Genomic DNA, 144,179 nt, shown 5'->3' on the forward strand with positions numbered 1-144,179 from the left:
CTAAGGACAAAATACCCAGACACAAACAGGACAACGTAGTGTATGCAATTCAGTGCAGTGAGGAATGCACGGACTCGTATATTGGGGAAACAAAACAACCGCTTCACAGGCGCATGGCTCAACACAGGAGAGCCAGTTCCTCAGGCCAGGACTCTGCTGTCTACCTTCATCTTAACAACAAAGGACACTCATTTCAGGATTGCAACGTACGCATTTTAGCCAGAGAGGATCGTTGGTATGAGCGAGGAGTTAAAGAAGCCATTTTTGTCAACCTGGAATGGCCATCACTGAACAGAGGTGGGGGTCTAAGACATTATTTATCAGCCACCTACAATGCAGTCCTTGGCACACTTCCCAGACAACTGAATGCACACCAAAACCCAGCTGTTTTCAGTGACTCACAGGAGGACAGAGAGAATCAGCATTCCATTGATCACCCTAACGACTCTCGAGGCCGTTCACACCCAGCCCCCAGTGACCCACACCAAAAGGATGACTCAATGACACCTTAGATGAGCTTTTCATCCATGAGAGGATAAATACCTGATACTCCCTACCAGTCAGACAGAACTGAAGAAGCCTTTTGGATGAGAGGTGAAACGTCTTCAAGAATCTTCAAGCAAGTCCAGTTGCTCTCTTCTACCACCCACAGTAGAGCTTACTTCTCTCACCGAGCAAGAGAAAGTGGGGTGGGGAAAGTGGGGAATAAAGGGTAAAGGAGGTGTTAAAGCTGTTTTGTTGTTAATATTTGCTGAGGTTGTTTATATGTGAAATGTAGTTAAGAAAAAAAAGAAAGGGGGAAACTTAAACTACACCTTTTTATTTTTTTCTAAAATTAAGCACTTTAAGTGTCAGTAAACCCACTGAGAAAGAACGAACTACAACGAAGGACAATCTGGACTACAGCTCCCAAAACACACAGCGCCCTCTGTCTCCAGCCTACTGAATCTCAGCTGACTCTCATTTCCTTAATCACCTGTTCCTCTGTTTAAGCTCCCCTAACAAACACACCATTGCAAAGTATAGTCCTACTAGTTCAGTTTGTACCAAGCCTTTCTGACTGCATCTTGTATTTCTGACCCTTTGGTGTTTCCTCCACATTTTCGCTCCTTGTCTTTCCTACGTTACATTGTTTGCTGATCACCCGACCCTCGCTAGTTTACCGACGCCGATTCCAGTCCCGTGGCTTAGCTTTGTTGACATTCAGCAATCTGATCTCCTTCGCGCATACATCTGTAAGTGCCTGCATTCTAATAGGATACTTTGCCCACATGGATGTAGCAGAGGACACTAAACAGACTGCTCTGAACGCGTAGGGGCGTTTGCTGGGAGAACATCAACAGATGCTAGCCGATCTCAACACCCGGATGACACAGCTCACAACTGTGATGTCGCAGGCCCTCCTAGCACGCCCCGAGTCTCCTCCTAGCCTGGCATTGCAACTCCCCACTCTGGAGAAGTTCGCTGGAGACGCCACTGCATGTAAAGGTTTTTTACTGCAATGTTCTATGTATTTCACCACTATGCCAAGTCTATCTGATGAGCATAAAATCGCTAAGTTTCTGTCTTTTCTCACTGGCAAAGCACTCTGCTGGGCTACTGCCATTTGGAACAAGGGTGGTGAGTCTAAGTTGTAAGAACAGTTCCTTTCTCTATTCAAGAGAGTTTTTGACCACAAACCAAAGGGGATAGAGGTTGGAGAGAGTCTACTCGCCAGCTCTCAAGGTTCTCAAATATGCTACTGTTGCTGAATATGCCCTGGACTTCAGGACGCTAGCAGCCACTAGCGGATGGAACAACCCAGCTCTGAAAGCAGTCTTTTGCCAAGGTTTATGTCCTGAAATCATCAGCAAGCTGGCCTGTAGAGATGAGAACCTCACTCTAGACTCCCTCATAGACCTAGCTATTTGTCTCGACCAACTGTTATAGCACCGACCCTCTATCCACAATTGTACCAGGTCAGTTCAGCCGTCGGAGGACAGCTCACCCATGGAGGTCTCACACACTAGGTTAACTTGAGCTGAGCGTGTTAGATGATGCAAAGAAGGGTTATGCTTCTACTGCAGGAGCCCCGAACATAACATCTGGTACTGTCCAATCCAACCAGCCCGTGAAACCCCAGCAGAGAAACCAGTAAGATCTATGAGTCCGGTGAGAAAGTTCAACTCTAAATCCTTCAAGATACTGGTTTTACTAAAGGTGGTGTCCTCCACATACCTCCTACCTGCTTTTGTGGATTCAGGGGCAGAGGGGAACTTTATCAGTAGTCCTATCATGCAGAAGCTCAACCTACCCACCACACCTCTGTACAGTGCACTCAGCATTAGGACCATCGATGGCGGACCCATAGGCGACGGGCTGGTTACTTCACGAACCCAACCAGTACAGATTCAAGTAGGAGCATTGCACAAGGAACTCATCTCACTGTATGTAACGACAACCGTTGATCATGACATTATTCTTGGACATCCCTGGCTACAACTACATGACCCTCTTATTTCATGGCAAAGTAAAGAAATCCTTCAATGGTCACCCACGTGTTTCCAGAGCTGTTTCTCTCGTCCCCAGGTCAAAGTATCTTACACCCCTGTGGAAAGTCCTCAACTTGACTCCATGGGCAACATTCCTGACTGCTATCAGGACCTTTCAGAAGACTTCAGTAAGGGGAAGGCCTGAGGGCTGCCACCACACAGGCCATACGACTGTGCTATTGATTTACTGCCAGGTATGTCTCCTCCACATGGTTGTATTTATCCCCTATCCCAAAAGGAACATGCTGCCATGGAGGAGTATATTCAGGAGGCCCTCAAACAGGGATATATCCGCCCTTCCAAGTCTCCCGTATCTGCTGGTTTCTTTTTTTGTGGAGAAATGAGGGGGTGGACTAAGGCCCTGCATTGATTACAGAGGTTTAAACCAGGTCACCGTAAAGTATCCTTATCCTCTCCCCCTGGTCCTAGCAGCCCTAGAACAACTCCAATCCACGAGGATCTTTTCCAAGCTTGGTCTGCGCAGTGTTTACAATTTGATCAGGATAAAGAAGGGCAATGAATGGAAAACAGCTTTCAGTACTACCGCTGGACACTTTGAATACTGGGTCATGCCTTATGGCCTTTCTTCGGCACCCAGAGTGTTCCAATGCTTCATTAACGACATGCTACAGGACATGCTGGGCAAATATGTCATTGCTGATATCAATGACATCCTGATATACTCCTCAGATGTCCAGAGTCACCAGGAACACATCAGAGCAGTTCTCAAGAGACTACTAGAGAACAACCTCTATGTGAAGGCTGAGAAATGCGAGTTTCATCAAAGTAGGACCTCCTTCCTAGGCTATATTATCAGTGCTGAAGGAGTGAGCATGGACTCATCTAAAGTATCAGCTGTAATGTTCTGGCCGACACCCAAATCTATAAAGGATCTTCAACGATTCTTGGGCTTTGCAAACTTTTACTGCCGGTTCATTCGAGGTTTCAGCACTCTGGCAGCCTCTAACCACCTTGCTGAAGAAGGGTCCCAAATGCCTACAGTGGAATCCAGCAGCAAAAGAAGCCTTGAATTGGCTTAAGCTGGCCTTCACTTCTGTACCCATACTCCAGCACCCTGACCCTACAAAGCCATTCATCGTAGAAGTAGATGTGTCTGACACTGGAGTAGGGGCCATCCTTTCCCAACATTTTGGGGAAAAACAGAAGCTACACCCAGTAGCCTTCTTTTCTAAGAAACTAACTTCAGCAGAAAGGAATTATGATGTGGGGAACAGAGAACTGCTTGCTATTAAACTAGCCCTTGAGGAGTGGCGGCATTGGTTAGAGGGAGCCACTCACCCCTTCGTAATCCTCACAGATCAAAAGAACCTAGAATATCTCAGGAAAGCCAAAAGGTTGAATCCATGTCAGGCCAGGTGGGCATTGTCCTTCACCCGATTTGACTTCACAATTTCATTCCGTCCAAGTTCCAAGAATACCAAGGCAGATGCTTTATCCAGGGCATTCGGTCCATCCCACCATGACTCAGTTTATCATCCCATCATCCCACCACAGTGTTTCGTACAATCCATCACCTGGGAACTGGACAAGGAAATAAGCAAGTCACAGCCTCAAACTCTGCCCATTCATCTCCCACCTGGCCTTCTCTACATACCCAAGCATCTTTGCAGCAGACTCATCACCTGGGCGCACGCATCTCCCACCACTGGACATCCGAGTAGCCAACACACGCACCAAATGTTAAGGAACAGGTACTGGTAGGAGAATATGCTTTCAGAAATCAACCAATTCATCGCCTCTTGCTCCGAATGCGCTAAAGCAAAGGTTTCGAGAATACCCCCCACCAGTAAACAATGCCCTCTACCAGTTCCCCAAAGGCCTTCATCACACCTAGCAATTGACTTTATCACAGATCTCCCTCCCTCTCAAGGCAACACCATGATAATGGTAACCATCGACCGATTTTCAAAAGCATTGAAACTAATTCCGTTGCCAGGCATTCCCACAGCCTCTCAGACCACAGAGCTGTTGTTTCAGCAAGTCTTCAGGTACTATGGTATCCCCGAAAATATAGGTAGTGACCAGGGACCCCAATTCATCTCACATTTTTGGACAAGCTTCATGGAGAGGTTGAGAGTATCCATAAGCCTCACATCCAGCTATCACCCCCAGTCTAACCGCCAAGTAGAGAGAACAAACCAGCAAACTGGGTGTTTTTTAAGGATCTATTGCATGCATAACCAGGGGGACTGGGCGCGCTTCCTTCCTTGAGCCGAGTATACACAAAACTCACTTAAACACTGATCCACCCAACTGACACTGTTTCAGTGCATACTCGGCTACCAACCGCCCTTGTTTCCCTGGGACGACACATCCAGCCAGGTACAAGCCGTCGATGACTGGTTCAGATGCAGTCAAACCATCTGGGAGGAGGTCCATCAGCGGCTAGAATCAGTCTGTGCCAAGTACAAGGAATATGCAGATAAGCATAGAGGCAAGACTCCTAACTTCCTCCCTGGTGACAGAGTATGGGTGGCCACTAAGAATCTGAGAGAAACCAACACCTGTAGAAAACTCCAGCCATGCTACATCAGGCCATTTAAGGTTTTGTGCCGTGTCAATGAAGCATCATATCATCTTGAACTACCCCCTCACAGCCGAGTATCACCTACATTTCACATCTCACACCTAAAATCTGCTATCCTGAGGCCCCTTGCCAGCAACACACCTACCCAGGAACACTCTGCACTTAACCTAGAGGGAGAGCCCATCTACCAGGTCAACAAGATCCTCAACTCGAGACGAAGAGGAGGCCAAGTCGAGTACCTGGTAGATTGGGAAGGATACGGGCCTGAAGAACAGAGTTGGGTCAAGTCCAGGGACATCCTCAACCCACTTCTTAAGCAGGAATTCCATGCCCAGTATCCTAATAAACCAGCACCCAGGGGTAGGGGTCATCCCAGAAAGAATGTAGCTCCCGGAGGTGGCTCCTCGGGAGGGGTTCTCTCAGTAAACCCACTGAGAAATAACGAACTACAAATATGGACACTCTGGACTACAGCTCCCAAACCATACAGCACCCTCTGTCTCCAGCCTACTGAATCTTAGCTGGCTCTCATTTCCTTAATCACCTGTTCCTCTATTCAAGCTCCCCTAACAAACACACCATTGCGAAGTACCGTCCTGCTAGTTCAGTTCATACCAAGCCTTGCATCTTTTCTGACTGCTTCTTCTATTTCTGACCCTTTGCTATTTCCTCCACGTTTTTGCTCTTTGTCTTCCCTACGTTACGTTGTTTGCCGATTGCCTGACCCTCGCTAGCTTACCGACACCGATTCCAGTCCCGCAGCTTGGCTTTGTTGACATTCAGCAATCTGATCTCCACGCATACATCTGTAAGTGCCTGCATTCTAACATTAAGATGCCGTTTTCAAAATATCTTTATTTTATTTTTAAATGCAAACCTTATTTTACTTGAAACAAGAACATTAATAATAAAACAATAATAAAATAAGAGTACCCTCCAGTTCAGTGTGAAAATTAATAATAAACATTGTTGAAAAACTTTTGAATTGTACATTCTTTATTTTATTTGGCAGTTAGTTGTTGACTACATACAGATGTTGATACAACTACTAGGCTACTTCAAAATGCAATGTCTTGCAAAAGTATTCATCCGCCTTGGTGTTTGTCCTGTTTTGTTGCATTACAAGATGGAATTAAAATGGATTTTTTGGGGGGTTAGCACCATTTGATTTACACAACATGCCTACCACTTTAAAGGTGAAAATTGTTGTTTTACTGTGACACAAACAATAATTAAGATAAAAAAACAAATCTGGAGTGTGCATAGGTATTCACCCCCTTTCGTGTGAAACCCCTAAATAAGAACTGGTTCAACCAATTAACTTCATAAGTCACTGTAACACTTCTGTATGCGGGGGTGGAGCACAGAGGATGGCAGGACAGAGATCAGGTTCAAAATAGGCTTTATTGCCACACTTTTCAGTCTAACAATTGCAACACCAAAACGACACACACAACTGGTGTCTAGTTCAGGGATCAGCCCCTCTGCTCTCGCTCTCCCTCCTTAAGTAGGGCGTGGTCACTGGAAAGACACACAAACAGGTTAATTGCTCTCAGGTGTAGTGATTCTGCCACTTACCTTCCCTGACTCCGCCCTCCTGTCACAGACCGGCGCTTGACCACGCCCCCGCTGCCACATACCCCCACCGCCCGACTCAGGCTGGGCGGCCGTCCGGCCTGCAGCTGACTCCCCCCCCCTTGACGGGAGAGGAAGTCCGCCACGACCATCTGCGCCCCCGGCCTGTGGACCACTTTGAAATTAAAGGGTTGGAGTGCCAGATACCAACGGGTGATCCGCGCGTTGGCATCCTTCATGCGGTGGAGCCACTGGAGGGGTGCATGGTCTGAACAGAGGGTGAAAGGGCGCTCCAGCAGGTAGTACCGGAGGGCGAGGACGGCCCACTTGATGGCCAGACATTCTTTCTCTATGGTGCTGTACCGCCCCTCATGCACCGACAGCTTCCTGCTGATGTACAGGACGGGGCGGTCCTCCCCCTCCACCTCCTGGGACAAAACCGCCCCCAGCCCTCTGTCCGACGTATCGGTCTGCAACATAAAGGGGAGAGAAAAGTCAGGGGAGTGTAAAAGTGGCCCCCCACACAGTGCAGCCTTTACCTCAGAAAAAGCCCGCTGGCATTGCTCCGTCCACTGGACCGGATCTGGTGCCCCCTTTTTAGTGAGATCAGTCAGCGGGCTGGTGATGTCCGAATAATTAGGTATAAACCTACGGTAATAGCCAGCCAGCCAGCCCCAGGAACTGTCTCACCCTCTTTTTGGTCTTGGGCCTCGGGCAGGCCGCAATTGCTGCCGTCTTATTAATTTGGGGACGCACCTGCCCGTTGCCCAAGTGGAAGCCCAGATACCGTACTTCCACCCGCCCAATCTCACACTTCTTTGGGTTGGCTGTGAGCCCCGCTCGCCTCAGCGACCTAAGGACGGCCCTCAGATGTTCGAGGTGCTGCTGCCAGTCATTACTATAGATGATGATGTCATCTAAATACGTGTCCGCATACGTGGTGTGAGGGCGGAGGACTCTGTCCATCAGCCGCTGAAACGTAGCGGGCGCCCCAAACAGCCCAAACGGAAGGGTGATGAATTGGTGTAAACCAAATGGTGTGGAAAAGGCCGTTTTTTCTCGGGATAGTGGAGTCAAGGGGATCTGCCAATATCCCTTCGTCAAATCCAGCGTCGAATAAAAGCGAGCAGTGCCGAATCAATCGAGCAACTCATCAATACGAGGCATTGGTTACGCGTCGAATTTAGACACCGCGTTGACTTTTCTGTAGTCCACACAGAACCGGACTGACCCGTTGGACTTGGGTACTAAGACCACCGGGCTGCTCCAGTCACTGTGGGACTCCTCGAAGTTCTTCCTGAACCACCTTTTTTTTGTGCTCGGGTAGTCTGTAAGGGCGGCTACACACTACTACCCCCGGGGGCGTCTCTATGTGGTGCTCTATGAGGTTAGTGCGACCGGGCAGGGGCGAGAACACATCCGAAAACTCGGCCTGCAACTGGGCGACCTCCGTGAGCTGGGTCGGGGAGAGGTGGTCTCCACAGGGGACCGGAGGGGTACGTGATGTCAATGCCCCTTTTTGAACCTCCAGCCCCAGCTCCGCCTTCTCCGGAACCACCGACACCAACGCCACGGGGACCTCCTCCTTCCAGAGTTTAAGGAGATTGAGGTGGTAAATTTGTAGCTCCCCACCAGTCCGTTCGCCTCACCTCGTAGTCGACGTCCCCGACTCGCCGTGTGACCTCAAAGGGACCTTGCCACTTGGCGATCTATTTGGAGCTCAAAGTGGGCAACAGTATGAGTACTTTATCTCCCTGGGTGAACTCCCTAAGGCGCGTACCCTTGTTGTACAGGCGGGCTTGCCGTTCCTGGGCCTGCCACAAATTCTCCTGGGTTAGGTGGGTGAGCGTGTGGAGTTTTGCGTGCAGGTCCATAACGTATTGAATTTCATTCTTGCTTTGTGAAGGTCCCTCCTCCCAATTTTCCTGCAGCACGTCTAAGATGCCGCACGGCTTACGCCCATATAATAATTTGAACGGGGAGAACCCTGTGGAGGCTTGGGGAACCTCTCGCACTGAGAACAACAAGGGTTCGAGCCACTTATCCCAATTACGTGCGTCCTCACTTACGAATTTTTGAATGATATTTTTGAGGGTGCGGTTGAACCGTTCCACTAAACCGTCCGTTTGTGGGTGATACACACTGGTGCGGATCGGCTTAATCCCCAATAACCCATACAGTTCGCGTAGTGTTCGTGACATAAATGTAGTGCCTTGATCAGTCAGAATCTCTTTCAGGATTCCGACTCGGGAGATGACGCGGAAGAGTGCCTCTGCAATACTGCGTGCTGAGATATTGCGCAGAGGCACTGCTTCCGGGTATCGCATTGCATAGTCCACCAGAACTAATATAAAGCGCCTCGTGCTGACCGATCTAATGGCCCGATGAGATCTATCCCAATTCTCTCAAACGGGGTCTCGATCAATGGAAGAGGGCGCAAAGGCGCTTTTGGAATGGCCGCTGGATTTACTAACTGGCATTCGCGGCATGCCGTACACCACCTACGAACATCGCCGCGAATCCCAGGCCAATAGAATCGGGCCATTATTCGGGCTAGTGTTTTATCCTGCCCTAAGTGTCCAGCCATGGGATTAAAGTGAGCCACCTGGAATACCAATTCCCGGCAGCTCTTTGGAATCAAAAGCTGCGTGACTCGCTCTTTAGTTTGAGTGTCCTGCGTCACTCGGTATAATCTATCCTTCATAATCGCGAAGTAAGGGAAGGACGGGGTGGCATTCGGCTGGAGCGTTTGACCATCGATTACTCTCACTTGGTCAAACGCATGTCGCAGAGTCTCGTCTCGTGATTGTTCTAATTGGAAATCCGCGAGGGATTCCCCAGTAGAGAGAGGAGGAGCCGGCGGCTCCTCACTCTGACGCGGAGATGACATAGACAGCTCTGTGACAGCTGCTCCCGCCAAAGCGACACCGGGACCTCCCCCTGTCAAATGGCAGGACCCAATCTTTACTAGGCGTGTCATTAAACCCCGAAATCCCGGCCAATCAGTCCCCGAAATTAAAGAGTGGGTAAGGCGAGGATTAACCGCCGCCTTCACTATAGATTTTTCCCCTCTGAAAAAAATGTGGACCGACACCAAAGGGTAGCTGTGAACATCCCCGTGCACACACAACACCTTCACCCCCTGTGCTCCCCCTAATGCCTCGTTTTGAACCAGGCTTTGGCGAATTGAGGTCTGATTACAACCCGAATCCACCAACGCCTGATATGTAGCCCCTTGGATACTCACCGGTACGCGATACGCTCCGGCCCGATCGAGGGCGGCTTCTGGCGCATCGGGGATCCGAACCACCGCGCCCACCTCTATTGCCGTGCACTGCTGTTGGAGGTGGCCCGGTTCCCCGCAGCACCAGCAAACCGGCCCGGGCTTTCCCTCTGCACCGGTGATCTGGGGCTCACTCACCTGAGGGGGGGAGAGACAGACACAGAAGGGAGAAACAGGAGGGCACTGCGGGTGCGGCGGGCCGGCTGGGGTGGTGCCGGCCCCCGCCTCTGTGGTGGGGGAATGGGGCGAGGACGGGACACAGGAGGAGGGGGAGAGAGAGAGAGAGAGAGAGAGAGAAGAGGAGAGAAGAGAAAAGGCTGTCTGCTGTCCTGCCGCTGGAACAGCCGCCAAATGGTCCTCCGCCAGCTCGATGGCCTGATCCAGCGACGCCAGCCGGTGGCACTGGACCCACTCCGCAGTTCCTGCTGGCAAGCGCGCGACGAACTGCTCCAGCACCACCTGATCGACGATCTCCTCAGCGTCGCGGTTGTTGGCCCTCAGCCACCGCCAGCAGGCGTCCCAGAGTTGCTGGCCAAACGCGAACGGCCGGCCGACTTCCTCCAAGCGCAACGCGCGGAAGCGCTGATGCTGCTGATCAGGGGTGCACCCTGCACGCTGGAGGATGGCCCGGCGGAGGTCCGCGTAGGCCAGCCGGCGGTCGGCGGGGAGCTGTAGCGCGGCCAGCTGTGCCTCTCCCGTTAGCAGGGGGAGGAGGCGCGCCACGCGCTGCTCCATCGGCCGACCCCGAGGTCTCCGCGACTTGCTCAAAGAGCGTGATGAATGCCTCGGGGTCGTCCTGCGGGCCCATCTTTGTTAGGGTGAGGGGGGATGGGCCCGCGGAGGGAGCGTTGTGGACCCCGCCGACGTGAGGAGGTGCCGGAACGCCTGTCGATCTTCTTGTTGGGCCAACACCAGGGTCTCGAACCGCTGTTCTTGCTCCTTTCGGAGGGTGAGTAGCGCCTGGTGCTGGCTTTGCTGGGCTGTGGCGAGGGCGTGGACCAGTTCAGCGAACGGGGAGGACTCCATGGGGCTGTTAGGCTGCTGTGCTGCAGGTCCCGGGTTTCAGCACCACTGTAACACTTCTGTATGCGGGGGTGGAGCACAGAGGACGGCAGGACAAAGATCAGGTTCAAAATAGGCTTTATTGCCACACTTTTCAGTCTAACAATTGCAACACCAAAACGACACACACAACTGGCGTCTAGTTCAGGGATCAGCTCCTCTGCTCTCGCTCTCCCTCCTTAAGTAGGGCGTGGTCACTGGGAAGACACACAAACAGGTTAATTGCTCTCAGGTGTAGTGATTCTGCCACTTACCTTCCCTGACTCCGCCCTCCTGTCACAGACCGGCGCTTGACCACGCCCCCGCTGCCACAGTCACATAATTAGTTGATTTAATATCCACCTGTGTGCAATCAAAGTGTCACATGATCTGTCACATGATGTCTGTATAACTCAACCTGTTCTGGAAGGACCCTGACTCTGCAACACTACTAAGCAAGCAACATGAAAACCAAGGAGCACTCCAAACAGGTCAGAGACAAAGTTGTGAAAAAGTATGGATCAGGGTTGGTATATAAAAAATATCCCAAACTTTGAATGTCCCAGGGAGCACCATTAAATCCATTATAGAAAATGGAAAGAATATGTCACCACTACAAACCTGACAAGAGAAGGCCACCCACGAAAACTCACAGACCGGTGTAATGGAAACTTGTAATAAACACTTCAGAACGCTTAGCAGTTGTCTTTTCAGTTATTTATTATAGTAGATTACATAAACAGAGATATAAAACAGGAAACGAAGAAGAGAAGAAGACACCACCTCCGGTGATGTCAAGAGTGCACTCTGAGTTGTGTCTTAGTCACTACGTTTACATGCACATAGAGAGAATCGAATTTCTGCCGTTGCTCGACTGAAATCGAAGTTCAAAATGCCATGTATACACCTTAATTCGGCTGAAATTGAACCGAACTTGATTTCTTGGAGTTCATGCTCATTCAGCTTAAGGAATTGAATATATTTAAAAAATAAATTAAAATGTACGATTGGATTTCTCTGGCACCCTGCTGGGACCTTCAGCTTGATTACCAGCAGCATCTCGATTTGGATGTGCATGTAAACATAGTCAGTGACTGTTATCTATTATACTCTAAAGGCATTCGCTTACTGCTCACGTCTTCAAGTGATTGGCTCAAGATTTTCTATGAAGCTTTGTTAAAGCGTGCACCTGGCGTGCTCTGGGATGTGCAGGCGGATGCATGGTTAGGGAGAACTCAGACACCCTGCTTATCACCAGCCAAGGGCACAGAAAGGTGATTACAGCATGTGGGGAAAACAACTTTTCTCAGTACACTAGACCACTTGAGCTCAACACACAGAAACACAGAGAATAGGAATGTTCATTCACTAAATTTCCTTGACACCAGGCAAGGAGGGCATTAATCGGAGATGCAACAAAGACACCAAAGATAACACTGAAGGAGCTGCAAAGATCCACAGTGGAGATGGGAGTATCTGTCCATAGCACCACTTTAAGCCATACACTCCACAGAGTGGGGCTTTATGGAAGAGTGGCCAGAAAAAAAGCCACTGCTTAAGAAAACACATTTGGAGTTTGCCCAACAGCATGTGGCAGACTCCCCAAACACATGGAAGGAGATACTCTGGTCAACTGAGACTAAAATTGATCTTTTTGGCCATCATGGGAAATGCCATGTGTGGTGCAAATCCAACACCCTGAGAACACCATTCCTACAGTGAAGCATGGTGGTGGCAACATCATGCTGTGGGGATATTTTTTATTTGCAGGGACAGAAAAGCTGATCAGGATTGAAGGAAAATGGATGGCACTAAATACAGGGCAATTTTGGAGGAAAACTTGTTTGAGTCAGCCAGAGGTTTGAGACTGGGACAAAGGTTCATGTTCCAGCAGGATAATGACCCTAAACATACTGATAAAGCCATACTGGAGTGATTTAAAGGGAAACATTTAAATGTCTTGGAATGGCCTAATCAAATCCCAGACCTCAATCCAATTGAGAATCTGGCATAAATTGAAAATTGCTGTACACCAATGCAACCCATCTAACTTGGAGTTGGAGCAGTTTTGCCTTGAGGAATGGGCAAAAATCACTCCAAGAGCAAGGCGTGTAATAGTCGGTGAGGTCACAAAGGACCCCAGGATAACTTCTAAGCAACTGAAAGCCTCTCACATGGGCTAATGTTCATGAGTCCACCATCAGGAGAACACTGAACAACAATGGTGTGCATGGCAGGGTTGCAAGGAGAAAGCCACTGCTCTCCAAAAAGAACATTGTGTTGGGGTGGTGGAGGTGTGGTGAGATAAGGATCCACAAGCAGAACACAGACAGTAATCCAATAAATAAGGTGATTTAATCCAGGGAAAAGGGTGTGGCAAAAAGGTAAACAAACGGGACAAAAACAAATGGCAAAAATAGTCCAGGTAAAAAGAGACAAAAAACTTGACAAAAACTCAAGACAGGCAAGGACAAAAATGCTAGAGCAAAAAACCATAAACAAAAAAAACCCCTGAGTGTAAAAACCATGAACTAGAAAAATAGCTTGAGCAAAAAAAAACATGAAACGCAATAGAGGCACAGGAACAGCTAGAATAGCAAAACGAGACGTTCTGGCAAAGTCAGAGTCTGAGAATGGTGTATTTATAGGCAGCAGTGAAAACCAGGAAGTGAATACAGGTGAGATGGAATTCCCATCCCGGATGCGGATCGGCGCTGGCATGAGAGATCCATAATCTCCAGAGTGGATGTCCGGGGTGGAGCATGACACATTGCTGCTCATCTGCAGTTTGCTAAAGATCATGTGGACAAGCCAGAAGGCTATTGGAAAAATGTTTTTTCCAAAAAAGGACTAGAGACCAGAGGTTTAAGCTGTGACACATAGAAAGTGGGGTGAATTCATTGCATGGTAAGCGGTAATGCCAGTCTGACGGAACATGGATTAATTACCTTGCTGATGAGGAAGGGTCCAAGGTATCTGGGGTCCAGCTTACGGGAGACGGTTCTGAGTGGCAGATGACGCGTGGATAGCATGATTCGCTGCCCCACCTGGTAGGTAGGTGCCTTAGAGCGGCGTTTGTCGGCCTGCCTCTTGGATGCTAGGGCGGAGTGAATGAGTCTTCTCTGGGCCAATGCCCTTGTCCTCCTGCAGCGGCATATGAAGGTCTGGGCTGAGGGTACGGCAACCTCCTCCTCTTGGTTGGGGAAGAGTGGTGGTTGGGAGCACCAACCTTGGGAGCACTGGAAGGGCGAGAGACCTGTGGCAGATGACCCCGGTCGGAGACGATGTCAGTGGGGAGTCCGTGTAGGAGGAAAATGTGAAGGATGAGTAATTTGGCAGTTTCTTTAGCTGTGGGAAGCTTGGGCAGAGGGATGAAATGGACTGTCTTGGAGAAACGGTCAATAACTGTGAGGATGCATGTGTTGCCGCCTGAGTTGGGGAGTCCTGTGACGAAGTCCAGGGTGATGTGAGACCAGGGTCGATGAGGAATCGTGAGGGGTCTTAGCAAGCCGGCAGGGGGTCGATTGGCTGTCTTGTTCCGGGCACATGTGTTGCAGGCTGCCACGAACTCCTGGACATCTTCCTTGATGGATGGCCACCAGAAGCGCTGTTAGATGAGCGCCAGGGTTTGAGCAGCTCCCGGGTGACAAGCCAACTTGGAGCCATGACCCCACTGCAGCACCTGGGTTCGCACAGAACAGGGAACAAACAGATGGTTAGGTGGTATGTTGCTTGAGTTACCTTCTCCGGGGTCCTACTCCAGGGCCTTCTGCACTAACGTCTCCACCTCAAGTAGGGCGGCCCCCACCAGACAGCATGGAGGGAAGATGGTTTCGGGCGTACTAGACTCCTCCTGGACAGGGCATTGGGTTTGCCGTTCTTGGAGCCTGGGCGGTAGGAGAGCGTGAATCGGATACAGGAGAAGAAGAGAGACCATCAGGCTTGCTGTGAATTAAGGCGTTTGGTGGACTTGAGGTATTCTAGATTTTTGTGGTCAGTCCAGACAAGGAAGGGGAGATCCGAGCCCTTGAGCCAGTGCCTCCACTCCTCCAAGGCTAGCTTGATGGCCAACAACTCTCTGTCACCGATGTCGTAATTTCGTTCAGCAGGGGACAGCCGGTGAGAGAAGAAGGAGCAGGGGTGCACCTTGTTATCGCTGGCCCTCTGGGAGAGAATGGCTCTGACCCCAGACTCGGAAGCATTGACCTCTGTGATGAACTGTTTGGCCGGATCGGGTATGGTGAGAATGGGTTTTGTGGTGAACTTGCGCTTGAGCATGGAGAAGGCTTTCTCTGCTTCCTCCCCCCACTTGAATGAGGTCTTAATCGAGGTCAAGGCAGTGAGAGGTCCGGCCACCGTGCTGAAGTTGCGGATGAAGCGCCTGTAGAAATTAGTGAATCCCAGGAAATGCTGGAGCCCTCGTCGCGAGGATGGGGTGGGCCAGTCAGCGACTGCCTCAAGTTTGAGGGGGTCCATCTGGATCCTAGCCGGGGAGATGATGAACCCCAGAAATGAGACAGAGCTCTGGTGGAATTCGCTCTTTTCTGCCTTGACAAACAGCTTGTTTTCTAGCAGGTGCTGGAGGACCTGCTGGACGTGGACCCGATGTTCCTCCAGGGAGCGAGAGAAGATCAGGATGTCATCCAGGTACATGAAAACAAAGATGTTAAGAAAGTTCCTTAGGACGTCGTTGACGAGTGCCTGGAAGACTGTGGGCACGTTGGTCAGGCCGAAAGGGACCACGAATTACTCGTAGTGGCCAGTGGTGGTCTTAAAGGCCGTCTTCCATTCGTCCCCCTCCCTGATCCTGATGAGATGGTAGGCATTGCATAAGTCCAACTTGGTGAATATCTTGGCTCCCTAGAGTAGTTCAAAGGCCGTGGTCATGAGCGGTAGTGGGTAGCGGTTCTTGACCGTGATGGCGTTGAGACCTCGATAGTCAATGCAGGGGTGGAGCAACTTGTCCTTCTTTTCCGTGAAGAAGAATCCCGCCCCTGCTGGGGAGGAGGAAGGGCGGATGAGCCCAGCTGCCAGAGACTCGGAGATGTACTTCTCCATGGCTTGCCTTTCAACAGGAGAAAGAGAGTAGAGTCACCCTTTGGGTGGCGCTGTCCTGGGCAGGAGGTCAATTCCAAGGTCATAGGGTCTGTGAGGAAGGAGGGACACAGCTTGGATCTTGCTGAAAACAAGTCTTAAGTCCAGGTATTCTGGAGGTACGTGAGAGAGGTCGGTACACTCTCTGGCTGAAGGATGCGGTGGTTTGGCGGGAGGCAGAGCAGAGTTCAGCCAGGAAGCTAGGCAGGAATGGCTCCAGCCTAGGATGGTGTTATCGGCCCAGTTTAGGTGGGAGTTGTGCTGCGTTAACCAGGGTAATCCTAGGATGATGGGTACATGGGGGTTGTTCATGACGTGGAGTTGGATGGTTTCAGAGTGGTTGCCGGAAATCCTCAGGATGAATGGGGCGGTAAGGTGGGTGATGGTGGTCAAGCCTGTGCCACTGAGTGTCAGGACTGTGAGAGGGATGTCGAGGGCGAGTAGCGGGATTCCCAGACGGTTGGCGGTGGCGGAGCAGATCAGGTTCCTGTCCGCCCCTGAGTCGACGAGGGCCTGGAGGTGGTGATGCTGGTTGTCATGCATGATGATGACAGGGAGTAACGGTCGATCAGCAGGGGGCTGGTTCCGAGTGTTGCCGACCAGGTCCCCTCGATTCATTGGCGGTCTCGTTCCCTTTAGCGGGCAGGCTCGGCAGATGTGTCCTCGCTGACCACAGTAGAAACAGGTCCCTGTGCTCCGCCGGCATTGTCGGTCCTCCGCTGACACCCGTACCCGGTCTACCTGCATGGGTTCAACAGACGAGGCGGGAGGTGGAGAGGAGGTGAAGCTGGGGCGGGTCTTCTCTGTCCTCCATTGTTGGAACTGGGAGTTGATATGGTTGGCGAGGTCCATGAGACTGGAAAGGTCCGATGGCAGTTCCCACGATACCGGTTCATCTTTAATGGCGTCGGACAAGCCATGCAGGACGCATCGACCTGGGCGCTCTCGTTCCAACCGCACGATGCCGTCAATGTCCGGAACTTGATGGCATAGTCTGAGGTAGACCGGGACCCCTACTGCAGCTCCATGAGTTCCCTAGCCGCCTCCCGGCTGAACAGAGAGCGGTCGAAGGTTCGCCCAATCTCTTCGGAGAAACCTTTGAAACTGGAGCAACAGGGAGCATCGGCGTCCCAGACCGCTGTTCCCCACTCCCTGGCCTTGCCGGTGATGATATATGCTCCCCGGGAGCGTTCTATGGGGAAGGTCAGAGGTTGCAGCTCCATGATCAATGAGCATTGCGATAGGAATGATCTGCAAGTACCTGATTCTCCATCGTAGGGCTGAGGTGCTGGGAGTCTCGGCTCACGGGGAAAAGCAGTGGCAGGAGCTGAAGACTGCTGGGCGGGGGTAGGCACGGCTTGATAGCGCTGCATCTGTGTGGTGAGGAGGTTGAGTGAGTTGGACAGGGTGGCAAGGTTCTGGGTGATCTGCTGGAGGTCTTGTTGATGGGTCCTGAGGAGAGTCCCTTGCTGTTGGATGGCCGTTCTCAGACGGGTGAGTTCTGCTGGTTCCATGTTGGCAAGAATGTACTGTTAGGGGTGGTGGAGGTGTGGTGAGATAAGGATCCACAAGCAGAACACAGACAGTAATCCAATAAATAAGGTGATTTAATCCAGGGAAAAGGGTGTGGCAAAAAGGTAAACAAATGGGACAAAAACAAATGGCAAAAATAGTCCAGGTAAAAAGAGACAAAAAACTTGACAAAAACACGAGACAGGCAAGGACAAAAATGCTAGAGCAAAAAACCATAAACAAGAAAAAACCCTTAGTGTAAAAACCATGAACTAGAAAAATAGCTTGAGCAAAAAAACCATGAAATGCAATAGAGGCACAGAAATGGCTAGAATAGCAAAACGAGATGTTCTGGCAAAGTCAGAGTCTGAGAACAGTGTATTTATAGGCAGCGGTGAAAACCAGGACATGAATACAGGTGAGATGGAATTCCCGTCCCGGATGCGATCGGCGCTGGCATGAGAGATTCGTAATCTGCGGAGTGGATGTCCGGGGCGGAGCATGACACATTGCTGCTCGTCTGCAGTTTGCTAATGATCATGTGGACAAGCCAGAAGGCTATTGGAAAAATGTTTTGTGGATGGATGAGACCAAAATAGAACTTTTTGGTGTAAATGAGAAGCGTTATGTTTGGAGAAAGGAAAACATTGCATTCCAGCAGAAGAACCTTATCCCATTTGTGAAACATGGTGGTGGTAGTATCATGGTTTGGGCATGTTTTGCTGCATCTGGGCCAGGACGGCTTGCCATCATTGATGGAACAATGAATTCTGAATTATACCAGTGAATTCTAAAGGAAAATGTCAGGACAACTGTCCATGAAAATGAATCTCAAGAGAAGGTGGGTCATGCAGCAAGACAATGACCCTAAGCACACAAGTCATTCTACCCAAGAATGAGTAAAGAAGAATAAAGTTAATGTTTTGGAATGGCCAAGTCAAAGTCCTGACCTTAATCCAATCGAAATGTTGTGGAAGGACCTGAAGCGAGAAGTTCATGTGAGGAAACCCACCAACATCCCAAAGTTGAAGCTGTTCTGTATGGAGGAATGGGCTAAAATTCCTCCAAGCCGGTGTGCAGGACTGATCAACAGTTACCAGAAACGTTTAGTTGCAGTTATTGCTGCACAAGGGGGGTCACACCAGATACTGAAAGCAAAGGTTCACATACTTTTTCCACTCACAGATATTTAATATTGGATCATTTTCCTCAATAAATAAATGACCAAGTATAATATTTTTGTCTCATTTGTTTAACTGGGTTCTCTGTATCTACTTTTAGGACTTGTGTGAAAATCTGATGATGTTTTAGGTCATATTTATGCAGAAATATAGAAAATTCTAAAGAGTTCACAAACTTTCAAGCACCACTGTAGCTTTAGCTTCCTTCTCCTGGGTGACTGGTGTGGAGCCTGAAAGTCTGGAAACCATGGACATCAGTCAATCCTGAGTTATCTCCCTTGAGATGCTTTGCCAGGCCTTTGCTGCAGCTGCCTTCAGTTGCTGCTTATTTGTGGGTCTTTCAGTTCTGTCTTCAAGAAGTGAAAAGCAGCTCAATTGTCTTGACTGACTTTGCCATTTAAGAACATTCTATTTCTTTGCCTTACGAAGCTCTTTAGTTGCTTTCATGGTGTGTTTTGGGTCATTATCCAGCTGGACTGTGAAGCACCATCCTATCAGTTTTGCAGCAGTTGACTAAATCTGAGCAGAAAGTACAGCTCTGTATGCTTCAGGATTCCTCCTGCTACTTCTATCAGCAATAACATCATCACGAAAAACAGTTACCCAGTTCCACTGACAGCCATACATGACCATGTCCACCATATTTGACAGATGATGTGGTATGGTTTGTATCATGAGCCTTTCCTTCTCTTTTCTCTTCCCATCATTCTGGTACTAGCTAATCTTGGTTTCATCTAGCCAAAGAATCTTATTCCAGAATTGAGCAGTGCTTTCTAGCAAAGTCTAATCTGGCTTTTCTGTTCTTGAGTGTTACCAGAGTTTGCATCTTGAGGTAAAAAGGTGTCTCTTGATTGTAAACTATGACAATGATACACTTATCTCTTCGAGAGTGTTCTTCACTTGGCTAGATATTGTGAAGCCATTTTTCTTCACCATGGAAAGATCGCATTCTACGATCATCCTCTTTAATTGACATCCATGGTCTACCAGGCCTTTTGGTGTTGCTGAGCTCATCAGTGCATTTCTTCTTTTTAAGAATGTATCAAACCATTTACTTGGCCACTCCTAAAGTTTCAGCTATCTCTCTAATAGGTCTTATTTTTCCAGCCTAATGGTGGCATCCTTCACTTGCATTGACACTTCTTTGGACCACATATTGAGAGATCCCGTGAATGGCTGCCAAATGCAAATTCCAACACTTGGAATCAGCTCCAGAACTTTTATCTCTTTGATATGAAATAATGAAAAAGCAGGCCATAACTGACCATGAAATTGCTTATTAGTCAGTCGCCCAAATACTTTTGAGCCTGTGAAAATGGAGGGACTATGTAAAAAAACAACAAAAAAAACCCAAACAAACAAACCTGTAATTCCTAAGTGATTAATGTGGTATTTTCATAAAACACCTTGAATTAAAGCTGAAACTGTACACTTTAATCAAATCTTGATGGCTTCATTTCAAATCTATTGTGGTGGTGTGCAGCAATAAAATTATGAAAATTGTCACTATCCAAATACTCATGAACCTGACTGTACTTTCTCTCTCTCTCTCACACACACACACACACACACACACACCCCTCCCTTCTTTTACAATAGTTTAAAATGATTGATGTTCTTGTAAAGACCAGGAAAAAATACTGTAAACTTGCTTATGAACAGAGCATTGTGTGACCATTATTTAAAATGCTATTTATTTAAAGAGTTGATATCCTTGTAATTGTGAAGAAAAAAACCCTGTGTCATGATTTAGAAGCTGTGGAAGTCTTTCTTTTTCTTTCTTCTACTCACTTTTAGTTCTATTAAACACGATTTATAAGGATTTTTAAGCAGTACCTAATTATAAGTTAGGTTCAAAATTATATTTCAAAAAAATAATTCATTTTACACTACACACAGTTTATTAAAAGGTTTATTGCTCTCATGACTGTTTATATTTATTAAAATACTTGACTATATTTTAACTTTTGGCCTGACTGTACAACACATTTAAAGCAACACCTTAAATGTAACATTAATCTTATAAATTTGCAATTGGCTTGGCCATATCTGAAGTTTCGGCTATCTCTCTGATAAGTCTTATTTTTCCAGCCTAATGATGGCCTCCTTCACTTGCATTGACACTTCTTTGGACTGCATATTAAAAAATCCCATGAACGGCTGACAAATGCAAATTCCAACACTTAGAATCAGTTCCAGAACTTTTATTTCCTTGATATGAAATAACGAGGAAATAGGCCATAACTGACCATGAAATGGTTTATTGAAATAATGGCTTATTTCATGGCTTATTGACTATGAAATTTTTTTCCATTTGCAAAAAATATTAAACTTATAAATTTGCAATTAAGCCCTTGGTGGCACGGTGGTGCAGTGGTTAGCACTGTCGCCTCACTGCCGGATTCAACCTCACAGCCGACGGGGGCCTTTCCGTGTGGTGTCTGCGTGGGTTTCCTTCGGGTACTCCGGTTTCCCCCACAGTCCATGCAGTTAGGTTAACTCGCTACTCTAAATTACTCATAGGTGTGAATGCGTGTGAATGGTTGAGGAGAAAACCTCTATAATAATCCAGTATAAAGTAACAGGAAACTACTACTGTAACTTCCCTAGAACTCTGAAGGCTGGAACTGTCAGAGCAGCCACGTCACTGAAGTGATATACCAGATAGTGCCATTAAGAAATTCTGAACTTTCAGTGCTATTTCTGATTTTTCCATAGAACCCACTTTTCTTTTCTTTTTTTTACAGCATGGCTCATATATGTAGAAAAATTTAACACAAAATCCCCAAGCAGTCAAAATCCATCACGTTGCAGATGTTAAAGTGATAAGCAAGAAAACAGCTTATATACAGAGGGGGCACCTTAATCTGTGCAGAGCAAATGAAAGCACATCAGCATTGGCTTCTTAAAATGGCAGACAGAAATCATCTAAGAGTTATTGGTAAGTGTACACTGATGTACGTAGGGGTGTCACTTTTTCACACCAATCTGACAGGAAGAAGATTGTGCAAGATTATTAATGTGTATTAACTCCTATTTAATACATGGCTTTCTGATAGAAGTAATGTGGAAGGTCGATAATATTGTAAATCTGGAGCTGTGAAATGATGCACAATTTCTAAGTTTATTTAAAAAAATTTAAAAACAACTATATATATATATATATATATATATATATATATATATATATATATATAACTCACATATTTGTAAAATGACCCAAAAGGTCCTTTAGTTTTAAATGCAGGTAGTTTCATGCTGCCAAAAATTGTCTTCCAGGCTAACAAGCAACATGATGCTGTGGACATGTAGAAGAAATATTCACTGGCATTATTACTTCTTCTCTTACAGCTTTATTCACACTATTTGTCCTGACTGAAGCCATGTACACTGCACCTCAAAGAGCAGCGAAACGTGAAATGAAATCAATTGTTCATGAAGTCCTCAGAGAAATGGTGAGTAACGATTTTAACCTGCTCTTAACAGATGGAAGGCTAACATTTCAGCTAAGGGTTATATCACAATGTTTCTTATTTAACTGCTCTAGATAGCCATAAAATATAAATAACAATGTATTTAATTCATTTACCATTACTGATGAGCTGCATGTTTTTAAACAGCGAAATGAATCAATTTGTAATCACAACAAAACAACTGCAGTCTATACCATCGGGTGTCTCAACGAACTGAAGAACATTACCTCTGACTGTGAACTTGTCTCCATCTTTGGCACTTACATTACTGAAGCAACTGACTTAGACATTCAGAAGTTTGTGACTGAAAAACTTCAAGAAATCAGCCAGTACCTTCAGAGTTTTCAACAAATGCGCTGCACGTCTGAGCCTCAAGTGAAGAACTGTGATGCCTTTAATGAAAGTGATGGCGATTATGAGAAACTCTGTAAGGTGGTGAGCCTTTTAGAGCATCTCACACAATGGTTGTCCCGATAGGACTGTTAACATATTGGCATCTTCTAAATATGAATTTATATAATTTATTCACTTTTTTAGTTTGATTTGGAGAGTTGAACATCTCTGTTAAAAAACTTTAATATTCCTGCATTTACAAAGCTAAAAAAAAAAAAAAAAAAAAAAATCACATTTGTATTTGAAACAGTGTTGTGTCTTGTATATAACACATCTTGGTTATTCATAAAAGGGTTGAATTCTGAATTATTAACTCAATTTAATATAAACTCAAGAGTTAATGAAAGAAAGATAGAGTGGCATGATAAATCTAAAATACATTTGAGATTACCAGAAAAATAGACTGCTTTATGTTCTAGACTTGTCTAATCCTTTGAATGTAATAAGCTAATCAATGACTTTAAATTCCTGATAGAGACTGACAAATCTCTTTCAATGAGAATTAGTTATTTTGAAATTGCTGTCCTTCCTTGGTATTTTTAAATAAGTCCAAATTTATAGGTCTTGGTTAGCCAGTATGAGCAGTTTTCTTTAACATTTTTTGCCTAGTAAAACACACCAGCTTAGCGAATCATTATAATTTACTTGTACAAGTTACTGTGCTTCCTCTGTTGAGAATGAAGGCATACACCAACTGTATGAAGCAACACATCAGTCTAACCTGAACTTACAAGCATTGTCTGGACCTACTAAATCACTGAATCTTCATTTTTAAACTTTTTTTATTTTCAAACTAATTCCAATAAATCAGAACCTGCACACCACATACTCGAAAAATGACAGGTTCACACACATCTCAAGCAAACTTTTCCCCCCAGAATGTAACAATTTAGGTAGTTATGGAAACACCTGAGGAGCAAATGCAACTCAATGCTGATATACATGATACAGGATTGTACCACTATAAGACAATCGTTTTGGAAGTCAAAATTCCACCACACACAATTCAGCAGTAAACAGCACTGAATCTTCTTTTTTTTTCAGAACCCAGGAATTACAACTACAAACAAACAAGTAGAAAATGAAGATGGTGCATATGATGATACACATTTTAGAAAGTTTACTCATAGCCCTGTTGTATATAAGGTTCAACAGGAAATCAGAATAAATCTGACATGACTGATGCTCTAAAAACAGAATATGACACAAATATGCTTAATTGTCGGAGAAATCTCTTAGCTGGAAGACAGAGAAGACTGTATGTCCAGAAAAATAAAATAAAAAGCTACACCTGTTAATGGTGCTTAGTATAAATACAGAGGTGATTATAGGAAATAGTGCGTGCTGATTGGTCGAGAAATTCAGACTGTTTCTCGATAATCACCTTGAGCGACTCGGCAAAATGGTGGCCAAACGCTTTGTCACCATAGGTGAGGAAGAATTACAAATTATGAAAGAAAATGCTGTTCCTAAAAGTACTAAAGATGCTACAATGTTTGGTCTAAAACTACTCAAAGGTAAGGTGGAATTGAGATTTATTTTATTGATTTCAAAACAAATTATTTTTTGTGAGTCAGCATAGATAAGTGACAAGCCTGCATGCATTACATTTGCGTGCCCCTTCTCAAGTTTGAAATAAATTACATTTAATAGGTTTTTTTTTTTTAATAATCACCTGTGTATTTATATTAAAACAATTATCTGCCTCAGGCTCAGTGAATATCGGTGAATAATAGCAACCTTGACTTTGTCTCAGTTATTATTCATTGATATTCACATTACCTTCAGCGAATAACTGTTAATTAGAAGAGTTTCCATCACTACATTTACATGCAAAAATTATTCTGGTTTTTGCCCTTGTTCTGAAAATGGCAATATTCCTACCAAGCTGTTTACATGCAGCCGTGCATATTCCGATTATCTAGCTGGTTTGTGTAAAATGCACAGAGTGGATTGTAAATAGGCAAGAGCCCATTTTTCGCATACTGCCATAAAAGCACAGTTGAGATGCATGTTCCAGATGTGCTGTATACATGTCCAAAGAATATCTTAATTGGAAAATGCTAAATTCGGAATAAGACCAAATTCAGAACATCCAAAAGGAATATGCTCTTTACATGACTTGTATCAAATTCAGAATACTGTCATCTATATAATAAGCGGCAAAGTTTGTTTGCTTGTTTGTCTTGAGCTAACGTAGCCATTTCTTGACAGATTTTCACCAAATTTGGCAAGTAGGTACTGGAGATGGCCACAATTTGTCAGAATTCAGAAATTCCATATTTGGGCCTCAGGGGGTCCCCGGTGGGCCCCTGGGTGGTGGATGTTTGGATTTTTGTTTGTCTTGGATTAACATCACCATTTCTCGACGGATCTTCACCAAATTTGACATGGAAGTCTGGGGGCAACCCAGAATTTTACAAAACTCAGGCAACGCCGGGTAACCTGCTAGTATCACAATGACAGTGGAATAGGTGTGTAAAGGTGTAGTGTGAGAAACTCTTAATTAACTGTAAGGCCAATGATCAGAAGATTGATCATTCAAATCCTTGGACTGGAAGACAGCCACTACCTGAGCCTAGCACTTAACCCTCATAATGCTTGTATTAAATCCTGTCAAATGTAAAATCACTTTGGATAAAAAAAAGTAATTCAACAAAAATAATTTTAAGGGTTACAAATCAAACAGGTTTGCCTTTGATTTGTCAAACAAGTGCACTGATATCCATTTGCTACAACTGGTGGATTCTGTTAAAGCTATTCCCTTTTTCACCTTTTATAGAAGTTTACACTTTACTTCCATTTCCCTTTAAAACAAAGTCCATTATGTCGATAGCAGCCCTTTTAACACTGTTAAAATCCAAAACTATGGATCTCTCTTACTACGATAAAAGCGTTGAGGATAGCAAAGAACAACACTCTTCTCGCATTTTTATGAAGATTCACCTGACTTTAGAGAAATATCACTTAAGCAGATGTAGATACACACAAAGGTATCACAATGTCCTTTTGAGCCTCTTGAGTACGTCCGACAGAATCGCTACATCTTTGTGAGAGATATCCAAGTTAAATCATGATTTGAAAGCAAGTAAAAGGTTAGGACTTCGTGGAGTGATGTCTTGAGTTGACAACAGCCTGCTTAGCTTCTTCTGGAAGGAGTGTTGGGTCAGTCAAGATGGACGTGGTGGTGCTCAGTTGTCTCAATGTCCCTAAAACCACTGTGAAATTAGAGAAAGAAAGAAGCCTTCTGAATGTGTGTAACACTCAAAGTATCAGCATTTTACAATTACTCAGTTACTCAGACTCCGAAGTATACTTTTTATCATTTACTGGAAGCTTGAATCACTTTCAGCTCCTTTGCTCTGTGATGACTAAACTGTGTACTGCCCCAATTTTTTTAACATATGTAAGAATTGTTGCTCATCATCTTGATGATCAAAACACTATCTTCAAAATTGTGACAGCTTGATCATGACGACTGTTTTTTTTAAACCACTGCGTCATCATTTTTAAATGACTTTTAGACATACTGGTCATAATTTGAAAATAAATGTGAACCCTAACACTGTCAATGTTTTTGACATTTTGTTTCTCTCATTTAACCCTCTGGGGTCTGAGGGTATTTTCTAGCACTCTAATGATTTTGGCATGCTCTGATTTTGTTGTCAATTTCAACAAATCTAAGCAGCATTTTCAAAGCCATATGACTTTTTTTGTATTCAGCAGAAGTTCAGCTACAATAACATCTATGTAGTATGTATGTCATGATTGTACTTTTAAAAAATAAAATGAAGCTGTTGTAAAAAGCAGTTTTAGAACTGTGTTGGAATGTGTGAAAAAACCTTACCCATTGTGACGAACCGTTTTGGTCACTTGAGGTGATTCTGTTCAGTCTTAGGAATATATCAGGCACAAAAACTTAAATCTGCTCCATTGATTTAGACAATTAACTGGCCATCAGAAAATGTATGTCCTATTGTTTTGGGATAAAGGGTTGGCAGTGGGAGGGGTATTCAATGAGAAGAGTTTAACTCCATTCCATTCAATGAGAAGAGTGAAAACCCCTCCCACTGCCAACTCTTAATCCCATCAGGTCAAGTGATAAAAATGGTTCATCACTGTTAGGGTTTTGCTGGGATTCGAACCTGGTTCGTTGGTGTGATAATCCAGCAAACCCCCACTAGGCCACCAGGGGGATGACTCAAATGCAGAGGCGTGAGGCGGAAGTAGAAAAAGAATCAAAAGGTTTATTTAAACTATATACACTATATACAGGGCAAAACAAAAGACAAAAAAAAACCAAAGAGTATAATCCAAAAGAAAAGCAAAGTGCAAAAATTCAAAAGCTAAGAAGATCAAAAAACACAGTACAAAGGAAACTGGAGATAAACATAACAGCACAAAGACTCCGTGACAAGAGGACTGAACTCAGGGGTATAAATAGACAAACTAATTAAGGACACAGGTGAAGATAATTAGGCAATTAACACAAACACAAAACACAGGAACAGTGGCGGCCTCTAGAGGCCAAAATAAACATGACATGAAAAGGAAATAACAGCGGCCTCTAGAGGCCAAAACAGTCCTAGTCCTAACAGGACCCCCCCCTCTAGGAGCGTCTCCTGACGTTCCCAGGGCGATCCGGATGGGCCGAATGGAAGTCCCGACATAGTTCTTTATCAAGAACATCCCGAGCAGGAACCCAGCAGCGCTCCTCAGGACCATAGCCCTCCCAGTCCACCAGATATTGCAACCCGCCGCGGACCCGGCGGGAGTCAAGCAGGCGATTCACAGTGAACACAGTCTGCCCCTGGAAGATGCGGGGGGGTGGGGGGTTCCTAGGGGCAGGGGCATACGTAGACGTCAGTACGGGCCGTAACAGGGAAACATGGAAAGTGGGGTTGATCCTCAGAGTCCGGGGCAACTGGAGCCGGTAGGAGACAGGGTTCACCCTGCGCACCACCTTGAAGGGGCCAATGTAGCGAGGAGCAAGCTTGCGGTTCTCCACCCGCAGTGGAAGGTCCTTAGTGGACAGCCAAACACGCTGCCCAGGGCGGAAAGCGTGTGCAGGTCTTCTATGGCGGTTGGCCTGAGTCTGGTTGGTTCTGGAGGTCTGTATGAGGGTCTTCCTGACCTTGCTCCAGGTCTTGCGACACCGTCTCACATATTGGTTGACCGAGGGCACCCCCGCGTCCTCCTCCTGGTCCGGGAACAGAGGTGGCTGGAACCCGAATTGGCACTGGAATGGCGACAGCTTGGTGGCCGATGACTGCAGGGTGTTGTGGGCGTACTCCGCCCATGGCAGCCAGGTGCTCCACGATGTCGGGTTATCCATAGCCAGGCCTCGCAGGGTGGTTTCCAGGTCCTGGTTGAGCCTCTCCGTCTGACCATTGGACTGTGGGTGAAACCCAGAGGAGAGGCTGGCAGTGGCTCCGATGACCTTGCAGAACCCGTGCCACACTCGGGAGGAGAACTGGGGCCCTCGGTCTGAGACGATGTCCTGTGGAAGACCAAAGACTCGGAAGACATGATTAAACAAAAGTTTCGCAGTTTCAAGAGCAGAGGGGAGTTTGCACAGTGGTATGAAGCGGCAGGCCTTGGAGAATCTGTCAACTAAGACCAAAATGACCGTGTTACCTTGTGACTCAGGGAGACCCGTGATAAAGTCGACTGCCACGTGGGACCAGGGACGCCGGGGAATGGTCAGAGGATGCAGGAGACCCTGGGGACGCTGTCGTGGGTTCTTGGTTCTGGTGCAAACCTCACAGGACAGGACAAATGACCTTACTTCCTTCTCCATGTTAGGCCACCAGAAGCGTCTTTTCAGGAAGTCCAGGGTCCTCCGAGCTCCCGGGTGGGCGGTGAGAGGGGAAGAGTGACCCCACTGGAGAACCTTGGCCCGGGCTTGATGTGGGACGTACAAGAGGCCTGGTGGCCCCGTCCCAGGACCGGGGTCCTGGCGTTGGGCTCGTCGGACAGCCTCCTCAATACCCCAGCAGACAGGGGCCACAATCCGGGACACAGGGATAATAGGCCCGACTTCATTCTCCCTGTTAGTGGCAGAGAACAGTCTGGACAGTGCGTCAGGTTTGGTGTTCTTGGAGCCGGGGCGGTATGAGAGGGTGAAGTCAAACCGACTGAAAAACAGAGCCCACCTAGCCTGTCGAGGGTTCAGTCTCTTGGCTTGCTGGAGGTACTCCAGGTTCTTGTGGTCAGTCCAAACCAGGAATGGATGTTGTGCTCCCTCCAGCCAGTGCCTCCACTCCTCAAGGGCCAGTTTGACCGCTAGCAGTTCTCGATCCCCCACATCGTACCGGGACTCAGCAGGACTCAGGCGGTGGGAGAAGTAAGCGCAGGGGTGCAGCTTTCCTTCCGAACGTTGAGAGAGCACCGCGCCGACACCACTGTCCGAGGCGTCCACCTCCACGATGAATGGTTGGGAGGTGTCCGGGAGAACCAGAATGGGTGCCGTGCAGAAGCGGTCCTTGAGGTCTTTGAACGCCTTTTCTGCCTGAGGAGACCAGCCATAAGATCCACCTGTCCCTTTGGTGAGGTCTGACATGGGTGCTGCCACAGAACTGAAGTTCCTGATGAACTTGCGGTAGAAGTTAGCGAATCCTAAGAACCGCTGAACCTCCTTAACGGACTTGGGAGTAGGCCAATCCCGGACGGCCAGGGTCTTGGCAGGGTCCATTTGGAGTTGGCCTGTCCGTACAATAAATCCCAGAAAGGAGACCTCGGGAACATGAAATTCGCATTTCTGGGCCTTGGCGAACAGATTGTTCTGTAGCAGCCTCTGGAGAACCTGGCGGACATGGTGGCGGTGCTCCTGCACGGTCTTGGAAAAGATAAGGATGTCGTCGAGGTAGACAAAAACGTATAGGTTAATCATGTCCCTTAAGACGTCGTTGATTAGGGCCTGAAAAACAGCTGGTGCGTTGGTGAGTCCGAAGGGCATCACCTGGTATTCGTAGTGCCCAGACGGGGTGTTAAAGGCAGTCTTCCACTCGTCTCCCTGTCGGATACGGATGAGGTGGTATGCGTTCCGTAGGTCCAACTTGGTGAAGACGGTGGCGCCTTGGAGCAGGTCGAAAGCTGTGGACATCAGCGGAAGGGGATATCGGTTGCGCACAGTGATCTTATTCAGGCCCCTGTAATCAATACATGGTCGGAGCCCCCCATCCTTCTTGCCGACAAAGAAGAAGCCGGCTCCAGCAGGTGAAGTGGAGGGTCGAATAAACCCAGAGACCAGGGCATCTTTGAGGTATTCCTCCATGGCCTTGCGTTCTGGCTGAGAGAGTGAAAACAGTCTGCCACGAGGAGGGGTAGTCCCAGGGAGCAAGTCGATGGCACAGTCGTAGGCCCGGTGCGGAGGAAGAACGGCGGCCCTGCTCTTGCTGAATACCTCCTTGAGATCCCAGTACTCTGTGGGAACTTGAGATAACTCGGTGAGATCAGGGGGCTCGGCAGGAGACACAGGAGAGCTAGAGAGCAGACAAGAGGCATGGCATGCAGGGCCCCATTCCACAACCTGGCTTGTTACCCAGTCTATGCGAGGGTTGTGGCGAGTAAGCCAAGGAAGGCCTAGAATAACTGGGAACTCAGGTGAAGGAATCAGGTGCAGGGATATTTCTTCCTTGTGACCTTGAGACTGGAGGAAGACTGGAGAAGTAACTTGGGTGACTCTTCCATCACCTAACGCTTGGCCATTGAGGGCAGACACAGACAGAGGGACTTCAAGAGGTGCAGTAGGTATATTGATGCTTTGGGCGAAGTGAATATCCATAAAGTTCCCAGCCGCCCCTGAGTCTATCAAAGCTTGACAAGAGTGGACAGACTCACCCCAGGAGATGGAGACCGGGATGTAGATTCCTTGACCAGGGAGTCCGGGAGAGAGGGTAGGCCCCGTCACAACCCTCCCTCGGCTGGACGGGGCGGTCCTTTTCCCAAGAGTTCGGGACATGATGCTCGGAAGTGACCAGGGTTGCCACAGTAGATGCAGCACTTGTCCCTCCTTCTGCGCTCCCTCTCAGATGCGGAGAGGCGAGTACGACCCACTTGCATGGGTTCTGGACAGTCACTGAAGGAGGTAGATGGTCTCCAGGTAGAGGTAGGGAGGCTGGGGGGGCTCAAGGCTTGGTGGCGTTCTCTCATCCTGTTGTCCAGACGAATAGCATGTGAGATGAGGGTTTCGAGGTCACTTGGGCATCCAATAGAGGCCAGACCGTCCTTGATGGGGTCAGACAGACCATGGTGGAAGGCTGACACCAGGGCAGTCTCGTTCCATCCACTTACTGCTGCGAGTGTTCGGAATGAGATGGCGTAATCTGCGACGCTTCCTCCTTGCCGGATGGACATGAGCTTTCGGGCTGCGTCGGTACCGATGTCTGCCTGATCGAAGACCCGAAGCATCTCTTCAGAAAACAGCTGGAAATCAAAGCACTCAGGTCCCTGTCTTTGCCAGATAGCAGTAGCCCAGGCTCGCGCCTTACCAGCTAATAAGGTGATCACAAAGGCAATCTTGCGGCGATCCGTAGTGTAGGTGGTAGGCTGAAGCTCAAAGGTGAGTTGACACTGGGTAAGGAACCCTCGGCACTCACTGTGCTTGCCGTCATACCTCTGTGGTGCAGGAAGGCTGGGTTCGCGAGGTGAAGAAGGCAGCATTGCAGGAGGCACTGGAGCAGGGGTGGGAGCTGGATCAGGAGCAGGAACTGGATCAGGAGCAGGAGATGCAGGCAGAGATGTCAGCTGTGCCAGGGTTTTCCCAATTTGCTGAAGCAGTTCCTCGTGGCGAGCGAGGGCCTCACGTTGGCTGGTGAGCGTACGTCCATGAGCGTCCATGATCGCTCCGAAGCGTGTCAAAGCTGCCATAATTCCCTGAAGGTTGGCCGGGTAGACAGTTGAAGCAGCCTCTGCTGAGTCGGTCATGACGGAGTCTTTCTGTTAGGGTTTTGCTGGGATTCGAACCTGGTTCGTTGGTGTGATAATCCAGCAAACCCCCACTAGGCCACCAGGGGGATGACTCAAATGCAGAGGCGTGAGGCGGAAGTAGAAAAAGAATCAAAAGGTTTATTTAAACTATATACACTATATACAGGGCAAAACAAAAGACAAAAAAAAACCAAAGAGTATAATCCAAAAGAAAAGCAAAGTGCAAAAATTCAAAAGCTAAGAAGATCAAAAAACACAGTACAAAGGAAACTGGAGATAAACATAACAGCACAAAGACTCCGTGACAAGAGGACTGAACTCAGGGGTATAAATAGACAAACTAATTAAGGACACAGGTGAAGATAATTAGGCAATTAACACAAACACAAAACACAGGAACAGTGGCGGCCTCTAGAGGCCAAAATAAACATGACATGAAAAGGAAATAACAGCGGCCTCTAGAGGCCAAAACAGTCCTAGTCCTAACACATCACAATAGGTAAGGTAGTGGGGTTTTTTTCCACACATTCCAACACAGTTCTAAAACTGCTTTTTACAAACATCTTCATTTATCTGGTGGTATTTGACTCTATTCATTGTGTCTTGAAATGAACTCTTGTACTATTTTACACAGTTCAGAACCACAACCAACTCTGTTACTCTGTTACACAATTACTCTGTAATTTTGCTCCCACTCCAACTCCAAATTTTACTCTCTAAACTCAAAATAGAGCAAAATTAACTATTTTTGAGGAAAATACTTTTAACTCTGGAAAAATTGCTCAGTCACTTTTCCTGTGCATGCACTACAGCGCACGGATATGCTCATAAGGAATAGAAGAAATATTTATACTTACTCGAGTTGATCTTCGGCTAGATTGAGTCGAAGTTCAAAATGACACCGCTCATCATCAGTGTCGCGGTTCTCAAGATCGAATTGAATCATGAATTGAATTGCTGTCCTGAATCATCTGACGCACCTCCTGAGCATAAAATCGGCGTTTCATCTCGTAACAAGTTTTACCACCAAACAGGTAGCCTAAACTATGATGGACATATTTTGTCCTGTTTATGGTGGGCGTTCCCACCGCGAAAGAGAAACCAATCAATACCGAAAAAGTGAAAGTGATTATCGTGTCGTTACCATGTGAATAGTCTTTTATGAATGCGCAAATGGGTGCTCTCAGCACTCCGACTCCGGTGTGACTGAGTAAGGTGACAAGTTTGATGTTTCATCTAATTTAGGTAATTTAAAAAATATAATAGTATTTGGCAGTGAGCACACAGGAAAGTGTAAAGTATAAAGTTTCTGTTAATATGTTTATCATGCTTGTATGATAAAAATTCACAAACATTTATCTAAATACATGACTGGCAGTGGGGGCATGGCCGAGCGTCAGTCTGTGAATGGACAGCGGAGTCAGGGAAGGTGAGTGGTCGTATCGCTACACCTGTTGCCAATTAATGTGTGTTTGTATGTTTCCTCCAGTGACCGCGCCCTATAAAAGAAGAGTCAGAAGGGGAGGTCAGCACTGAGGGTTTGATAGTAGCCTGTGTGTGTGTGAGAAGAGAGAGTTTTGAGTTGTGTGCTGAAAAGCAGCAATAAGCAAAATAATTAAGACGCAAACAACCGCCTGCCGTGCTTCTGTGCTCCACCCACACCAGGGTCTCTCTACAGTGGTGCTGAAACCCGGGAGTGCAAAAGGGAACAGCCCCATGGAGTCCTCTCTGTTCAAGGACCTGATCCATGCCCTCGCCACAGCCCAGCAGAACCAGCATCAAGCACTGGTCGCCCTCCGAAAGGAGCAAGAACAATGGTTCGAAGCCTTGGTGCTGGCCCAATAGGAAAACCGCCAGGCGTTCCGGCACCTGCTCGCGTCGGCGGGGTCCACAACCACCACTGGAGCGGACCCTCCCCACCTCACCCTAACGAAGATGGGTCCGCATGACGATCCAGAAGCCTTCCTTGCACTCTTTGAGCAAGCAGCGGAGGTGTGGGGTTGGCCGGTCGACCAGCACGGTTCCTCCCCCTGCTGACGGGCGAGGCGCAGCTGGCTGCACTGCAGCTCCCCGCTGACAGCCAGCTCATGTACACGGATCTCCGACGAGCCATCCTCCAGCGTGTCGGCTGCTCCCTAGAGCAACAACGGCAGTGCTTCCGCTCGCTGCACTTGGAGGAGGTCAGTCGACCGTTTGCATTCGGGCAACAACTCTGGGACGCCTGCCGGCGGTGGCTGAGAGCAGACGACCGCGACGCTGAGGGAGTGATCGACCTGGTGACATGAGCAATTCGTCATGCGACTTCCAGAAGGAACGGCAGAGTGGGTCCAGTGTCATCGCCCCGCGTCGCTGGACCAAGCTATCAAGCTGGCAGAGGACCACATGGTGGCAGTTCCGACACCAGGAAGGCGTGTCTCCTCTTCTCCTCTCTCTCTGCTTCCCATCCTCGCCCCATTCCCCCACTGCAGAGGCAGGGGCTGGCTCCCCCTCAGCTGACCCGGTGCACCCGTGGTGTCCTCCCGTTTTCCCCTTCCTTGTCTGTGTCTCCCCCCCCCAGGTGAGTGATGTCCATAACACCGGTACAGAGGGAGAGCCTGGGGTGGTGTGCTGGCGCTGCGGGGAGCCAGGACATCTCCAACATCAGTGCTCCGCGATGGAGGTGGGCGCGGTGGTCCGGGTCCCCAACACGCCAGAAACCGCCCTCGATCGGGCCGGAGTGTATCGTATACTGGTAAGTGTCCAAGGGGATATGTACCAGGCTTTGGTGGATTCCAGCTGTAACCAGACCTCAATCCACCAAAGCCTGGTGCAAGGTGAGGCATTGGAGAGAGCACGAGTGGTGAAGGTGTTGTGTGTGGCAAGCATTTGACCAAGTGAGAGTAATCGATGGTCAAATTCTCCAGCCAAATGCGACGCCCACCTTCCCCTACTTTGCTATTCTTAAGGATAGGTTATACCGAGTGACCCAGGAGACTCAAACTGGCGAAAAGATAACACAGTTATTAATTCCAAAGAGCTGCTGGGAAGTCATATTCCAGGCGGCTCACTTTAATCCCATGGCCGGACACTTAGGACAAGATAAAACACTAGCCCGGATAATGGCCCGGTTCTATTTGCCAGGGATTCGCGGGGATGTCCGTCGGTGGTGTGCAGCGTGACGTGAATGCCAATTAGTAAATCCCACGGCCACTCCAAAAGTGCCTTTGCGCCCTCTCCCATTAATCGAGACCCCTTTTGAAAGAATTGGGATGGATCTCGTCGGGCCAGTTTGGGTCAGCACGGGTCAGCACGGGGGTATCGCTTTATTTTAGTTCTGGTGGACTATGCAACGCGATACCCAGAAGCAGTGCCTCTGCGCAATATCTCAGCATGCAGTATTGCAGAAGCGCTCTTTCACTTTATCTCCCGGGTTGGGATTCTGAAAGAAATCCTGACAGACCAAGGCACTACATTCATGTCACGCACACTGTGCGAGCTGGATGGGTTACTGGGGATTAAACCTATCCGCACCAGCGTCTATCACCCACAAACTGATGGCTTAGTGGAACGTTTTAATCGACCTCTCAAAAATATAATTCGGAAGTTCGTAAACGAAGATGCACGTAATTGGGATAAGTGGCTCGAGCCCCTGCTATTTGCAGTACGAAAGGTACCGCAAGCCTCCACAGGTTTTTTGCCGTTTGAATTATTATATGGGCATAAGCTGCGTGGCATTTTGGACATGCTACGTGAAAACTGGGAGGAGGGACCATCACCTAGTAAGAATGAAATTCAATGCATTCTTGACCTGCGCGCCAAACTCCACACACTCACGCACTTAACCCAGGAGAATTTGCGGCAGGCGCAAGAACGTCAAGTCCGACTATACGACGGGCATGCGCCTTAGGGAGTTCACACCGAGAGACAAAGTATTCATATTACTGCCCACGTCAAGCTCCAAATTGATCAAGTGGCAAGGGCCCTTCGAGGTCACATGGCAAGTCGGGGACGTCGACTATGAGGTGAGGCAAACAGACAGGGGTGGGGCATTGCAAATTTACCACCTCAATCTATTAAAATGTTGGAATGAGGAGGTCCCCGTGGCATTGGTGTCAGTAATCCCGGAGAAGGCGGAGCTGGGGCCGGAGGTTCAAAAAAGGAAATTGACATCGCCCACCACTCCGGTCCCCTGTGGAGACCACCTCTCCCCGGCCCAACTCACGGAGGTAGCCCAGTTGCAGAAGGAATTTCCCGACATGTTTTCGCCCCTGCCCGGCCGCACCCACCTCATAGAACACCACATTGAGACACCCCCGGGGGGTGGTAGTGCGCAGCCGCCCTTACCGCCTGCCCGAACACAAAAAAAAGGTGGTCCGGGATGAACTCGAGGTCATGCTCGAAATGGGCATAATCGAGGAGTCCCACAGTGACTGGAGCAGCCCAGTGGTCCTGGTCCCCAAGACCGATGGGTCGGTCCGGTTCTGTGTGGACTATAGGAAAGTCAACGCGGTGTCTAAATTTGACGCGTACCCAATGCCTCGCATTGATGAGCTGCTCGATCGATTAGGCGCTGCTCGTTTTTATTCGACACTAGATTTAACGAAGGGATATTGGCAGATCCCCTTGACTCCTCTGTCCCAAGAGAAAACGGCCTTTTCCACACTGTTTGGCTTACACCAATTCGTCACGCTTCCTTTTGGGTTGTTTGGGGCGCCTGCTACGTTCCAGTGGCTTATGGACAGGGTCCTCCACCCCCACACCACCTACGCAGCCGCGTATCTCGATGATATTATCATCTACAGCAATGACTGGCCGCGGCACCTCGAACACCTTAGGGCCGTCCTAAAGTCGCTGAGGCGGGTGGGTTTCACAGCAAACTCAAAGAAGTGTGCAACTGGGCGGATGGAAGTATGGTATCTGGGTTTCCACTTAGGCCATGGGCAGGTGCGTCCCCAAATTAATAAGACGGCAGCAATTGCGGCCTGCCTGAGGCCCAAGATCAAAAAGGAGGTGAGACGGTTCCTGAGGCTGGCTGTCTATTATCGTGTACCTAATTATTCGGACGTCACCAGCCCACTGACTGATCTCACTAAAAAGGGAGCACCAGATCCGGTCCAGTGGACGGAGCAATGCCAACAGGCTTTCTCTAGGGTAAAGGCTGCACTGTGTGTGGGGGGGCCACTGTTACACTTCCCTGACTTTATTTTACAGACAGACACGTCAGACAGAGGGCTGGGGGCCGTTCTGTCCCAGAAGGGGGAGGAGCATCTTGTGCTGTACCTTAGCTGGAAGCTGTCAATGTGGGAAGGCAGGTACAGCACGATAGAGAAAGAGTGCCTAGCCATCAAGTGGGCGGTCCTCGCCCTCCGGTACTACCTACTGGGACGCCCTTTCACCCTCTGTTCGGACCACGCGCCCCTCCACCGCATAAAGGATGCCAACGCGTGGATCACCCGTTGGTATCTTGCCCTCCAGCCATTTAAATTCGAGGTGATCCACAGGCCGGGGGTGCAGATGGTCGTGGCGGACTTCCTGTCCCGTCAAGGGGGGGAGTCCGCTGCAGGCCGGACGGCTCCCCGGCCTGAGTCGGGCAGTGGGGGTATGTGGCAGCGGGGGCATGGCCGAGCGTCAGTCTGTGAATGGAGGGCGGAGTCAGGGAAGGTAAGTGGTCGTATCGCTACACCTGTTGTCAATTAATGTGTGTCTCCTCCAGTGACTGCGCCCTCTAAAAGGAGAGTGAGAAGGGGAGGTCAGCGCCGAGGGCTTGATAGTAGCCTGTGTGTGTGTGTGTGTGTGTGTGTGTGTGTGTGTGTGTGTGTGTGTGTGAGAAGAGAGAGTTTTGAGTTGTGTGCTGAAAAGCAGCAATAAAGAAAATAATTAAGACACAAACAACTGCCTGCCGTGCTTCTGTGCTCCACCCACATCATGGTCTCTCTACAATGACCTACTCATTCTAAACCTGCCGAGCTTTACCGGTAAAGCTCTTGACCCCAGATAGTTAATCTACAACCCCGATTCCAAAAAAGTTGGGACAAAGTACAAATTGTAAATAAAAACAGAATGCAATAATTTACAAATCTCAAAAACTGATATTGTATTCACAATAGAATATAGACAACATATCAAATGTCGAAAGTGAGACATTTTGAAATTTTATGCCAAATATTGGCTCATTTGAAATTTCATGACAGCAACGCATCTCAAAAAAGTTGGGACAGGGGCAATAAGAGGCTGGAAAAGTTAAAGGTACAAAAAAGGAACAGCTGGAGGACCAAATTGCAACTCATTAGGTCAATTGGCAATAGGTCATTAACATGACTGGGTATAAAAAGAGCATCTTGGAGTGGCAGCGGCTCTCAGAAGTAAAGATGGGAAGAGGATCACCAATCCCCCTAATTCTGCGCTGACAAATAGTGGAGCAATGTCAGAAAGGAGTTCGACAGTGTAAAATTGCAAAGAGTTTGAACATATCAACATCTACAGTGCATAATATCATCAAAAGATTCAGAGAATCTGGAAGAATCTCTGTGCGTAAGGGTCAAGACCGGAAAACCATACTGGGTGCCCGTGATCTTCGGGCCCTTAGACGGCACTGCATCACATACAGGCATGCTTCTGTATTGGAAATCACAAAATGGGCTCAGGAATATTTCCAGAGAACATTATCTGTGAACACAATTCACCGTGCCATCCACCGTTGCCAGCTAAAACTCTATAGTTCAAAGAAGAAGCCATATCTAAACATGATCCAGAAGTGCAGACGTCTTCTCTGGGCCAAGGCTCATTTAAAATGGACTGTGGCAAAGTGGAAAACTGTTCTGTGGTCAGACAAATCAAAATTTGAAGGTCTTTATGGAAATTAGGGACGCCGTGTCATTCGGACTAAAGAGGAGAAGGACGACCCAAGTTGTTATCAGTGCTCAGTTCAGAAGCCTGCATCTCTGATGGTATGGGGTTGCATTAGTGCGTGTGGCATGGGCAGCTTACGCATCTGGAAAGACACCATCAATGCTGAAAGGTATATCCAGGTTCTAGAGCAACATATGCTCCCATCCAGACGACGTCTCTTTCAGGGAAGACCTTGCATTTTCCAACATGACAATGTCAAACCACATACTGCATCAATTACAGCATCATGGCTGCGTAGAAGAAGGGTCCGGGTACTGAACTGGTCAGCCTGCAGTCCAGATCTTTCACCCATAGAAAACATTTGGCGCATCATAAAACGAAAGATACGACAAAAAAGACCTAAGACAGTTGAGCAACTAGAATCCTACATTAGACAAGAATGGGTTAACATTCCTATCCCTAAACTTGAGCAACTTGTCTCCTCAGTCCCCAGACATTTACAGACTGTTGTAAAGAGAAAAGGGGATGTCTCACAGTGGTAAACATGGCCTTGTCCCAACTTTTTTGAGATGTGTTGTTGTCATGAAATTTAAAATCACCTAATTTTTCTCTTTAAATGATACATTTTCTCAGTTTAAACATTTGATATGTCATCTATGTTCTATTCTGAATAAAATATGGAATTTTGAAACTTCCACATCATTGCATTCCGTTTTTATTTACAATTTGTACTTTGTCCCAACGTTTTTGGAATCGGGGTTGTAGACTAGCGCGCTACATCAGCTACGATATTGCTGTATTATTTATAAATGACAAAACATTTGCCGCAAAATATTTTGCTTAATTTTGCTAAAATTTTCTTCACTGGATGATACCTTGAATAAAATAGACAAACACAGGCCAGCACCATACCAAGCTATAATCACCAAAAGAACTTACTGGGTCTGAGGACGGGCAGTGCACAGTCTCGGTCGAGCCACTGCATGGTGGTCTCACACAGCTCACTCTTGTTGGTGGTTGACACATTTCCATTGAAGGACTCAAACAGAGGCTTAATGATGATGCTAAACTGGAGGAGCACTGTTAAAGAAAATGCTTTGATACATATTTGAGTTAAACAATTTTATTTCAGTGCCTTCAGAGTGAGTCTGTTCAGTCACAGGATTTATTCTGATTTGTTCATCGATTTGTTCAAATATATGGTTTGCCCAAATGTGCTGTCTGATCATGCTGTCGTGCATGTCCGACAACTTCCATATTCAGCAATGTAAAAACAGCTAATAATTAACAAAGACGAGATGAAGTTGAGGTTATTATTCACCGATATTCACTGAGCCTTTGGCGGATAACTGTTTCAGTATCAATACAGAGGTGATTATTTTTTTAAAATCATATTAAAAATATAATTTTCAGCATTTTCTTTCATAATTTGTAATTCTTCTTCATCTACAGTGACAAAAAGCGTTTGGCTGCCATTTTGCCAAGTCACTTGAGGTGATTATTGAGAAATAGTCCGAATAGCTCGACCCATCAGCGCATACAATTTCCTATAATCACCTGTGTATTTATACTAATCGTTAGGCCACCACACCAATTTAATTAGTTGGTTCTCGGATTTTTTCAGGAAAAATATGAAGCGAGCGGGAGAAATAAAAATAAAATTTAAAAAAATGCTCTGATGGTAAAATTAGCGGTGGAAATAGACCAAACAATACAGGCATACCAGTAAACAGATAGGCTAAATAAATGACTGAATTACAGTCAATTGAACATCTACAATGCACAGAAAAAAAGATTTGACCAGGAGTAGGCTACTTCACAAGTCTTTAACGAAAGTGAAAGGGGCGATTTGATTGGTTTTCGATGTCACGTGATCTCACGTCACGTGACTTTTCCTGTTGGCGGGAGTTTGATTTCGATTTTTTTTTTATTTTGCATTTTCTTCAAGCGGCGATTCCGAGAACCAACTCATCGAATTGGTGTAGCCTTATGAGTATTTTATAACACTGTTTATAGTGACTCAGTCAACTGATGGTAATTTGCAGCTATATTATTTACACTGGGCTGATCGCACAAGTCATTGCTAGAGTAGTGTGTATTATGCAGTACTACAGTGTGTGCTCCCCATGCATACCCATCTCAGTAGCTGCACTGCTATCATCTGGGTTTACTGCTGTTGCAAACACGTCTGTATGTTTGGTGTATTTACTTGCATCTTTCTTTTTTTTAAAACTTTGTTTATTGGGTTTTACAGACGTATACAATTGTATTGAAACATTTACAAAGAGTTAAGTATACATTCTTTCTTTTTAGACAACAAAAAAAGGGGGAAAAAGCAAAAAAAAAAGTGGGACAGGCACAGTAGTCAGGTAACAGTAAACAGCAATAAGCATAGCAACAGACATCCCAAGTCAGAGTAATGGCACCTCTCTTAGCTGCCTCAGTCGTGTCAGTCAGTCAGGGGCGAGTGAAAGATCTGTCCTCATAACGAATTGAAAGAATGGGCCCCATAATTGGTGTGATGTTCCGAGCGATGTTGCTCGGTGGCGTCGTAGCGGCTGTGCAGGCGGTTTGGGACACACCAGCGCTCTGCGTGGCGGAGCTTCTCTGCTCGCTTTGTGGATCCATGGCGTGGTGTTCTGAGCGATGTTGCTGACGGCGTCACGGCGGCGGTGCTGGAGATGTGGGACTTGTTTTCGTGCGCCTTTTGGTGGGACTGTGGCTGCTACACCACGGGAATTACATCCTGACCCCTACTTGGTGGACTTTTTACCTTTATTTTTTATTATTATTATTTATTATTTTTTTCCTTGTCTATAATTGTAAAGCGTCATTGGGTTTCTTGAAAGGCGCTATATAAATTTAACTTATTATTATTATAATTTCCCAAATTTACTGGAGCAGCCAGTCAAAGACAATCTAATTTTCTCCAACTTCAGAAAATAAAGGGCGTCTCTAATCCAGTGGGCGTGACTGGGCGGAATCATTGATTTCCAATTAATTACAATTAATCTTCTGGCTAGCAAGGTAGCAAAAGCAAGTACATCCTTTTTGGACTTAGAAAGTGAAGGGGGGGGCAACCCCAAACAGTGCACTCAGAGAATTTGGTTTTATTTTTTTCCCCAACTACCTCTGACAGGGTATTAAAAATCTCAACCCAATAATTATGTAGAGATGGACAATGCCAGAACATATGTATAAGGTTTGCAAGAGATTGCTGACACCTATCACAAGTTGGAATTACACCATCATAAATTTTAGCCAGCCGAGCCTTAGTGTAAGAGGTACGGTGTACAACTTTACACTGAATAAGACTGTGTCTAGCGCAAATAGAAGATTTATGTACCCGTCTCAAAATCTCTGTCCAGACTTCCTCTGATATCTCCACCCCCAGGTCCTCCTCCCAGAGTAACTTTATTAAGCCTAGGGGCTCTGAACATAAAAGATTAATTTGATTATAGATATATGAGATAGACCCATCCAAAGCAGAGTCAGAGGGTAAATTAGGAAAGCTAGGGAATGTGCCCTGAACAAAACTGCGGACTTGTAAATATCTAAAGAAGTGCTGCTTAGGAAGTGAGACTTTAACTAAAAGTTGCTGAAAAGAAGCAAAAACATTATCAATATACAGGTCTTTGAAGTTATGAATACCAAGATTCGTCCACCTTAAGAAAACACTGTCTATGAGGGAAGGAGGAAAAGCATGGTTAGCCGCTAGTGGTGCATAAATAGAGTCTGTCTATAGACCAAAGTGGCACTTAAACTGGACCCAAATCCTAAGTGAGGCCTTAACAATCACATTCTTGGTGTAGGGAAAAGCGGAGGAGTGGATACGGAAGTGCACTAGGGCTTTCAAGGTCACTGGTTTTGCTGAACTTGCCTCCATAACCAGCCATGCTGGGGGAGGATCAAAAGCCTCATATTGAAGCCAGTGCTTAAGAATCCTGATATTGGTGGCCCAATAATAGAACCTAAAATTTGGCAGGGCCAGCCCTCCCAGAGGCTTCGGCCTTTGCAAATATTGTTTGCACAACCTAGGAACCTTCTGGTTCCAAATAAATTCAGAGATCAGGCTATCTAGTTTACGGAAAAAAGAATGAGGGAGGAAGAGTGGTACGCACTGGAACAGGTCGGAGAGTCTTGGGAGTACATTCATTTTAACAGAGTTGACACGTGCAACCAAAGACATATTAAGCAGAGACCATCGTTCAAAGTCTTTCTGGATTCGGGTCAATAGGAGGCCAAAGTTAGCTTTGTAGAGGTCTTCAAATTTGTGCACAACATGAATACCAAGATATACAAAACTATGTTGAGCAACTTTAAAGGGAAAATTTTCCAGGGGATACTTCTTAGCAGCGGGGTTAATGGGAAATATCTCACTTTTGTTTAAATTTAATTTATATCCAGAAATTTGACCAAATGAATGAAGAGTGGCAAGAGCAGCGGGAACTGAGACAGGCAGGTTGGAAACATATAAAAGTAGGTCATCTGCATAAAGAGAAACTCTCAGTTGAATATAATTTCTAAATATGCCTGTAATAAGGTGGTTGGACCGAAGGGCTATCGAGAGAGGTTCAATAGCGGTTGCGAATAATAGAGGGCTCAAAGGGCAACCCTGTCTAGTAGAGCGATATCGGCGAAAATATTCTGATTGGATATTATTCGTCCTGATTGAGGCTTGTGGGGCTGAATAAAGCAACTTAATCCATGAAATAAAACTATTCTTAAAACCAAATTTCTCCAAAACACAGAAGAGGTAATCCCACTCAACTCTGTCAAATGCCTTTTTGGCGTCTAATGATATCACAGCTTCGTGGGTGTCAGAAGAGGAGACATTGTAAAGTACATTGAACAAATGTCTAAGGTTAGAGAAGGCGTGCCTATTTCAAATGAACCCCGTTTGGTCCAAGGAAACGATGGAAGGGAGGATGGATTCCAGACATAATGCTAATAGTTTGGATAACAATTTAAAATCAACATTCAATAAACTTATTGGACGATAAGAGGTGCAGGCTAACAGGTCCTTGCCTTTTTTTAGGAGAATGGAAATGGAGGCTTGATTGAGAGTTTGGGGAAGGCGGCCGGATTCAAATGATTCATTGAACATATCCAATAACAAAGGGGCAAGCTTGTGCCAAAACTTTTTGAAAAATTCGGAAGGAAAGCCATCTGGCCCAGGGCTTTTCCCATTTTGCAGAGATGATGCAGCTGTATTAAGTTCAGCGATAGTAATTGGCCTCTCTAACTCTTCCGCAGCTGGTTGATCGAGTGAGGGAATGTCCAAATTTTCAAAGAAACTGTCAAAATCAGGAGTGGTATCTTGATCAGATGAACAGAGAGATATATAAAATTCCTTAAACACATTATTAATTTCCATGGGTTCAGTGGTGATACGCAAATTAGTCTGAATTTGAGGGATATGGTGAGATGTAGATGCCTGACGTAATTGGTGTGCTAACAATTTACTAGCCTTATCTCTATGCTCATAGAACTGGGACCTCGTTTGTAGGAGAAGTTCAGTGGTACGGTGTGTCGTTAGGGCATCGAATTCTGACTGTAGACAGAGGCGCTCTTTATATAGCTCTGGAGTTTTGTAAGTAGCGTACAACCTGTCGAGTTCAGATATGCGTTGCGTCAGCTTAGTTAATTTCTCCCTCCTGAGTTTCTTCTCATATCCTGCGTAGGAGATTATCTCCCTCCGATGTATGCCTTTAAGGCCTCCCAAAGTACTGAGGCAGAAACATCGGGTGTTTTATTCAAGCTCACAAAGAAGTTAATTTGTTGTGAGACAAAGTTAACAAAATCCTCATTTAAAAGAAGGCGTGTACTAAGACGCCATGGCGCACGCATATTAAAGCTCTTAATGCAAATATCCATAGAAATAGGGGCATGATCGGAAATAACAATAGCATCATATTTACAATTAGATACCGATGAGAGAAATCTATTATCAACCAAAAAATAGTCAATGCGGGTGAAAGTATGATGGACATGAGAGAAAAATGAATATTCCCTCTTAGAAGGGTTACAAAAGTGCCAGACGTCGGTGACAGCAAATTCCTCCATAAAGGACTGGATTACCTTAGCCGATTTCGATGGAGCGCAAGCGCTGAGGGAGGAACAGTCCAGCTGAGGGTCAAGCCAGCAATTAAAGTCTCCACCTAGTATTAAGTGGTGTGATGACAAATCAGGGAGAGTTAGAAAAGGGCGTTTAAAGAAAGCATCATCGTCAAAATTGGGAGCATAAATATTAGCCAAGACCACCCAGGTGTTATGAATCTGACCAGCAACTATAACAAATCTACCGTTAGGGTCAGAGATAGTACTTGAATGCACAAAGGGAACAGATTTATGTAACAAGATAGCTGCACCCCTAGATTTGCCTTGAAATGAGGAATGATAAGCCTGACCTACCCATCCCCTCCTCAATTTAGAGTGGTCTGAGACCTTGAGGTGAGTCTCTTGCAAAAAAATTACATGGGCCCCAAGATGGTAAAGATGGTGCAGTATCTTACTTCATTTTATAGGATTATTGAGCCCTTTGCAGTTAAAACTCGTGAATCTAATGTCACACCCACTTTCCCTTCCCACCCACACGAACTTTAGCAGAAGCATCCCCCCAAACGAGATGCGCGCAAAGTACCCCCTTGAGCAACCAATCTGTCACACCTCTAATAGTTCTGAAGAAAGCCTATACCAAGCACCTAATGAACTACAACTACTTAGGCATTGGAAATGTGACATGAAGTTACGTTAGTGAAATTACACTGTAATAAATGTACTACAATAATGTGAAGAAAAGAGACAAAAAAACAAAACAAAAAAAAACTTGCAGCATCTCACAATCAATTGTGATAAATCAAAAGGGCACCTATGGTGCTACAGTTTTTACCTGAGGTATTCCTGTATTCCAATCAAATAGCCACCATAAGCCAAGTTAGGGAGAATCGAGAAAGCAAGGAGTAAACAAGAAAACAAAATCAGTGTCCCCTCAGAGCTGTAGCTCACTGAACACATTAAGAAACCAAGGCAACCCTGGTGAGGAGCAAATGTAGTCCTCAAGGCCAGCACCAATAACAGCAAAATATCAAGTTAACATGTCAGCTAAATACTGTCCGGCGTGACTCCCTTTTTAATATTCTTTTCAATGAAGTTCAGCGCCAATGTCGGCTCCTCAAACCTGTGGGTCTGTCCGCTGGGCAGACTGCTGCGTAGCATTGCCGGGTAAAGACGACCAAACCTGACGTTCGGGCAGGAATGGAGCTCCTTTTTTACTGCGGCAAAGGTGGCCCGCTTTTTAGCCACCGCCAGGGTGAAGTCGGGGAAGATCAAGATCCTCCTGCCCATGTAGGAAAGAGGGGAAGCTTCTCCGGCTCGGCGCAGAATTTGGTTCCGGGCTTGAAACAGGCTCACCTGAATAATGAGTGGACGAGGGGGCTCGCCATCCTTAGGCTTGGCGCATAGAGTGCAATGAGCCCGGTCCAGCATAGGTTTATTGTCAAGACCAAGTATGTCTTGTAGGAGCTGGACCGTGAACTCGGTGGGACGAGGACCCGCTGTACCCTCAGGCAGGCCCACTAGGCAAATGTTATTCCACCTTGAACGACTCTCCAGGTCCTCACACTTCTTAGACAGGGAGTCAACAGTAGGGTTAGCTTGCTAACATTAGCTCGGAGGTCGGACAGCTCCCTGTCATTAGCATTCGCCGAGCGCTCAAGGTCCGCGATCGCGTCGCCATATGAAGAGAGTCTGTTCTCAAAGGGCTCCAAAGCCGCCACAACCTCTCTTTTAACTGCTGCCGAGATGGTGGTTTCAAACTTACTGAGAATGTCCGAGCACATTTCATCCATCATCTCCCTCATGTTCAACAACAAGGTGGCATTAGCATCTGGCTGATCTGGGGATTGTGGTTGAGGTGATAGCCGGGACTTGCTGCGGCCTGCTTTAGTAGCGTTGCCTTTCCCACGGCTTGCCATCATAGAGTGCCCACAAGCAAAAAAAGTTTACATAAAGTGAAAGGCTGCAATAATAGAGCTTAACGGCGGCAAAACAAATAAAAAGTGTAATATAAAAGTGTAAAAAAAAGTCACATTCCAGCGGAGCCTGTGCGAAATACGTCCTACATCTACCTCACTCCTACAGCGCCCCCCCGCATCTTTCTTTAACATTTTCTCTTCTTTAATCTGGCCTTTTCCTCTCCAGCGTTTCTTTTTTTTGCTTTACATTATAAGGAATCTCTCTTGACTAACTTGTAAACCAGTACATTTGTCATGTGCCCAGTCTGGAATCAGTCGACCAGCTGGAGGGTTTAGAGGGCTGCTCTCATTCAGTGCGTTGCACATAGATGCACATAGAGAAAATCGAATTTCTGCCATAGCTCGACTGAAATCGAAGTTCTAAATGCCATGGAAACACCTTAGCTCGGCTGAAATCGAACCGAACTGGATTTCTCGTAATCGAGCTACGTGACCTAGATTATGCGATTGTAGCCGAGCTACTTAGTGCATGTAAACCCTATCGAGCTACGTAGTCAAGCTATTTACTTCAGCACTGCCCCTTCCGGAAGTGACGAGTGACGAGACCACAAGCGGGAAACACAACAGCCTCGGTCGGCATGACAACAGTAGTAGTAGCGAGCAGCAGAAGAGGTCAGGAGGAACAAGGAGAACGAACGAACGAAGAAGAGAAAATGGCGAGCAGAAACGTGCACTTCTGGAGCAATGAGGAGCTGATAACTTTGTTTATACTCTTGAATAGCTCTTCTTCATGACGACAACCGGAAGTGTACCAACACGATGGGGCGTGTAGCGCCACCTGTGGCTCGGGTGCACAATGTACCTCACACAATAGCTCGATTTCCTAGTGTGCATGTAGGATTGGATTTCTCTGATACCCCTGCTGGGACCCTTATCTCGATTACCAACAGTAGCTCGATTTGGATGTGCATGTAAACGCACTGACTGATGCACAAGTGGGACTGGGTTCATTTGCATGGGAAGGGGAGCGGGGTCTGCGCTGTACTTAAAACATCCTCCTGTGCACCGGTGCAGGTGTGGAATTGAGCAGGTTTAGCTCATGAACACAAACAAACATCCTTGTGGATATGTGGACAGGAAAAATCTTCACACCCTTCAGCCTATAGATATAGCAGCAAAATATGCCCCTCAGCCCCACCCAAAAAAATTTATACAGATATGCATGATTCGCATGGGCCACATTTTCAGGCCTGGAAATGTGGATTAATCTGGAAGAATCATATCCCTGCCCAACATTACAGAAGCACATTTAATTCATTTCATAACCAGATTTTTATTCAGGCTGCAAAAAGGATACGATCCAAAACTTCCAGTTCTGCAGAGTTCTGTTCTTTACGTACTCATCAAACTTCTCCTTCATGTGATCAAATCGGTGGCGTGTAATGGGGACTCCTGTGGCTGGAAGTTGTTCCTGGCATAAACTGTAAAGACCAAAGTGAGATGTGAATGAGCTGAACTAGAAATCTGAATTCCCCAGTCCAAAACTATGTGGCTGGTTTGGTAAAGTCTGAACATCCTTTTAACACAGAACCATTTTTTCCAGCTTGCCTGCGACCCTGTAGAACGGGATAAAGCGGCTAGAGATAATGAGATGAGATATATTGTTAGAGTTAATGCTCCATTTCGAAGAGTAATGGCACATAAATCACATTACTGGCTGTCACCCAGTAGGGGACAGGCTCCCTTTTGAGTCTTGTTCCTTTCAAGCTTTCTTCTACATGTCGTCTCGGAGTTTTTCCCTCCCATTGTCATCTTTGTCTTTCCTGTTAGAGATCTAACTCTACATCTGGGTTTCTGTAAAGCTGCTTTCTGACAATTTCTATTTCTCAAAATTTAATTATTAATGAGTTTGTCTGTGAAGGTTCTCAGTCATCCAGGTCACTGTAAACCGCAGGTGCTAAAGAAGACAATTGGACTCGCTTGAAATTCTTGAAGACGTTTCAACTCTCATCCTTTACCATTCACACCCAGCCTCCAGTGACCCTAACACCTACAGGATGACCGAGAGGGTCAATGACCCATGTAACCTCAATGACTCTCCTTAGGGCTGCTTTTGGTCCACTAGAGGATAAATACCTGGAACTCCCCACTAGTCAGACAGAACTGAAGAGGCCTTTCAGATGAGAGGTGAAATGTCAAGAATTTCAAGCAAGTCCAGTTGCCTTCTTTAGCACCTATAGATAAATGAGTTTGGTATTCCCAGTTTAGTATTCAACGACAATATCAACAAAAAAAACCTGGTACTTTTTTAAAACATGGTACTTTTTTAAAACTTACAGTTTAAGCTACAGATATCAAGACTAGAAAGCTCCTCACCATGCATGGAGGGTTCCACCCCAAGTCCAGCACCCTGAGACTATACACTAAGCGGAAAGAGGGAGGCCGAGGGCTAGTGAGCATCAAGACCACGGTCCAGGATGAAACATCGAAAATCCAAGAATACATCAGAAAGATGGCCCCAAAGGATGAACTGCTAAGTGAATGTCTCAGGCAGCAGAACCCTGATGAGAGTGCAGAGGAGGAGGAGGAACAGACAACCTGGAGGAACAAACCCCTACATGGCATGTACCACCATCAGATAGAGGAAGTGGCTGATATCAAGAAATCCTACCAGTGGCTGGATAATGCAGGACTGACAGACAGCACAGAGGCACTAATCATGGCAGCACAAGAACAGGCCATAAGCACAAGAGCCATAGAGGCCAGGATCTACCAGAGTAGATCAGACCCAAGATGCAGACTGTGCAAAGAAGCCCCTGAAACAGTCCAGCACATAGTAGCAGGGTGTAAGATGCTAGCTGGATCAGCGTACATGGAGAGGCACAACCAAGTGGCTGGGATAGTATACAGGAACATCTGCAACCAGTATGGAATAGAAGTACCCAAGTCCCAATGGGCCATACCACAGAAGGTGGCTGAGAACAACAGGGCCAAGGTTCTGTGGGACTTCAGCTTCCAGACTGACAAACAGATCCTGGCTAACCAACCGGACATAGTGGTGGTGGACAAAGAGCAGAAGAGGGTGGTGGTGATAGATGTGGCGATCCCAGCTGACGCCAACATCAGGAAGAAGGAACATGAGAAACTTGAGAAGTATCAAGGGTTGAAAGAGCAGCTGGAACGGATGTGGAAGGTCAAGGGTTGCGTGGTCCCCGTGGTAGTGGGGGCACTTGGGGCAGTAACCCCCAAACTGGGAGAGTGGCTCCAGCAAATCCCAGGAACAACATCTGAAGCCTCAGTCCAGAAGAGCGCAGTCCTAGGAACATCGAAGATACTGTGCAGAACCCTCAAACTCCCAGGCCTCTGGTAGAGGACACGAGCTTGAGAATGACATGGATACCACCCCCCACCCCCACCCCCGCCGGGGGTGAGAAGGAGATTTTTTTTTTTGAATAACACATATGTGTGTGTCTCATCTCATCTCATCTCATCATCTCTAGCCACTTTATCCTTCTACAGGGTCGCAGGCAAGCTGGAGCCTATCCCAGCTGACTACGGGCGAGGTACACCCTGGACAAGTCACCAGGTCATCACAGGGCTGACACATAGACACAGACAACCATTCACACTCACATTCACACCTACGGTCAATTTAGAGTCACCAGTTAACCTAACCTGCATGTCTTTGGACTGTGGGGGAAACCGGAGCACCCGGAGGAAACCCATGCGGACACGGGGAGAACATGCAAACTCCGCACAGAAAGGCCCTCGCCGGCCACGGGGCTCGAACCTGGACCTTCTTGCTGTGAGGCGACAGCGCTAACCACTACACCACCGTGCCGCCATGTGTGTGTGTGTATATATATAATTTTTTTTTTTGTACTTGTGTGGCTTGATATGTCCTCTTCTGCTGCTATCCACTGTGCTGCTGCAAACAGGAAATTCCCCCATTATAGGATAACAAAAGTCTTCTTATCTTACTGTGTCTGCAAATGTGTATGTGCCAGTTGTAATGAAAGCTGAGTGAGTCACTGAAAGAGTATGAGGTAAGTTTTGAGAGGGTTTTTTCCCCCTCCCTATAACTAGTGTAGTAGAAGGCAACAGGAAACCACTACTGTAATTCTTCCATAGAAACTTTGATGACTGGAGCCATAAGAAAGGCCACGTCACTGTAATGATATCCCGGCTAGATAGACAGATGGATAACTGGTGCACCACATATGCTCGTGTAATAAAGATAGTGCCATGATAAAGCGTTAGCATCTGTCATCTGGAAACTGCTGTGGCTGCTACAATCTAATATTAGTTTGTTCACATCTAAAATGGTTTCCTGGTCACGTAACGTAATGAATAATGAATCCAACTTGAAATGATGCAATAGATGAAAGGATACTGAAGGGTATTTACAAGTGCACTTTCAGCTAGATTTCTACTATAAACACAGCTAATATCAGTGAAATAAATTTAAAATGGATTTTGACATCTAGAGGGTTTATTTTGTTCTAAAAACTACAGCACCACAGACACTTTATTGTTTATAAAACTGCTGAGCTCCATCCTTATGCATGCCAAATATCAAGAAAAAAAATTCATTTAATTTTAAAGGCTCTGGATGAAGAACTACAGTTCAGAAAAGATGTGATTTGGTATGTGTGTCATTAATGGAAATTCTGGAGTTTGCACGTTCTCCCCATGTCTGCGTGGGTTTCCTGTTTCCCCCCACCATCCAAAGACACGCGGTTAAGTTAACTGGCTACTCTAAATTGCTCATAGGTGTGAATGTGTGTGAATGGTTGAGATGAGAAAACCTCTAATAATCCAGTAGAAGGCAACGGGAAACCAATACTGTAATTCTTTTTTAGAAACTTTGATGGCTATAAGAACAGCTATCAGATTGGCCACGTCACTGCAGTGATATGCCAAATAGAGAGAGAGAATGGAAATTCTAGAAATATCACTATTGTATGTGGTGCATATGTGACAGCATGTGGTGCTCACCAGAGTGTCTAGTGTGTGTGAGAATCTACTGATTGTATTGTGTGACCCCATGACTGTATGTGTTGCGCAACAGAATTTTACAAAAAAAAAAAAAATTACACCAGGCTTGTGTCTCAAATCACATCGTTTTTTTTCCGTTTCTGGTTTCTTTATTGTTTATAAAACTGCTGAGCTCCATCCTTATGCATGCCAAATATCAAGAAAAAAAATTCATTTAATTTTAAAAGCTCTGGATGAAGAACTACAGTTCAGAAAAGATGTGCTTTGGTATGTGTGTCATTAATGGAAATTCTGGAGTTTGCACGTTCTCCCCATGTCTGCGTGGGTTTCCTGTTTCCCCCCACCATCCAAAGACACGCGGTTAAGTTAACTGGCTACTCTACATTGCTCATAGGTGTGAATGTGTGTGAATGGTTGAGATGAGAAAACCTCTAATAATCCAGTAGAAGGCAACGGGAAACCAATACTGTAATTCTTTTTTAGAAACTTTGATGGCTATAAGAACAGCTATCAGATTGGCCACATCACTGCAGTGATATGCCAAATAGAGAGAGAGAATGGAAATTCTAGAAATATCACTATTGTATGTGGTGCATATGTGACAGCATGTGGTGCTCACCAGAGTGTCTGGTGTGTATGAGAATCTACTGATTGTATTGTGTGACCCCATGACTGTATTTGTTGCGCAACAGAATTTTACAAAAAAAAAAAAAATTACACCAGGCTTGTGTCTCAAATCACATGTTTTTTTTTTTTTTTTCCTGTTTCTGGTTTCTGGTTGAGAGTACATCGCGCGCATTCTGGCTGCCGCTTCTCACCGGAGCTTTTTTATTTTATTTTCTCTCCTTTTTTATTTTATTTATTTTTTATTTTTTCTGTGTTTGATGTTTGTTTGAGTGTTTTGTCCACTGGTTGTGGTGTAGCTCCGGACCCAGTTTTGGGCGTTGGTTCCCTCCAGGCCTTGGTTTGCTGTGGGTGATGCCTGTGCTCCCAGCTATGGACTGCAGTGAGCTCGTTGCTCATTTTAACATCGTGGGTGTCCAGCGCTCCGTGCTTTAATGTTTGGCGTGATGTTCCGAGCGATGTTGCTCGGTGGCGTGGCGGCAGCTGTGCAGGTGGTTTGGGACATGCCAGCGCTCTGCGTGGCGGTGCTTTTGTGCTCGCTTTGTGGATCCATGGCGTGGTGTTCGAGCAATGTTACTGGCGGCGTGACGGCGGCTGTGCTGGAGATGTGGGACTTGTTTTTGTGCGCCTTTTGGTGGGACTGTGGCCGCTACACCACTGGAATGATATCCTGACTTCTATTTGGTGGACTTTTTTCTTTTCTTTTTTCTGCCTATTATTGTAAAGCGACCTTGGGTTTTGAGAAAGGCACTATATACCGGATTTTTCGGACTATAAGTCGCACTTTTTTTCATGGTTCGGCTGGCCATGCGACTTATACTCCGGTGCGACGTATATATGTTTTGTTTTTTTTCACCGCGGAATAACTGGAGCTGATGCTGAGTCTGACGACAGCCACGCAGAAGAAGAGGAAACGGCGCTTCATCTGCCGCTGGAGGCAGAGTTGTTCAGAAGCGACACCGAGGATGAGGAATTCAATGGATTTGCTGATTTGGAGTGAAATCATCAGCTTGATAAACTTGATTGACCTGTGTTTTATTATTAATGATAGGCCTATAGTTATTTAAATAAGTTATGTCGTGATTTTAGGCAGTGCTTAATTTAGGAGGTGGGTGGGTCCGGCGACTCAAAAAAAAAAAAAAAAGGCGGGGGATGGTTTACTATAACTTTACGCACATGCGCTTATTGTGTGTGTAAAATAATAATAATAATAATAATAATAATAATATCAGACATTATGATCTTAGAAAACGCTTTAGTGACAAACAGTTACAGACAGTAATATGTCGTGATATTATATTATAAAATATTAATTTTTATTAGTCTATATATTAAATTATATATTACATTTATCTTCTAAAATAACAGACTGTACTCATCACAACCGGTTTATTTCACCATTGGAGATCAGATCACACAAGACATGAGTTAAATGACTCATTTTAAGGATTTAAGTAGGGGATTTAAAAGCGGTTGTTTTTTTTTTTTCACTAGACGGTTGTTTTTACTACCGTACCTGTCTTTGGAGATGATATACCTATAGCCTACTTGACCTCTGATTTGATGAAATAAAATTCGACAAAAATGAAGAATGACACTCCTCGATGATGACTACAGCTTTAATAACAAAGATGAAAGAGCCATGGGGCGATAATAAGCCCTACCAGTAAAAATATTCTAAAAGCAAACTGATTAATGCATCAGTAATAGGCTACTAATATTAGTTATAATAATAATATAGGCTATTAGTAATAACGATAGTGATAGTATTAAAGATAGTAGTAGATATTTAAAATAATCAGACTAGGCTATTTACAGGGCAAAGGGCGCGTTATCACTGCTCAGCTGTTCATTTATTAAATAAACAATGCAGTCGCGCAGTAACCACGCGCCGCTTATCAGATAGAATCACAGATTCTATGGATAGAATAACCCTTCAAAAAAGTGCGACTTATAGTCCGGTGCGACGTATATATGTTTTTTTCGTCTTCATAATGCATTTTTTGGCTGATGCGACTTAAACTCCGGAGCGACGTATAGTCCGGAAAATACGGTAAATTGAACTTATTATTATTATTATTATTATTATTATGTCTATTGGTGACATCAAATAGACATTGTGCAATTTTTTTAAATAATAGAAAGTCCTGGGCTGGTTGAGAGCTTTCCAAACCTACTATGTTCTCACTTACGAGTTAAAAAAAAGTTCTAGTATTTTTTTTTTTTAACTGTGACAAATTTTGATAACTGTGATAATTTGCTAAGTCTCCTGATAATTAAAATAAGGACACACATACTTGATGGATGCATTGAGCTCCTCAATTTCCTCCCGCAGTCTCTTCATCTCCTCCTGCATTTGGTGCCTCTCTTGTTGCAGCTTTCCGATGTACTCCACTGTTTTCTGAAGGGTCGTAGCATTACTGGTCTGTTAAGCCACATACAGATGGGAGGACTCGGTGTTTCAACTGAACAGGTTTATATTCATTAACAACATGATATCTTTATGTGAGGAACCATTCACTACAGCTGATCAATATGAAAAGATATAGATATACCACAGTATATAGATAAACTAAGCCAATATTTAAGTCAAGTAAATATTTTTGCACTCATCACAATTTTACTTATAAAAATAAATCGTGTTGTAAACACTATAGATCATTGAACAGGTTTCTGCCGTTAGTTTGTTAACAAATCTATTGTGACGTATATTTATATTTGTGTCATATCGCTTATCGCTAATCACTACCATACACCATGCTTAGACGTTCCTGTTTCACAATGTCGTATCTCATGTAGAACAAGTAGTAACAAGTAGTAATAAGTAATAGTAAATATTTCACACTGTGGTCTGCACCCTGGTGGGCATTTGAGGTATAAACCTACAGTCAGAAAAGCCCACAGTCCCTAAGGAAGCCCAGATTAGTTCCTCTGCCATACTGAGGTGATGGTAAAGGCTATCACGCACTGTGAAATGTAAGGAGACAGCCACTATGTACTTTTTTTTTTTTTAGAGAGCAATACAGCAGATAGTTTAACACAACAAAATGATGAATGGAGCAGAAGATGTACCAGAAGAAAGGACGTACAGGTACGCGTTCAAAGCCCAGTAAACATCCATGAGCAGAGACCGCATAATAACAACCTGCCTATCACAATACCGATAAGTTTAAAAAGCTGTTCTCTTTGTATCACCAGCAGAGTTGTATTCAACTACAGTGCCATTCTTTACCACAACGAAGTCAGCCAACACGTTTAGCACAGTGTGTATGTAAATATCACAGGGGATAACCTGAGGATTCTGTTATTATGGTTAGACTCTGCTGTTGAAAGAAGAAGTCTTGTTTGAATGAAATGGAGAAAGCCTATATAGACAAATTAGCAGTTCATTCAAAATCTGACCAAGGTCATTATAGGTCAATTATCAAGTATTAGTATGAATATGCGACTGTAACATTATTTGTGTTTATCCACAGGTATGTAAACCCCCCCCCCAAACAAAGGTCCAATGCTAATATCTACTTGCATGCAAATATAAATAAAGAACTGATGTTTTTACATTTGACTGTGATTTGAGAGAGGGGACTAGGCTGCATAGAGTCTTGAAGCCAATGTTGATGTTGGACCGCCTTTTCTGCTCAGCTGATTTGTGTTTCACACGATGATTCTGTTTAAAAAAAAAAGACAGACAAGACAGAGAACCAGATACACATCACAAAAATAAAAACAACTCATGCTCATCATAAACAAGGCGAAAAACCGATACACAATCTCTAAACCAAGAATTAGATGAAAGCAGAATGCAGGAATCACTGATAAAACTAAGGGCTGCTTTCACAGTGTGGGAAATAAGGAATTTTAAGCAGACTGTCACAGGACAGACAAGTCTGAAATGTTGTCTGTCCGTCCAAATTTCAGCCTGTCCGAATGATGGGCAAAAGGCCCAGAACAATGTGGCCGGGGATCCAGGGCCCGTCTTCAGGCCCCAGAAGCTGAAGGGCTTTAGATGCCTAGAGATGGCACATTTTTGTGATTTTCAAAGGCCAAATTACGCTAGACATTAGTTGCTAATTACACTAAAAATTGAATATAATTTACAAGGAAATGTCAGAAGAGTCAAGAAAAACATGCTTAAAGTTCTACCCAAGAAAACAGTAGCACACGCAGGTCAGTTCCATGTCTAGAAAAAAGTATGGAGGGGGGCAAGGATGTTCCAGTTGGTTACAACTTACTGGTACTCATATACAGTGGCATGCAAAAGTTTGGGCATCCTTACTGAAAATGTCTGTTACTGTGAATAGTTAAGTGAGCAGAAGATGAACTGATCACCAAAAGGCATAAAGGTAAAGACGACACATTTATTTTCAGTGTTTTCTGCAAGATTTGTGTATTATTTTTGTTTTGTACAATTGGAGAGTGAAAAAAGAAAAGGAACACTATGCGAAAGTTTGAGCACCCCAATACATTCAGATAACTTTTACCAAGGTTCCAGACTTTAATTAGCTTATTGAGCTGTGGCTTGTTCAAATTCTTCGTTAGGAAAGGTCAGATGGTGCAGATTTCAAAGCTGTATAAATTCTCTGACTCCTCAAACTTGTCCCTAAAATCAACAGCCATGAGCTCCTCTAAGCAACTCCCTTGCATTCTGAATAATAAAATAATTGATGCTCACAAAGCAGGAGAAGACTACAAGAACATAGCAAAGTGTTTTCAGTTAACAGAAACAGTGGAGATCAAGGTGAGGTCTGGAAGATGAAGAAAACTTTCTGAAAGAACTGCTCATTGGATTGCTAGAAAGGCAAATTAAAAAAAACCCTATTTGACTGCAAAAGACCTTCAGAAAGATTTAGCAGACCCTTTAGCAAAGTGTTTTCAGTTAACAGAAACAGTGGAGATCAAGGTGAGGTCTGGAAGATGAAGAAAACTTTCTGAAAGAACTGCTCATTGGATTGCTAGAAAGGCAAATTAAAAAAACCCCTATTTGACTGCAAAAGACCTTCAGAAAGATTTAGCAGACCCTGGAGTGGTGGTGCACTGTTCTACTATGCAGCTACACCTGAACAAAACTTCATGGAAGAGTCATTAGAAGAAAACCATTCCTGCGTCCTGGCCACAAAATTCAGTGTCTGAAGTTTGCAAATGAACATCTAAATAAGCCTGATGCATTTTGGAAACAAGTCCTGTGGACTGATGAAATCAAAATACAACTTTTTGGCCACAATGTGCAAAGGTAGGTTTGGAGAAAAAAGGGTGCCAAATTCCAGGAAAAGAACGCCTCTCCAACTCTGAAGCAGGAGTGTGGATCGCTCATGCTTTGGGGTTGTGTTGCAGCCAGTGGCACAGGGCACATTTCATTGGTCGAGGGAAGTATGGATTCGAATAAATACCAGCAAATTCTGGAAGCAAACATCACACCATCTGTAAAAAAGTTGAAGTTAAAAAGAGGATGTGTCCTACAATAAGACGATGATCCAAAACACACCTCAAAATCTACAATGGAATACCTCAAGAGGCACAAGCTGAAGGTTTTGCCATGGCCCTCACAGTCCCCTGACCTGATGGTGGCACGCGTGGTTGCAGCAGCTTACGGCTCTCCTTTACTATATCAAGTTCTGCATCGGGGTGACGGTGGATAAAAACATCCGGGTCTTCCCAAACCAGAAACCCTGGATGACCAGCCAGGTCCGCTCACTCCTCAGGGCTCGCGATGCTGCCTTCAGGTCAGGTGATAGAGCTCTGTACGGAGCCGCTCGAGCTGATCTGAAAAGAGGAATAAATAAAGCCAAGGCGGACCACAGGCTGCGCATAGAGTCCCACCTGTCCAGCAACAACACACGGGAGGTGTGGCAGGGCATTCAGGACATCACAAACTTCAGAGACTGTGATGCGCCAACAGGAGACTGGAGTGCGCCACTAGCAGAGGAGCTAAATCGCTTCTTTGCTCGCTTTGAAACATCTCAGCAGCACTCATCTGCTCCTGCCCTGTCCCCACCACCACACAGTTCCTACACCACTCCTTTCACTGTACAGGAGCACAATGTCAGACGGGTGCTCCTGGCAGTGAACCCCAAGAAAGCTGCCGGCCCAGATGGTGTACCTGGTAAGGTGCTCAGAGCGTGCGCCCACCAGCTTGCCCCTACCTTCACCAGGATCTTTAACCTCTCCCTGGCTCAGGCAGTCATCCCACCCTGCCTAAAACCTGCAACAATAATCCCAGTGCTGAAGAAGTCTCCCGTCACCAGCCTGAATGATTACCGTCCTGTGGCCCTCACCCCGGTAATCATGAAGTGCTTCGAGAGACTAGTTCTTCAGCACATCAAGAACCACCTCCCCCCAGACTTCGACCCCTACCAGTTCGCATACCGCACAAACAGATCCACAGAGGACTCCATCGCCGTAGCTCTCCACGCTGCGCTAAACCACCTGGAGCAGCAGCAGAGCTACGTCCGCATACTCTTTGTGGATTACAGTTCAGCTTTTAATACAATAATCCCGGACATCCTTATTAGAAAACTGGACACTTTCGGCCTCCCCCCTCTCACATGTGCCTGGATAAAGGACTTTCTTACTAACCAGCCCCAGACTGTGAGACTTGGCCCCCACTTCTCCTCCACCCGCACTTTGAGCACCAGCTCTCCACAGGGCTGTGTGCTGAGCCCCCTCCTGTACTGCCTCTACACCCATGACTGTAGTTCAACCCACAACAACAACCTCGTCATCAAGTTTGCTGACGACACCACAGTGGTCAGACTCATCTCAAAGGGAGACGAGGCAGCCTACAGAGAGGAGGTCCTGAAGTTGGTAGCCTGGTGTTCAGAAAATAACCTCGCTCTGAACACCAAGAAAACCAAAGAGCTCATTGTTGACTTCAGGAAGCACAGCACCGACCTAGCCCTCCTCTACATCAACAACGTGTATGTGGAGAGGGTCCACACTTTCCGGTTTCTCGGCGTCCTCATCTCCGCCGACATTTCCTGGTCAGTAAATATTTACAGCAGTCATTAAGAAGGCTCAGCAGCAGCTACACTTCCTGAGAGTCCTCAGGAAGTACAACCTAAACTCCAACCTGCTGCTGACCTTCTACCGCTCATCCATCGAGAGCCTGCTGACGTACTGTATTACAGTATGGTACGGCAGCTGCACTGCTGTAGACAAGGAGAGGCTCCAGAGGGTAGTTAAGGCAGCACAGAAGATCATTGGCTGCCCTCTCCCCTCCCTGATGGACATTTACACCTCCCACTGCCTTAGCAGAGCTAAGAACATTATCAAGGACAGCTCCCACCCTGGCTTTGATCTGTTCGACCTGTTGCCCTCAGGGAGGCGCTACAGGTGCATCAGGACAAAGACAAACCGTTTCAAAAACAGCTTCTTTCCAAAAGCCATAACTGCCCTGAACTCGGATATGCTCTGACTTTATAGTTTATTTATTTTACTATGTGACTCTCCTCATGCAATAATTTATAATGTGCAGTACTTTATAAGGTGACTCTCTCTGTGCAATACTTTTATAATGTGCAATATCTCACTCCATAATGTGAAACACAACACATTCACCTCACCTCAGGACTGTGCACCTTACACACAACACATACACCTCAGGACTGTGCACCTTACACACAGCACATAGACCTCTAGTCTGTGCACCTTACCTTACCTTGCAATACTTCATAAATGTGTAATATTTTATTTTATTTTATAATGTGACTCTCTCATGCAATAATTTATAATGTGTCTCTCTTTGTGCAATACTTTATATGTGCAATGAGCAATACCTCACTCCATAATGTGTAACACAACACATACACCTCAGGACTGTGCACCTTACCCCCCCCCTTTTTTTCCCTTCCTCTCTCTCTCTACATGCTGTTTGCACTGTTATTGGAGATGCTTTAATCTCATTGTACATGTGTATAGTGACAATAAAGGCATTCTATCCATTCTATCTATCTAAACATCATTGAAAATCTGTGAAAAGATCTCAAAAGAGCAGTGCATGCAAGACAGCCCAAGAAACTTGTAGAACTGGAAGCCTTTTGCAAGGACAAATGTGTGAAAATCCCCCAGGTAAGAACTGAAAGATTATTAGCCGGCTACAAAAAGTGTTTGCAAGCTGTGATACTTGCCAAAGGGGGTGTTACTAGGTACTAACCATGCAGGGTGCCCAAACTTTTGCTTCGGGACTTTTTCTTTTTTTGTCATTTTGAAAATGTAAAAGAAGAAAATAAAAAATTGTTTTTGCTCAAAATATAAAGGGAATGAGTCATCTTTAACTTTATGCCTTTTGGAGATCATTTCATCTTCAACTTGCTTAACTGTTCACAGTAACTGCAATTTTGACCGGGGTGCCCAAACTTTTGCATACCACTGTATACCGTAGGTACTATAATAACACTCATGAAACATTATGTCAACAATGACTTTTTTTTATACTATGTTTATAATAAGTCTACAAGAAATTTAGTAATTAACAATACAACTATTCTTACACAATAGAGTTAAAATTTTGAGTACGAGATTCCAAGTAACTTTGTAACAAAATGACTTTTAAAGTGACTCAAAACTAGACATGGTAACATCATTTGGCATTCAGATTGAAATCTGCTGGACTAGAACTTAGAAAATAGAAGAAAACAAAAACTCTATTAAAATATATATCTATATTCTCCAAGCCCTGCGATGACCTGGCGATTTGTCCAGGGTGTACCCCGTCTCTCGCCCATAGTTAGCTGGGATAGGCTCCAGCTTGCCTGCGACACTGTAGGACAGGATAAGCAGCTACAGATAATGGATGGATGGATATATTCTCCAAAGTATATGACTACGACTGTCATTCTTATTATGAATGAAAAAAAATGCACATAATAATGATAACCACTGATTGGCAGTTTGGCACTTAACATCATACTGTATTGCAAAGTTTCATGTAAACTGAACTCTTAGTCAACTGACTGGATCAGTCAGATACTGTCAACCGTAAGACACAAGTTCAGCCGCACTGTGCAATAAAAACAACAGTGAATACTGAGTGTATTATTATTGTCTTATTTAGTGTGCCACTCGGGGGAGAGGGAGGTACCTGTCCATTTTGGCAGGGCTAGGACCTTCGGTGGCCGAGTTATGAATTTTTAAATCCCCGCACGCCAAAGAGGCTGGAACAAGAGCTCGTGCTAAAGCGGTCCGCAATCTGTGCTCGCTGCTGATACTGGATCAGGCCGTGCCTGGGCTTGTTCAAAAGGTCTCAGGGAGAGGGACGTGCCTGTAAAGTTTGGCGGGGCTGGGACTTTGGGTGGCTGAGTTATGAATTTTTAAAAGCTGGCTGGTTTAAAATCTTTATCTATACCTTTACAATTTTTCATGGGCCATCCAGTTTGATGCTTTTGAAATACAGACAGACACATTCAAATTATTTTTTAATCGGGCATCCGGTCTGATACTTTTGAAATACAGATGGACAAATGCGAAAATTACCGGTAAATGTCCGCCAGTCCAGCTTTATTTCCCACACTGCTTTCACATATGCAGGGTTTTGTCCATTTGAATGGAGCCCTAGTGTGTTTTCCTCTTTTGGTGCAGTTCATTTCGACAGATGTGAAAACAGCAATTACACTCTGGTTCAGACCAAAATAACTGGTCTGAGTGAGGTGATATCATTCCAATATCTGTGCAGTCAGAAAGTGATTTGACCCTGATTTTACCTGACTGCAGGAAGTGAAATAAACATGACATTTCATTTTACAGTAAGTCGCTTGCAGCATTTCCTTTTTTTTTTTTTTAGATGAGCCAAAGGACAGATTTAGTTCTGAAGAATGTCATGTGTTCTGAATATTCTGGACTGATGAATGAGAAGAGAAAATAAATGCTGCATGTGATACCAAAATATGTTAAACTAGATATAGAATTACCTAAATCATGTTTTCAAGGCATCAATTTAATTCAGATTTTAATATTAAAAAGCACTAAAATGCAATTTTTTTTACAACCAGAGTTAATCATAGCAATGGCCAGGTGCGAAGAATTAACATTTCAGCAATGTGAAGAAAAAACACTTCATCTGGTTAAAGCAAGATTGCCTTTCAATTTCATAAAATTGATGAAATTTAGTTCCCTCTGAAATTTGGTCATTGTGACTTATGTTTATTTCTGTAATATCTCACAAAATATCAGGCTATTCTGTGGCTGGGAAGCTATTTAATTTGAGGGGATTCCCTAGCACAGAGGTCGGCAACCCGCGGCTCCGGAGCCGCATGTGGCTCTTTCATCCCTCTGCTGTGGCTCTGGTGGCTTTGAGAGAGCAAGCTCATTTTGGAAAAAAAAATAATGTGAATAAATAATTGCCATTTAATTTAAATTGATTTTTATTTTATTTCTTTAGTTTTTTTCATTGTAATAGTTATATCTTTGGAGATTGAGGTGTTCTTGTGACATTAAAACAAGTTTACTTTAATATTTTGTCGATAAAAATATGCGTCATGTCCTGTATGCGACACCTGTTGCCGCCAGACAAGTTGTTATGAAATGCCGTTTGAATCGGCCGTGTAGTGGCGTGAGACCTGCGTGTGCCGCCCGAGCGTGGTGTGAGGAGGGAGCGGCGTGGTGGTCGCCCCGCGCTCCCTTAGTCTGCCACCTACCTCTCAGCTGTACAGACGTGCTACGTCGCGGGGGTTAGCAAGACACACACATGGGTTATCAGAACTCATTTGAGTCTGCTGTTACGAACCGGTGAAGGTTCCCGGTGAGTTCAGGCGTAGCTGAAGCGACCGTCAGCTTCGAGACAGGGTGAGCCAGACACCCCGGGGTGACGTGTTGTAACAAAGTGACTTATTTTGACCCCGGTAAGCTAGCAATGGATAAATCTAAGAAGAGAAAAGTTTCTGACGAAAATAGAACGTTTAATGCGTCATGAACAGATTCATTTGCTTTCACTGCTGACAAAACTGGTTTACCGTTATGCCTAATATGCAGCGAGAAATTAGCAAACAACAAAAAAAATCAAACGTTGAAAGACATTTCCAGAATAAACACACTGCCTTTGCTGAAAAATATCCAGTTGGAGATGAGCGAAGAAGAGCAATTTCGGAATTGCTGCGGAAAGCTGATCAGAGCAAAACTATTTTCAAGTCGTGGATGAACTCTGCGAATTCAAGTAGTTCTGCTAGTTTTGTGGCAGCTCAAGAGATAGCCAGGCACGGCAAGCCATTCACAGATGGAGACTATGGCCGAATCCCATTTCACCCCTTGGACATACCCCTTGGCCCTTCCCCTCCATTTTGCGCGTTCACGTGAAGGGGTAGGGGTATCCCAATCCCAGTTAACGCGGAGGGGTAGGGGAAGGGGTAGGGCTTCTGTACCCCTCCAAACGGAGATTTTCCTGGAGCTGACTCCGAACGAAGGGGTTTGAGTGATTTCCCACAATGCCATGCGGATTTCAGAAAGATGGCGGTTCCCGCGGCGAAAGATTGTCATAAATGTATTTTCTCCATTATTTACGTGTTTTAAGTTGTTATCCAGAGGAAACACGCCGCTTGATTCGCTTTCGAGCTGAGAATGAGCAGCGATTTCTGAAATCCAAGCTGCTGCTAAAAAGCTTTGGGAGTGAGTATTGTTTTCGGTTGCTTGACTGCGTACGTTTTGTTCTGTTATTCTCGCTTTTATTGTTTACATGAGCGTTCTGACACCTCATTCTGTCGGATGTGGTGCACGAAGCGCCAAAGATATCCCATTCAGTGGTGTTAGTTAACAAATCACACCCTGCCAGCAGAGATTTCTGGTTCTGCCTCTGGCTCTGACTGTAGCGGCTGGTCGCAGCCAGTGACGCATTTGGTCGCGTTTTGCTAACATAAACGCTGACGGAGGTACGTGATGACGTATGCGATCGTTGAAGGGCTATCCCAATACGTAGGGGTTGAATTTCAAGCCCTATCCCTTGTAGCTCAGTTTCAAGGGGAAGGGCCAAGGGGAAGGGGGAGGGGAAGGGGTAGGGGTAGAAATTAGAATTGGGATTGGGCTTATATAAAAGAATTGTTCATAAAGCTATCAGAACATCTATTCTCAGACTTCAAAAACAAGAGTGAAATTATGCAGAAAATTAAAGATATGCCTCTCTCTGCAAAGACTGTCAAGTACAGGACCATTAAAATGGCAGCAAACATCACCAGTCAACAAATCACGGACATTAATTCAGCTCCAGCTTACTCAATCGCCTGTGATGAGTCAAAAGATGTCAGCGATATTGAGCAAATAGTGCTGTTATGCAGATATGTGAACTCTGCTGGGCCACAGGAAGAAATCATTGAGGTAATACCGCTTAAAGGCCAGACACGGGGGGAGGACATCTGTGAAGCTGTGTTGGATTGTTTAAAAACCAAAGAAATAAACACAACCCACCTGGTGTCAGTGGCTACTGATGGGGCACCAAGTATGACAGGAGCACAGCGGGGGTTTGTGAGTTTACTTCAGAAGTCGCTGGATAGAAAGCTGCTGACATTTCACTGCATCCTACATCAAGAGGCATTGTGCGCTCAAACATTTCCTCTGAAGTGCACAGAAGTTATGAATCTTGTCATTCAGATAGTGAACAAAATAATGGCACAAGGATTAAACCACCGACAGTTCTGTTCATTATTAGATGAAGTTGAGAGCACATATGCTGATCTCCGGCTGCACAACAAAGTCCGGTGGCTGTCCCGAGGGGAGGTACTGAAACAGTTTGCTATGTGTCTGGGGGCACATAAAAGCTTTTCTGGAAAGCAAAGGGTTCACCTTTCCTGAGCTGGATCGGCCAGATTGGTTGGAAAAGCTGCACTTCATGGTGGATATGACAGCGCACCTTAACACGCTGAACAAAAGTCTGCAGGGGAAAGGAAAAACAGCCCTGCAGATGCTAGAAGAGGTTTTGGCATTTGAGCGCAAGATGACAGTGTTTGTCAGAGATGTACAGAGAGGTACGCTGCTTCACTTACCTTCTTTGAGAGAGTTCAAAGAAGCACACAATCAGATAAATTATGAGTATTTTATTTGTGCCATCATCGCAATGCAAACTGTGTTTCAGGAAATATTCTTTGAGTTTAGGGAGGAAAAAAAAAACACATTATCCTTCCCCATCACTCCTCTGAATGTCGATCCATCGCTGTTGAACATGACTGCATTTACAGCAGTAAGTCAGCCCGATCTTGAGCTCGAACTGGCTGACATAGCTGACAAAAGACGTGTGGGTGTCTTTTTCTCGTCTCGTTCGTCTTCTTCCGCTTATCCGGGGCCGGGTCACGGAGGCAGCAGTCTGAGCATGGAAGCCCAAACTTCCCTTTCCCCAGACACCTCGGCCAGCTCCTCGGGAAGAACACCGAGGCGTTCCCAGGCCAGCCGAGAGACATAGTCCCTCCAACGTGTCCTGGGTCATCCCCGGGGCCTCATGCCTGGAACACCTCCCCAGGGAGGCATCCAGGAGGCATCCGAAAGAGACGCCCGAGCCACCTCAGCTGATTCCTCTCGATATGGAGGAGCAGCGGCTCTACTCCGAGCTCCTCGAGTGACTGTGCTTCTCACCCTAAGGGAGCGCCCAGCCACCCTGCGAAGGAAACTCATTTCGGCCGCTTGTATCCACGATCTTGTTCTTTCAGTCATTACACAAAGCTCATGACCATAGGTGAGAGTCGGAACGTAGATCGACCGGTAAATCGAGAGCTTCGCCTTTTGGCTCAGCTCCTTCTTCACCACAACGGACCGGTAAAGCCACCGCATCACTGCGGAGGCTGCACCGATCCGCCTGTCGATCTCACCCTCTATCCTTCCCTCACTCGTGAACAAGATCCTGAAATACTTAAACTCCTCCACTTGAGGCAGGACTTCTCCACCAACCTGGAGAGGGGAAGCCACCCTTTTCCGGTCGAGAACCATGGCCTCGGATTTGGAGGTGCTGATTCTCATCCCAGCCGCTTCACACTCGACTGAAAACCGCCCCAGTGCATGCTGAAGGTCCTGGTTTGAAGAAGCCAACAGGACAACATCATCTGCGAAAAGCAGAGATGAAATCCTGTGGTTCCCAAACAGGATTCCTTCCGGCCCCTGGCTGCGCCTAGAAATTCTGTCCATAAAGATTATGAACAGAACCGGTGACAAAGGGCAGCCCTGCTGGAGTCCAGCATGCACTGGGAACAGGTCTGACTTACTGTCGGCAATGCGAACCAGACTCCTGCTCCGTTCGTACAGGGACCGGACAGCCCTTAGCAAAGAGCCCTGAACCCCATACTCCCAAAGCACCCCCCACAGAATACCACGAGGGACACGGTCGAATGCCTTCTCCAAATCCACAAAGCACATGTGGACTGGTTGGGCAAACTCCCATGAACCCTCGAGCACCCTATGAAGGGTATAGAGCTGGTCCAGTGTTCCGCGACCAGGACAAAAACCGCATTGTTCCTCCTGGATCTGAGGTTCGACTACTGGCTGAATTCTCCTCTCCAGTACCCTGGAGTAAACCTTCCCTGGGAGGCTGAGAAGTGTGATTCCCCTATAATTGGAGCACACTCTCCGGTCCCCTTTCTTAAAAAGAGGGACCACCACCCCAGTCTGCCACTCCAAAGGCTCTGTCCCCAACCGCCACGCGATGTTGCAGAGGCGTGTCAGCCAAGACAGCCCTACAACATCCAGAGGCTTGAGATACTCAGGGCGGATCTCATCCACCCCTGGTGCCTTGCCACCGAGGAGCTTGCTAACCACCTCAGTGACTTCGGCTTAGGTAATGGACAAGTCCACCTCTGAGTCATCAGCCTCCGCTTCCTCAATGGAAGATGAGACAGTGGGATTGAGGAGATCCTCAAAGTATTCCTTCCATTGCCCGACAATGTCCCCGGTCAAGGTCAACAGCTCCCCACCCGCACTGTAAACAGTGTTGGCAGAGTACCGCTTCCCCCTCCTGAGGCGCCAGTCGGTTTGCCAGAATTTCTTCGAGGCCAACCGATAGTCCTCCTCCATGGCCTCACCGAACTCCTCCCAGTTCCGAGTTTTTGCCTCAGCAACTGCCCGAGCTGCGGCACGCCTGGCCTGCCGATACCCATCAGCTGCCTCAGGAGTCCCGGAGGTCAACATGGCCCAATAGGACTCCTCCTTCAGCTTGACGTCATCCCTTACTTCCGGTGTCCACCACCGGGTTCGGGGATTGCCACCACGACAGGCACCGGAGACCTTGCGGCCACAGCTCCGAACAGCCGCGTCGATAATGGAGGCAGAAAACATGGTCCACTCAGACTCAATGTCCCCCGCCTCCCTCGGAAGCTGGGAGAAGCTCTCCCGGAGGTGGGAGTTAAAGACCTCCCCAACAGTGTGCTCGGCCAGACGTTACCAGCAGACCCTCACCATACGTTTGGGCCTGCCAGGACTGTCCGGCTTCCTCCTCCGCCAGCGGATCCAACTCACCACCAGGTGGTGATCAGTTGACAGCTCAGCCCCTCTCTTCACCCGAGTGTCCAAGACATAGGGCCGGAGAGCCGATGAAATGATACCAAAGTCGATCATCGACCTCCGACCTAAGGTGTTCTGGTGCCATGTGCACTTATGGACACCCCTATGCTCGAACATGGTGTTCGTTATGGACAAACCGTGACTAGCACAGAAGTCCAATAACAAAACACCACTCGGGTTCAGATCGGGGAGGCTGTTCCTCCCAATCATGCTCCTCCAGGTGTCACTGTCGTCGCCCACGTGAGCACTGAAGTCCCCCAGTAGAACAATGGAGTCCCCAGTCTGAGCACCTCTCAGTACCTCTCCCAGGGACTCCAAGAAGGCCGGATACTCTATACTGCTATTCGGCCCATAGGCACAAACAACAGCAAGAGCCCTCTCCCCAATCCTAAGGCGCAGAGAGGCGACCCTCTCAACTTCAACACATGGCGGCTGAGCTGGGGAGCTATAAGCAAGCCCACACCAGCCCGCCGCCGTTCGCCATGGGCGACTCCAGAGAAGTGGAGAGTCCAGCCCCTCTCAAGGAGCTGGGCTCCGGAGCCCAAGCTGTGCGTGGAGGTGAGCCCGACTATCTCTAGCCGGTACCTCTCAACCTCCCGCACAAGCTCAGGCTCTTTCCCCCCCAGCGAAGTGACATTCCATGTCCCAACAGCTAGCCATTGCGTTCGGGGATCAGGTCGTCGAGGCCCCTGCCTTTGACTGCCGCCCAATCCACAGAGTGTCTTTTTTATTCTTTCAGAGTTCAAAAGAATTTGGTCTTTTGCGTTGTTAAAAATGGAAAATAAAAGTCAGTTGTTTTCTGTTTATAGTTTATTCATTTCATAAAAGCAACACACTATAATTCATATATGAAGCATAACTTTAAGGAAACTATATATGGAGTGTTACCTTAAATTTAGTGGTCAAATAGGTTTTGTGGCTCAGATTGACTTTTAATTTGGTGGGAAACGGGCCCAAATGGCTCTTTAAATGCTAAAGGTTGCCGACCTCTGCCCTAGCAAATAATGTGCATGAAATTGAAACGCTTCGCGCAGTCAAGCAAACAGAGGAAGTCTGTGTGCACAAGTTTACCTTGACCGTGCACTGACAGTTACATCATTCTGTCGCTAAACGAATAGTTGATCACACCGAGGTGCTCGCTGACCACCGATATTTATTAGTTTAGTCCTGCGTTTTCCTTTCCTTCGCAACATAACGTCTTTTCTTCTCGCTTTCCGTTACTGCAGTCGGTCTTCCACATTTCATTTGCACACTTACGTCCTCCATTTTTCTCTCTTGTTTCAAATTGTACCCCACAATGCCTTGCGCGAATGGGAAAAGCCCACCACGTGATGCATGACATAGTATATTGAATTGGGTCACGGTGAAGCAGGAAAAAATAGCAGAGAATTTAGGGCCACATGACCCTAAATTCATTAATTGTTCTATTAGAAAAAAAAACTAATAAAATTGGAAATCTGTAATTCGAATTCAGTAGCTTTGGGTCCATGAAACAAAAAAAAAATTGGATGTCAGGGAAAATTCTTTTTATGACCTAAACTTGAAAAAATCTGAAAGGCAGTCCACCTTTAACAGAATTACAAAATTTGCTTTGGACATTGACCGTGCAGTATATTACACATTTAATCTGAATAAGGACTCTAAAAAAATGTACCTGATTGGGCTCGTTCTTGGCCAGGCCTGAGGTGCAGCTGCTGAGTGGAGACTGTGGGCTCGGCACCTGCTCTGGCCCTAAAGGTGAGCCCTGACCAGATGTTCGCCCATCTAATGCTGAAAAATAGTGTGAACACAGTGTTTAACAGAAGAAATATGAAACAAAAAAAAATCAATCAAATAACTTATCCAGAAGTCAGGTCTGAAAATGAAGAATATCGGCTCGCACCTGTGCAAGTTGCTGAAACTGAGCTCTTATTATTGGATAAGGTTGTTTCCTCTTTAGGCACAATATGCTGAGCAGAATTCTGACTTGGTGGGAGAATGTGAAAGCCAGACCCCTGTGAAAAGAACATTCCCTTTAACCCCTTCAGTCATGATACAGTAATTTTGGTGGAAAAAAATATCATCTTTTGCCCATCTCATCTTTTTAGGTAGGAGATGTCAAAAAATGAATATTTTTAAAATTGCTCATTAATTGTGCAAATTGCAGTATGTACACAATTGTGTACATAATGACCAAATATTACTGTAGATAGTGATGTACACAATTGTGTACGCGGTGACCAAAGGGGTTAACAGAAACTGAAACATGTTAAAACTCAGTTTAATAACATTTAGTTACACAGGTAATAATGAAAGAGAAACCTTACACGTGGAATACTGGTGGAGGTGATAACCACACCAGCAGTAGAGGCCACGTCAGTTTTAAGCGAGGACGGCGTGACGAGAACAGTGCCAGCAGGTCCTGAAGAAAAATGTGATTTGAGCATCAACCCCTTTTGAGGCTACTGAAGATATTAATTTCCATTGTTTTGTGGTGTTTTCAGAGACAGCATAAACATAACATTATCTACCCCTGGCCTGTATTCTACATGTTCATCTGTTGTTTCTATTTGACACATAACATTCCCTTTCTCTCCCTGAAAGCACTCCATAAACTCAACCTAACTGCTGCATATCTAGTATTTAAGTTTCACAAGCTAGTACTGCCATGGGCTGCAAAATATAACTATCTTTCTAAAAAGGGTTGCTTTTAACCATCGGTTAACTGAATTTTACCATCATGGGGGCACAATTACTTGACAAGTAATCTAATCTTAATGCTGTGTTTAAGTCAGTATATACTTTTATTCTTTGTATACTCTCGAACAACTGGCTGTGTATGAGATGTAAATATCAGGAAATGAAAGCTGAAATTCTGATTTCAAACCAAAGGTCTTCGGTGTATAGCAAAAACAAAAGTTGGCCTTGGTGTTCCAATAATTACAGAGGGGACTGTATATTTTTGTATATTTTTAGTGTTTATATAATCTGTTTTTGCATAAAGTTGTGAACTAACCATAAGGAAAAGAACACATAAAGGGACTGGTTAAATGGGATGCCCCCACATCTGTAGTCTTCGCCAGTTTTACAACTGTCGCATATTTCTCATGCTTATGTGGAAAATGAAACTGGATACTTACTGATTTAAGTAGCATATATAGTGTATTTTGAACGTGGTGTGGAGAAAGGCACTCACCTGTCAGTATAAGGTGAGGTGATGGAACTGGAGTGGCAGGGACTATGGGCACGTGGCGGCTCTTTTTAGCAGAGCCAGCAGGCTGGATGGGTCGTGGCATGGCAAAGCTCTGAGGCTGGGGGGGCAAAGAGATACATGAGAGGGCCTGATCTTGACGAGAAGGCCTGGGTGAAAGGGCAAAGGATGGCCTGTGGGTGGCAGTGGTGCTGGGTGTCACTGAGGAAGGGCCAGTGTGTGTGACCGTGCATGGAGACGAGCTCTGAGGGACAACGCCAACAGCCTGACACCGCAGTGAGTGAGAGGGTGGAGGAGGCAGGGGGGCCGGGGGTGGCATGACAGGGGTCGAAGTAGCTGAGGGCGGTATCTGTTCTGTGAAAAGTGGCATATAGTCCTGTTGGTAGGCAGGGCCTACAGAGCTTATGCTATCTTGACTGGGTATTGAAGGAGGACTTGGGGTCAATGAGATGGACAGCTCTGAGGGCAAGTTCATTGGAGATAACAATGAAGTCTGGGAAAAGAAATATACAGTCAAAGGTGTGAGCAAAAACACAAAATAAACAGTAAATAGTGTAAAGAGGATTTCTCAGTGCATTATACGTTGTAGCTGATCCACTCCAAATGTGTTGATTACAAAAGCCTTTCGATTTCAAGAGCCAGTTAAAACAAGTATATTGTGTCAAATATCTGTATGTATCTATAACATAATTACTAACAATCTATATAAAGATATCACACTGCTCCTGATATAAACACTCAAATAAAAGGTCTACTTGAAATCTAGCACTTTTATACAAATATAATTATGCTTATACTGTTACATTTGTACCTGCCAATATACACTTAAATAATTAAATAAGCAGCATTTGATTTCACATTTTTACTTCAGCTACTCTACTGTCATCCATCTAACACACTGAAGTAGTTACAGTATTCGGGATGGAAAATGATAAGATTTTATCGATACCGATGCATTATCAATTCTGCCTATTGGTCAGATTTGTTATAGATTCCTGATCAATTTTCTGTGTGGGAAAAAAAGTAGGCCTACACAGGATTTCAGCGTCAACATAGCTGTTTTATTGACACAGTGTAGAGCGTCTGCCAAATAACATTGGAACATGTTAAAATAAGCATGAAAGTCAGTGGCGGCTGGTAGTCTTTCAAACAGGGGAGGCTGGTTGGTTACGATATTTCCAGATTTTAAAAGAAAAAATATCAATTTTGCCCATACTCTTGCCTCTGATCTGGCTGATTGTTGGCAGCGTCACAAACTGTGAAATAACAGGTTCTTTTGGCCCATTAGCCTACTGTCCAATATACATGATGGTGGTGTTGGGGGGGGGGGGGGGAGGGGGGGGTATATTTTAACATTTTATATTTTAAAATTGTGGCATGTTGTTTAAAAATTGATCATTATTGAAAGCAGCTCTTTGTCAGGAACCTCAGCAGTAGAGCTGGGTGCCACACATTTCATTCAATGACACTTTCCCTATATTTTACTTATTTTGACTGAGAAATGTTTTATTGACAATTTTGATAACCCTTCACTTTTAATCCAGGTCTGTAGTGTGAAATGTTCTCGGCTGTGTTTTTGCTTAAAAATGTTTTCTAAATTGTAGCTGTGTTTAATTCATATCCAGAAAAAAATATATTCCAATATAATATACTCAGCATAAACATTTTAAATAGATTCTATATTTTTGGTCCATCCATGACATATTACTAAAGTAGCCTATTTACTGTTGTTGATGTGGGTCACTTGCTGTTAGCCAATTCACTTTCTCGTACCAGGAGAGCTGAAAGGAACGAGTATTATTCCCTACCTTTTTCACCAAGTCAATTTGAGGCGTTGGTCTACCCTGCTCTTTAATTTTAATTTTTTCCTCGAAAGGAAGACTGGCAAATGGCTTCGCCAAAATTAAATCAGCAATGCTTGGCATCCGTGCGCAGCTTTCTTGCTAGCTGACTAGCCCCCTCAAGTTCAAGTTCAGTCACTCAAATAAATGAAATTTCTGGAACTAAGATAGCAAACTTGACAACACTATATTTACACTTTATTTACAATGAAAATATATACAAACTAAAAAAGCTGGTAGAAACCGTATGTAATGAATGAAATCGAAATGTAAGCTGATCTCTTACAATACACCACAGCACTTTCGAATCCGCATGGGACTGAACTGAGATTCACAGCTGCCTGTCTATATTTGAAACGAGCTGTCAATCAAAGAAAATATCCGGCCGCTTTCACCAATCACCAGTCTCCTCGCGGAAACTGCCATGTCCCTCCCACTGTGAGGCTCGGAGTCCGTGGGCGGGCATTTTCACAGTATTTGTCCAATAACTGTCTTGCATTTTGAGATTGAAAAGCGCATCGCTCCCAAATGCCATTGAAGTCCACTGAGGCTGGGAGTCCGTGAGACTCTGTGGGCGGGCGTTTTCGCAGTATTTGTCCAATAATTGTCTTGCATTTTGATATTGAAAAGCGCATAGCTCCCAAATGCCATTGAAGTCCACTGAGGCTGGGAGTCCGTGAGACTCTGTGGGCGGGCGTTTTCGCAGTATTTGTCCAATAATCGTCTTGCATTTTGAGATTGAAAAGCGCATAGCTCCCAAATGCCATTGAAGTCCACTGAGGCTGGGCTGCATCGCGCTGTCACGAGGGGGATAAACTCACGCACACATTAAAGTTATAACGGAATGATTTCGCACTGTAGTTGGGTTGAGCACATATTTCTATGATTCTGGATCTGAAATAGCAATGTTATAAGGTCGGCTATAACATAAGCCTAGCGCAATTCATCCTACACGGTGTTCATCATTTTTAGAGGAGGCTGAGCCTCCCTCGTTGTCTTAGAGCAATCGCCCGTGATGAAAGTGTTTTACTGATGGGCGAGTCGACTAATGCACTCTGTTTGTGGGCTGACGCAGGGTGTGAAACAGATCTTGTTAAGAGGAGAAAACAAGGACTCGGTGAGATCATGAGGAACTAATGCACTTGTAATTACAAACTCTACTAACCAGACTTCGTGTGATTTAATTACATGTCTGTAATGATAAGTACTGTATGTGAAGTATAAAGCTATTTTAAATTGGTGGTTTAGTAAGAAATCAGGAAATAATCATTTTATTTAGCACAAACAACTAGATCAGTCAACTAGCTAAAAGTTAAAAATGGGCAATGCTACAGTTGTGTGTCATAATAGGTTAAATCCTGGAACTGCAGACTCCATTCTTTTTTTTTTACACAGTGCAACCAAACACTAGGCTCAAAAAGACAGGAGGCTACTATACTGTTAAAGTTCAACATTAAGATAGAAATGATTTTGTGTGAGTGAGTGAGTGAGTGAGTGAGTGAGTGAGTGAGTGAGTGAGTGAGTGAGTGAGAGAGAGAGAGAGAGAGTTCATGTCTTGAGTGAAGCATTACACTGTAAAAAAATTATTTGTTGTTTTAACTTAAAGTTAGTACTCGGGCTGCCTTAAAATTTTGAGTTCACTGAAATTCATATAGTAAGTTAAATTGTTCACCTCGTTGTGTTAACTTACTATATTAATTTCTAGGGGTCGACCGATAATCCGCCTGGCCGATATATCGGGCTGATATTCTGCATTTTTAGGGTTATCGGTATCGGCCATAATTTCCACCGATATGCCGATAACATGCCTTTTTGCAGCCATTTCGTTCCTAACACGACTGTCACTGCACGTCCTTTCCTGCACTCACCTCTGAGTTCAAGAACACGGTCCCGCCCACCACATCTGATTTGTTTGGCACAAGAGATATAGCCAATCGACACGTGTAGCTAAACGCTGTGAACTGTTTCAAGGCGGCCGTACGGGCACTCGGGCAGAAGCGGCACAAGGGATACAGCCCATCAACACGCGTAGCTAAACACTGTGAACTGTTTCAAGGCGGCCATATGGGCACTCGGGCAGAAGCAGATCCCACTTCAAGGTAAGGACATGCTGCTTTTGCCGCAATAAGTCACAAACACACAAGTTGCAAAAGCGCAACATCATTATATGTTTACATTCTTCATCTACTACTCGTTAAAATTGTCCATTTGCATCTGTGTAGCCAGGCAAACTTAGCTTACGGAAGGAAGCACTTGAATTAGCCTACAACCAACTAGTCTCGCTGAAACTACATGTAATGTTGTCCACAGTAAGCAGTCCCCAGCATAACGTAGGCTGCAGTCATTTTTAAATCCCCGTCTGGAAACGTTGTGAATGTGTCAGTAGTTCTACTCGAACAGTAGAATGACAGCCATACAGAGAGGTGGTCAAGGGAAGACGAAATAAAACGTAGTGTTTGTGTTCTGTAGGCTAGCGCAAGCCTACTGGCTATTTGTTATTGTGATGAGTAAACTTCATGACGTGACTCGTGCTCAAAAAGCGCATTGCACTTGTATATGTTAGGTAACTTTATAAAGCGCTATTTGAACATTTAAACAAGCCAGGTGTGATATGGCGCTAGTAGGCTATGTAATACTGTAGGGAGTTTGTCAGGACGCTTGTTGTGGGCTCAGTAATTAATTGTGTCGTGGATGCACACTTGCTTGGATAAACGGTAATGAACGAAATACATCAATTAAACTCTTGACTTAAATGTTCTTATGCTACTTCACATTGCGCTGTAATGTACTCCACTAGTATTTATAATTCTTGCGCAAGTGATTCTCCTTGCTAGCGCTTCTGATTCGGAAAGCGATATACTCTTACAGGAGCAGAGCTGCGCGGGGCCGCCCCCTCACTCCGACTTCTGTTCTCTGAACAGACTCTTAAAGGAGCAGCCGCTCCTTTTAACCAGAGCTTTTAACACTCTGTTCTCACTTTCTCTATCCTAGCCGTTCTCATCTACATTAGAATGTAGATGGTTACTTGTTAAGTTGTTACATAATAGGGAGTGATGGCCTACTTTATGTTTGATTTTACTTTTTAAAAAATGCTGCAGGCAGCTCCCTACACTTGATTTGTTATTTAAAAACTACTTGAAGTTGGTAAGTCTTACTTAGTTCTTAGTGTAAAAGAATCCAGAGTGTATTTTCATTTATTTTCCACTGAAAATGGTGAGCTGTAATATAGTAGGGAGTGATTTATTTTTTTATTGGTGAATATTTATTTTATTATTTTATTTCTCATTTTATTCTAACTAATATTTGACTTTATTGTACAAATGCTGCTGGCATCTCCCTGCACAAAATTTCATGTTCAATTTTACAATTAAACATATATTTCATGGATATGAAGGTCTGTGTCAGTGTGTGCTATGTTTAATTTCATGTGAATTACAATGTTTACATTTATCGGTTGCACATATCGGTTATCGGCATCCCAATTCCATAATAATCGGTATCGGTATTGGCCCTGAAAAAAACATATCGGTCGATCCCTATTAATTTCAATGAACTCAAAATTTTAAGGCAGCCCAGGTACTAACTAAGTTAAAACAACAAATAATTTTTTACAGTGTACTTGTTTTGCCGCTATTCAATAATAAAGAACACCGTTTTGAACAATTTGTCCGTTTATTTAGCAGCCTGGACCCAGACACTATTAGGGTATAATATAATAGGCTAAGCCTTGCAATCACGCGATTTTGCTTGTTAAGAAAACATTATCTCCTTCCTCAATTATATGGATGCCATCGCGATACAGATTAAAGTTGGCGGTCGGATCTGGGTGGTTGATTAACGCATGTTTTTGCGGGCTGGCTTTCATAGCGGGTCAGGTAATAAAAAAACCCTGATCTGCACATCACCAGAAGCCATGCCTTGGACCGCATCTTCCTCTCTGCCAGACTGCTTCTTGTTGCAAGTTTCCAGCAGCATAGATGTAGAGTTTAATGTCATGGCACACCAGGTTTTTGCAATGCGCAACTGTCAAAACAAGCATGGCCGTAACTACCATTGAGGACACCGAGGTCATGCCCTCGGTATTTTTTTCAGAAATTTCAAATTGGACTACGCTGAATTTGAGCAATGATCAATGTAAAACGCAGCGTCCACATCCACGTCATCTGTATTTCCCCCCAATAAAATTCACATTCGTCTAATGTCATCTGAAATCTCTCAGCCTCTATCTCTATCGTTGCCGTGTCTAACGCAGCGTCACGCAACGTAACCTATACTAGTGTCGGCCGGGGAAGTTGGGTTTTGGATAAAACAGGCAGGGTGTAGTCTACGCTCTATCACATATGCCTACCTAACCTAACGTAGGCTAAAGGCCAATTTATGCTGACAACCCAGTCCTCGCAGATAGCGTCGCAGACAGTGTCTGTGTAGCCCCCCCACCTTCGCAGACGCTCTGCGCACACCTCCCAAAAATTGTGACCACCGCAGAAGCCTCGCAGACAGCGCCGCAGACAAGAGGGCTCTGATTGGTCCACTCTACATCCGCTGTACACGCACTTCCGCTTCCCTACTTTCCCGGTTTGGTTTGTTTTCACGACCGGCATTTTTAAAAACACGAGCGAAGATGGAGCAGCATGAAGAGAGGTTGATTGAGGAAGTACGTACATCTATACGACTCCAGTTCTAGTCATTATAAAAAAAAAAAGTTCTAGTCATTATAAGTAGCCGGAGGATAAACACTCCACTAACCACACCCACCAACTACTCCTAGCGACTTCGCGCCCCCTTGCATTGTGCCGGTGAATAACATCACGCACGCCTATTATCCCCGTTCAACAATAAATTACAACTGTCTGCGAAAAGCTATCTGCGAAAGCCTTGTCGCACGAGCATGCAGAGGCCTTCATAGTCACATCGCATTATAGAGCTTTACCCGAGTGCAAAATGAAAAAGTTGCAGCAAACTAAATTAAGGTTTGGACAGCCAACAGAAGAGCAGAGAAAGAGAAGGAGGGAAGGTGAGAAAATATTGTCAGTGCAGTGGCAGACCGTTCAGCGGTGTCATGCCAACTTTCCAAGGGGAAACGTTTCATTGTCATTGCCTATTACATTTTAGTTAGCATTTCGAGAAACATTCAAAACTACGTTGTCACAGGCAGCCCTGTGCAGGGCTGACTAAACGGGCTTGTTCGAGTAACTCTCTCTCTCTCTCTCTCTCTCTCTCTCTCTCTCATAACTCTCTCTCACTCACTCACTGACACACACACACACACACAAATACAAACACACACACAAATAATACACTCTCACACACTCTCTCTAATACATAGTCTTCACACAGAACTAATAGCCCTACATTCTAATGTAATTTAAGATAATGAAATGTAAATAATGCCAATACTTCAGGTAGCTGAGCAATACACTCAGTTCAGTTCAGTTTTGACTTTTATGTCAGACAAAACTCCACAGTTCTGATGGCACAGTTTTAGAATTGTTAAAGTAAATGTGTTATGAGCCAAACTTACATTACAGGCAATGGTGAGAACACTGTGTTTCAGAGAATGCATGCAAATGGACCTCAATTCAAGACAGCCAGATAGACTGATGCCTTTACATTACTGCTCAGAATGTCTCTCCACATACAGACACCCACAAATAACACACAAACTCTCTCACGCTCTCTCTCACACACACACACACACACACACACACACACACACACACACTATTATTATAAGGTGTAATAGCTAAAGCTTACAATTCAGCAGTTCACACCCTTTCTGTCATGTGTATGCTGCAATGTAAATAATGCCAATACTTTAGGTAACTGGTACTTTAGGTATGTATACTCAGTTCAAGAGTTCACTACTTTTCTACTTTTATGTCAGATAAAACACCATAGTTATGGTGCCACAGTTTTAGAATTGTTAAAATAAATGTGTCCTCCACCAAATCTATCCTTATTTATTTATTTAAGTTGTGCCGGGGGGCTTCGGTGCTGTCAGCCATGTTTGACCTCGGTATTTGAAAAATCCTGGCTACGGCCCTGAAAACAAGAGTGCTCTGAGAGCACCATATCCCCCGCTGGCAACTATGCCATAACTCCGGTAATTGCAATATGCATATTACCAACATATAACAAAGAATCTTGCCAGGTTTTGTGAAATTCCTCCAAAAATTGTGAGAGGAATTGATTTCAGAAGGTGAGTACCCTTCCCGGGACGGACGGACATTGCCATGACATAATCCCCCTTTCTGCCAGCGGGGGATAAAAACTTTTTGCCAAATTACATAAAATTCCTCCAAAAATTGTGACGGAAGTTGATTTCAGAAAGCAAGCACACCTTGATGAAATTGCCAAAGTACAAGTTTGTTAATAATCAAGGGCATAACTCTGGTAAAATCTACCCAAATTAAACGAAATTTCAATATGCGTATAACTGTCATATAATAAAGCCTTTTCCCAAGTTTGGTAAAATTCCTCCACAAATTGTGAGAGGAGTTGATTTCAGAAAAACATACACCCTCATGAAATTGTTAAAGTACCAGTTATTTAATCAAGGGTCAAAACTCTGGTAAAATTTTCACAAACAAAATTAAATTGCAATATGCGTAGTACCATCATATAACAAGGCCTTTTGCCAAACTTCAAGAAATTCGTCCAAAAATTGTGAGAGGAGTTGATGTCAGAAGGCAAGCACACCTTCATGAAATTGTGAAAGTACAAGGTTGTTAATCAAAGGCCACAACTTTGGTAAAATGTGACCGAATTGAAAAAAATAACAATATGCGTATTACCGACATATAACAATGCCTTTTGCCAAGTTTCGTGAAATTCCTCCACAAATTGTGAGAGGAGTTGATTTCAGAAGGAAAACACACTCATGAAATTGTCAAATTATAATTTTGTTAATCAAGGGCTGTAACTCTGGTAAAAATGTGACTGAATTTAACGAAATTATAATATGCATACTACCGACATATAACAATGCCTCTTGTCAAGTTTCGTGAAATTCCTCCAAACATTGTGAGAGGAGTTGATTTCAGAAGGTGAGCACCCTTTCCTGGGATGGGCAGATGGACGGATGGATATCGCCACGACATAATCCCCCTTCGGGCCTTTCAGCCAGTGGGGGTTTAAAAAAAAAAAAAAAACTAGATAGAACTCGACGCCAACGGCGTTGATGGGGATGCCTCCGCCCAGTAGACTACACGCCTTATTAAGTTGTGATTTGGGGATGGACATTTGACCTCACAGTAATCGTGACCTGGTGAAATTACTTGTATCAGCCTTGGAGACGTGTTCACAAGGTTTTCGGACAGACATTTGACCTCACAGTGACCTTGACCTTAGACCTTTTGATCTCAAAATCTAATCAGTTTAGCTTTGTCCCCAAATGCACAAATGGTGAAAGTTTGGTGAAATTCCTTTCATTTGCCTTGGAGATATTGTGTTCACAAGGTTTTCGGACAGACATTTGACCTCACAGTGACCTTGACCTTAGACCTTTTGATCTCAAAATCTAATCAGTTCATGTTTGTCCCAAAGCGCACAAATGGTGAAAGTTTGGTGAAATTCCTTTCATTAGTCTTTGAGATATCGCATTCACACAGTTTCTGGACAGACGCACGGACGCACGCACGGACGGACAACCCGAAAACATAATGCCTCCTGCACCTTACGGTGGCGGAGGCATTAAAAAAAAACACACAGGCATCAATAAAAGGAATTGATAAATTCAGGGCGGCACGGTGGTGTAGTGGTTAGCGCTGTCGCCTCACAGCAAGAAGGTCCTGGGTTCGAGCCCCGGGGCCGGCGAGGGCCTTTCTGTGCGGAGTTTGCATGTTCTCCCCGTGTCCGCGTGGGTTTCCTCCGGGTGCTCCGGTTTCCCCCACAGTCCAAAGACATGCAGGTTAGGTTAACTGGTGACTCTAAATTGACCGTAGGTGTGAATGTGAGTGTGAATGGTTGTCTGTGTCTATGTGTCAGCCCTGTGATGACCTGGCGACTTGTCCAGGGTGTACCCCGCCTTTCGCCCGTAGTCAGCTGGGATAGGCTCCAGCTTGCCTGCGACCCTGTAGAAGGATAAAGCGGCTAGAGATAATGTGATGTGATGTGATGTGTGATAAATTCAGACACATACGATTCCGATGGATTGAACACCAGTTTGGAACTGGAATAGATTCTCGAGTCCCATCCCATCTCACATGCATCATTCAACATGTATCTACACAGGTATTAGAGATACTTTATACTGTATAATGTGATGGAACCAAAAGAGTTATAAGTATAAGGTATTTAGTTTTACATTGTTTATTTTGCAAAATAAGCCACAACAAGATGTTTCAAACCAAAAGATGTAAACCGCCATACAATTTTGATACACAGGACTAATTTGCAGAAACCTCCAACCTGTTTTAATCACATTTCACTAAACTGCACTATGATGGAGAGGGGAGTCTGTATGTTTGTTTCATTGACATTTTTCAAACATAAGGCCTTTAACTGTAAACATTAGGACGGGAGCTAGTTGTGTGTAAAAGTGTGTGGATCTAGAGCAGCACTGGTACCTGTGTTTGGGTGCTGTTACTGCTGCTGGATAAGGGAGTGGTGGTTGGGGCAGTGGGTGAGGTTGTGGGGTAGGTTGTGGGCTGACGCAGGGTGTGAAACAGATCTGGTTAAGAGGAGAAAACAAGGAAGGACTCTGTGAGATCAAGAGGAACTAATGCACCTGTAATTATAAACTAGATTAACCAGACTTTGTGTGATTTAATTAAAAGTCTGTAATGATAAAAATATGTAATGTATAAAGCTATTTTAAGTTGGTGGTTTAGTAAGAAATCAGGAAATAATCATTTTATTTAGCACAAACAACTAGAGTGAGTGCTGGGCTCAGAAACAAACCTGTGATTCATAACACAAAATCTAAATAAACAAGGCACAAATGCAATACGTAAAAAAAAATCAAGTTACTCTATGCCATGAAATACTGATATACTGTTTAATTGATTAGATTATATTAGATTAGATTAGGTTAGATTAGATTAGATTAGACTAGATTAGATTAAACTTTATTGATCCCTTTGGGTGGGTTCCCTCAGGGAATATCACAGTTTTTGGTACATCTCAGTATAAGAATCCTCGAAATCTTGGTGACGTTAAATCTTACCAACATTACAGAGATTTACTATATTTGTTCTACTACACAACAAAACAAGACATTTGTTCTGTGGTAGAACAAATGTAATAAATTCACTGTAGATAAATCAATACATAGTATGTCAAACTATTACATCAAACACCTCAGGAATAACATCAAGAGCTCAGTATTGAATGTTATACAGACAGAGAATCGCAGAAAGACAAACATGGCTAAAACACAAGGATTGGTATGTGTCAGCTGACAACAAGGTGGACATGCTAATTAATGTTAGACTTGAATACAAGACCTAAGTCTTATCTCACATGGTCTGTTTGCTATGCGGTTTGTACCAACAGAATAAATCATACCTGTCAACCCATTTCGGAGTCCAGCCTTATAGCCCTCACAAAAACCTTTACTGAAGACAAAAATTCCTTACAAACTAAAAATGAGACAATTATATGTTGTTTTTGAGGCATAATATATGAGTGATTCCACGCTTATGGGTACTGAAATGGGGACATGAACTTATTTTTAAAAATTCACCTAAAACCATTTCTTTTTTTACCATCAGGTCACAAAACATGTAATCTTTAATGAATGATGTGTTAAAAGATAACTTTAATTTTCTGAGATGTAATAAAAACATATTTATATGCCAAAGTCAGAACGTAACAGAAGTGTTGTGGACATATAGATTCTCAATTTTAACAATGTAGAATTACTTTTTGAAACATAGGAAGGTGATGTTTTAGCAAATATAATTAATAAACATGTGTAGTAGAATAAACATACACATTCTTTCAATAAGATTAACATGGTATAGAGCTAGATTGTAATTAATTTCTAACAGATGCGAGATGGACAATCGTAACAGAAGTAATGTAACAGACATCATTTTGGAACTCATAGGCTTGACTTTGGCATATAAATGTTTTTATTACATCTCAGAAAATTAAAGTTATCTTTTAACATATCATTCATTAAAGATTACATGTTTTGTGACCTGATGGTAAAAAAAGAAATGGTTTTAGGTGAATAAGTTCATGTCCCCATTTCAGTACCCATAAGCGTGGAATCACTCATATTGAAAAACAAACAAGGAAAAACTTCAATTGCACTTTTTCCACATCATAAATTGCTATATGAAGTTCATGATCATGTCTATCCCATAATTCATAATTCAAAATAATAAAAAAATTTTTCCAGAATTAGGGTCATGTACAACTGTGTGTATATTGTACACTTATTTGAAAAGAATCTATAAGTGGAATGTACACATGACTAGTAAAACATTTTAACAATTTACTATAACAGTGGAAACAATCTGCCCTTTAAATAGGTCAACCCATTCAGGAAGAAACCTCCCGCTGTACCTCGTTCTTTTCGACGGGCTTCCCATTGCTTCTGTCTGTGCACTGAATACTCTTTCAAACCTACTCGACTGGAAAAAGAGAACGGCTCCGGGCCCTTTCACTCAGCTCATGATGGCATAAAATGTTATTCAATTTCATGCAAACGCTTGACTTTTGAGTATGATATCAAATTCTGAGCTTTCAAGTGCCTAGTAAGCCTGGTCATGAGACAATAACAGCCAAGATGTTGTAATGAGACCCTCTGCCTGCGTAACACGATGGTTTCCGGTTCAGTTGTCTTTTGCTTGTTTCGCACGTAATATGCCCTATGACAACATGAAATAAGTACTTGCAGAATAAAAACGTTTTGGTGAAAAACTAGGAATCTGTAAGGCTATTAGAATATCATGGGTGCAAGTATAAAATTTTCAAAAACCTGAAAAGTCTGACAAGGTCAGACGTGCACGGCGCAGCCATGCGGGGGGGGGGGGGGGGGGGGGGGGGGGGGGGTTACAAAGGGGGGGCGAGTCCCCCTTAGGGCTCGAAAAAAATTTTAAATTACAAGTTAAAATGGTTGTCTCTCATGCAAACATTTACAATATTAATAGTTATATGATTGCCATATTCACATCAAATGTTTAATACATTTCATCAATTCATCTGAAATAACAATATTTCAAGTACAAGGCTTGATATTTCAAAACATCTAAGAACTGCTAATTTAAATGTTGAAACAACCATTTTTAATATGCTTTTGCTGTGATACCTTTTTTACAATATATACACTGGAATAGCTGTGTTGATTTGGTCGAACAACATGCTACGTGCGTGAAACATGATATCACACATGTATAACACCGTGAAACAACGGGCTAGTCAGGACCACTCGTCGGTGAGTAGCGTATAAATTGAATGAGGTTTGTGGTGAAGACGAGATGAAAAGATTTGTCTCATGCAGAGACTGTACCGCGGTAACCCAGTAATACGCTGAGAGTGAGAGAGTGAGAGGGCCACCCCCCGAAAATTTCAACGGATTTACACGATTTGGAAAAATGACTTTTTCAGAACCGAAAAAAACGGAGCTTCCGGCACATGCCGGAAAACTTGCACCCATGGAATATGCACATAAACTTGACAGAAATCGAAAAATCCATAAGATTTGCAGCTATTCTTTATGGGTTGATGGGTATGAGTGGTGGATGCAGGGCCTGTACAGTGTGTCTCATATTTCTAAGTATACTGCAAACAAAACTTTTTTTAACACTATGCTACCAATTAAAAAGAAGTTACAGATCAGAAAGGAGCCACCTGGTTATCAATCATAACACACAAAACTACAATGGGCATTCTCAGGCTGGTGCTGTGACGCCAGCATTCTCAAAAACAAGCATCCGTGAGAAAACACTCCAACTTCCACGCATTACTAAAGCCACTCAACAACTAACAACAGTACACTCTGCTTACATCAAACACCAAGAATCAGCTCCATATGGTCCTGGAAATCAAAGTTAGCTTTTGGGTTTAATAAAGTGTATGTTGTGCAGATGAAGCAAGTGAGTGTCCAAGATAATTGTGATAGATGTGATTTCACCTTGAAGAGGCTCAAAAGTGTCCATGAAGTCCAAGTTGGGCTGGAGTGGGATGAGGCCAGGCTGGATCATGTCTGCATTACCTGCATGTGCTGGAAGTGATGAGATCAATCAATTACAATCCTTACAAATGGTCACTAATTCCAAACAATGTTAGCTTCATTTGTATTATGTCATTATGTCCATCATGTGGAGAAGCTCAGCAGATTCTACACCCTGTTGTTACTGCACTCTTACCGATCTCTCTAGGATTAGGCCAAGCGATGGGGTGGTGAGAAGAAAGTGTAGAGAAGAGCGTGTCAGAGAACTCAGACATGAGCACATCCATGTCGAAGATGGGATCCATCTCCATTGGTATAGGAGAATCCCGGCTCCTGCGGGAGGTGTAGCGGGTGCACACTGCTGCCTCATCATCCTGGCAGAAGGGCATACGAAGGATGTCGGGATGTACTTCGCCAAAAAGCGAGAACTGCTCCTCTGCCCCCTTTGAGGGAGGGCAAAAATGCAAGAGTGCAGGCCAGGTTAGTGGACAAACAGGGTTAGTGCAGGCAAAATGCTTACAGGTGACATGAAGAGCATGAAAGTGTTATAATAAAGTGATCTAAGAGCATGAAGAGCTTAAATATAAATGTGAGATGACACTGAAAATCTGGGAAATTTATTTTATATTTCAAAGAAAGTAAATGTTCAACATTCTGCACTATTTCTAGGTCCCTATTTAAATGTAAGAAAAAGTGTGATATTGACCATGTTAACTGCTTCGTATAAAAGCTCACATTTTACTCATGTCTAATCTCTTCTATTGAAGTGTGAAGACAACACACTAAAATGGATCATCCAGTTTCACGCAATCTTGTGGCGTCCATGCAGCTCAAGTGCGCACTGTCATTAAAGTAAAAAGGGGACGAACCAAATACGAAGAAACTCATGAAAATATTTCAAAGACTCGACTTTTCACTCCAGTTGTCAGTAATATAATTTGTAATGACAATTGTTGTATTGAATTCGAAAATAATGGAAAATAGAAGCATTTTCACTAGCACTCTCACACTTCTGAAACTTCAGCTTTACAAACCCCGATTCCAAAAAAGTTGGGACAAAGTACAAATTGTAAATAAAAACAGAATGCAATAATTTACAAATCTCAAAAACTGATATTGTATTCACAATAGAACATAGACAACATATCAAATGTCGAAAGTGAGACATTTTGAAATTTCATGCCAAATATTGGCTCATTTGAAATTTCATGACAGCAACACATCTCAAAAAAGCTGAGACAGGGGCAATAAGAGGCTGGAAAAGTTAAAGGTACAAAAAAGGAACAGCTGGAGGACCAAATTGCAACTCATTAGGTCAATTGGCAATAGGTCATTAACATGACTGGGTATAAAAAGAGCATCTTGGAGTGGCAGCAGCTCTCAGAAGTAAAGATGGGAAGAGGATCACCAATCCCCCTAATTCTGCGCCGACAAATAGTGGAGCAATATCAGAAAGGAGTTCGACAGTGTAAAATTGCAAAGAGTTTGAACATATCATCATTTACAGTGCATAATATCATCAAAAGATTCAGAGAATCTGGAAGAATCTCTGTGCGTAAGGGTCAAGGCTGGAAAACCATACTGGGTGCCCGTGATCTTCGGGCCCTTAGACGGCACTGCATCACATACAGGCATGCTTCTGTATTGGAAATCACAAAATGGGCTCAGGAATATTTCCAGAGAACATTATCTGTGAACACAATTCACCGTGCCATCCGCCATTGCCAGCTAAAACTCTATAGTTCAAAGAAGAAGCCGTATCTAAACATGATCCAGAAGCGCAGACGTCTTCTCTGGGCCAAAGCTCATTTAAAATGGACTGTGGCAAAGTGGAAAACTGTTCTGTGGTCAGACGAATCAAAATTTGAAGTTCTTTATGGAAATCAGGGACGCCGTGTCATTCAGACTAAAGAGGAGAAGGACGACCCAAGTTGTTATCAGCGCTCAGTTCAGAAGCCTGCATCTCTGATGGTATGGGGTTGCATTAGTGTGTGTGGCATGGGCAGTTTACACATCTGGAAAGACACCATCAATGCTGAAAGGTATATCCAGGTTCTAGAGCAACATATGCTCCCATCCAAATGACATCTCTTTCAGGGAAGACCTTGCATTTTCCAACATGACAATGCCAAACCACATACTGCATCAATTACAGCATCATGGCTGTGTAGAAGAAAGGTCCGGGTACTGAACTGGCCAGCCTGCAGTCCAGATCTTTCAGCCATAGAAAACATTTGGCGCATCATAAAACGGAAGATACGACAAAAAAGACCTAAGACAGTTGAGCAACTAGAATCCTACATTAGACAAGAATGGGTTAGCATTCCTATCCCTAAACTTGAGCAACTTGTCTCCTCAGTCCCCAGACGTTTACAGACTGTTGTAAAGGGAAAAGGGGATGTCTCACAGTGGTAAACATGGCCTTGTCCCAACTTTTTTGAGATGTGTTGTTGTCATGAAATTTAAAAATCACCTAATTTTTCTCTTTAAATGATATATTTTCTCAGTTTAAACATTTAATATGTCATCTATGTTCTATTCTGAATAAAATATGGAATTTTGAAACTTCCACATCATTGCATTCCGTTTTTATTTACAATCTGTACTTTGTCCCAACTTTTTTGGAATCGGGGTTGTAAAATATTCTGCGTTCAGCCTGTAGGCATTAACCACACGGTTAGACACTAGACACTAAAATGTCAACACAAGCAGGTATTTAGGAAAAAAGCACGCATAGTCAACTGCACAAGATTTAAACTGATTAGTGATCTGTGGCAATTTCAAACCTATCATGCCTTTTATCCTTTATGCCTAACAAAGGAGGCAATTACGAATTTTATTTTTGACTGCAGAAGATGCACTCAATAGAAGCACTGATTAGCATTTTTACATTTGATTAAATAAAACTCTTTGCCAAACAATGCCAACAGCATATTTCATACAAAGAATGCTAGCGCTGCTCCGTCAGAGTGGAAACCTGAGATAATCCAGTTTTGTCGGCCTTGTACTGTGGATGCTATTAATATGGGACTACGAGTGAACACTGCATTAAGAGCACCATGCAAAACCAGGGATCTTGGCAAAGCAATGCTTCCATCAGAATTGCACAAAATCAATAGCTTTACCTTAAGCAGGCTGGAAAGATCATCATCTTTGTGCTTCTGTAACTGGATAATAAGACAATTAATACATTTAAATGAAGTTAATTATTTATGAACATCAGACATGCAACCAACATTCAGCAATACTTTGTATTATGATGCAAAATATCATACTGTGTGTGTGTGTGTGTGTGTGTGTGTATATATATATATATATATTTATTTATTTATTTATTTAATTCCCCTCCCCACACAATGAAGAAACATTGGAGGAAGAATGTTTGTTTGTTTTTTTACAAAACACAATATCTAAGAAAGTGCAGCTTATTTGGGTTTTGACACTAAGCCCAGAATCTCCCATGCACTAAAAATCAGGTTTATGGCTATCAAAGGACCTCAAAGAGTTAAACAGGGGACCTACCCTTTTCTTGAAGTATGTCCTCCACTTATGGTACTCTCGGAGAACAATTTCGATTCTTCTCTTCCAGTATTTTCCTTCTGTAGCTATTGCCTTAGAAGACACATGATGATGATGATGATGATGATAACATTGCAGATGTAATTGTGCTTAATCACCAGAAGACAACAAAGTAGATATCTATTTCTCAAAAACCAGGATGTATCAGAGAGAAACCACTGTACGCATATATCACTGAAGAGCATGCACATGAGAACAAAACGTGTGAGGTGTATGGAAACAAAATTCAGTTCCCCTCCCTGCTCATGTTAATCAGACTGTGGATTCTCACAGGTTTCGCCTCTGTACTATATGTCCTAATATGTAAAACAGTGCTGAGTAAAATCAAAATGTCCATATTTGTCCTTATACACACATGATTTCATTAAAAGAAAAAGAAAACCCATTTTTAAAATACAGTTATGAAGACAGACTATGATATAAATTAACGATTCATGTGAATAATTGAAAATAAGGAGCTCACACAACTAAGATATCCATCTCCGAAAGTCAGTTTCTATGCAGAATGGACGATTTCATGGAGGCCACCATTGCAAATATTTTATCCAATCAGAAAAATCCCCCCGATCATTTCCGGCAATGCTCTGACGTCATTTGGGTGCAAAACACGGAAGCTCCGCATAGCGAGTAAGACTTGAAGCTGCCCCTGGCAGGAGATTATTTCATTAAAAGTTTATATGCAAAAAAAATTTTAAATTCCATTTCTCTAACAAAAAAGTGGAGGGGGAAAGATAATACTGATGTCGCTGATAAACAGTGAGGGAATAGTGAACAGCTGATGTACTCCTATGTGACTGAATAGGGAAGCTAACTTTTCATATTTATATCCCGGTACAAGTAGTGCTGCCGTGACAGCCTCATTCTGCGGACTGTAACCTTGCCAGACAACCTACAAACATATGTGCATATTATCTGACTTACCTAAATATGTTAAAGAGGTAAGTGCACGAGTTTTTACATGTTCCTGGCAGCATAAGCACTCATTAGCACGCTTAGCATGCTCTCGACTCATTCATGAAAACCTTCCTCATCAAGATGTCACCAAGCTAGCCTACCGTAATTACTGTAGTAGACAGTCCAACCCCCACGGCAACACAGAAAGAGGGTAAACAAACACTGCTTTACACAGCTCGTGTGCTCAGAACATTTTGAAGAAAATTGTTTCACTCAAGCAACTCTGATGCACCGGCATTAGGAATACTGTACAAGCCAGCGCTGAATCCAGATGCGGTTCCCACAATCTTCGGCCAAAAAGCGGACAAGACAAACGAGACAACACAGTCAGTAGTCCGCAAAAGAGAAGTTCAAAGGGTAAGAAAACACTTTTTATGGCTTCCCTAATTTTTTATTAAGCGTGATATGTTATTTTGAGTTCGTTTGGGCATAAACGTAATAATTGCTGATGCAACTAAGAGGCTTGATGTTTGTTTGGTGTCTTGCTTTGATTTAGTGTTGTCAAAAAAGCCTTAGTAATGACTAACTAAAACAACCGCAATAAATATTGTTCACTTGTGTGTAACCAATTGATATGGTAATGCTTGTTTTTCATGATCATCATCGTTATTCGTGTCATTATCCGAAATACTCGAGGAAATCAGTGAAGAAAGATCACTCGTGCTATGGTCCATTTTGTCGAATATGGCCATGTATTGTAAGTGATGTCACACTTTAAGTAAACCATTCGGAGTTCTTTGAGGTATACAGGAATTTGTTTGTGGAATAGCAGACCTCGATCAGTGCAATCTAGTCAAACGTGATAATTTTAAGAAACAGGCGAAACAGTTTTATGAAGTAAATTCCAAACCCAGTTTTATGTGTATATAACTAATTTTTAATCATTTTGGTGCTATTTCTGTAATCTAGTTGTACTCTGTGATAATTACAATTAGCATATTTTTTGTTTATGACTTTTTCATCATTGTTCATACAATTTTGTCAATTTATTATTGTCTCTTATATTTTATTGTTTCCTGCTGTCATCAAGAGGACCACATTTGAAACAAGTGTATTTTATACTTTGTGTTGTCCTTGATGTTATTTATACTGTATCTTTTTACATGCATGAATTTTACCAAATAAATCCATATCATACCAGCAGCTCGGGTGTTTCTGGCAATATTTCTGCCTTTTTTCGTACAAGTGCATCCTGCTGTAAATGTTCACATGAATCCTGTATAGTAAAGCAATGTTTGTTTACCCTCTTTCTGCGTTGCCGCGGGGGCTGGACTGCCTACTACAGTAATTATGATAGGTTAGCCTGGGGACGTCTTGATAGGAAGTTTTTCATGAATGAGTTGAGAGCATGTCAAGCATGCTAATGAGTAGTGTAACACATAGTTTCAGCCTCGTTTTACAGTTAAAGAGTTCAGGTTTATCCATAAATCAGGGTTGCAGCTTATTAATACACTATTTCAGATGTATAGTGAAAAAAAATTGTCATCTTAGTAGACCTTTCGCTTTGCCCCTTCAGTGCTGAAGAGCTACACTCAGCCTTGCGCCCAAATGACGTCACCCTTCCAACAGACAACATGGCAGCCTCCTTGTGGCATTAGAGTAGCGATACAAAAACTCTCACAACTTTCTTACAGTGGTGCTTGAAAGTTTGTGAACCCTTTAGAATTTTCTATATTTCTGCATAAATATGACCTAAATCATCAGATTTTCACACAAGTCCTAAAAGTAGATAAAGAGAACCCAGTTAAACAAATGAAACAAAAATATTATACTTGGTTATTTATTTATTGAAGAAAATGATCCAATATTACATATCTGTGAGTGGCAAAAGTACGTGAACCTCTAGGATTAGCAGTTAATTTGAAGGTGAAATTAGAGTCAGGTGTTTTCAATCAATGGGATGACAATCAGGTGTGAGTGGGCACCCTGTTTTATTTAAAGAACAGGGATCTATCAAAGTCTGATCTTCACAACACGTTTGTGGAAGTGTATCATGGTACGAACAAAGGAGATTTCTGAGGACCTCAGGAAAAGCATTGTTGATGCTCATCAGGCTGGAAAAGGTTAAAAAACCATCTCTAAAGAGTTTGGACTCCACCAATCCACAGTCAGACAGATTGTGTACAAATGGAGAAAATTCAAGACCATTGTTACCCTCCCCAGGAGTGGTCGACCAACAAAGATCACTCCAAGAGCAAGGCGTGTAATAGTCGACAAGGTCACAAGGGACCCCAGGGTAACTTCTAAGCAACTGAAGGCCTCTCTCACATTGGCTAATGTTAATGTTCATTAGTCCACCATCAGGAGAGCACTGAACAACAATGCATGGCAGGGTTGCAAGGAGAAAGCCACTGCTCTCCAAAAAGAACACTGCTGCTCGTCTGCAGTTTGCTAAAGATCATGTGGACAAGTCAGAAGGCTATTGGAAAAATGTTTTGTGGATGGATGAGACCAAAATAGAACTTTCTGGTTTAAATGAGAAGCATTATGTTTGGAGAAAGGAAAACACTACATTCCAGTATCTGTGAAACATGGTGGTGGTAGTGTCATGGTTTGGGCCTGTTTTGCTGCAGCTGGGCCAGGATGGCTTGCCGTCATTGATGGAACAATGAATTCTGAATTATAGCAGCGAATTCTAAAGGAAAATGTCAGGACATCTTTCCATGAACTGAATCTCAAGAGAAGGTGGGTCATGCAGCAAGACAACGACCCTAAGCACACAAGTCGTTCTACCATCCATCCATTATCTGTAGCTGCTTATCCTGTACAGGGTCGCAGGCAAGCTGGAGCCTATCCCAGCTGACTATGGGCGAGAGGCAGGGTACACCCTGGACAAGTTGCCAGGTCATCGCAGGGCTGACAAAGAAGTCCTTCTACCCAAGAATGGTTAAAGAAGAATAAAGTTAATGTTTTGGAATGGCCAAGTCAAAGTCCTGACCTTAATCCAATCGAAATGTTGTGGAAGGACCTGAAACGAGCAGTTCATGTGAGGAAACCCACCAATATCCCAGAGTTGAAGCTGTTCTGTATGGAGGAATGGGCTAAAATCCCTCCAAGCCAGTGTGCAGGACTGATCAACAGTTACCGGAAACGTTTAGTTACAGTTACTGCTGTACAAAGGGGGTCACACCAGATACTTAAAGCAACGGTTCACATACTTTTGCCACTCACAGATATGTAATATTGGATCATTTTCCTCAATAAATAAATGACCAAGTATAATATTTTTGTCTCATTTGTTTAACTGGGTTCTCTTTATCTACTTTTAGGACTTATGTGAAAATCTGATAATGTTTTAGGTCATATTTATGCAGAAATATAGAAAATTCTAAAGGGTTCACAAACTTTCAAGCACCACTGTATAAATGGTCAAACATGCCTGAAACTTTTCTTATGGGCTCTCAATATTACAAGCTACCAACCCATGCACGTATTTACTTTACATTTTCTTTTCCTTTAAATTGTCCCTACTTGTGAACAAGTGCGTATGCAAGGATGATTTCCGGACTCACCACAAGTCTGAATAGCAATTACAAAAAATTGCTATTAAAATGATTAGAATAATATGTATTACTAATATTAATGTAATGTGTCACATTTGTGCATGGAAGATTACGAGGCATTACTTTTTTATAAAATATGTTTACATTTCACTACAAACTGACTGGAAGCAGCTGGTTTGATGGTAAAAGCCTGTATTTAAAACTGTAAAATGTTCAAATAAAATACATGTTGAGCAAATCTAGACAACAGTGATGCATATTGTGTATCACAGAAACATATTTGAGAATAATATAGATATTTATTTTTTCCAAGGTCCGGTTTCCATCAAATCGTGTACTCTGATTGGCTTGCGAGCGGTCCAGAATCCTATGATACGGACCCCGGTTCAGGGCTCGAAATTAACTTTTTTTCTTTGTGTCCCCCAGTGGTCCCGAATTCTGTGTTGTATTGTCCCGAATGGAAGCAATAGTGTCCCCATTTTTTTCCTCTCTGAAATAACCAGTGGTTAATATTATCATATGAAGTTACTATTATATTTGTAACTACGCGATTTTGAACCCTTTTATATCATTTTTACAATAAGTCACAAGACACAAGCGACACATGTCCAATACATCATCTACTTCAAAATTACAGTTATTGCATTTTCAGTTTATTAAACTTTGGCAATCTCACTGTATGAATAGATACCCGTTTATTTAAAGGGGCCAACTAGCTCATTCAGAAAATGTTTCAACTCCCTACATCTGCAGTACACTTCAGTTGAAAATAAGACCCCTTTTATGTTCATTTCATCTACTTATACCTTGAATATCTGTTGGCACTTATAAGGCCAACTTATCATTTTCACCATTACCGTTATCCATTTTTATGAACTTTCCGTTATCCATTACCGTTATCCATTTTTATGAACTTTCCGTTATCCATTTTTATGAACTTTCCGTTATCCATTTTTATGAACTTTCCGTTATCCATTTTATGAACTTTCACTGCCGAAACGTGGGTTAGCAACATCAGCATAGTGCCAGGTCCGAGCCTAGCTGTGCTGCTGACTGACTAAACTTTCTGAACTAGAAAGACACCAAGAAAACTCACTTATTCTGTTGAACGGTATCTTCCGTCAATATCATCCACATCATTCCTGTTGTATTTTATAACGTGTCTAACAGTGTTCATTAAGTTCATTCAGTTGCTAGCGTTGCCTGCAGACCAGGCGATGACACTTTGGATCCTGAAGGTCCCGGAGACGTTATGTCTGGGCTTTCAGTTTCTTCCCCGCGGTCGGTCCGCTTCAACCACTTCAGCATTTTTGTTCTGGCAAGAGTCGGCGCAGCGTGTGCGGTAGCAATTCCATTCCAAGTCCATATAATGCGGACTCCGGCCGAAGATTCTAGAACAGAATGCGCTGCTCTGTAGCCTACGGATGCAGGTGCATCGAAAGTGTAGCTACTATGTATGTTTCGCTGTTAACGTTTTAAAATTAAAATTGACAAATTAGGTGAATGTCTACGTATGTGTGACGGCTTTGTAAATAATATTAACGTAGAACTTTTTTTCTAGATCTATTTTTTTTCCATTGTCCCGGGATTGTCCCAGATATGATAATTTTGTGTCCTGATGACATTTTTTATGGTCCCCAGGACATCGGGACACCGTTAGTTTCGAGCGCTGCCCCGGTTACGGACCTTTGGTGACTCGCTCGTTCACAACAACAAACATAGTAGCAATTTTTTGTCATTTATTTTCGCATTTCTCAGTATAATAGCATTAATTTTACAGCATGGATAGCGATAACGACAGTGTTCACAGCGAAAACGAGTTTTACTACTCTGATGAAGACAAAACAAAAGAAAAACATTTCAGGAGAAAGTTGAAACCCTGTAACTGTTGCTAACGCTGAGCAAACCCAGCAGTTTATTGAGGAGCAAAGGGCAGAAAATACAACAAAAAAGACACCCTACGACCTCAATGTCTTTGGGAAGTTCTGTCGAAACATAAATGAAAGTCGAAAGGTGGAAGACATACCTGGCGAAGAACTAAACATGTTGCTGTGAAACTTTTTCATGTCCGCAAAAAAGAAAAATGGTGATGTGTACAAGCCGTTCTCGCTCACGTCTTTCCAGAGAAGTTTCCAGCGCTATCTGAATCAGGTTTGTTCTAAATATGGTTTCCCTTTCGGGTGCTCTCATTTTCTGTTAGAATTTGGTATAGAAAAAAATATATACACTACCGTTCAAAAGTTTGGGGTCACCCAGACAATTCTGTGTTTTCCATGAAAAGTCACACTTTTATTTACCACCATAAGTTGTAAAATGAATAGAAAATATAGTCAAGACATTTTTCTGGCCATTTTGAGCATTTAATCGACCCCACAAATGTGATGCTCCAGAAACTCAATCTGCTCAAAGGAAGGTCAGTTTTATAGCTTCTCTAAAGAGCTAAACTGTTTTCAGCTGTGCTAACATGATTGTACAAGGGTTTTCTAATCATCCATTAGCCTTCTGAGGCAATGAGCAAACACATTGTACCATTAGAACACTGGAGTGATAGTTGCTGGAAATGGGCCTCTATACACCTATGGAGATATTGCACCAAAAACCAGACATTTGCAGCTAGAATAGTCATTTACCACATTAGCAATGTATAGAGTGTATTTCTGATTAGTTTAAAGTGATCGTCATTGAAAAGAACAGTGCTTTTCTTTCAAAAATAAGGAAATTTCAAAGTGACCCCAAACTTTTGAACGGTAGTGTATATTATTTACCAGCTTAAGGTCGGTCCGTATCATGAAATACCGTGACCTTGGCCTTGAAAATACTGACCTCGGCCCAGAGGGCTCGGTCAGCATTTTCAAGACCTCGGTCACGGTATTTCACGATACGGACCTCCCAGCTGGTAAATAATATGTATTATACTGCTCTTACTGGGGTCTTCATTGACAATGCACCACCATTCCTGTGCAATTACTGAAAAGGTTCTCTCCATTCCTGCTCCATCTGAGAATGACCACAGCATTACTGTTGTCCCCCATTCCTAACCAGCTCTTTACTCATTCATCTCCAACATCTCACCTCTGCAGGTCGATGGACTCCTGAATCCATGGTCCCATCCAAAGGCGTAACAAAATGGCAGACCGGGTTCTCTCTTTTCTCCACATCTGCACAAGATGAAATTATGAGAAGCAATGAGAAGAGCGATGATGAGATAAAGGTGAAAATGTGTTCCTCTGTGGTCACCAGTCCTTACACTGAATGTACCAAGCCCTCCAGATGGCATTGTTGAGGCGAATCTTGTCTCTCCAAAGAAGTTTCAGGCCTTTGAAATTTTTCCATTTTGGCGACACCAATCTCCCACTGATGATGATAAAATGGCAACATGCAACAGTATTACAAAAGGTTTTTCCTTGACTGTCTGAAACGATTCTCCTCTGGTACTTTAGAAGCATGTAATCCTGCACCAGTGAACGTGGTTATATCTGAATACTTGTTACCTCTGCCAAGGAGGTTATGTTTTCGGTAGCATTGGTTTGTTTGTTTCTTGGTTTGTCTGTTAACAACATTACGGAAAAAGTTATGAACGGATTGCTCTGAAATTTTTTCCAGAGGTGTGACTGGGCACAAGTAATAATCCATTAAATTTTGGCGGTAATCCGGATCACCTTCTGGATCCCGGAATTTTTTAAAGGATTCTTGGCGGAGGTCTGCGCTCTCCGAGTGCTTTTCTAGTCTTTACTGATGAAATCTGACTTATTTTATTTAAGTATTTGGGCAGTAAAAATATCAAATATTGTGATAATTCACAACTATTCTTCCTGTCCACCTTCTCATATGGGACCTTTAGACCTTTAACTAATCCATTTCTAAAGCACTAATTTAACTGCATATGTCTACTTTTATATCTTGAATAAAGACAGCATCTATGTTTCCTTTCCAAAAAAGCAGTTCTCAGCACTTGTCCATGTGCATGTTTTTTTCCCTGAACTCTTCTTCCGGTTTCAACTAGTTTCCTTGCCCTGCATCTCCTGTCACATGATGAATTGTAAGTGTGAGTGCTTGCGCATGTGTTTCCTCCACAGTACAAAGAGCCAACTTTCTGTTCTTTTAAACTAAATCAAGCAGTGTTATAATCAGAAAGACTTTTTTTTTCCAAAATACACACACGCAAACAAAAGCAGGATGAGATTTTAAAACGAACACAGACACTTATGAGGGCTACAGTTATATAGTTATATAGATATAGATTTATTCACATGATAAACGGCTCACGTGATGTCAATAAACAGTTGATAAATCCTATCTCAAACCTCAGAGCTGTTCAACATATCAACTATCAACGTATCTAAATCTAAAACCAAAATACATTATAAACCCTGTTTTATATACCATACATATTCCTCCACTCACAAAAATATCAGTATCAATTTGATTACAAGAGTGCACTGACAGCACAATATCCCCTGCTAGCAACTATGCCATAACTCTGGTAAAATGCGACTGAATTGAACGAAACTGCAATATGCGTATTACAGACATATAACAAAGAATCCTGCCAAGTTTCATGAAATTCCTCCAAAAATTGTGAGAGGAGTTGATTTCAGAAGGTGAGTATCCTTCCCAGGACAGACAGACGGACATCGCCATGACATAATTCCCCTTTGGGCCTTTTGGCCAGCAGGGGATAAAAACTGTATCCTGTTTTTTTGGGATCAGAACCGACAACACGATTCACACTTAAAATTCTTTGATGCCAATTTTTGTTGTTATGAAAAATATGCAAAATATGCAGATTTAACAAATGGCAAAAATGTCAACTTCATAAACGCAGCTAAGGCATAATTTTAAAGCTATGAAGAGCCTTCTAGTAATGTTCTGATATCACTGTGCGCGAGTTTGTGTGAGCTTGTGTGTAATTTTGTTTTTCTTTTTTTTTAAACTTCAGAGAAAGACAAATGATCTTTCTGAAAGCATCTTCGTCATCTGACTCATGGACAAGATAAACATCGTATTTTCATTTTCACAACAGCAGCTTCCAGAAATCATAGAATGATTGATGATTTGGTGCTGCATCGTGTCCTCATTGGGAGTCCGTTAAAAGAAACAAGGACACAAATATGAAGTTTCACATCGTGTTGCAGACGTGAAACTGGGCAGTTGATGATTACAGTTGGAAAAAATTCATTCATTCATTCATTCATTCATTCATCCATTGCAGGTCAAGGGGTAGCTGCAGCCAATCCCAGCTGACTTTAGGCGAGAGGCGGTGTACACCCTGGACAGATCACCAATCTACAGTGGTACTTGAAAGTTTGTGAACCCTTTAGAATTTTTTATATTTCTGCATAAATATGACCTAAAACATCATCAGATTTGCACACAAGTCCTAAAAGTAGATAAAGAGAACCCAGTTAAACAAATGAGACAAAAATATTATACTTGGTCATTTATTTATTGAGGAAAATGATCCAATATTACATATCTGTGAGTGGCAAAAGTATGTGAACCTCTAGGATTAGCAGTTAATTTGAAGGTGAAATTAGAGTCAGGTGTTTTCAATCAATGGGATGACAATCAGGTGTGAGTGGGCACCCTGTTTTGTTTAAAGAACAGGGATCTATCAAAGTCTGATCTTCACAACACATGTTTGTGGAAGTGTATCATGGCACAAACAAAGGAGATTTCTGAGGACCTCAGAAAAAGCGTTGTTGATGCTCATCCGGCTGGAAAAGGTTACAAAACCATCTCTAAAGAGTTTGGACTCCACCAATCCACAGTCAGACAGATTGTGTACAAATGGAGGAAATTCAAGACCATTGTTACCCTCCCCAGGAGTGGTCGACTAACAAAGATCACTCCAAGAGCAAGGCGTGTAATAGTCAGCAAGGTCACAAAGGACCCCAGGGTAACTTCTAAGCAACTGAAGGCCTCTCTCACATTGGCTAATGTTAATGTTCATGAGTCCACCATCAGGAGAACACTGAACAACAACAGTGTGCATGGTAGGGTTGCAAGGAGAAAGCCACTGCTCTCCAAAAAGAACATTGCTGCCCGTCTACAGTTTGCTAAAGATCACGTGGACAAGCCAGAAGGCTATTGGAAAAATGTTTTGTGGACGGATGAGACCAAAATAGAACTTTTTGGTGAGCAATTCCAGCGTTATGGACGTGACACTTGAACTCAAAATGGCAACAAATGACCCAGTGCATGTTTTATTGTCTCCCAGTATTTAAACAGGTGTTGCATATTTTAAGGCTGTACCATACTGGAGAAGTGATAGAACAAGAACAATTCCCATAGTACATCTAGGGCATGCCAGAAAACGCCAATAAAAGATGCGTTATGGACGTGACAGAAAAAGTATCACTTTTCTTGGGTGACTGTACATTTTTATCAAACTCTGTGAAATTGTAAACCTAATGTCGAAATGGAGATATCCATTTGATAGAGGGGTCCAAGGTGAATATTAAAAAATCTTTGTTTAAAATATTTTGTATTTCATGCAGAGTTCCGGAAGGAAAAGTCAGTGTTATGGATGTGACGAAATTCCGTTATGGATGTGACGCGTCTGAAATAGACATGGCATACGTTTAGAAAATCAGCAATTTAACCACCATAACCCTTTGAAAAACTCTAAATATCAGCTAAAACTATCAAAGTTCTTAAATAATATTTAGGATGGCTATTGTTTTGCTGTTTTGTGGATTTTAGCATACATTTCTGTGGCTTGTGGCAATAATATAGAATTGTACATGATCAAAGTTGATTTTAGCTTGGGTTTTACATTATAAGAAAGAAAGACTGACATATTAAGGCAAAGGGAACAATTATTGTGACAAATTGGTTCAACTTATTCACATCTGTAAAATACAGGCCTAGGCGATATCTCTGGGAGTGGTTTTGTTGTATTACACGTTGCTTTATTCTTGCATGGTGAGGTTGACATTTACATGGAATTGCCCTGGTTTAAATGAGAAGCGTTATGTTTGGAGAAAGGAAAACACTGCATTCCAGCATAAGAACCTTATCCCATCTGTGAAATATGGTGGTGGTAGTATCATGGTTTGGGCCTGTTTTGCTGCATCTGGGCCAGGACAGCTTGCCATCGTTGATGGAACAATGAATTCTGAATTATACCAGCGAATTCTAAAGGAAAACGTCAGGACATCTGTCCATGAGCTGAATCTTGAGAGAAGGTGGGTCATACAATAAGCCAACGACCCTAAGCACACAAGTCGTTCTACCAAAGAATGGTTAAAGAAGAATAAAGTTAATGTTTTGGAATGGCCAAGTCAAAGTCCTGACCTTAATCCAATCGAAATGTTGTGGAAGGACCTGAAGTGAGCAGTTCATGTGAGGAAACCCACCAACATCCCAGAGCTGAAGCTGTTCTGTATGGAGGAATGGGCTAAAATTCTTCCAAGCTGGTGTGCAGGACTGATCAACAGTTACTGGAAATGTTTAGTTGCAGTTATTGCTGCACAAGGGGATCACACCAGATACTGAAAGCAAAGGTTCACATACTTTTGCCACTCACAGATATGTAATATTGGATCATTTTCCTCAATAAATAAATGACCAAGTATAATATTTTTGTCTCATTTGTTTAACTGGGTTCTCTTTATCTACTTTTAGGACTTGTGTGCAAATCTGATGATGTTTTAGGTCATATTTATGCAGAAATATAGAAAATTCTAAAGGGTTCACAAACTTTCAAGCACCACTGTATTTAGAGTAGCCAGTTGACCTAATCCATGTGTCTTTGGGAGGAAACCAGAAGCACCCAGGGGCACAAGGAGAACATGCAAACTCCATGCAGAAAGACCCCAGTCGCCTGCAAGGTACGAACCAAAAACCTGCTTGTTGCCCAGCTGTCCAGTTTGGGTGAACCTATACCCACCAGCCAAGTGAACCCTGCTATTTTCTTCTGTTGTATTCAAGGTTTGACATCCCATTTTCTGAGCTGCTTTTCAGATCACCATGGTTGTACAGAGTGATTATTTATGTTACCCTGTTCTGTCTTTTCCTATCAGCTCAAACCAACCATCCACCCATTATCCATAACCACTTATCCTGTGCAGGGTCGCAGGCAAGCTGGAGCCTATCCCAGCTGACTATGGGCGAGAGGCTGGGTACACTCTGGACAAGTCGCCAGATCATCACAGGCCTGATACATAGAGACAAGCCACCATTCCACTAACATTAACACCTACAGTCAATTTAGAGCCACCAATTAGCTGAACCTGCATGTCTTTGGACTGTGGGGGAAACTGAAGCACATGAAAGAAACCCACGCAAGCACAGGGAAAACATGCAAACTCCACACAGAAAGGCCCCCGTCGGCCACTGGGCTCGAACCCGGAACCTTCTTGCTGTGAGGCGACAGTACTAACCACTACACTACCATGCCGCCCCAGCTCAAAACCGTCTGGCCTGAGTTTCCCAAAAGCATTGCAGCACAAAGATCATCGTTAAATGGTAGCGCAAGCAGCACAATGAACGATCTCTCTCCTAGTTAACCCTTTGATGCAAAACATATGCACACCCCTTCTAATGCACAACATGGGTCAAAAATGACCCGCATTCATTTTCCAGGTTATTTCATGCTGACTGCGCTTTTCTTTGCTCTATCTTTTGAAATCAATTTATTTTATGATTGAATATTCCAAGTATTCTTTAAATATCTTGTTTTTAATTACCACAAATCATAAATTTAATTTTTTCTTTCCTACTTTATGAACAAAAATACTTTTTATTATTACTACACATGGGTCATCCAAGTGTGATTTAAAATTAAATGTCTTAATACTATAATAATAATAATTTGTTTCAAGTAATTACTTTAACAGTGAATGGGGCCAGTTATTTATTTATTAACTATGTAGTTAGCTAAGCCAACTACAATAAAATTAGCTAACTAAAGTAGAATATGTCAACAGCTCGGTAGCTAATAGTAATTACTTGTAACTTTCTGACAAGTAATCTACTCACTCTCAAGGTAACCTAAACATAATCAATGTTTTTCTAAGGTAATGTTAGAACAACTGAAAAACATTACTTCCATGTATCAGATGGGCAAAGGGCGCTGTGCTGAGCTGTGAAATGTCTGACACAAGCACAATTCACAGTTCCCACCAAACGCTGGAGTAAATGCATGCGGGTCGTTTCTGACCCATGTGTGTAAACTTGATGTAGAATTACAAAAGCTGTGCTTGTTCATAACTTTAAGAAAGGAAAAATAAAAATGATGATTTGTGCTAAACAAAAACAAGATATTTACTGCATATTTGGAAACGTAAATGACAAAATGAATTTATTTCTAAAGTATATCATAGAAACACTCAGCCATACATGAAATAACCTGGAAAATGAATGCAGGTCGTTTTTGACCTATGTTGTGCATTAGAAGGGTAGTGATACAAAAAGGGTTTTTATTCAAAAAGAAAGGAAAAAATAAAATAAGGATGTATGATGATCAAAAACAAGTTAATTGAGGAATACCTTGAATACTGAATGATGGAATTAATTTACTGCAAAGACATAGAAGATAAAAACTCAGCCGGGTCACTTTTGACCCATGTTTTGCATCAAAGGGTTAAGATGTTCTTAGCATTAAGAGGATTTTGGGAAATCTACCCAAATCATTTTCCTTTGACCTGTATCATCAGCATTTCATATGGAAACTTCTTACAACATACTAATCAACATAGTATAATGCTGGCAAACCCACCATGCACTTCATTCACGAGCATGATTATTATACAACGTAGAAAAACTAAACTATGATTAAATGCGCATGTGCAATTTATAACCCAAGGCTGGCACTGAATCATCATCAAACTACAAGATCAGCTGCTGTTATAAATAAGTATATAAAAGTCAACTACAAGCGGTGGGGCAAGTCAACAAACACCAGAGGAGGGAACTGACAACAACAACACTATCACATGCTAAGGAAATTAGCGATCAGTCTCACTGTGAATAGGTCAGACAGGGTATAAATAGCAAGTTATATAGTCACTTTTGTGGTAAAGGGTATGGAAGAAACACTTGGCAATTTGTTCGTTTGTGTGGTGAACTACGCATTAGCACACCAGCTCTTTCAGGTTTAAGAAAAGGTTAGCGTTAGTTAGCCGAGATAGCTAGCTTTACTCAGAAATTCACCTCTGGTATAAAATTACTTATCTGGTAGGGAAAAAAAAAAAAAAGAGTGAAATGTTCAAATAACACGGGCTTTTACAGGTTATCAGACAGAAGAGTGGCTGAGGCTAGCTAGTCCAGCTAATCATCTCTCTGTGGATGAAATTTAATACGGGCTTTAAAAACTATCCTCTGCCTGGACACCCAGGGCTCTGACTTTCACTTTTTTCTGAGAAAAAGTAAAGTGTGAGGAGCTGTTTTAATGAACTAGCCTGTAGGCGAGGGTCATGCACTCGAAAAGTTTGGTGAGAGACGCGTCGATGGAGAGATGGGATGCGCTCGCCTTGCCGAAGTGATAAGTCTGACAAGTTTGTTTATTAACAGTGTCGAAGTCGTAGCCTTTCTTCGGGGGATGTTCGATGTGAGGAGTTGAGACCATAAAATGACCGCTGTGGATGATCTGCGTCTCTCGCCCGTCTGATTTCTTCAATCCCAGCCCGAGGTGGGTCTCCTCGGTGTCGGAGTCGTCGTCGTGCTGCTCCCGCTTCATGCTCGGGGCAACTCGCCTCTGCGCCCGAGTAGCCATTGCACTTCTGCTGCTGCTCCTCACCGCCGCTCTTTGTTCAGCCGAGCTGTCTGACTGACTCGAGATATTCCATACTACTGTCTCCCAGATACATGTGAAGTCCTTTGGAAGCGAGGAACACGCTTACTGCTCATTGTTGTCGTACTTTAAAAATGCACCCGTTTCCTTCCGTTCACTACAAACACACAAGGTTGTAGAGACGTGCGAGACTCGAGTGTTGTGTTTCCGCTGGTTGCCAGAGTGGAATGGATCCCTCCTTGTTAAACTAGTTAGAAAATCACGTGTTTAGACCTATACAAAAGGTTGTGAACACCTGACCATTACACTCATTCCAGATTTAATCCCTTTTCCTGTTATAATAAGCTCATACAAGAACAAAATCAGGGACTATATATTATAATTCATTCCCAAAGGTGTTCAGTGGGGTTGAGTTCAGTGCAGGATACTCGAGTTTATTCACTCCTTTCTTGGCAAACTATGTCTTCCTGGAGCTCGCTTTGTTAGGGTTCGAGATTAACTCTGTAATTCATTTGTCCAGTCAGACAAACAGCAAGATTTTTCACTTATCCTGACCATGTAGGAACTTGTAACCTTTTTATTACTATGTAGTTCAATGAAAGGAACATAGTTAAAAAGTTTATCAAAAAGCAGGTATAGTTAGGTTAATCATTATGCTTTAATGACTTTTAATTTTTCAATTAAGCTCAAACATTAACTATAAAAATAAACAAAAACTGTCCAATACTCCATTATGGTGCATGTGCTGCACGGGCGATTGCTCTAAGACAATGAGGGAGGCTCAGCCTCCTCTAAAAATGATGAACATCGTGTAGGATGAATTGCGCTAGGCTTATGTTATAGCCGACCTTATAACATTGCTATTTCAGATCCAGAATCATAGAAATATACGTGCTCAACCCAACTACAGTGCGAAATCATTCCGTTATAACTTTCCCCAGTTCGCCTAATGTGTGCGTGAGTTTATCCCCCTCGTGACAGCGCGATGCAGCCCAGCCTCAGTGGACTTCAATGGCATTTGGGAGCTATGCGCTTTTCAATATCAAAATGCAAGACGATTATTGGACAAATACTGCGAAAACGCCCACCCACGGAGTCTCACGGACTCCCAGCCTCAGTGGACTTCAATGGCATTTGGGAGCGATGCGCTTTTCAATCTCAAAATGCAAGACAGTTATTGGACAAATACTGTGAAAATGCCCGCCCATGGACTCCGAGCCTCACAGTGGGAGGGACATGGCAGTTTCCGCGAGGAGACTGGTGATTGGTGAAAGCGGCCGGATATTTTCTTTGAGTGACAGCTCGTTTCAAATATAGACAGGCAGCTGTGAATCTCAGTTCAGTCCCATGCGGATTCGAAAGTGCTGTGGTGTATTGTAAGAGATCAGCTTACATTTCGATTTCATTCATTACATACGGTTTCTACCAGCTTTTTTAGTTTGTATATATTTTCATTGTAAATAAAGTGTAAATATAGTGTTGTCAAGTTTGCTATCTTAGTTCCAGAAATTTCGTTTATTTGAGTGACTGAACTTGAACTTGAGGGGGCTAGTCAGCTAGCAAGAAAGCTGCGCACGGATGCCAAGCATTGCTGATTTAATTTTGGCGAAGCCATTTGCCAGTCTTCCTTTCGAGGAAAAAATTAAAATTAAAGAGCAGGGTAGACTAACGCCTCAAACTGACTTGGTGAAAAAGGTAGGGAATAATACTCGTTCCTTTCAGCTCTCCTGGTACGAGAAAGTGAATTGGCTAACAGCAAGTGACCCACATCAACAACAGTAAATAGGCTACTTTAGTAATATGTCATGGATGGACCAAAAATATAGAATCTATTTAAAATGTTTATGCTGAGTATATTATATTGGAATATATATTTTTCTGGATATGAATTAAACACAGCTACAATTTGGAAAACACAACTGAGAGCATTTCACACTACAGACCTGGATTAAAAGTGAAGGGTTATCAAAATTGTCAATAAAACATTTCTCAGTCAAAATAAGTAAAATATAGGGAAAGTGTCATTGAATGAAATGTGTGGCACCCAGCTCTATGTTTGGCTCCCCAAGGTCAGTGCTTGTGCCTATTCCAGAATGCTCTGCTGGTACTGCTGAGGTTCCTGACAAAGAGCTGCTTTCAATAATGATCAATTTTTAAACAACATGCCACAATTTTAAAATATACCCCCCCCCCCCCCCCAACACCACCATCATGTATATTGGACAGTAGGCTAATGGGCCAAAAGAACCTGTTATTTCACAGTTTGTGACCCTGCCAACAATCAGCCAGATCAGAGGCAAGAGTATGGGCAAAATTTGTGTTTTTTCTTTTAAAATCTGGAAATATCGTAACCGACCAGCCTCCCCTGTTTGAAAGACTACCAGCCGCCACTGATGTGCTGTTATAATCTATTACCTGATCTGCAATTTTAAGAGTTAGACTCACACAAATTCAAAGCTTCTGAAGGAAATAAAGTTAAATCTTGATTAATCCAGTAAAACTTGAAGTATAAATTAATTTAAAGAAATGAAACTGAAAGAAAACAAGTTGGACATGTTAAGGGTGACAGAATCATGCAAACAAACCATAACTGTGTTTGGCACTGTTGTAAAATTCCCAAGAAATATTTTACATTTAGAAAGAAAGAAAGAAAGAAAGAAAGAAAGAAAGCACAACTTTATTCATCACACACTTGTGAAATTTCCTTTCTGCATTTAACCCATCTGAAGCAGTGAACACACACATGCACACACACATACCCACAGCAGTGGGCAGCCATGCTAACAGCGCCTGGGGAGCAGCTGGGAGTTAGGTGCCTTGCTCAAGGGCACCTCAGCCCAAGGCCGTCCCATATTAACCTAACCTGAATGTCTTTGGATTTGGATTGTAGGGGAAACCGGAGCACCCAGAGGAAACCCACACAGACACGGGGAGAACATGCAAACTCCACACAGAAAGGCCCTTGCCTTTGAACCCAGAACCTTCTTGCTGTGAGGCGACCGTGCTAACCACTACACCACCGTGCTGCCATTTATGATCATTAATGTGTACTATACAAAAGAAAAATACAATAAATGTCTTAATGAAATGAAGATTCACCACAGATATTTATTTTATAAAGGTATTTCTTCAATTTCAATTAATTCAAAGTTAAATAATCAATCATTAGATATTACAACGTGGTTATTTTTACATGCGCACCTGCTGTACTCGGCTTCCCCAGAATTTCGTAAACAATAACATGGAAGGATTGAAGTGATTGAACTAGTTTTGTTGGAACTTTATTGATGTAACTCTTGAATAATTACTATAGAAATGGTGATTTTCAACAAATATTCAAGTTGGACAGGCATCTGCCAACAGATTTGACTTGTCCGGGCCAAACATTTGGTTGTCCTAGACAGTCAGACTACTGTTAATGTCGAGCCCTTTTTTGTGCACAGGGCATTGTCATGCTGGAACAGGTTTGGGCCTCTTATACCCCTTTTCCACCAACAGGTAACGGATTCTGTTCTTGTTCACGCACCAAATTTTCAACCATTCAAAGCATTTAGACCAAAAATAAATTGGTTCGGAACCTGAAAAGTTGGTTCTCAGCTGGAACCAAAATATAGCTTTTTTTTCCCCGTACCAATCGTGATGACATCAGTGAGCATATCCTTAGTTTGGAGAGGAAGCAGAGTATAGCAATGGAGAATGTAATGGAAAAGGAGACATCATCAGCAAAATTGGAGCAAAAACAAATATCTGTAATAACAGAACAAAAGCTCGCACGTAGTGTTTATGAGGTAAAGGAGTAGATCTGGAGGGTCATCAGACATAGTGTTTTGGTAAACTGGGATGTATGGATGCTGTCAGTCCCCCACTCGCTTGCTCACTCGAGTTTGTTGACGGTGTAGTGGCTGGCTGCTTTATGTCTCGGGGCTCCCTCATGCCTGTGTTACCTTCTGGCTCTCCCCTTTTAGTTATGCTGTCATAGTTAGTTGCCAGAGTCCCTGCTTGTACTCAGTGCAATATGTATACTGTTCCTACTTATTCAGGTGACATTGGGCATACCTAACAACCTGTGTTTTCTCCCCCCCCCAAATCTGTCCCTCTGAGTTACATGTCGGTCCTGGGATCGAGATGCTGACCTCCTCTGCTCCTCGGACCTGCCTGATCCATCCTGGTGCCCTATGTCTAGTTGGAGTCTCATCACATCGCTCCTGTGGAGGACAGCCCCATGTGGACAGTTGAAAGTCACACTTGGAGGATGCTCTGGACACTTACAGTAAAGCTTTTATGGCTGAGGACTACAGTTGACTTGCTAACTTTAGGGCTGTCATGAACAGTTTTGCACTCAAGTTTCCATCAGTGAAGAGTTTATAACATCAACGAAATTGACTTCATGTTAAAACTGTTAATGTTCTAGTCATGTTGTCTGTTGTTGCCCAAATGAGGATGGGTTCCCTTTTGAGTCTGGTTCCTCTCGAGGTTTCTTCCTCATGTCGTCTGAGGGAGTTTTTCCTTGCCACCGTCGCCACAGGCTTGCTCATTGGGGATAGATTAGGGATAAAATTAGCTCATGTTTTAAGTCGTTCAAATTCTGTAAAGCTGCTTTGCGGCAATGTTTATTGTTAAAAGCGCTATACAAATAAACTTGACTTGACTTGAAACTTGACGTAATCAATGCGTACCAGCATCTTGCGACTACTGTTTACTCCCGTTGTACATTGTGCAATGCCCTCCATTCATGACTCATCCTTGATTACAACTGTTCCGCTCAAAACCGGTGAAAATGTGAGCCAGTTCGCTAGCTGGCACCAAGGTTCAAAGAATCCTGAACAGAACTGGTTCAAGAACCCATTCCCTGTGAGTTGAGGGGTATTAGAAACCCCATTTCCAGAAAAGTTGGGATATTTTCCAAAATCTGTCATTTGTTAATTCACGTGAACCTTTATTTAACTGACAAAAGTACAAAGAAAAGATTTTCAATAGTTTTACTGACCAACTGAATTGTATTTTGTCAATATAAACAAAGTTAAGTCAAGTCAGTTTATTTATATGATGCTTTTAACAACAAACATTGTCGCAAAGCAGCCTTAGAGAAAAATAAAGACTTCAAACATTTGAGCTAATTTTATTATTAATACATTTATTTATCCTTGATGAGCAAGCCTGTGGCGATGGTGGCAAGGAAAAACTCCCTCAGACAACATGACGAAGAAACCTTGAGAGGAACCAGATTCAAAAGGGAACCCAGCCTCATTTGGGTGAGAGAGAGAGAGAGAGAGAGACTTTTTACATTTATGTGGTCTTTATTTACAACAGTGGTGGAGTTCAAACAAAAGAAAAATATTGACATTTTTACAAGCATGAAGAGGGTTAGGTTTAGGGTTATTGATCACCAATAAAAAACAATATCATTGTCATCCACTAACAAGAATAATCACTAGTTTACACACCAGTTTTTTCAAAAATTTCTGTATTACCAATGATTTTATGAAATTCATGTTTTCGTCTTATGCTTGATTCTATCAGGGCTTTAAACAAATTTGCAATGTTAATGTTTTTTCCTTCATTCTTTGGTCTGTAAGATTTCCAGATTGCTACTTTTTCCTGTCCTGTCAGAAAATTAACCAAAGTGCAGCGCTCCCAGCGTGAGCTGGAATATTTACATCCTAAAATGAGCATAGTATTTGAAAAAGATAGTCCAAGATTGTTTATGGTTCTCTCTAGTATGTTAAAAAAGGGGTCCAGTCTGTGGCAGTCACTGAAGCAGTGGAACACAGTGTAAGGTAATCCACAGAAGTTGCAGAGGAAAGAATCACTGAGGTTGCACTTGAAGAGAAAAGTGTTCGTTGGCATCATGGAGTGAAGGACTCGCCACTGCAGGTCTCCAGATAATTTTGGTAGTGGGCTCTTGTACAGCACCCTCCATGAAAGGGACTGGGATGGAGATATAGGCAGGTGTGTTCCCATTTTGTGGCTGTTCAGCCTTTAAGTTCTCAGGAGAGTTTGTTTTTGCAGGAGATGTAGTTGTACAGTTGTTGTTGGGGGTTTTTTTGGGGGGGGGGTTGCTGTTGAGAAAGGGATGTTTTTAACCATTTTGTATGAGAGCAGATGACCTGTGTTGTCATTGTCTGGGGCTTTGCTTGGGGATTATTTACAGTTCTGGAAAAAATGTTTGCTCTGGATCTCCAATTATATAGTTATTTACGTAGATTTGTAGTGGTGTGGGAAACAGAGTTTTCACGGTCTTCACTATATTACCCACAATCCTCTATGATCTGCCCTGAGCTCTCTGGTCAATTGGGGTATTTGTCCCCACTCTCACTTTTTCTGGTCAATGAGGTCTCTCACCTTGGCCACTCCTGAAGATACAAAGGAAGTGATATCGCTTCTGGAAATAGTTTGTTCAGGGAACCATCCATCCATTTTCTACCGCTTATCTGGGTCTGGGTCATGGAGGTAGCAGCCTAAGCAGAGCTGCCCAGACCTCCCTCTCCCCGGCCACCTCCACCAGCTCTTCCGGGGGAATACCGAGGCGTTCCCAGGCCAGCCGAGAGATGCAATCTCTCCAGTGTGTCCTGGGTCTGCCCCGGGGTCTCCTCCTGGTGGAGCATGCCCAGAGAGCCTAACAAGGTGCCCAAACCACCTCAACTGACTCCTTTTGATGTGGAGAAGCAGCGGTTCTACTCTGAGCCACTCCCAAATGACCAAGTTTCTCACCCTATCTTTAAGGGAGAGCTCAGCCACCCTGCGGAGAAAGCTCATTTTGACCGCTTGTATCCATGATCTCATTCTTTTGGTCACTACCCATAACTCGCGACCATAGGTGAGGGTGGGAATGTAGATGGACCAGTAAATTGAGGGCTTTGCCTTTTGGATCAGCTCACTCTTCGCCACAACAGACCAGTTTAGCGTCCGCAACACTGCTGACGCTGCCCCGATCTGTTTGTCCAACTCCCACTCCCCCCACCCTCACTCGTGAACAAGACCCTGAGATACTTATACTCCTCCACTTGAGGCAGCAACTCCCCCCTGACCCAAAGTGGGCACTCCACTCATTTCCAGCTGAGTACCATGGCCTCGGACTTGGAGGTGCTGATCTTCATCCCTGCTTCACACTCAGCTGCAAACTGTCCCAGCACCTGCTGGAGGTCACAGATTGATGAGGCCAACAGGACAACATCATCCGCAAAAAGCAGAGACGTGATCCTGAGGCCACCAAACCGGTCACCCGCTGCCCCTTGGTTGCACCTAGAAATTCTGTCCATAAAAGTTATGAACAGAACTGGTGACAGAGGGCAGTCCTGACAGAGTCCCACCTGCACGGGGAACAAGTCTGACTTACTGCGGGCAATGCGAACCAAACTCCTGCTCCGGGTTGGGGCAGCAGTGGGCCCCAAACCCCATACTCCTGAAGCACCCCCCACAGGGCACCAAGAGGGACACGGTCGTAAGCCTTCTCCAGGTCCACAAAACACATGTAGAACTTGTTAGGCAAACTCCCATGCACCCTCCAGCACCCTTGCAAAGGTAAAGAGCTGGTCCAGTGTTCCACGCCCAGGATGAGAACCACTTTGTTCCTCCTGAATTCGAGGTTCGACTATTAACTGGTCTCTCCTCTCCAGCACCCCGTCATGCTCCACCCCGGACATCCACCCCTGAGCTTGTGGATCTCCCACGTCAGCTCCGATTCAGATCCAGGACAGGAATTCCATCCTGCCTGCTTCCCCATTCAGTGAGCGCTCACCTGCATTCACTTCCTGATCATCACCACTGCCTTTTTAAATGCTGTTCTCAGCCACAGACAGTGCCAGAACATCTCGTATGTAGACTCTAGCCGTTTTTTGCCTTGAGAGTTTTTTTTTTCATTTTTTTCCCTCAAGTGTCCCTTCATGTCTTTGCCTGCCTCGTTTTTTAAGTCAAGTTTCATATTTTCTTTTTATACCTGGACTATTTTCATTATTGTTTCTTAATCAAGTTTTGTTTACATTTTTGCCACTTACTTTTCTGGATTAAACCCACTATGCTTCTTGGATTACTGTCTGTGTGCATGTTCTGCTTTTGGGTCCTAATTCACCACACCTCCAGCAACCCTAACAGTACTTTCTGGCCAGCATGGATCCAGCAGAATTCGCCCATCTGAGAACGGCTGTCCAACAACAAGGGACTCTCCTCGGGACCCATCAGCAAGACCTACGACAAGTCAATCAGAACCTCGCCACCTTGTCTGACTCACTCAACCTCCTCACTATGCAGATGCAGCATTATCAAGCCGTGTCTACCCCTGCCCAGCCACCTCCAACTCCAGCCCCTGCCACCGCCTTTCTCCGCGAGCCAAGACTCCCAGTGCCTCAACCCTATGATGGAGAACCAGGTACTTGCACATCTTTCTTGTCTCAATGCTCATTAATCCTAGAGATGCAACCTCTGACCTTCCCCATAGAACGCTCCAGGGTAGCATATACCATCACGCTCCTCACTGGCAAGGCCATGGAGTGGGGAACAGCGGTCTGGGACGCTAATGCACATTTCTGCTCCAACTTCAAAGATTTCTCTGAGGAGATGAGGCGCGCTTTTGACTGTTCTTTGTCCGGCCAGGAGGCGGCTAGAGAACTCATGCAGCAGGGGTCCCGGTCTACCTCAGACTATGCCATCGAGTTCCGGACATTGGCAGCATCGTGCAGTTGGAACAAGACCGCCCAGGTTGACGCGTTCCTGCACGGCTTGTCCGACACCATTAAGGACGAGTTGGTATCGCGGGAACTGCCGTCAGACCTCTCCAGCCCCATGGACCTCGCCAACCGTATCGATGCCTGTATCCAGCAATGGAGGAGAGAGAAGACTTGCCCCAGCTTCACCTCCTCTCCATCTCCCACCTCGTCCGTTGAACCCATGCAGGTAGACCGGGTTCGGGTGTCAGCTGAAGAACGACAGCACCGGTGGAGCACAGGGGCCTGCTTCTACTGTGGTCAGCTGGGACACATCTGCCAAGCCTGCCCGTTAAAAGGACAAGCCCACCAGTGAATCGAGGGGCCCTGGTGGGCAACGCTCGGAACCAGCCCCCCACTGATCGACCGTTACTCCCTGTCATCATCATCCTCGACAACCAGCATCACCACCTCCAGGCCCTCGTCGACTCAGGGGCGGACAGGAACCTGATCTGCTCCACCACCGCCAAGTGTCTGGGAATCCCACTACTCGCTCTCAACATCCCTCTCACTGTCCTTACACTCAATGGCACCGGCTTGACCACCATCACCCACCTCACCGCCCCGCTCACCCTGGGGATTTCCAGTAATCATTCTGAAACCATCCAACTTCATGTCATGAACGACCCCCATGTACCCATCGTTCTAGGATTACCTTGGTTAATGCAGCATAACCCTCACCTAAACTGGGCTGACAACTCCATCTTAGGCTGGAGCCAGTCCTGCCTGGCTTCCTGCCTGAACTCCGCTCTGCCTCCCGCCAAGCCACCGCAGCCTTCAGCCAGCGCGTTTCATGTGCCTCCGGAATACCTAGACCTAAAGCTTGTCTTCAGTAAGGCCCAAGCAGTGTCCCTCCCTCCTCACAGACCCTATGACTGTGGAATCAACCTCCTGCCCAGGATGGCGCCACCCAAAGGACGACTCGACTCTCTCTTTCCCATCGAAAGGCAAGCTATGGAGAAGTACATTTCCGAGTCCTTGGCAGCTGGGATCATCCGCCCTTCCTCCTCCCCAGCAGGGGCAGGATTCTTCTCCGTGGAGAAAAAAGGCAAGTTGCCCAGACCCTGCATTGATTATCGAGGTCTCAATGCCATCACGGTCAGAACCGCTACCCACTACTGCTCATGACCACGGCCTTTGAACTACTCCAGGGAGCCAAGGTATTTACCAAGCTGGATCTACATAATGCTTACCATCTTGTCAGGATCAGGAAGGGAGACAAGTGGAAGACGGGCTTTAACACCGCCATGGGTCACTACGAGTACCTTGTAGTCCCCTACGGCCTGACCAACACTCCCGCAGTCTTCCAGGCACTCGTGGACGACGTCTTAAGGGACTATCTCAACATCTTCATTTTTGTGTACCTGGATGACATCCTGATCTTCTCCTGCTCCCTGGAAAAACATCGGGGTCACATCTGGCAGGTCCTCCAGTGCCTGTTAGAGAATAAGCTATTTGTCAAGGCGGAAAAAAGTGAGTTCTACCAGAGCTCTGTCTCATTTCTGGGGTTCATCATCTCCCCAGCAAGGATCCAGATGGACCCCCTCAAGCTTGAGGCAGTCGCTGACTGGCTCACCCCATCCTTGTGGCGAGAACTCCAGCATTTTCTGGGATTTGCTAATTTATACAGGCGCTTCATCCGCGACTTCAGCATGGTGCCCGGACCTCTCACGGCGTTGACCTCAATCAAGAGCCCATTCGAGTGGGGGGAGGAAGCAGAGAAAGCCTTCTCCATGCTCAAACGCAAGTTCACCACAGCACCCATCCTCACCATACCCGACCCAGCCAAGCAGTTCATTGTGGAGGTCGATGCTGCTGAGTCCGGGGTCGGAGCTGTTCTCTCCCAGAGGGCCAATGACAACAAGGTCCAGCCCTGCTTCTTCTCTCGCCGGCTGTCTCCTGCTGAGTCAAGTCAAGTCAAGTCAAGTTTATTTGTATAGCGTTTTTAACAATAAACATTGTCGCAAAGCAGCTTTACAGAATTTGAACGACTTAAAACATGAGCTAATTTTATCCCTAATCTATCCCCAATGAGCAAGCCTGTGGCAACGGTGGCAAGGAAAAACTCCCTCAGACGACATGAGGAAGAAACCTCGAGAGGAACCAGACTCAAAAGGGAACCCATCCTCATTTGGGCAACAACAGACAGCCTGACTATAATATTAACAGTTTTAACATGAGGACAGTTTTGTTGATGTTATAACTCTTCACTGATGGAAACTTGAGTGCAAAACTGTTCATGATAACTGCAGTCCTAAAGTTAGCAAGACAACTGTAGTCCTCAGCCATAAAAGCATTACTGTAAGAGTCCAGAGCATCCTCCAGGTATAACCCTCAACTGTCCTCATGGGGCTGTCCTTCACAGGAGCGGTGCGATAAAACTCCGACCAGACACAGGGCACCAGGATGGACCAAGCAGGTCCGAGGGGCAGAAGAGGCCAGCATCTCAATCCCAGGACCAACATGTAACTCAGAGGGACAGATTGGGGGGGGGGGGGGGGGGGAAGAGAGAGAGAAAGAAAACACATGTTGTTAGGTATGCCCTAAAAATGACAAATATTAAATCTGTGTGGTAGGCTCGCAGAGATGAGAGTCTTTACATCAGGCATAACACACAACAATGGCATGTTAATATGGTAAAAAATATATCATGACCTGCTCTGGCTGGATGCTTGATTGGGTGATGGGAGCACAATCCTCAGCAATGATGAGATGCAGATGGGACCCTTAGGGCTGGCCAAGACAATTCAGTTACATTTCACCGGGTCTAGGACATGCGACAGAAAGTCTGATGGCCGATTCCCTGAAAGCTACGATAGCCAGTCGAGGTCTCCACCCTCTCCACCAAAAGATTTCCTGTTGACTCCATGTAACTCAGAGGGACAGATTTGGGGTGGGAGGGAGAGGGAAAGAAAACACAGGTTGTTAGGTATGCACAATGTCACCTGAATAAGTAGGAGCAGTATACATATTGCACTGAGTACAAGCAGGGACTCCGGCAACTAACTATGACAGCATAACTAAAAGGAGAGAGCCAGAAAGTAACACAGGCATGAGGGAGCCCCGGGACATAAAGCAGCCAGCCACTACACCGTCAACAAACTCGAGTGAGCAAGCGAGTGGGGAATGACAGCATCCATACATCCCAGATTACCAAAACACTCTATGTCTGAGGACCCTCTAGATCTACACCTTTACCTCATAAACACCATTAACAAAAGGCTTGACTAAACAGATATGTTTTCAGCCTAGACTTAAATGCTGAGACTGTGTCTGATTCCCGAACATTACTTGGAAGGCTGTTCCATAACTGTGGGGCTTTGTAAGAAAAGGCTCTGCCCCCTGATGTAGCCTTCACTATACGAGGTACCAGCAGATAGCCTGCACCTTTTGATCTAAGTAGGCGTGGCGGGTCATAGAGGAGCAGAAGTTCACTCAGGTACTGTGGTGCGAGACCATTTAGCGCTTTAAAGGTCAATAGTAGTATTTTATAGTCAATACGAAATTTGATTGGGAGCCAATGCAGTGTGGATAAGACAGGCGTGATGTGGTCATATTTTCTAGTTCTAGTAAGGACTCTTGCTGCTGCATTTTGAACTAACTGGAGCTTATTTATGCACTTATTGGAACATCCAGACAGTAAGGCATTACAATAATCCAACCTGGAGGTAATGAAAGCATGGACTAGTCTTTCTGCATCACACAATGACATTAAATTTCTTATCTTTGCAATATTTCTGAGATGAAAGAAAGCTATCCAGGTGATGTTATCAATGTGAGTTTCGAATGAAAGACTGGGGTCAATAATCACTCCGAGGTCTTTTACTGCTGCACGTGAAGAAACAGAAAGGCCATCCAGAGTTACTGTGTAATCAGAAAACTTATTTCTAGCTGCATGTGGTCCTAGCACAAGTACTTCAGTCTTGTCAGAGTTAAGCAGAAGGAAATTAATAAGCATCCAGTGTCTAATGTCCTTAACACATTCCTCAATTCTATTAAGCTGGTGTCTCTCATCAGGTTTTGCAGAGACATACAACTGTGTGTCATCAGCATAACAGTGGAAACTAATACAATCTTTATGAATAATATCACCCAGAGGTAACATATATAGAGAAAAAAGCAGTGGACCCAAGACAGAACCTTGTGGAACACCAAACTTTACCTTGGTACGTCTAGAAATATCACCATTTATATCAACATACTGATAACGATCAGTTAGATAAGACCTGAGCCAGGAGAGGGCCATTCCCTTAACTCCCACAACATTTTCTAGTCTATCCAGAGTGGATAGACTGAGTGGAACTACGACATCGGCGATAGAGAGCTGTTGGCCGTCAAGCTGGCCTTGGAGGAGTGGAGACACTAGCTCGAGGGGTCGGATCTCCCCTTCATTGTCTGGACCGACCACAAAAATTTAGAATACCTCAAGTCCGCCAAACGTCTCAACTCACGTCAAGCCCGATGGTCTCTCTTCTTCTCCTGATTCCGGTTCACGCTTTCCTACAGCCCAGGCTCCAAGAATGGCAAACTGGACACCCTGTCCAGGATATTCTCTTCCTGCCAGGAGGAGTCTAGAATGCCCGAAACCATCCTCCCTCCACACTGTCTTGTGGGGGCCATCCTACTTGAGGTAGAGACATTAGTGCAGAAGGCCCTGGAGCAGGACCCCGGGGCTGGTAACTCTAGCAATATACCACATAACCATCTGTTTGTTCTCTGTTCTGTGTGAACCCAGGTGCTGCAGTGGGGTCATGGCTCCAAGTTGACTTGTCACCCGGGAGCTGCTCAAACCCTGGCACTCATTCATGGCAGCCTGCCACACGTGTGCCTGGAACAAGACAGCCAATCGACCCCCTGCCGGCTTGCTGAGACCCCTCCCAACTCCACGTTGACCTGGGTCAAACATTGCCCTGGACTTCGTCACAGAACTCCCCAACTCAGGTGGCAACACATGCATTCTCACAGTCATTGACTGCTTCCCTAAGTCAGTCCACTTCATCCCTCTGCCCAAGCTTCCCACAGCTAAAGAAACTGCCGAACTACTCATCCTCCACATCTTCCACATACACGGACTCCCCACTGACATCGTCTCCGACTGGGATCCTCAATTCACTGCGCAGTTCTGGAGGGCCTTCTGCAAACTCATTGGGGCCACCTGTAGTCTCTCATCAGGATTCCACCCCCAAACCAATGGCCAGGCGGAACGGGCAAATCAAGACTTGGAAGCGGCACTCAGGTGCATGGCGTCCAGGGATGCCGGTTCTTGGAGCAAGTACCTACCTTGGGTTGAATATGCTCACAACACTCTGCCTTCATCTGCCACAGGTCTCTCGCCCTTCCAGTGCTCCCTAGGCTACCAACCACCACTCTTCCCCAACCAAGAGGAGGAGGTCGCCGTACCCTCAGCCCAGACCTTCATATGCCGCTGCAGGAGGACGTGGGCCTTGGCCCAGAGAAGACTCCTATACTCCACCCTAGCATCCAAGAGGCAGGCCAACAAGCGCCGCTCTAAGGCGCTCACCTACCGGGTGGGGCAGCGAGTCATGCTCTCCACATGCCATCTGCCTCTCAGAACTGTCTCCCGCAAGCTGGCTCCCAGATACGTAGGACCCTTCCTCGTCAGTAAGGTAATCAATCCATGTTCCGTCAAACTGGCATTAACACTCACCATGCAACCCGTTCACCCCACGTTCCACATATCACAGTTGAAACCTCTGGTCTCCAGTTCTTTGTGAACTGTGTGAACATGGGTCGTACCATTGCACCTTGATCTCTTTTCATATAAGTGTTTCAGAAGAAGTCTGTTCTTTTCCAGGTTTTCTATGGTTGCTGTTTCCTCTTCTTTGCTTATTGAGCTGCTCGGTTTGAGGATTTCTTTTTCAAGAAAGCTGATTTTCTTCTTGATTTTGCCAGTGTTGTTTCTGGTGTATTGTTGCCAGAAAAACTGGATCTGGATTTTACTGATGTCCCACCACTGACTTAGTGATGAGTACTATGATTTTTTTTCTCTCTCCAAGAATCCCAGAAAAGTGTAAAAGCATGAATAAAGTGCTAATCCTGTAGTAAACTATTGTTAAAGTGCCAGTGATGTTGATGGAAAGTGCTCAGTGAGGTTGTGACAGTGACAGAGATATAATGATGGTCAAAGAATGGAGTGGGATTTATGTAACTGTTATAGAACTTGCCTCTGTTGAAACTCTGAGTGTCAAACCTGTGTAGATCTTTTCAGGAGTGGATTTTAACCAGATGTACTGTCTGTCTGTAGGTAGATTTTCCCTCCACACATCTACTAGGCTGTGTTATGGTTCTGAGCGCCTCTGCTGAGCGAGGACGAGGTTCACTGTGGTTGTGGTCTAAACTATGATTCAATGTGCAGTTGAAATCACCAGCTAAAATAATTATTCTTTCTTGGGGAATGTCTGAGATGGCTTTATTCAAACAATCAAAAAACTGAATGTGGCCTGTGCCGACATTGGGAGCGTACATGTTGATCAGGGAAAAGGAGAGTTTGTAGTGATTCATATCTACTCTCTGCATCCTCCTAGGTACAATTTCTACTATGTTTACTGGCTGTTCCTGAATATCTAAACAGTATGGTGACCACAGTGCTCATGTTTGAGCCATGACTAAGGAAAACCTGACTTTTTCACTCATTTAGCCACTGTGTCTGATTGTTGGTCTCTGTGTGGGTCTCTTGTAAGAAAATGATGTTTGCTTTTTTTTAGAGGTAAAAAGCTGAAAAGACTAAACCTCTTCTCAGCACTATGATAACTGTTGATATTAAGAGAGCCAATGTTCAGAGATGCCATGATGATGAGCTTAAAAATTTGCACTGGGGAATACATGATGATTCTTTTCCTTTCTTTTTTAATGGTGTCTCTTCTTTTTTGGACTTGCATTGAATCATGCTTTTTACTTTTGGCATTAGTTTTTTTAAGGTGGTATCGTTTTGGTTGGTCAAGTTCTTCAAGAGTTACATGCTGCATGGCTACAGGATAGATAAAAATGTAATAAATTTGGGAAGAATTAATCAATTCAGGGTTTTCTAGCCCCTTTGGTCAAATCTAAGAATGAGTTTATCTGTGAGACAGTGTATAACTAAGAACTGTTAAAAGATTTAGTTAATCTGGCGATCACCTCAGAGGTATCAGTGTTTTTATCAGAGCCACTCTATATGTCCTCAAACTCATTCTCTGTCTCATTATCACACTGAGAGCTTCCTAAAGCCATCCCAGAGCAGGTTCCCTGTGTTTCCTTCTCTGTCTCAGCTAGAGGTCTGCGCGGGACAGAATTTTCAGTCCTGCTCCCGCAAAGATTTATGATTTTCAGTCCCGCTCCCGCCCACGCCTGCCATATTTTGTCCCGCTCCCGCCCGCAAATCCCGCATGATGCAGACGTTCGCATTATTTCTCACAGAAGTTCTTGTTATTGGCTTGGGGAATTAAACATGCTGAGCTTAGCTGAGCTCTCCACTGACCGATCCTTCACCTAACGCACGTAGCGAGGGTGCGCGTTGCCAGGCGGCATGCGCAGCTGAGGCTTTACAGAGATACCCATTGTGAGCTTCACTAGAGGAGCTCTGCTCTTCTGCCATGATCAGAGATCTCAAACACGGAAGAGCGGAAAGGAATCGGAAACGTACGCGAGATTAGACCACTGTGGCAGCGGGGGCGTGGCCAAGCAGCAGTCTGTGAATGGAGGGCGGGATCGGGGAAGGTAAGTGGCTAGGTCATTACACCTGATGTCAATTTGTGTGTGTGTGTGTGTGTGTGTGTGTGTGTGTGTGTGTGTGTGTGTGTGTGTGTGTGTTTGTTTGTTGCAGGGATGGAGTATAAAGGGAGGGGGAGAGGAGAGAAGAGGGATTCGCTCCCCGACCACAACACGTGTGTGTGAGTGAGTGAGTGAGTGAGTGAAAGAAAGAAAGCTGAAAAGCTCAATAAAGTGAGTGGGTGTGAACACGAACTCTCGCCTGCCGTGCTTCTGTGCTCCACCCACATCGGGGATTACTACAGTGGTGCTGAAACCTGGGACGCACACCACTCACTTTATTGAGCTTTTCAGCTTGCTTTCTTTCTTTCGTTCACTCACTCACTCACACACGTGTTGTGGTCGGGGAGCAAATCCCTCTTCTCTCCTCTCCCCCTCCCTTTATACTCCATCCCTGCAACAAACACACACACACACACACACACACACACACAAATTGACATCAGGTGTAATGACCTAGCCACTTACCTTCCCCGACCCCGCCCTCCATTCACAGACTGCTGCTTGGCCACGCCCCCGCTGCCACAACCACATCCGCAAATTTAGGCATCTTAAAATGTTTTTATTAATGCCAAATAAAATATCCAGCACAAATTATATATGATAGACATAAATTAATAATTTATAAATTTTATTTTAAACACGTTTTTAGTTAGCGGGACTGCAGTTTATCACCTCTCCCACCCGCTCCCGCATTGTGCACTCCCCCTCCCGCCCGTGCCCGCAATGAGCTTTCAAAATTTGTCCCGCGCCGCACTGCTTTGCGTCGGATCCCGTGGGTCCCGCGGGACTCCCGCGGGAGTGCAGGGCTCTAGTCTCAGCTTCAAGAATAACATCAAGATCAGCTTCTGGAGGAACAGACTGTGACTGCTCCATACTCCAGGCCGGTTCAGTCTGAGACAGGGGCAGAGTCAGTGGGGGGCTCGGAGAAGTCAATTCCTGCTTTTTAATATTTTTCTTCCTTTTAACGCTGGGGTTACGCTGCACCGTTAGATCAGTGCTGTGGCTTGCTGGGGTTTTGGCGGTGTTATCAGTGTTATGGTTATCATCTGTGTCAGACTGGTTAGTAGGGGTGGGCATTTTTTCCTCTGATTGTTCTCTGATTGCTCACTCGAGTTTGTTGATGGTGTAGTGGCTGGCTGCTTTATGTCCCGGGGCTCCCTCATGCCTGTGTTACCTTCTGGTTCTCCCCTTTTAGTTTTGCTGTCATAGTTAATTTTGCCGGAGTCCTTGCTTGTACTCAGCGCAAAATGTATACTGTACCTACTTATTCAGGTGATACCTGAATAATTATTAATAATTATTGGGCATACCTAACAACCTGTGTTTTCTCCCCCTCCCCCCCTCAAATCTGTCCCTTTGAGTGATATGTCAATCTTGGGATCAAGGTGCTGACCTCTTCTGCTCCTCGGACCTGCCTGATCCATTCTGATGCCCTATGTCTGGTTGGAGTCTCATCACCTCGCTCCTGTGGAGGACGGCCCTACCATATGTGGACAGTTGAAAGTCACACTTGGAAGATGCTCTGGACACTTACAGTAATGCTTTTATGGCTGAGGACTACAGTTGACTTGCTAACTTTAGGACTGCAGTTGACATGAACAGTTTTGCACTCAAGTTTCCATTAATGAAGAGTTATAACATCAACGAAACTGACTTCATGTTAAAACTGTTAATGTTATAGTCACGTTGTCTGTTGTTGTCCAGGTGAGGATGGGTTCCCTTTTGGGTTTGGTTCCTCTTGAGGTTTCTTCCTCGTGTTGTCTGGGGGAGTTTTTCCTTGCCACCGTCGCCACGGGCTTGCTCATTGGGGATAGATTAGGGATAAAATTGGCTCATGTCTTGGGTCATTCAGATTCTGTAAAGCTGCTTTGGGACAATGTCTATTGTTAAAAACTCTATACAAACAAACTTGACTTGTTCAGTGGAAGTTGTTACTGGCACTGCGCATGCTGCAGACTCCCTCAGGTGCTCAGTGTCTGGGTGTCTGTGCCTCGGCCTGGCTGCTCTTGTGCCTGGGCCAACATGCCTGTCTGACATGGCCGTGTTCACCACACTCAAAACATCTAATCTGTTCTGAGCTGATAAAGATGGTGTAATCTCTACCCTCTACTGCTAGTTTAACAGAGAGATTTAGCAGCTCATGCTGTGAATAAGGATCATGTAGGTAAACTGGTGGAAAGACATGATGTGTTGGAAAGACATGATGTGCTTAATGTCCGGCGTTTTTTAAACCCAAAGGAATCATGTTTATCTGAGCTGTTAATTTTCCATAGTGCTTGAGATCACTTTTCAGGCTCTCATTCTGAATAAAAGGAGGCACATTAGATAACACAATTTTCTTAGAAACACCGGAAAGCAGAAACAGAGTTACATACGTGTTGTTTATCATTAACCCCTGTGCAATTAGCATATCGACCATTTCATTCTCTGCAAGAAAAACCACCACTGCTTTATTCATACAGGAAGCTGATCTGACGTTTGCGCCACCAACCTGATCACTGAATGCAGTTAGGACTTCCTCAATAGGTATGGAGTCATCCGGCATGCACTTACACCCATGTCTCAGGGTCAGGCGGGAGAAATCTCCATTAAAATCCATTGTGGAGTGAGTTTGACTGACAGTAGCTGGCTCACACACTGTCAACTACACAAAAGTTTCACTATAAATCAACACAACAAAGGAAAGAAAAACATAAAAGACTGAAAAACCAGGAAAAGCTAGAAAATGATCAGAGATGTACTCCAAACACCTGCAGCTCACCCGCTACCCACAATCCTCTGAGAGAGGGGGGGAGAGAGGGAGAGAGAGAGAGCAAGCACAGGTTGTTAGATATGTCCACTGTCACCTCATGGTTAAGAACCGTATACATTGTGTGCTGAGTGCAAGCGGGGACTCCAGCAAGACTAATTATGACAGCAAAACTAAAAGGGAGAACCAGAAGGTAACATAGACATGCCCCGGGACATAAAGCAGCCAGCCACTAAACCAGGGGTGGGCAAACTTTTTGGCTCAGGGGCCACATAGACTTTTGAAATTTGCCAGGCGGGCTGGGCCAACACCAACTTCATACATATCGAACATAAACCGGAAAAGCTTTAGTGTTATTGTAAGGCCTTCACTGACAGAGACCCAAATGCAGATCAGATTGACATTTATTTTAGTTCTCAGTCAACAAAGACAGAGCAGAAAAATGCTTGCAGTTCAATAGATTGGCACTGGATCCATCCAGAAAAGTAATACATACACACACACACACACACACACACACACAAACACACGTGACAGTAAGAAAAGTAGCACACTTAATTCTTAAATTACATCTTTGAGCTGCCAGGATAAGTAGGATGCCAATGTATTTGTATATTTGTATCATTTTATACATACAACTAAATTGCATATCATTAAATTGAACTAAATTACATATCAGTACATATCATTTTTGTACATTTCACTGAACTCGTAGATTTACACCTGAGTGTTTTGTTTTTTTAACCATCCACTTCCAGCCTGCCAGTACAACCAACCACCATTAGTAGGAGAGGTACCACACCATTCCAAAATGTTTGCAGTTCAACAGTTTGGGTACCACACCATGCCAACATGTTTGCAGTTCAGTGGTTTGGCACTGGATCCATCCAGCCCACAAAATCAGACAAAACAGCTCAAGAAAGCAAAAAACTCCAAACTGGTTTTCAGGTTCAAAGTCACTCACTGAAATATTTCCAGTCCTCAAAAAATCAAAACACAGGTTCCAAACAGGTTTTCATATTCCAAAAGGCCACTCATAGATCAGAATAACCTCCACAGGCAAAAGTCCAGGAACAGATATAAGCAGAAGCAAGGTCAGCTGCTCATAATACACCTATAATAGCAGACAGGGACATAAATGAGTTAATACTCACATTCACTCAGCAACCGCTGAGCTGTATTCGTCCGTGCTTGCGCTGACTGGTTGTTAGCATAATTAGCATGCTTGGAGGAAAAGTGCCGTTTGATGTTATAAAACTGCAACGGTTTCTTTGCAAATAAGGCATACAGCCTTTGATCGGACTTCAGCAAAAAAATATTTAGTTGTCCATTCTTTATTGAACACCCTGCACTCACTGTCCACTTTTCTTTTTTTAGGACCACTCATTGTAAAGTTTTATCCTGTGTTCTCGAGATCATCAGTGGCACGGGCGCCATAATGACTTCCATGGCACGTGCTGCACCACTCTGCAAATGTAATCTCGCGTGAATACAACTGACTGGAAAGACGGATCTCTAGAACACCTGTCTACGTGATAACACTGATGCTTATAGTTTATAGATCTGCTCAATCATGTTTATATGATTGTCTTCCGCGGGCCGGATTAAAAACGCCAACGGGCCAGATGTGGCCCGCGGGCCGTAGTTTGCCCACCTCTGCACTAAACCATCAACAACCCTGAGTGAATGTCAATTCAAGTCAAGTTTATTTGTATAGCGCTTTTAACAACAGACAAAGCAGCTTTACAGAAAATTAAATACTTTAAATATAAGCTAATTTTATCCCTAATTTATCACCACTGACCAAGCCTGTGGCGATGGTGGCAAGGAAAAACTCCCTCAGATGACACAAGGAAGAAACCTTGAGAGGAACCAGACTCAAAAGGGAACCCATCCTTATTTGGGGCATAACAGATACTAAAGATAAATAATTTGCTTCTATAACAGTGTCCTATATAGTCACAAAGTATAACTGTGTAACCAGGAAAATCATAGTTTTAACATGAAGTCTGTTTTGTTGAAGTTATAAAGTGTTCATTGATGGAAACATTGTTGGGAATGTGTGTGTGTGTGTGTGTGTGTGTGTGGGGGGGGGGGGGGGGGGGGGGTGACGGGACAGCATCCATACATCCCAGTTTACCAAAGCACTCTATGCCTGAGGACCCTCCAGATCTACTCCTTTACCAAATAAAAAGATATTAATACAAGGCTTGATGAAACAGATATGTTTTCAGCCTAGACTTAAACACTGAGACTGTGTTCAGAGTCCTGAAAACTACTTGAAAGGCTGTTCCATAACTGTGGAGCTTTGGAAGAAAAGGCTCTGTCCCTGATGTAGCCTTCACTATTTGAGGTACCAACAGATAGCCTGCACCTTTTGAGCTAAGTAGGTGTGGCGTGTCATAAAAGACCAGAAGTTCGCTCAGGTACTGTGGCACAAGACCATTTGGTGCTTCATATGTAAATAGTAGTATGTTATAATCAATGCGAAATTTGATTGGGAGCCAGTGCAGTGTGGATAAGATTGGGGTGATGTGGTCATATGTTCTAGTTCTAGTAAGAACTCTTGTTGCTGTATTTTGGATTTTGCTGTATAGTATTAACTAAAGGGTTACTTAAATTGTCTGGCCTTAAATTAGTAGGCTTTTCAATGATGGCACTGTGGATGGCTGCCTCGGTGTTTTGGTGCACATTGTTTTGTCTTTTGTTTATAAACTCAGTTCACTGCTGCGATACTCAAATCTCTTTCACCAGAGAAGAGCTCCTGAACATTAGGGGCACAACTCCAGGGGACTTATTGCCAACTTTTCTGGTGTCATCTGTGAAAACATTCTGGTCAAAGGGGCTCTCACCTTTGCTCACTCAGTAAGACACCAGAGGAGAGGGAAATGCACTGGTGTGCTCATGTGCCTCTGTCGGCATTGACTTCACACTCCACTACCTGTGATATTTCTCTCCAGTGTGTACTCACTGAGCAACAAACTGGAAAAACTCTAGCTGCTGGTGGGGAGAAACAGGGACTTTACAAAACAACATTGCAGGGTACCTATGGCACAGGATTCTTTATATAAAAATAATAAATATGGCACACTGGTAATGTCAAACAAGACACAAAGGAAAAGGAACCAAACAAACAACAGAAGGACAATGTATAAACATAAAATGGGTTGACCAGTGTCAAGGTCCCACCCCACTCTCCATCCTAAGAGACCATCTACTCTGCAATCACCTCTGTATTGGTTTAGTGTATGCTAGCTTTTTTTGTTGTTGTTGTTGTTGTGCTGGGGCTGTGGCTGTAAGATATGATATGAGGGGTTTCCAAATTTTATTAAATTGTTGGAGCTTGTCTTTCAAGGCATATTTTATTCTCTCCAAATGAAGTGTGTTAGTTAAATTCTCGAGCCACATTCCAGAGGTAGGGACAGTTGTGTTTTTCCATAATGTAAGGATTTTATTTATTTTTATTTTTTTTGCCATTATGAAGCCGTAAGAAAGGAAGTATTGTTGTGCCTTATTTAGTTGCTTGGAGCTCTCTGATATGCCGAGGATGATGAGCAGAGTAGGTTTAATAAGAACCTTCATAACCTCTGACATGATGTTACAGATATCAAACCAAAAAGGTTTAAGTTTTGGGCACAAAACAAAGCTATGCAGAAGGGATGCGACTGAGGACTGACATTTTGTCACATAGAAGGGACACCTCTAGATATATGGTATGCAGTTTCTCCTTAGAATAATGGAGCCTATTAATAATTTTGAATTGAATAAGACAGTGTTTTGTATTATCTGAACAATTATGAATATTCTCCAGACTTTCTTCCAACAGGTTGTCTGGAATTGATTCACCAAGCTCCTCCTCCCACTTGCGTTTGTAGTTTTAAGTTGACAGGAGATTGTTATAAATAACAGAAATCAATTTACTTTCGTTAGGTGATAGTTTTAGACAGTCATCTAATACGGAATGTGTTTCTGTCTCAAAGCCTTTAGAATGTTTCTGTACATAGTCTCTGACTTGTAAATAATGGAAAAACTTACTGTTCTCCAGTCTACATTTACTCTGGAGCTGTGCAAAGGATGCAAAAGCGCCTTCTGTATAGAGGTCCCCAACACAGACAATACCCCTTTTACTCCACTTAGAGAAAGCTTTATCCAGGTAAGAGGGCAGAAATGAAGTATTTTTGACAGTTGGCAATAGAGGGGCAATCGAACTAAGATCGTACTTATGTTTGATTTGTTCTCATCTCATTATCTCTAGCCGCTTTATCCTGTTCTACAGGGTCGCAGGCAAGCTGGAGCCTATCCCAGCTGACTACGGGCGAAAGGCGGGGTACACCCTGGACAAGTCACCAGGTCATCACGGAGCTGACACATAGACACAGACAACCATTCACACTCACATTCACACCTACGGTCAATTTAGAGTCACCAGTTAACCTAACCTGCATGTCTTTGGACTGTGGGGGAAACCGGAGCACCCGGAGGAAACCCACGTGGACACGGGGAGAACATGCAAACTCCGCACAGAAAGGCCCTCGCCGGCCACGGGGCTCGAACCCGGACCTTCTTATTGTGAGGCGACAGCGCTAACCACTACACCACCGTGCCGCCCGTTTGATTTGTTTCCAAGTACAAATTATGTTATGTATGATGGTGTTATTATTGCATGAGGACTTATTTATTTTTGTTGGAGCCAGCAAAATTGCACTTAAGTCATATGGATAACAATCTTCCTGCTCCATTTTTAACCAGTCTGGTGATGGTGTCAGTGTTTCTAGCCAAAAGGTAATGGTTTTAACCACTGAAGCCCAGTGGTAAAGTAAGAATAGGGAGCGCTAGTCCTCCCTTTGGCTTTGCTTTACATAAATTCAGTTTATTTGTTCTGTGCACTTTCTGGATTGTTATGAGTCTACGTTTTTGAAAAATGATTTTTTTTTGGAAAATAGGGATATTTTGGAATAAATATAACAGTTGTGGAAGAAAGATGATTTTATAGCATTAATTCTTCCAATTAAGGAAATTGGGAGAGTTATCCAAAATGATATTCTCTCCTGTAATTTTTCTATTAGAGGAAAAAGTTAGCCTGAAAAAAGAGAGGAGTAATTCTTAGTTACTTCGATCCCCAAATAAGGGAGCTTTTAAAATGGAAGTTATCCAGAAGCGTCAGAGCATTCATGTGGATTGGTATTAGGACACTTTTAGACCAATTAACTATATCCCAATAATGTCCCAAATAGATTAATTTTATTTAAAAGTGTTGGAATAGTGACTTCAGGCTGCGTTACATACAGGAAAATATCATCTGCATACAGCAATATTTTATTATTGGACTCTCTAGTAGTGTATCCATGTATCTAAGGATCTAATCTAATACTTGGGGCTAAAGCAGGGGTCGGGAACCTTTTTGGCTGACTGAGCCATAAATGCCCATTTTAAAAAAATAAAATTTCCGTGAGAGCCATACCATTAAAAAAATGAATACAATTAAATGTAGGCCTATGTATTTTTAAAAAGACCAAACAATTTTAGAGTGTACGAATGTATTATTTTTAATTACGTTTTTATATTGAAGCCAAGAAGGGGAAAAAAACCACTTCTCACCATTAATGAGACTTCTGGGACTGCATCGTTTTACTGATGGCTTTGTAATCTGGCTGATATGCGGTGAGGTTGAGCTTCATGCAGGCGTTGAGGCTTTCATCAGTTAGACGCGATCTTAGGTTGGTCTTGATGTGTTTTAGATGAGAGAAGGACTGCTCACATGTATACGTAGATCCGAACATATTTGGTTTGGTTTGATATTTGGTTGCAAATGCAGCATGTCGTGTCTCAAAGTGGCGCTTGATATTCGAGCGTTTCATTGAAGCAATTTTGTCATTGCATATTAGACACGAAGCCGAGCCTCCTCTCTCCACAAATGCGAATTCTTCTGTCCACTCATTTTGAAATGTTCGGTAATCGTCATCCTTTTTTCTCTTCGCCATCTTCTTTGTTAGTTGTGCATGCAACAGGTAGCTAGCTGGAATTTTAAATAAAGCGGATGTAATTTTACCTCACACGACCCCGTAGGCACCTTATTGTCCAATAAAAATCGCGTTTTTTTTAATGTCTGACGTGTCGCCTGCTGGGATTGGCTGATCTGACGCACCCGTGAACTTCAGCGGTGAAAAAAAACCCAGATGGAATGGATTGCAAATACGTGATCATATTTTATATTTTGAAAGCTAATTTAACATTTAGATTTCAGGAAGTCATTTTTTAAACTTTGATAATATATGCCTAACAAAATTATTTTTGACCAACTGTTAACAAATGTCAGATTTGTCCGCGAGCCAGATGCAGTCACCAAAAGAGCCACATCTGGCTCGCGAGCCATAGGTTCCCGACCCCTGGGCTAAAGGCTCAAAAGCCAGAGCAAAGATCAAGAAGGATAGGGGACACCCCTGTCTTGTCCCTATATGCAGATTAAATGTAGGTGATATTAAATGATTTGTCAAAATTTGCGCTGATGGACTTCTGTAAATTAGTTTAATCATGTGTAGTAATTGCCAAGATTATACCTATTAAGAACTTCAAATAGATACTTCCATTCAATTTGATCAAATGCCTTCTCTGCATCCAGTGCAAGTATGGCCAGATCTGTAGATGATCCTCTTTTTGTATATATAATATTAAAGAGGCACCGGAGGTTGAAAAAGGAGTTTCTATTAGGGATAAAATCTATCTGGTCTATGTGAATTAATTTGCCTAATAATGGACTTAATCTATTGGCCAGTACCTTGGCAAACAATTTTGCTTCGACATTGAGTAATGAGATAAGATGGTAGGAACTTACTTCCTGAGGATCCTTCCCTTTTTTTATAAATTACTGTAATCACAACCTCAGTAAAAGTAGTGGGTAAGCAACCATTGGTCTGAGCATATCCAAATGTTTTTAGTAAGTAAGGAGACATAATTTTGCTAAACGCTTTGTATAATTTCCCCCAGCAGATTGTCTGGACCAGGTGTTTTGTATAATTTCCCCCAGCAGACCATCTGGACCAGGTGCACTCTGCACTTCTGCAATTCTAAGTTCTGAATTTAAAGTATCCATCAGAGGTATGACCAGCGGGCCTTCATTCGGCAAGCTGATAAAGGGGAAAAAAGTGAGATCTCATTACTCTCGCATGTCCTGCCACCTGTGAGCTGTTGGTGGTCCAATAACAGACCACCAGATGTATTTGCCGCTCACTGTCGCTAGCGGGTCGCTGGATTCTGAAAATATACTGCAGATTCTGAAAATAAAAAGTTACAATACTACCCTTTTTATTTTCAGAATCTGCAGAATATTTTCAGAATCCGGCGACCCGCTAGCAACAGTGAGCGGCAAACACATCTGGTGGTCTGTTATTGGACCACCAACAGCTCACGGGTGGCAGGACATGCGAGAATAATGAGATCTCACTTTTTTCCCCTTTATCAGCTTGCCGAATGAAGGCCCGCTGGTCATACCTCTGATGGATACTTTAAATTACTAAAAATACTTATTTAGTATTTAAAATACTAAAAATAAAAAGTTACAATACTACCCTCCCCTCCTAGAACTGCCACCTTATTGTGGTGGAGGGGTTTGTGTGCTTGAATGATCCTAGGAGCTATGTTGTCGGGGGCATTATGCCCCTGTCAGGGTTTCCCAAGGCAGACAGGTCCTAGGTGACAGGCCAGACCAAGAGCAGTTCACCAAAAACCCCTATGGAGAAAAAAAGCAAGGACCGTGACGTCGCCCGGTATGACGCAGCCGGGGCCCCACCCTGGAGCCAGGCCCGGGGTTGGGGCTCGTATGCGAGCGCTTGGTGGCCGGGCCTTTGCCCATGGGGCCCGGCCGGGCTCAGCCCGAAGAGGTGACGTGGGCCCGACCTCCTGTGGGTTCACCACCCACAGAGGTAGCAGTAGGGGATTGGTGCAGTGTGGATTGGGTGGCAGTCGAAGGCAGGGGCTTCGATGACCTGATCCCCGGACACAGCGGCTGGCTGTTGGGACATGGAATGTCACTTTGCTGGGGGGGAAGAGCCTGAGCTTGTGCGGGAGGTTGAGAGGTACCGGCTAGAGATAGTCGGGCTCACCTCCACGCACAGCTTGGGCTCTGGAACCCAGCTCCTCGAGAGGGGCTGGACTTTCCACTTCTCTGGAGTCGCCCGTGGTGAGCGGCGGCGGGCTGGTGTGGGCTTGCTTATAGCTCCCCAGCTCAGCCGCCATGTGTTGGAGTTTACCCCAGTGAACGAGAGGGTCGCCTCTCTGCGCCTTCGGATTGGTGAGAGGGCTCTTGCTGTTGTTTGTGCCTACGGGCCAAATAGCAGTATAGAGTATCCGGCCTTCTTGGAGTCCCTGGGAGAGGTACTGAGGGGTGCTCAGACTGGGGACTCCATTGTGCTACTGGGGGACTTCAATGCTCACGTGGGCAACGACAGTGACACCTGGAGGGGCGTGGTTGGGAGGAACGGCCTCCCCGATCTGAACCCGAGTGGTGTTTTGTTATTGGACTTCTGTGCTAGTCATGGTTTGTCCATAACGAACACCATGTTCGAGCATAGGGGTGTCCATAAGTGCACGTGGCACCAGGACACCTTAGGTCGGAGGTCGATGATCGACTTTGTAGTCGTTTCATCTGATCTCCGGCCCTATGTCTTGGACACTCGGGTGAAGAGAGGGGCTGAGCTGTCAACTGATCACCACCTGGTGGTGAGTTGGATCCGCTGGCGGAGGAGGAAGCTGGACAGACCTGGCAGGCCCAAACGTATGGTGAGGGTCTGCTGGGAACATCTGGCCGAGCACTCTGTTGGGGAGGTCTTTAACTCCCACCTCCGGGAGAGCTTTTCACAGCTTCCGGGGGAGGCGGGGGACATTGAGTCTGAGTGGACCATGTTCTCTACCTCCATTGTGGACACAGCTGTTTGGAGCTGTGGCCGCAAGGTCTCCGGTGCCTGTCGTGGCGGCAATCCCCGAACCCGGTGGTGGACACCGGAAGTAAGGGATGCTGTCAAGCTGAAGAAGGAGTCCTATCGGGCCATGTTGACCTCCGGGACTCCTGAGGCAGCTGATGGGTATCGGCAGGCCAGGCGTGCTGCAGCTCGGGCAGTTGCGGAGGCAAAAACTCAGAACTGGGAGGAGTTCGGGGATGCCATGGAGAAGGACTATCGGTCGGCCTCGAAGAAATTCTGGCAAACCGTCCGGTGCCTCAGGAGGGGGAAGCAGTACTCTGCCAACACTGTTTACAGTGCGGGTGGGGAGCTGTTGACCTCGACTGAGGACATTGTCGGGCGGTGGAAGGAATACTTTGAGGATCTCCTCAATCCCACCGTCATGTCTTCCACTGAGGAGACTGAGGCTGATGACTCAGAGGTGGACTCATCCATTACCCAAGCCGAAGTCATTGAGGTGGTTTGCAAGCTCCTTGGTGGCAAGGCACCGGGGGTGGATGAGATCCGCCCTGAGTATCTCAAGTCTCTGGATGTTGTGGGACTGTCTTGGTTGACACGCCTCTGCAACGTCACGTGGCGGTCGGGGACAGTGCCTCTGGAGTGGCAGACTGGGGTGGTGGTCCCTCTTTTTAAGAAAGGGGACCGGAGAGTGTGCTCCAATTATAGGGGAATCACACTTCTCAGCCTCCCAGGGAAAGTTTACTCCAGGGTACTGGAGAGGAGAATTCGACCAATAGTCGAACCTCGGATCCAGGAGGAACAATGCGGTTTTCGTCCTGGTCGCAGAACACTGGACCAGCTCTATACCCTTCAGAGGGTGCTCGAGGGTTCATGGGAGTTTGCCCAACCAGTCCACATGTGCTTTATGGATCTGGAGAAGGCATTCGATCGTGTTCCCTGTGGTATTCTGTGGGGGGTGCTTCGGGAGTATGGGGTTCGGGGCTCTTTGCTAAGGGCTGTCCGGTCCTTGTACGAAGGGAGCAGGAGTCTGGTTCGCATTGCCAGCAGTAAGTCAGACCTGTTCCCAGTGCATGTTGGACTCCGGCAGGGCTGCCCTTTGTCACCGGTTCTGTTCATAATTTTTATGGACAGAATTTCTAGGTGCAGCCAGGGGCCGGAAGGAATCCTGTTTGGGAACCACAGGATTTCATCTCTGCTTTTTGCAGATGATGTTGTCCTGTTGGCTTCTTCAAACCAGGACCTTCAGCATGCACTGGGGTGGTTTGCAGTCGAGTGTGAAGCGGCTGGGATGAGAATCAGCACCTCCAAGTCCGAGGCCATGGTTCTCGACCGGAAAAGGGTGGTTTGCCCTCTCCAGGTTGGTGGAGAAGTCCTGCCTCAAGTGGAGGAGTTTAAGTATCTCGGGATCTTGTTCACGAGTGAGGGAAGGATGGAGCGTGAGATCGACAGGTGGATCGGTGCAGCCTCCGCAGTGATGCGGTCGCTTTACCGGTCCGTCGTGGTGAAGAAGGAGCTGAGCCAAAAGGTGAAGCTCTCAATTTACTGGTCGATCTACGTTCCGACTCTCACCTATGGTCATGAGCTTTGGGTAATGACCGAAAGAACAAGATCGCGGATACAAGCGGCCGAAATGAGTTTCCTTCGCAGGGTGGCTGGGCGCTCCCTTAGAGATAGGGTGAGAAGCACAGTCACTCGGGAGGAGCTCGGAGTAGAGCCGCTGCTCCTCCACATTGAGAGGAATCAGCTGAGGTGGCTCGGGCATCTTTTTCGGATGCCTCCTGGACGCCTCCCTGGGGAGGTGTTCCAGGCATGTCCCCCCGGGAAGAGGCCCCGGGGAAGACCCAGGACACGCTGGAGGGACTATGTCTCTCGGCTGGCCTGGGAACGCCTCGGTGTTCTTCCCGAGGAGCTGGCCGAGGTGTCTGGGGAAAGGGAAGTTTGGGCTTCCATGCTTAGACTGCTGCCTCCGCAACCCGGTCCCGGATAAGCGGAAGAAGACGAGACGAGATGAGACAATACTACCCTGCTGTTGTTATAATTGAGTAATCTTTAGAATAAAAAAAATGAGAACAGTTAAAGTGAATATCTGCATCCTTTTTTTTTTCCTTTATCTGCTTGCCGATGTCAGCCCAACAAAGACCCGTTGGTCATACCTCTGATGGACTGTCGGCTGCGCCGATGGTGGACTGACATAGGTGTGCTATCTGGGTACCTGAGGGGTTCATAATTCTCCATATGTCCAAAATGTTTGTATTTTTAATGAACGTGTTTAGAAATTCGGATGAGGCACAAGATATGTGTCCAAGACAGTGTTGAAGGCCCCCCCCCATAATTAACTGTGTCTGTGAAATATCCGGTATCAAAGTAAATACCTTTGGAAAAAATATGGGATTGTCCATGTTAGGAGCATACACATTAACAAAAGTGAAGGAGGTGTTATGAATCTCTCCAATTACAATAATGTAGCGGACTTCTTTATCTGCAATTGTTTTTTTCTGCAAAAAGGGCATGCCTTTTCTTAGTAGAATGGCTGTACCTCTTGCTTTAAATGTAAAATTTGAATGATACACCTCTCTTATCCATTTAGCTTTCAACCTACCATGTGAGTTGTTTTTTAAATGCGTTTCCTGCAGAAACATTACATCCGAAGCCAGACTTTAGGTGAGTCACAACTTTTCCTCTCTTAACAGGGTTATTCACTCCACGTACATTCCAACTTGAAAATGTGAGAACCCTACTCCCTCCAATGGAGTTTACATTACTATGCATCAGCTAATTGTAACCAACAGAAAATTCCTAACAGCACAACTATCACAAAGTTAAGCTTGAGTAAATGGTCTCCCTGTCCGTCTCCTACCATCCAGAAAACCTGCCTTCTACCCAAGGTCAACCCGTTCCCCATAACCAAAAAAAAAGAACACATAAAGAACAGAACTACTCTGGCCAGTTCTAACTAAGTATGGCGCAAGCCTTCTTAAGGAAGTACTTAAAACTAAACTGTAAATATACATTACTTCCCTTCACCTTCAGATGGGCTGTTGTAAAAGTGAAACTAAATTAAACAGCCTGGTAATCCCAAAAGCTGAATATTCTTAGTGGAAGAAGTAAGAAACAAAAAACAGTAAATAAAAACATAAAGACAAGTTTGTCCCCAATTTAAGGGGAGAGCTATTAATTCTTGATGGAGTGGCAAAAGGTGGACATACAAATATACATTCCTACCCATGTATTATTTTTATTGCATACACCACACCACCCCTTTTCTTAGTGTTTAGTTTGGTATTATAATAGTAGAAGACGTGGATTTTTTTAAGTCAAGAGGAACCAGATAATGCCTCTTAAGGTCATTAACTCACTTAGTAAACAAGTCTGTGAAGATTCTCAGTAAACTGTGGGTGGTAAAAGAGAGCAACTGGACTCGCTTGAAGATTCTTGAAGACATTTCACCTCTCATCCGAAAGGCTTCTTCAGTTCTGTCTGACTAATAGGGAGTATCAGGTATATAGTATAAACACAGCGGACTACCACTCCAAGATGACCAGTCTCCTCAGCAACACAACCACCTATGAAACCTTGAGGTGGGACCCCACCAGTTGTTACAAAAAGAAAGTTGTTAGCTGCCTGCAACAACTAGAAAAGGACCAAGCCATCAACCGATCTCTGTACTCCAGATTGTACCCTGGGGAAGCTGTTCCTATGGACTCCCCAAGATTCACAAGAAAGGAGCTCCACTCAGACCTATCATCAGCAGTATAAACTCTGTTACTTACAACATTGCCAAACACCTAGCCACCATCCTGGCTCCTCTTGTTGGGAATACACCACATCACGTCAAAAACTCCCAAGATTTTGCTATTAAAGTTGCAGACCTCAAACTAGACTCACTCAGATGAAACCATGGTTTCCTACGATGTCACTTCTCTTTTCACCTGCATTCCCACCACAGAAGCAGTCGAATCTGTTAGAAAACGCCTCCTTCAAGACAGCACCTTACTGGATAGAATGAACCTCACCATGGACCAGATTTGCACCCTGCTTGACCTCTGCCTGACTACCACTTATTTCCAGTTTAATGAAAATTTCTACAGACAGAAGCATGGATGCGCCATGGGCTCACCGGTGTCCCCTATTGTGGCCAATCTTTACATGGAGGAAGTGGAACATAAAGCTTTGACCACTTTTTCAGGAGTTGCTCCCAGCCACTGGTTCAGATATGTGGATGACACCTGGGTTAAAATCAAAACCCATGAGCTGGAAGCCTTCTCTAAGCACATCAATGCAGTGGATATCAACATCAGTTTCACTCGGGAGGACGTCAGTGGGAATAATCTAGCCTTCTTGGATTGTGATGTACACATTAGACAAGACAGAAGCCTTAGCATCGAGGTCTACCGGAAACCCCTACACACAGACCAGTACCTACTCTTCGACTCTCACCACCCACTGGAACACAAATTGGGGGTCATTAGGACCTTGCAACACAGGGCTCAGAGCATTCCTACAATGGTAGAGGGAAAAGAGAAGGAGCAGAATCACATCAAGAAAGCACTTCAGAACTGCAGGTATCCCAACTGGGCCTTCTTCAAGAGCAGAAAAAGGAACATAATGGACAAGGAGGATAACAGGAACAAACGCAAGAATATTGTCATTCCCTACATTTCTGGTCTATCTGAGAAACTCAGGAGGATCTTCTACAAACACAACATTCCGGTACATTTCAGACCCAGTAACACCCTGAAGCAGAAACTGGTCCACCCTAAGGACAGAATACCCAGACACAAACAGGACAACATAGTGTATGCAGTTCAGTGCAGTGAGGAATGCACGGACTCGTACAACCCCAATTCCAAAAAAGTTGGGACAAAGTATAAATTGTAAATAAAAATGGAATGCAATGATGTGGAAGTTTCAAAATTCCATATTTTATTCAGAATAGAACATAGATGACATATCAAATGTTTAAACGGAGAAAATGTATCATTTAAAGAGAAAAATTAGGTGATTTTAAATTTCATGACAACAACACATCTCAAAAAAGTTGGGACAAGGCCATATTTACCACTGTGAGACATCCCCTTTTCTCTTTACAACAGTCTGTAAATGTCTGGGGACTGAGGAGACAAGTTGCTCAAGTTTAGGGATAGGAATGTTAACCCATTCTTGTCTAATGTAGGATTCTAGTTGCTCAACTGTCTTAGGTCTTTTTTGTCGTATCTTCCGTTTTATGATGCGCCAAATGTTTTCTATGGGTGAAAGATCTGGACTGCAGGCTGGCCAGTTCAGTACCCGGACCCTTCTTCTACGCAGCCATGATGCTGTAATTGATGCAGTATGTGGTTTGGCATTGTCATGTTGGAAAATGCAAGGTCTTCCCTGAAAGAGACATCGTCTGGATGGGAGCATATCTTGCTCTAGAACCTGGATATACCTTTCAGCATTGATGGTGTCTTTCCAGATGTGTAAGCTGCCCATGCCACACGCACTAATGCAACCCCATACCATCAGAGATGCAGGCTTCTGAACTGAGCACTGATAACAACTTGGGTTGTCCTTCTCCTCTTTAGTCCGAATGACACGGCCTCCCTGATTTCCATAAAGAACTTCAAATTTTGATTCATCTGACCACAGAACAGTTTTCCACTTTGCCACAGTCCATTTTAAATGAGCCTTGGCCCAGAGAAGACATCTGCGCTTCTGGATCATGTTTAGATATGGCTTCTTCTTTGAACTATAGAGTTTTAGCTGGCAACGGCGGATGGCACGGTGAATTGTGTTCACAGATAATGTTCTCTGGAAATATTCCTGAGCCCATTTTGTGATTTCCAATACAGAAGCATGCCTGTATGCGATGCAGTGCCGTCTAAGGGCCCAAAGATCACGGCCACCCAGTATGGTTTTCCGGCCTTGAACCTTACGCACAGAAATTCTTCCAGATTCTCTGAATCTTTTGATGATATTATGCACTGTAGATGATGATATGTTCAAACTCTTTGCAATTTTACACTGTCGAACTCCTTTCTGATATTGCTCCACTATTTGTCGGTGCAGAATTAGGGGGATTGGTGATCCTCTTCCCATCTTTACTTCTGAGAGCTGCTGCCACTCCAAGATGCTCTTTTTATACCCAATCATATTAATGAGCTATTGTCAATTGACCTAATGAGTTGCAATTTGGTCCCCCAGCTGTTCCTTTTTTGTACCTTTAACTTTTCCAGCCTCTTATTGCCCCTGTCCCAACTTTTTTGAGATGTGCTGCTGTCATGAAATTTCAAATGAGCCAATATTTGGCACAGGATAAAGCGGCTAGAAATAATGAGATGAGATGAGATGAGATGAGATATTTGGCATGAAATTTCAAAATGTCTCACTTTCGACATTTGATATGTTGTCTATGTTCTATTGTGAATACAATATCAGTTTTTGAGATTTGTAAATTATTGCATTCCGTTTTTATTTACAATTTGTACTTTGTCCCAACTTTTTTGGAATCGGGGTTATATATTGGGGAAACAAAACAACCGCTTCACAGGCGCATGGCTCAACACAGGAGAGCCAGTTCCTCAGGCCAGGACTCTGCTGTCTATTTTCATCTTAACAACAAAGGACACTCATTTCAGGATTGCAGCGTACGCATTTTAGCCAGAGAGGATCATTGGTATGAGCGAGGAGTTAAAGAAGCCATTTTTGTCAACCTGGAACGGCCATCACTGAACAGAGGTGGGGGTCTAAGGCCAAGTTTACATTAGACCGTATCTGTCTCGTTTTCTTCGCGGATGCACTGTCCGTTTACATTAAAACGCCTGGAAACGCCGGGAAACGGGAATCCGCCAGGGTCCACGTATTCAATCCAGATCGTGTCTGGTCCGGTGCTGTGTAAACATTGAGAATACGCGGATACGCTGTGCTGAGCTCTAGCTGGCGTCGTCATTGGACAACGTCACTGTGACATCCACCTTCCTGATTCGCTGGCATTGGTCATGTGACGCGACTGCTGAAAAACGGCGCGGACTTCCGCCTTGTATCACCTTTCATTAAAGAGTATAAAAGTATGAAAATACTGCAAATACTGATGCAAATACTGCCCATTGTGTAGTTATGATTGTCTTTAGGCTTGCCATCCTTCCACTTGCAAGTGGTAAGTGACGCGCATGCCCGACATGCACTGAGATCACACACACAGCGGCTCAGTCCCAAATCACTGCTCGTGCGCTCCACTCGTGCGCTCTGTGAGCTGCGCAGGGCCGGAGTGCGCACCCTCCAGAGGGCACTCGCTGTTCAGGGCGGAGTGATTTGGAACGCAGGATGCCTGCGGAGCCGAGCGTATCCGTGTATTGGCGGTGCTGTGTGCACGCGAATCATGTATTGGCGTTGCTGTGTGCACACTAATCGTTTTAAAAACGTTAATCTGATGATCCGCTGATATGGTCTAATGTAAACCCCACCTAAGACATCATTTATCAGCCACCTACAATGCAGTCCTTGGCACACTTCCCAGACAACTGAATGCACACCAAAACCCAGCTGTTTTCAGTGACTCACAGGAGGACAGAGAGAACCAGCAATCCATTGATCACCCCAACGACTCTCAAGGCCGTTCACACCCAGCCCCCAGTGACCCACACCAACAGGATGACTCAACGACACCTTAGGATTGCTTTTCATCCATGAGAGGATAAATACCTGATACTCCCTATTAGGCTACATCCACACGACAACGGCAACGAGATGTTATTTAAAAAAATATCGGGTCCATATGGGCAACGATCAGTAAAATATCAGGTCCATATGGCAACGCAACGCTTGCTGAAAACGATGCAATACACATGCCACACCTCTAGGGGCGCTGTAAGACGGTCCCTTCGGAGACACCAGAACAATAGAAGAAGTAAGGACGCATGCGCATAAACTATTATGCGCGAGACTTCATATTAGCCACAAAGTCAGAAAAATCTGTTCGTAAAATTACATTATAATGACCAAATACAATGAAAAGTATTTTTCCAGTCTCACCTGTGAAAGGTAATCCCATGTGATCTCGTTTGGACGGTAAACCTGTTGGTACAGTTAAACGCAGCACATGAATGAGGCATCTTTATTCTCCGCTTTGACCCATCCAATATGGCAGCGAGGATGACGTATGATTCTACGCGGAAGGCGGCGTCTTTAATGGTCCGGAATAAATTGAATGCTACACGTTGATGGATTAATTTGTTCTTCTATGCCCTTTTTGAGGAATGTATTGTAGGACTTAAACCAACATCTGAAGAGGTGAGATCGCTCCTTTTTTTCCCTATTTTTGCTGGCGGGCTTGACTCTCTCTCTCTCTCTCTCACTTTGCACCATTACACAATAAATATTCACAGTGAAAATATTTTGTAAGCGCGTTTCATGAACCAAGTTATAGGATTTGTTGACAACTCGCATCGAGTTCGTTACACTTCTACCCGGTGTGAAGCACTCACAGTCATGTGGTTGTGACGTCATCGTAAACAAATCCGTTCTACTCATCCAGACGACTTCGCAACGGCAACGTTGCCAGATCTTTCCACTCTGGAACCCGTTCTCAAAAGATTGCGTTTTGGGGCACCCAAAATGCCGGTGCCGTGTGGACGCCAGGCCGAAACGATAAACAATTGTATCGGATTCACCTGAATCCGTTGCCGTGTGGACAGGGCCTTAGTCAGACAGAACTGAAGAAGCCTTTCGGATGAGAGGTGAAACGTCTTCAAGAATCTTCAAGCAAGTCCAGTTGCTCTCTTTTACCACCCACAGCTTAGTAAACAAGGTATATTAAATCAGTGACATGAACAAGAAACAGAGTTCACCAGGTGTAACATATTCAACTGGGCACTAAATTAATTTTAACTAAGAAATGAACAAGACAGAATTAGAATTTGGCTCAAAATAAAATATTCACCAGGCTTTACTGTTCCCATAACGTTTAACCTGGCAGCTTGTTAACCAATCATTAACATAAACAGCCTTACCAATAAGTTGTCTGTGCCAACATCGCATCATGTTACTGTGTTAACATAGTCACTAAGGCCGGCAAGCCAGCAGCCAGGTGTAACGAGTGCTGTGTCTTACTTTCCAACCTCAAAGGCGGTTTACATGTCATCCTGCCTTGATGTAGTCGCTTCTGATGCAGAAAGATGTGCAGCATACCTCTCAGCTTTGCTGGGGTCCATGAAGGAGATCTGGGTGTCACTGTGGATTATCAGTAGCCTTGCAGGGGAGAGTAAGCCATATTTGATGCTGGGTATCTTCCGTAGTATTTCCCTGGTGTAATTGAACAGTGCTCTCCGTTTTGCCACAGCGGGGGGATAGTCCGGGAAAATTTGAATACGTGTGCCCTCATATTGGAGCTGCCTCACTGCTGTAGCCTTAGGTAGGAGGTCCACAAGCACATGATAATAGTGTAGCCTCGAGATGAATGGCCTGGGTGGCTCATTAGGTTCAGGTCGCTTGCAGAGGATCTGATGTGCTCTATCAGTGAGGGGCTTCTTGTCGAGGGAGAGAAGATCTTGAAGGAGTTTAGCAATAAAATCTCTTTGTCTCGAACCTTCCTTTCCCTCGGGGATCCTGACGATCCCAATATTGTGTCTCTTTGAGCAACCCTCTAAGTCCTCATATCTTTCGTACAACTTCAGAATTCAGACAAGTAACCTGGCGCTAAAGAGCCATGACCTCATCCAAGTGGTATGAGGCAGACTTTTCTATTTCGTTAATGGTACTGTCATGCGATGCCGTAGTTTTCTCAAGAGCTGAGATGGATACTTGCAGATCTTTTCTGGTTGTGGCAAGTTCTTCTCTTAACACAGTGTATACAGTCTGTATATGGTCATCGATAGTAGCACAAATGTCCTGTTTTATCTGGTCCATTGCAGTCCATGGTGTCGTAATCGGTACCAGCACATTGTGAATTGATGGGTCCACCTCCTCACTCATGCTGCTGGGTGTTATCTCATCAATCAAGTCCACGGCTTGATCAAGGCCTGGTTCCTGTTGGTCATCTTTCTTGGATTTTCCCCTCTTCGGCATCAGTTTTCCCTTTAGATCGCTATTTACCACTAACTCGTGTCTTCATATATAAATTCAAAGTAGTTTAGAATGGATATGCAAACATTTAGCTTATTAATAGCCATAGAGTTACCAGAGCTACTAGAAACATGTCTTACTCCTCCATTGCTCAACAACGCCCCCTCCTGGGACTTTCATTTATTTTCCATTTTATGCTTCACGGAGACGTGGCTTTGCAGACTCATACCGGATTTTGTGCTCCAGCTGGCCGGCTTCCAGCGCAGACCATAACACGGATCTCTCCGGTACAACAAAGGGTAGTGGAATCTGTTTTTATGTAAACAGTGGCTGGTGCAGTGATGTGTCAGTGATCCTGCTACACTGTTCTCCTGACCTAGAATCATTTTTCATTCATTGTAAACCCTTCTACTCCCTCCGTGAGTTCGCTTCATTCATTCTGGTTGGTGTTTACATTACACCATAGGCCAATGTGCAGCACGCACAGCGTATGCTGGCCAACCAGATACTGGGTGTGGAGCAGACTAATCCAGACTCCCTAGTTATTGTCTTCGGTGACTTTAACAAAAGTAACCTCAGCCATGAACTACCAAAACACAAACAGTTTATTAAATGCCTGACCAGAAAAGAGAATATTTTGGATCACTACTACACTACCTATCATGCCATCCCCCACACTGCATTGGGCCACTCTGACCATGTCATGGTCCATCTGATTCCTACATACAGGCAGAAATTAAAGCTGAGGAAACCTGTAGTGAGGGCATCAAAGAAATGGAGCAATGAGGCTGCGGAGACCGTTCAGGTGTGCTTGAACTATAAAAACTGGGATGTGTTCAGGACTGCTACCAACAGTTTGGATGAGTACACAGAGGCTGTAACATCCTACATCAGCTTCTGTGAGGACTGCTGTGTTCCATCATGAACCAGAGTGAATTACAATAATGACAAACCCTGGTTCACAGATAAGCTCAGACAGCTAAGGTTGCAAAAGGAAGAAGCATTCAGAAATTCAGACAGGAACAGGTTTAAAAAGTCTCGGAACAGATTTAGCAAGATGGTAAGAGAAGCTAAATGACTATACTCTGAGAAACTCCAACACCAGTTCTCAGCCAGTGACTCTATGTCTGTCTGGAAAGGGCTCAGACAGATCACTAACTACAAACCTTCATCCCCCCACTCTGTTAACGACTTGCACCTGGCCAACCAACTGAATAAGTTCTATAGATAGTTTTCACATGACGTCACAGAGGGGATTCTCTAGTGGCGGCCATCTTGTGGGTCAAGTTTACCGTACAGGTCACTGAGCACACATTGTAACGCGCGAGTACAAAGTCTTCAAAAGAACCCAAGCAGGCTATTTAAAGCTAGCAATGGTGCACACCTGTTGTATTCACGGCTGTCGTAATAGGTCAAATGATGACCTCAAGCGGAGCTTTTATGGAATTCCCACTGTACGGGAGCACGAAGGTGAGCAAACAAAGAAACTCAGCATACAAAGGAGAAATCTATGGCTTGCGAGAATCAACCGCAAGGATTATCAGTCTTCCAAACACAGCAAAGTCTGCTCCGATCATTTTATAAGTGGTAAGTTGTTTAAATAAACAATCAATTGTGTTTAAGTTTGTTTTTGGAAACCAAAACATCATGTAAACAATCTCTGGAGAATGCCTAACTGGAACCACTGAGTGTACGTTTACATTGTAATGTACACTTAATATCGCTCGTTTGTCACATTTCTATTTGACACTTGTCACTTCACTCACGCAAGGGTCATTTTTGAAAAACATTTTAGGTCTATTCTGTATGATTTGATTTGTGTATGGGATGCAAACAGCGCGCCTTTTGGCGGATGCCGCCTTTTTCACGGCTGAATCGCGCAGATCCGATTTGGTTTTTTAGGGGGGGCGTTGGAGTGTCTGATTATAATTTCAAAGTAAATTCTGTATTAAAATTACTAAATAAGCAAATCCATTACAGTCCATGAAACAGGAAGTATAAGGATGAGAAAAAAAACAGTTTAAATTGAAAAGCTGCGCACATTTGCGCAGCTTCGCACAAATGTGCGCAGCTTTCCGATTTAAACTGTTTTTTTCTCATCCTTATACTTCCTGTTTCATGGACTATAAGGGATTTGCTTATTTAGTAATTTTAATACAGAATTTACTTTGAAATTATAATCAGACACTCCAACGCCCCCCCCTAAAAAAAAAATCGGATCTGCGCGATTCAGCCGTGAAAAAGGCGGCATCCGCTAAAAGGCGTGCTGTTTGCATAACATCCAACAGTCTATTTAATGCTAGAATATATAAAGTTGTATATATCAGACAGCCTTTAAAGTTTGATGAAGTCAGTTTCAGGCTTTGGCAGCCCTGCATAGTCACTTGAAAATGCATCTTTGTCCACTTCGTAGGGGTCAATTCCCCCAATCAAGGCCAGTTTGGCTGCATACCGTTGTCGTGAGATGTCGTCTAATGTATCTATATACTTCTGTTTGCTTGATTTTGCCGACATTGATCTTTATTTTAGAAAACTGACTATATAACTTCATAAATTCATCCGAGATAACGTAGCCGGTAATGGCCAGTGTTGGGCACGTTACTTTCAAAAAGTAATTAGTTATAGTTACTAGTTA

The 144,179-nt window shown here is 44.2% G+C and overlaps 1 protein-coding gene across 2 annotated transcripts; it reads right to left on the bottom strand.

Annotated features, from left to right (window-relative positions):
- Nucleotides 1–23,395: 23,395 nt before the first annotated feature.
- On the bottom strand, nucleotides 23,396–103,596 carry mlxip (MLX interacting protein). 2 transcript variants are annotated; one of them, XM_060906797.1, is made up of 17 exons: nucleotides 103,042–103,596; nucleotides 95,883–95,989; nucleotides 95,708–95,793; nucleotides 88,122–88,211; nucleotides 87,725–87,760; nucleotides 84,796–85,042; nucleotides 84,561–84,650; nucleotides 81,043–81,146; nucleotides 70,620–71,127; nucleotides 69,751–69,845; nucleotides 69,327–69,438; nucleotides 69,099–69,214; nucleotides 55,548–55,655; nucleotides 54,286–54,413; nucleotides 47,724–47,847; nucleotides 39,330–39,459; nucleotides 23,396–25,849 (listed from the first exon to the last, which is right to left on the bottom strand). In XM_060906797.1, exons 1-17 carry the CDS (start codon nucleotides 103,353–103,355, stop codon nucleotides 25,728–25,730), a joined length of 2,517 nt encoding a protein of 838 aa, XP_060762780.1. In that variant the 5' UTR covers nucleotides 103,356–103,596; the 3' UTR covers nucleotides 23,396–25,727. The 2 variants fall into 2 exon arrangements, with proteins under 2 accessions (XP_060762780.1, XP_060762779.1); XM_060906796.1 differs by having other exon boundaries at nucleotides 87,725–87,766.
- Nucleotides 103,597–144,179: the final 40,583 nt, after the last annotated feature.

This window comes from Neoarius graeffei, chromosome 24, assembly GCF_027579695.1.
Source record: "Neoarius graeffei isolate fNeoGra1 chromosome 24, fNeoGra1.pri, whole genome shotgun sequence".
Lineage (NCBI taxonomy): Eukaryota > Metazoa > Chordata > Actinopteri > Siluriformes > Ariidae > Neoarius > Neoarius graeffei.

Bases quoted from the DNA above. Each gene is read 5' to 3' on its own strand.
- mlxip (XM_060906796.1), bottom strand. From the start codon at position 103,355: ATGGCTACTCGGGCGCAGAGGCGAGTTGCCCCGAGCATGAAGCGGGAG. The intron at 95,794-95,882 runs GTAAGGACTGGT...CATCTTGTGCAG, and splicing joins GAGGGCTTGGTACATTCAGT to ATGTGGAGAAAAGAGAGAAC. The intron at 87,767-88,121 runs GTAGGTCCCCTG...CTTATTATCCAG, and splicing joins GGACATACTTCAAGAAAAGG to TTACAGAAGCACAAAGATGA.